The sequence below is a fragment of the Puma concolor genome, chromosome A2 (genome assembly GCF_028749965.1).
Source record: "Puma concolor isolate L17-30 chromosome A2, mPumCon1.1.hap2, whole genome shotgun sequence".
Taxonomy (NCBI): domain Eukaryota; kingdom Metazoa; phylum Chordata; class Mammalia; order Carnivora; family Felidae; genus Puma; species Puma concolor.
This window is the reverse complement of record NC_141668.1, coordinates 86,011,935-86,121,924: the sequence shown is the minus strand read 5'-3', so window position 1 is coordinate 86,121,924 and position 109,990 is coordinate 86,011,935. Positions and strand designations below refer to the sequence as shown.

The window sequence follows — 109,990 nt, the reverse complement described above, 5'->3', positions numbered from 1 at the left end:
ATGAGCCCATGAAATCACATCAGCTCTTAACAGCAGAAGAGAAAGTCTGAAATAAAGTGCTAGGAGAGTTCTATTCCAGAGCCTCCAGATAAAAGCCCACACTGGCTAACACATTGATTTTAGTCCAGTGAAAACCAGAACAGAGAATTCCACCCCATTATTCCAGAATTTCTGTTTTACAGAACTGTGAGATAATAAATTTATATTGTTTTAAGTTCTGTGTCCATGCCCACATTCAGGCAGAGCCATGAGAAAATTATAAATAAAAAATGGAGGACTCTTGTCCTTGAGGGTTGCTTCTCTGAGTTTGGATTTCCCTTTCTAATCTGCCTGATTTTGTTTATTTTTCAGAGTCTTCATATACTTTTTGTAGTTTATCCAGCGTTTTTCATTATGATTAGTGGAAAACACAGGTTATAGTTGGTTTAGTCCATTTGGTCAGAACTGAAAACTATTCTGTCTGTTCTTATTAAAGGCCTGTCAGACCTTTTCATTTGATTCTTTATGTATTTTACTTTCTCTTCAGTGTTTCTCATAACTTTATTTCTCTAAATTGCAAATTCTGGTTAATTTATTCAAATGTATCTTATCATGAATTTCCTCTTTGGCTGAATTAAATACTTTTTAACCTATTCTTTAGGTTTGGAGTATCAACAATAGTGTTTTGCATTTCTATAGATTCATTTAATGATCTTTTAACTGCCTGATTATACCTGATTTTCCTCTAATCTTTGTGATTCAATCTTTTGTTTATTTAAATACTTCTTACTTTTTGTTCTATAGTCTATAGTTGTAAACTTCAATATATGTAATGTGTGAGAGTAAATCTGTTATTTAATATTCCTCTTCTGACTCTACTTGTGGTGGCTTGTCTCTTTTTGTGGTTGGTGGTTTTTAATTATGAGTTTCTTGGATGATCTGATCTATAAGAAATCTGTTTTTAAAGTTTATTTACTTTTTTGAGTGATTTCTACACCCAACATGGGGCTCAAACTCGCCACCCCAAGATCAACAGTCACATGTGCCACCGACTGAGCCAGCAGGTGTCCCAGAAATCTTAATCCTAAATTGAGGGTCTTTGTTTCTGACAGGATCTAAGGAATGCCACCAATCTGGGATGACTGTACAGCTCCCAAAATGTACAGCTCCTCAATATGAGATAAAAATATTTGTTCAATGATTTCACCATTGCCCGAGGCCCAGCCTCTAGTTCAATGTTAATAGCAGCTTCCAAACTCATGGAATCTTGCTTTCAAATCTACTCATTTTTCCCAACCTCAGTCCCAGATCACTGATTTGTGTGAGTGTATGTGTGTGTGTGTGTGTGTGTGTGTGTGTGTGTGTGCTCTTTTTATTTTGTTTGTTTTCTCAAGAGGGGTGGATAGTTTTCTGTGAAGAAATTCAGCAATCCATTAAAATATAATGTATCATATCAAGGACCTAATTGTTCCATTACAAAGCGGTCCCTCTGAGCAATTTGTCTGTCATTTTGCCAAAAGTTAAATTTTAACCAACTCCTCTCTATCTCCCAGTATTTTTCATGTGTCATTCCTTCTCTTGTTTCCTTTGTCTTTTGAATTTATAATTATTTTATTTTATTTCCTTTATGTTCATTTAACAACTGCTCTAGTGGAGCAGTGATAAATGAAAAAAAAAATCATTCTGCAATTTTGAACCAGAAGGTTTTCTTTTTCGTATAATTTTTAGAAGCTGTACCAATACATACACACACACACACACACACACAATTGTATATGGTTCCTATTAACATAACTTTAACTGATGAGTACTTCCTGTCATTAAAATTATTCAAAAACATAATACTAAAATAGTGCAAACTCTACTTTAGAGCATCTGAAGTCTTATTTTGGCTATTTAAGTTTTTTCCCCCACTAAGTAGGATTTACTACAATGAACACTATGAATATCTTTGAACAATAATCTTTGTGCTTATCACTGATGGATTTTTATTACATAATTCTCAATTACTTTTAAAAGTGGTTTAAAAAATCCATATTTCTATCAACAGATTATAGTAGCTCTTTCTCTATATTCTCCCTTGCATTTCTATTATTAAAAAAATTCCCAGTCTGGTTACCAGCATAATATCTAAGTATAATGTGTGTCTTTACTGTATATTTATTATTTTATATTTAATTGCTTATGTTTCAAAAATTGTCTGAGCTTTGTTCATTTTTGTATAAATCATTCCTTTACATGATTAGAAATTTTCCCAATTTTAGTTTCTTAACCTTGTATATTAATATACTGTAATTAGAAATGTATATATTATTACAAATAATGAATTTTTAAAAGCAAAAAACTTCTTTGTGGAAATATTATTCAACCACCATTAAAATTTAAAATTTCATTTAGCATCTGTTTTATGCAGTAAAAACCTACAAATAAAAGTTATTTTTGCTGCCTTTGGTCTTGTAAAACAAATGAAGGACTAAACATAACAATAAAGTATACATATCTAAATCATTATGAGATCACAGAGAAATGAACACCCAACTCAGACCTGGACTCTAAGAAAACCTTTAAGCAAAATAGGACATTTATTTTTTCTGAGTTTATAGAATTTATTGCAGACCAGCTGAGGATTGAAAACTAATCTGAAGATAATACTTATTTTGAGAAGCAAACATAAAACCAGCTGCATACAACTTTCACACCATCAGTTCATATATGTTCACTGAGCCATACAATAAAAAATGGGAATAAACATTCAAGTCAATATAATTATACTTGATTTTTCTTAACCTAATACATGTGTTAAGTATTGTTGCTCAGAGCCTATTATTCCTGGGAGCAATTGTAGAAAACCACTCTGTTTCAGCCACATAAGAGATAAAAGAATAACTCATCCTAGAAATAATAATGATAATAATAATAATAATAAACTTTCCTGAAGCTGATAGCTCAATCATAGAATATAATGTTGAGTACTTAATAGAAGTGATTTCAGATCTAATTCAGCTATTTAAGGGGTTTATGTTTGGACATTTAAGTGTGTATATAAACACACTCATACATGTGTTGTACAATAAATCTCTTCTAATAACTAATTTGTGTTCCTCAGCGTCTGCTTTCTCCAGGGGAACAATTTCCAAGAATTGTGCTAAGTAGGTTTTGTTTCCTGTTCCTTTCAGGGGAAGCTCGGATTCTGGTCTCTTTATTGTTTACAATCTCAGTAGTGCCACAGAGCAGCACTGAATAGCTGTGGCTGTGAATGTGCATCCCATGTAATCTCAGGTACGTAGTAAAAATATTATTACCGCAGAACAACACCCAAACTCAGCCCAATCCTTGCCCACTTGCATTCAGTCAGGATAATTTTACAAAATGTACTCTTAATAGAACTTGGTTAGGCACAGGTTTTAAAGAGCACTAAAAGCAGAAAGTACTTCAGAAAAAGGCATTCCTTGCCTTACAGTGACTTCTAATTTTAAAAATCAAAGAACTAGCAAGAACATTCTGAACCAAAGGTTGTATCCTCTTACTCTGAGTCCATGTTGGTCACACACATACATGCAAATATCACCCACACAACAGAGTCAGAAAGGGATTTCTGACAGGAGTATTCATTCCTCCAATAAATGTTTTGAGTATCTTCAAGGTAATGGGAAGTTTGGTGTTTAACTATTTAACAAGGCAGACACAGTCCCAAACCTCATGGCAATTCAGATTTGTGAGCTAGACAGGCAACAAACAAAAAAAAACAGAAAGAGTAATCACAAATCATGACATATGACATAAAGAAAGTGAACAATTTTCTATGATAGTAAGTGTAGGGAGAACTAGTTGAGATATAACTGAGAGAGACAACTATTTAGAGAGATGTATAGCTTCTAATGGCACAATAAAGAGGGGAGTGAGGAAGAGTGATCTAAGTAATAACATGTATAAAGGCCCTGGGGTGAGTATAGGAACTAAAAGAAGAACAGAGAAGAGTACAGCTGACACATGGCGATCACAGGGAAATGGGAAAAAAAAAGAGAGAGAGAAAGAAATAAGATTGGGAAATTAGTTTTTACTCTAATGGAGGTGGGGAGCAAGGTGTGCTTTGTAGGCCTCTATAGGAGTGTATATTCTATTCTAAACATAAGGGAGAGCCATTGAGAAATTTAAAGCAGAGAAATAAAATGATCAGTTTTATTTTAAAAATATCAGTGTGATCACTATGTGGAAATAAACTGATTAAAGGTTGGCAATTATGAAAAATGGGTCAGAAATGATGGGTTACACTAGAATTCAGGAATAGATATGGACAGAAATGGACAGATTTGAAATATATTTTGAAGGCATTAATGAACAGGTATTGTGAATTAAATTAAGTATGAGGATTGTGTGGGAATAATTGAGAATGAGCCCAAGCTCCTAGTTTGAGAAACTATAGAAATGGTATTGTCATTCTTGGAAAAGAATAGACTTGAGAGAAAAATATTTGAAGAAGGGATTAAAGATAAGAAATAAAAAGTTTGATTCTGGATGTCTTATATTTAAGATATTTGTAACACATCTAAATTGAACTGTTTTGTTAATAAGAGGTTATACGGATAGTGAGTCCAAAAGAGAGGGCGAGACTACAGGTATGAAACAGTATCTGAAGGCACAATAATGAATGTGATCATTAAGGTAGAATTTTTTTAATTTTTTAAATTTTTTTCTTTATTTTTGAGAGAGAGAGAGAGACAGAGTGTGAGTGGGGGAAGGGCAGAGGGAGACACACACACAGAATCCAAAGCAGGCTCCAGACTCTAAACTGTCAGCACAGAACCCAACGCAGGGCTCGAACTCGTGAACTGTGAGATCACGACCTGAGCTGAAGTCGGACACTTAACTGGCTGAGCCACCCAGGCGCCCTAAGGTAGAATTTAAATTAGAGAAGAACGTTCCATCTTTGTATGGAAAATTTTCCCAGCTGTGTCAAAAGCTGTTGACAAGTGTCCATTGCATTTTATTTGAGGGAGATCACTGATGATCTTGACAACAGCAGTTTCAGTGGACAAATGGCACAAGCCAGTTATAAGTGGGTTAAGGTTGAGGAGTGAATAGGAGGTCAACTAATGGATTCACTGTGTAGACAACTCTTGAGAAGTTTGTTCTGTGAATGGTGAAACAAGAAAACAGTGGTGGGAATCAAGACAGGGTTTTATTTGAAAAGCAGAAAATACTAAAGCACATTTATAAGCTGCTTGTAAAGTTCTAGTTTATCTAGTGGTATCGGTGTTGCAGGAAAGAGGATGAAGGACTAATGAGCCAAGTTTTTTAAAAAGTGAGGAGATAGAAATCAGAGCACGCATGGAAAAAATGGATGTTTTTCAGTAGAGAGAAATCCTTCATCCAAAAAAAGAGGAAGTAGGATCACATAGGGCAGCATCCAAAAGATAGGCAAATTAAACATGGTGAATTTTAAGAAATTCTGAAAGGAACATTGACAAAATGTATTGGTCACTATTAAAAATCAACTTGGACAAGATGAGCAAACAGAAGTTGATTTTATTCTAATACTGTTGCCAGTGATAGATGAGAAAGCACAGACCAAATGAGGACACTCATGTTCTCAGAGACAAAAAGGGCAGAGTTTTTGGGATTTGAGGTGAGGGAACCATAAGCCATCTGCACTTCCTAAGTAGCTTTACCCCCAAGAAAAAGTAAACTTTCTCCTCCGTTGGTAGGGTCCTACATAGAATAGAAGTTGGGGTGTTATCTTCCTTGATTTTATTTCAAAAGGATGGCTCCCAGGTCTTTGAGAAAGACGTTCCTGGCTTCTATAAGTGGCAAGAACTTTTTAAGAAGACTTATATCTCAAAGGGATGGAGGAAGGATTCACAATTACAAGTTTTCTAAAGTAAATGTTCAAGGAAAGGGAAGTTGGAACCTAGAGTCAGGAAAGAAACTGGGTAAAGTTTTGTCAAGGTGAGGGGAATGTTAAGGTTGCCTTGGTCTCCAAGTAGAAATGTCTGGACATCTAAAATTAAACACCATATGTATTGGTAGTCAGATATTTTAAATGTTTTTCTTTCAAGTCATTGTTTTTCTCATTAATAAGGTGATATGGAAGGAAACATATGTAAATTGAATGCATGACCCGTGATATAAATTCTTTTTAAGTTTCTTTTTTTTTTTTTTGAAAGAGAGAGAGAGAGAGAGAGAGAGAACATGCACAAGCAGGGGAGGGGCAGAGAGAGAGAGAAGGAGACACAGAATCCAAAGCAGGCTCCAGGCTCTGAGCTGTCAGCACAGAGCCCGACATGGAGTTGGAATCCATGAACCATGCAATCATGACCTGAGCCGAAGTCAGACACTAACCGACTGAGCCACACAGGCACCCGCATGATATAAATTCTAATGGCACCCTCCGAAGATTTTTTGGCAGATTATATGTTTGCGTTTGCAAGATTGTATTATAACTATGTGTACATGTCTATCCCTTCCCCTTCAGGGTAACTCCTGGTCCTTTAGCATGTTCTGCTTTGTCTCACCAGTTCTCAGCAGGGTGCTTGGTATGTAGTAGATAATGTTAAAACAACCTTCATTTTGTGAGTGCATTGACACATACACTCACTTGCCATACCAGCCCAAGTCTTTTGCTTTTTCCTGGGGTGGATTCTCATAACCAGGAGGCCATACACTTTCAACTCCCTTTTCAGACTTTATCCCCAGCACTCCATTGGTCTCAAGCTGAGCTCCATTTTCCCTGCCTGAATGTGCCATTCTCATTAATATGTGGCCCCAGAAAAATATTTCCAGACAGGATGGCTGAAGAGGTGATCCTTTCCTACTCACCACCCATGCCCAATATGAATGCAAGTGCTAAATGACCTGCGGCCAGGACCTGTTGTCATGGAGTTTCATCTCTTGCCAAGACTTCATTTCTTACCTGGAACAGCCACTTTTTGTGTCCTTATTTGTTCATAGCATTGTTAAGCATTTGGGACTGATCTTATCTTTATTCTATAGATGCGGATATCAAATCAGAGAGAGATTAAGTAACTTGACCAAGATCATTTTTAGAAAATGATAATGCTGGGATTCAAACCCAAGCAGTTTGGCACTACAGCCTGGTTCTTAACCACTGTCCTACCCTGCATCCCCATAACAAATGAGCTAGTTCAAGAAATGTACAATATGTGATTTAACAAGTTTGTAAATATTTACTTTTTTTTTTTTTTTTAATTTTTTTTTTCAACGTTTATTTATTTTTGAGACAGAGAGAGACAGAGCATGAATGGGGGAGGGGCAGAGAGAGGGAGACACAGAATCTGAAACGGGCTCCAGGCTCTGAGCTGTCAGCACAGAGCCCGACGCGGGGCTCGAACTCACGGACCGCGAGATCGTGACCGAGCCGAAGTCGGACGCTCAACCGACTGAGCCACCCAGGCGCCCCAAATATTTACTTTTTAAATGCCAGTGAATCTCCAAGTGTTTTGGAAAACAAAACCAAAAACAAATAAAATGCTGACTATGCAGCCACTACAGATTATTTTTTTATGTAAGTCAAGGATCTTCTCTCATTATCAACTCTTGTAAATAATCCATTTAATATTCTTTAATTTTTTTTTTCCAACGTTTATTTATTTTTTGGGACAGAGAGAGACAGAGCATGAACGGGGGAGGGGCAGAGAGAGAGGGAGACACAGAATCGGAAACAGGCTCCAGGCTCTGAGCCATCAGCCCAGAGCCTGATGCGGGGCTCGAACTCCCGGACCGCGAGATCGTGACCTGGCTGAAGTCGGACGCTTAACCGACTGCGCCACCCAGGCGCCCCAATATTCTTTAATTTTAAACATCATTTTACATATATTGATGTACATCATAGGAAACTAATACAATCTTTCTAATTAAAATTCACATGTTTTTTGACCTAGTAATAGCAAGTAGGAAACAATGTGTTACTAATGAATAAAAACTTTATGTAGCTTTCAGAGAGAAGTATAGGATAGGAGCCTTTCACAGGCCAATAAAAAAAAATCACCAAATTTACTATTACCAAATATCAGGTTTTGCAGGATTTAAGTCATATTTGTTTAAATGTTTCTTTTTTAATTAAAATATGATAACCAAGAGAGAAGGATAGACAGAAAAAGGCACTTTAAACTTCACATTTTCAACTTTAACATAGTGATTACTGCCAGTGGACCCTAGGAAACTAAGGCGTCATCACCCAGTGACTTGGCATCTGTTTGTTTCCATTTTTCAAAAGAATATGCATTTTGTGTTTAAATATAAATTTATTTACTAATAAAACCAAATTGTGCCATTGTAAAAAAAAAATAAAAAATAAATAGTTCTTTTGCTTTCTAGTTTAGAGCCAGACTTTGCAAATGTCTGTTAAAAGCCTAGGATCACTACATCAGAGTGAAATACCAACCATTAACGACAGCTAGAGTCACTCTTCAGTCAGGAACAAATGGATCATGGACAAAGAGGTTGGCACAATCTTTGTTTTCTTTTCCTTTTATTGACCTCCTCAAAATGAAAAGCTCTCCTGAAAACAGGTGGTCCTGAAAATCTGTAGATAATTAAGCAAAATGAGGCTTGTTGACAGCTTGGCATGAATAGTGAATCTTTAATTACATTTTAATGACAACTCCTATTATTTTACATAACTATGTTAGGTGGTGTAACATGAGATTAAGAACTGCTAATGCAGATTTTGAATTGTTTTTCTCAACATTTAGAAAACTGTGAGTAATAAAAACACATTTAGTGATTCAATGGTTTGTAGAGATCCCTTTTTTATATGTAGCGTATCTTATCATTTTTGTTATCATATATATATATATAATATATAGTCTTGCATAATTATTAAAAATATCATTACCTTATATCAAGGATACCTAAATTGGAAGAGTGTCTTCTGGCTAAGATGGTACCTAAAATCACTTCTATTGGAATCCTCTGTAACATTAGGTAGTCACATTATTTTTTAGCAAAACACAAATTACAAAGACCTTTAAAAGTCTCTTTAAAGACTAAATTTATTTGACATTATTGGTTAAAGAGTTTTAGTTCTGCAATAACTTCAACAAGAGTTATAATTAGCGTTTGCATTTTTTATGCTTAATGCATTAAACTGCTAATAAACTTATTTATTTTGAATTCCATGTAAATTATTCTAAGCAGCTTATATAGATGAAGTTGAATCCAAGCTTTTCCCAAAGTGATTTCAACCATCTGTGAAAATATTGTACCATATCATGGCCCTCATTTATCCTAATTAGGTCTTATGTAATAAATCATCTTTTTGTCCAGTCGAAGTGCTCTGATTTTTTTCAAACACGTCATACATTCCAAGGCATTGAAATAAATATATTTAATAGGTTATATTTTTAATAGGATAGCTTTAAACATTAAGAAATAATAAAAATCTGTGTTCCCTTTTTTGGGTAAATTGTGAGGATCCACTACTTAGTATTTTAGTTCAAGGGAAGGGCAGATTTGGAAAATACAAATCCATTTGGTACTTAGCAAAATGGGCTGCACTTCATTTTTTCTTTCTGGTTCTGACAATGTATAAATTGACACAAATCAGTAATTGCTATTCCAAGAGAGAAGATGGGCACATCAAAGTGCACAGGTTTAAAATGGAGCTCAGGACTTGTCCTCTAAACATGGTACCTCATTAAAACTCCATCTTGGTTTAATCATACCACCATCAACCCTTTAGTTCATGCCTGAAACTTGACTAATCCATCTCCCTTGCCCTAAATCCTGTCCACTACCAAGCTTTGTTGATTCTATTTCCTAAGTACATCTTAATTATATTCATTCTTATCTATTTCCACTAGCCGCTATTATGCCCAAACATTGCATTTCTCTTCCCTTATTTATACTTACCTGTCTCCAGGCCATTCTCTATCCTATAGGCAACATCACTCTACAAACTATTAAGTTTATGAGGGGACTGGATGGCTTAGTTGGTTGAGCATCTGACTTGATTTGGGGTCAGGTCGTGATCTCAACTCAGATCATGATCTCACCATTTGAGGGATAGAGACCCACAACTAGATCTGAGCTGACAACATGCTGACAGCATGGAATCTACTTGATATTCTCTCTCACTCTCTCTCCCCACCCATCTCTTTCTTAAAATAAATACACTTAAAAAAGAAAACAATTAAGTGTATGATACAATTCCTTTGGAATAAGGTCTAGATTAAAAAAAATAAATAAAACTAAGCATATATTACCCCCATAACCAAGAAATTCCAATCCTAGATATTTACTTAAGAGTAATGAAAAATGTATATTTTACTAAAATCCTTGTATAAGACTGTCCATGGTAACTTTATTTATAATAGCCAAATTGGAAACGGCTAAGGTAGCCTACAAGAGTGTCATATATTGATACAACAAAACACTACTCAAAAGTTAAAAAAAAAACTGATCAGCTCAGTATGTCTGAATCTCAAAAATGTCATGCTAATTGAAGGAAGCCTTACATGGAGCATATTCTTGGATTCTATTTATCTGAAATTCTAGAATAGGCAGGACTAATCCATGGTAAAAAATAAAAATCAGAATACTAGCTGCCAATGAGAAGGGGAGAGTAGGAACAGGAATTGACTGCAAAGGAGCATACAGCAATTTTCTGGGTGATAGAAATGTACTATATCTTTTTTTATTGACATTTCACATATGACATTATACTAGATTTATGTGTACAGTGTAATGATTTGATATTTGTATATACTGAAAAATGATCACCTTCATAAGTCTAGTTAATATCTATCAACTATATAGTTACAATTTTTTGAACTCAGATCATTTCACAGGGGTTGCAGTTTAGGTTTATGCATTTGTCCATGCTCATAGAAAGGATATCACTTGTGCTTTTCACAGTTCTTTTTTCTTACCTTAAGAAATAGAAATAATCTTAAATAAATCTTGAACCCTAATTAAATGATATGCATGCTACAGATCTCTTTGTACTTGATGATGGCTGATTTGTGACCCGGTATGGGATCTATTTTGGAGAATGTTCCATAGTCACTCTAGAAGATGTATATCCTGTTGCTTTAGGGTGAAATGTTCTGAATATATCTGTTAAGTCCATCTGGTCCAGTGTGTCATTGTTTCCTTGTTGATTATCTGCTTAGCTGATTTATCAATTTCTGTAAGTGGTGTGTCAAAGTTCCCTGCTATTATGGTATTATTATCACTGAGTTTAAAGAAACTCATAAAGATGTTTGTGATTAATTGATTTATATATTTGGGTTTCTCCATGTTGGAGCATAAATATTTACAATTGTTAGATCTAATTGGAGATAGAAGGCCCCTTAATTATGACATAATGCCCTTCTTCATCTCTTGTTACAGTCTTTGGTTTAAAATCTAGTTTGTCTGATATAAGTATGACTACTCTGGCTTTCTTTTGATGTCCATTAGCATGATAGATGGTTCTCCATTCCCATAGTTTCAATCTGCAGGTGTCTGATTTTTGGGGTTTTTTTGTTGTTGTTTTGTATTGTTTTTTGTTATTTTTATTTTGTTGTTTGTTTTTCGTTTTGCCTTCCCAGTTCCTTTTTTTTTTTTTTTTTTTTTAATTTATATCCAAGTTAGCAAATAGTGAAATAATGGTTTCAGGAGTATAATCCAGTGATTTTTCCCCTACATATAACACCCAGTGCTCATCCCAACAAGTGTCCTTCTTAATACCCCTTGCGCATTTAGCCCATCCCCCCACCCACAATCCCTCCAGCAACACTCAGTTTATTCTCTGTATTTAACAGTCTCTTATGTTTTGCCCCCCCTTCCTGCTTTTATATTATTTTTGCTTCCCTTCCCTTATGTTTCTCTCTTTTGTATCTTAAATTCAACATATGAGTGAAGTTGTATGATATTTGTCTTTCTTTGAATAATTTCACTTACCATAATACACTCTAGTTCCATCTACATTGTTGCAAAAAGATTTCATTCTTTTTGATTACCAAGTAATCCTCCATTGTATATATATACACCACATCTTCTCTCTGCATTCATCTGTTGATGAAAATTTGTGCTCTTTCCATACTTTGGCTATTGTTGATACCGTTGCTATAAACATTGGGGTGTCTGTGCCCCTTCAAAACAACACACCTGTATCCTTTGGATAAACACCTAGTAGCAATCTGCAGGTGTCTTTAGGTCTAAAATAAGTCTGTTGTAGGCAGCATACAGATTGGGTCTTATTTTTTTTCTTCCGTTTACCCATTCTGACCCCTATGTCTTTTGACTGGAGCCTTTAGTCCATTTACATTTAGAATAATTATTGAAAGATATGAATTTAGTGCCATTGTGTTACCTGTAGAGTTGTTTCTGGTGGTTTTCTCTGGTCTTTTCTAGTCTTTGTTGCTTTTGGTCTGTTTTGTTTTGTTTTGTTTTGTCCACTGAGAGTCCCCCTTAGGCATGCCTGGGTGGCTCAGTCAGTTGAACATTCGACTTTGGCTCAAGTCATGATCTCACTGGTCATGAGTTTGAGCCCTGCATCAGGCTCTGTTCTGACGGCACAGAGCCTGCTTCAGATCCTCTGTCTCTATCTCTCTATGCCCCACATTGCTTGCTCTCTTTCTCTCTCTCTCTCTCAAAAATAAATAAACATTAGGGGCGCCTGGGTGACTCACTCGGTTAAGTGTCTGATTTCAACTCAGGTCATGATCTCACAGTCTGTGAGTTCGAGCCCCGCGTCAGGCTCTGTGCTGACAGCTCAGAGCCTGGAGCCCGTTTCAGATTCTGTGTCTCCCTCTCTCTCTGACCCTCCCCTGTTCATGCTCTGTCTCTCTCTGTCTCAAAAATATATGTTAAATAAATAAATAAATAAATAAATAAATAAACATTAAAAAAAGAGTCCCCCTTAAAATTTCTTACACTGCTGGTTTAGTGGTCATGAACTCCTTTAGTTTTTGTTTGTCTAAGAAACTCTTTATCTCACCTTCTATTCTAATTGCTGGATTAAGAATTCTTGGCTGCATATTTTTCTGATTCAGAACATTGAATATATCCTGCCACTCCTTTCTGGCCTGCCAAGGTTCTGTGAACACATCTTCTGCAAACCTGATCTGTCTTCACTTATAGGTTAAGGACACTTTTTCAATTGCCGCTTTCATGATTCTTTTCTTGCTTGTGTATTTTGTGAATTTAACTATGATATGCCTTGGTGATAGTTGGGTTTTGTTGAATCTAATGGGAGTTCTCTTTGCTTCTTGGATTTTGATGTCTGTGTCCTTCCCCAGATTAGGAAAGGTTTCAGCTACAATTTTCTCACACAAACCTTCTGCCGCTTTTCCTCTCTCTTCATCTTCTGGGATTCCTGTGATATGAATGTTATTCCTCTTTAATAAGTCACTGAGTTCTCTAAGTCTTGTATCATGATCTTTTACCTTTATATTTCTCTTTTTTCTGCTTCATTATTTTCCATAATTTTATCTTCTATATCACTGATTCACTGCTCTGTTTTGTCCATCCTTGCTGTCATGGCATCCATTCGAGATTGCATCTTGGCTGTAGTATTTTTAATTTCAGCCTGACTAGATTTTACTTCCTTTATCTCTGCAGAAAGGGATTCTCTGGTGTCTTCTATGCTTTTTTTCAACCCCAGCTACTATTCTTCTTACTATGGTTTTAAATTCTAGTTCAGACATCTTATTTTTATCTGTGTTGATTAATCCCTGGTCATTATTTCTTCCTGTTCTTTCTTTTGGGGTGAATTCTTCCATCTTGTCATTTTGGAGGAAGAAAAAAATTAATAAAATAAAATTAAAAAAATTAAAAACAAAACAAAGCCAAAAAATCAAATAAAGGAAGCTAGATCCTAGGTGTAATTCTGTCTGCTTGTTGAGAGAAGCTTGATAGAAAAGGGAAAAAAGGGAAAGGAAAAATAAAAGTTTAAAAAATTGGGGGCATCTGGGTGGCTCAGACACTTAAGTGTCCAACTGGCTCAGGTCATGATTTTGTAGTTCATGACTTCGAGCCCCATGTCGGGCTCAGTGCTGACAGTTCAGAGCCTGGAGACTGCTTCAGATTCTGTGTCTCCCTCTCTCTCTGCCCCTTCCCTGCTCATTCTCTCTCTCTCTGTCTCTCTCTCAAAAATAAAAACATTTAGGGGCGCCTGGGTGGCGCAGTCGGTTAAGCGTCCGACTTCAGCCAGGTCACGATCTCGCGGTCCGTGAGTTCGAGCCCCGCGTCGGGCTCTGGGCTGATGGCTCAGAGCCTGGAGCCTGTTTCCGATTCTGTGTCTCCCTCTCTCTCTGCCCCTCCCCGTTCATGCTCTGTCTCTCTCTGTCCCAAAAATAAATAAAACGTTGAAAAAAAAAATTAAAAAAAAAAAAGTTTTTAAATAACAGAATAGAGCAAAATAAAATGAAGAAAATAAAATAAATCAATAAAACTAAAATAAATTTGCTCTTTCTATATCCAAGAAAGAGAAAGAAAAAAAAAAGAAAGAACAAAAAAAAAAAAAAACATAAGCAAAACAGAAGCAAAGAAAATGAACAAATGAACAAGCAAACATAATGAAAGCTGAGTGAAGTTACATCCAGTTTCCCCTAGAACTGAAACTTGGCAGCACACTATAGTGGGTAGACTAAACACTGGTCTTCTGAGGAATGTGCATGAAGGAGGCAGGTGGGTGGGGCTTGGTGTGATGGCTCCATTCTCCACTTGTTGGCACTGCTTAGCTCCCTGGGGTCTATCTGTGTGTGTGCAGGCACGTGCATGCTGATGTGCATAGGGTGAAATGTATTTATGTTTCAAAAAACTTTGAAATGCATTAAAAATAAAACTAAATTGTGTATTTTCATTGTGGTGGCAATGAGACACCATGCTTTGTCAAAGTTCATAGAAATGTATACTAAAAAGAGTACAATTTTCTATTTGTAAATTATACCTTAGCTTTTAAAATGCCTCAAAAGATAAGGTGGATCAGTAGATGGCTAAATGAATGGATAGATGAGAGGGTTAGGGTAAATATAGTGAAATATTTACAGTTAAAGAATCAAGGTACTGGATATTTGGGAGTTTACTGCACAATGATTTTAACTTTTCTGGATATTTGAAATTTTCCCATAACAATATGTGGGGGGAAATGTATAAATCTGGCAGGATTGCATTGTCTCCATGCTTAAAACCCTATAATAGGGTTTTAGGATTTGCTCTAGAATGATTAATAAACATGGAATAAAGATTCCACATGCCTGGATTTCTCCCTGAGCTCTAAGTCTTACAGGTCATTTATTCTTCATATACCATTTTCTAATCATATCCTTCTTTGTCAGTTTTTACAAAAGAGCACACTCTTCTTCTCAAGGACCTTGTAATTAGGAATGGTGTAAATCATTGTGTGATACTCTGACTCCTCCAGTAGTTTTTAAAACCCATTTGACCGTTATCCATTAATATGTCTCTAGTGCATACCTCCATACCCAGGACTTGGCCTAATGTAAGTACTAAATAATTACATATCAAAATACATATGACAAATAACTGAAGAGATAGTCCCCTGAGTTATTTCAAAGTGAATCATGAATTATTTGTGTGTTCTAACCATTGATTTTTAAATATCTCTTCATTTCTTAAAAGGGTAGTGATTTCATACAGTGATAATGAAGCCATGTTAAATAAGACACTAAGAAAAATTATTCTTGAAAATTAAGTCCACTTTTTCAATTGCCACTCTCATGATTCTTTTCTTCAAAGTTATCAATTGGAAAAGTTTCCCAGGTGTTTTATTTTATTATGCAAAATAAATATTTCTGACAAGCAGTTTATCTGATTATAAATTTTTGTCTTAGTATATTTTTGAAGACTTATGTAAATAGATGTTGACTCAAACATTAATTTTCATTCCACATAAATTTAGTTGCTTATAAGTTGGTAAAAGAAAGCAATGAATTTGCATTTTGACATGAAATAATATATAAGTTGTCCTTCCAGAGAACAGGTGGCAAGTGGGAGGGGGTCGAGAGACTTCTGCCTATTGGAATAGCTATAAAGCTTTTCTGATTATAGTATTAGAGCAAATCTGTGGGATAATGGTTAATTTAAATTGCTCTATACACAAATCTCAGTGCTAATAGTACTGATTAATACTCTAGTGATATTTACCATTAACTCAGCTAAGAGAAATAACAAGAACAGTCTCATTTCCCAATTTTCAGATGTGTACATCAGGAAACTCAGTAAGCAGATATTTCTCTTTAAAAACATAATAACGAGGGACACCAGGCTGGCTCAGTCAGTGGAGCATGTGACTGATCTTGGGGTTGTCACTTTGGGCCCCATGTTGGGTGTACAGATAACTTAAAAATAAATGCTTAAAAATATATAAAATAAAAAAGTAATGACCAGGAAACAAAATAAAAAGTATTTAAAGAACTATGAAATAATCTTTCAATTGAAATGCAATAAGATAAAGTCAGTTTTGAGATTATTCTGTAGTTATATGTGAGGAGATTTCACAAATTCCTGTAAAATCTGATGGGTTAATATTTTTGTGACACGTACTAAAAATCTTCTAAATTTTATATAATCTCGGATGTTGGATTAGAGGGAGAAGTAAAGCAGAAAAGACCTTTTTATCTCAGGAAGTTCCTAGGAAAGAACTCACCGCTGGAAGTATTAAAAATTATGTATACTTTAATTCACATTACAATTGTCTATAATAACTACATATTTTTCCACTGGGTGGAAATGACCTGCAGAGAAAACATCTAAAGTGAATACTGACTGAACTAAGCAGTTTGAGTCCCAACAGAGATATCCGTTGGAATTGCATGAAGGAGCCAAGTTTAACCTAATGATTCTAGATGAGGAACAGTGGGAATTATATTTGCAAGATTTAAGAATGGAGTATAAAATATTCACTCAGTGTAACTTCCTTTTATTCCTTTATTTTGCCAGAGTTCTGAGAAAAAGCAATAAACGAAGACACCAATTCTCAAGTGAATAATCCCTTCAATAAAGCCTGTTAAACATGGAGCTGACAGCAAATGGCAAAAACTAAATTTACTTTCTTCTCCAAACAACAAAAATACCCTCATTAGAAACAAGACTGATGTTCTGATACAAATCTTTGTATTGAATATGTTGCATTTTGAAGAGAAGCAAAGAGAGAGATGGGGGTTTGCCTGGGATGTGTTTTGTAATGGTTTACCAAAAATCTCTTGGGGTTACATTTAAAGCTTGAATTCATTACCCGGTGATTCTGGGTTTTACTGAAACTTCTTTACCCAGAAAACCAATTGTGTAGTTCCTTAGATGTGATCAAACTCAGGGATGTTAATTTACTATAAACTGAGAGACTGGAATGTAATAGAGAATACTAATTTGTTCATTTACAATAAGAATTATGAATTTATTCTGACAAAAATGCGTACATTGCCATGATCAAGATAGGCTTTCTTTAGAATAACATAAAAACTAAACCAGAAATTTACTTATTATCCAAGGAATCAACACTAGAAATTTGGATGATTCTTAAAGCTTCTCTCAACTTAACACCTTTCTCCCCCAAAAGACAGAACCTTGCTAGACAATATTACTCTTGATGTTTGACAACATATTCTTCTATCTAATGCTGTGTACATTGACAATTATTTCTGTTCATTGTTTTGCAGGTCCCTGTGATGAAAAAGGAACATTTCTTCAAATATGGTTATAAAGCTTATATGACCATAGTCCAGTCTACACTAGTTGTTACTAAATGTGACTTTACATATTTTTAATTTCATCCACTAAGTGTTGAATTCTTTTTTTTTTTTTTCACTCACAAAGGCTACCTGATTTTATTTCCAACTCTTTCAAAAAGAAGGGCTCAGGAAGGCTTCTTACAGTACCTGCAGCTGTCACAGACAATCTTTAGCCATATGAAAATCTTTTAGTTCCTATAATCGGATTTACTTTGGAAGACACCTTGTCTCAGCTGCTGTCAACATTGCCATCTGACTGATCTTTCTCCATGTAAGCTGCAAGCGTGCCAGTGAGAGGACTTTTAGACCAAAGCAGTAGCCTGAATTGCTGAAAAGATATCAGGCTTAACAAGAAAGCAAGATGGGGCTTAGTTCTCTGTGAGGAAATTCTGCAAGATATTAATAGTTGACCCTTACTAAGAAGATTCCAGAGTCAGAATCTTGGGAAGCCTGATTAAAACAAAGCTACATAATTCTGTGTGCAGGCATGTGTCTGAAATTCCTTAAGAGAAGACAAAGTATTATCACATACTATGTCAGCAATTTGACCATGGAATTCTTTTCTTGTACAATACCCACTAATGGCCAATGGAACGGAAATTTGGGACACACAGCCAAAATTAAATACTCATATTCATATATAAATACAAAAATCAATGACAGTAATATATAAAATGCTTTGGATCTTCCTTATTACTGTTCTCTAATTCAGAAAATTATAGAGTTGATTGGAAGTGCATATCTTAGTAGGCAAATAATAACAACAATAATCATAATTATAATAAGTGATAGTAATAGCAGAGAGAAGCCATAATCTCTATGGCAGTGTTTCTTCAAGTGTGACCTCTAGAGCACCAATATCACAATGATATGGCCTGCTTTACAAGGTGCAAATTCCTAAGTCCCTGTGAAGACTTACTATATCAGAATCTTCTGAAGATGGACCACAGAAATCTGGATTTTAAATAGACACAGCATGAAATCTTGATGTACGCTTGAGCTTGAGAATTATTGAATTGGGATCTCTATTTAAGTTAGAAAAAGACATAACATCTAGGCTCAAAACATTTTAGGAGATTTGATAGACCCCTGGCATCCACCATGCCATGGGAATCAGACAATGTCTTAGTCAAAAAGAGAGGGGGGAAAAAAACAACAACTTTTGTTAAGATTTTGTAAGCTCCAACTTATATCTTATATTGTGTCTTATGTTTATTTCTCCAATATCCCTCCAATTTTTTCATTCACATTGTATCTGAAGAGACTAGGAAAGCCTCTTCGTCATATAATGGCACACATGAAAATCTTAAACTAAGTAGACTATTTATACCAAATAGAGAAGAAGTATACAGTCATATTTCTTTCTTATTTTACCATTTTATTTGCTATTTCTGTAATTCATGGGAGAACTATAGGGACCCCAAAATTATATCAGAACTGAACAGACTTTCAAATTTGATTACTTGAGAATAAAAAAGGAATTAAATGAAATTTCTGGCCATTCAGGGACAACGTAAAAGAAAATGAAACATTTTTGGCAATTTAAACATGTATTTCAGCATTTCCTTTAATCAAGCTGAAGTATTACACCTCCTATTATTAATATTAAAGCTCTGTAAGCTCAGATCTCTAGAATCTTAACTTTATGTACATGTCTCAAAGATAAATATGTCCCTTTCCATTTCTCTCGCTCCTTCAAATATTTACAAACATTGCAAACATTACAAATATTTCAACTTATGAGATCTTCCTGTTTTGCATTCAGAAAATTTGTGATTTTTCCACTGGTGACTAATATGAAGCTATAGGTAGATCTGGCCAAATCTATTTTCCTTCCCTTTTCAAACCCTTATGCAGTAATGGTTAGTTTAACATCTTTGAAATAAGCTGTCTGAAATGCATATTATTCTATAGTTCCCTGCACTAGAAAAAAAAAAGCATATTTGAGAAAGATAAGAAATACTTTTTAAATTTATAAATCTTTATTAAGTTTTGGTTCTAAGAAAAGTAATTTAATGTCCAAGAGAACTAGTGTTTAAATGGGATCACTGGTGAGTTTAGATGGGTCTCTGGTTGAAATGCAAATAAGCCAATTATAAGGGTATTTAAATTTTTTTTATTTTAACGTTTATTTTTGAGACAGAGAGAGTCAGAGCATGAGCAGGGGAGGGGCAGAAAGAGAGGGAGATACAGAATCTGAAACAGGCTCCAGGCTCTGAGCCGCCAGCACAAAGCCCGACGCGGGGCTCGAACTGACGAGCTGCGAGATCATGACCTGAGCCAAAGTCGGACACTCAACCGACTGAGCCACCCAGGTGCCCCTATAAGGGTATTTAAATATAAACATGAAATATGGGATGCATTGATCATATGAATATGTTACCTCTATAATCACAATGGTCATTGCTAACATAAGCTGAAAAATTACTATAGGCCAGCATTATGTTAAGCACTAAATATGCATTAATTTATTTAATCTTCATAATAATTTAAGTATATTGATATTATTCCCATTTTATAATTTGGAGAATTATAAAAATGCATTCAGAAATGTTACATAACTTTCCCAGATGATTTAGCAGTTCTGCCCATTGTAAATAAGAACAAATCTACTCTGTCTTATTAAGAAATCAACATAGCAACCCATAAAAATATTTAATGTGGTTAATTGTCCAGTACTTTAGCTCACAGCTACAGATACTGTTTTCCAGAGTACATCTGCATGTCTAGCTATCTACATGAACTACTGACATTTTTCTGTAACTAAGACTTATCATCTTTAGGTAGACAATTATACCATCACCGTTTCTGAAATATGGCACATGACACGTCTGTTTATATCTCTTCAGCACCCATCCCCACTTTTTTTTGGTATTGTTCCCCTTTTTAATCTTTATTTGGGAGAATGGCATATCAATTAAACCGAAAACCAAGGGAATGCCCAAATGGTCCAAAAAAGACATCTCACACTCTCTGTCCTAAAAATGTAGATCTTCAGTGGGTGGTACAAGAGCAGAAAGTGATAAAATGAATCATAAGAGTGATCTTCCTGAGGAAGCCTGTACTTGAATCAGAGCTGTTCCTCCTGTCATTCCTTTGGCTTTTCCATCGTTTGAGTTAGTTTCTGCTTCAATCAAAGAACACCAACTGAAACATCAATGAAGGAATAGCTCAGGAGAGTTACAAATGCTGTTAATTGCTCACCACAATCAATCAGTAAGTCTTTATTAAATAGAGTTATCTATTCCATGGATTTTTAAAAAAGCATAAAATGTGCACTGGGTTTATATATAAGTGATGAATCTGAGTGTTATGTGTAAGTAATGAACCACTGAATTCTACTCCTGAAACCAACACTCTATGTTAACTAACTAGAATTTAAACAAAAACTTGAAGCAAACAAAAAATATCTCTGCCCTGAAAAAGACTGCAATCTAATTGGAAAGACATGGCATATTCATATACAAAACAATGCAACTCATTTAATACCATGCAATTTAAGACAGTTTATGCTAAGTACCAAATAATTTGGATAATATAGCAGTGTTTTCTGTTGTTCAGAAGACACAGAAGTCACTTACTGCAGGGTTCAATGGGCAGGTTTTGTTTCATAGATGGGCTTCAACTGACAAAATTAAATTTTAAAAGGAAAGTGGCGTGGACAAAGTTCTAGCAGCTTAAATGCACGAAGTTTGTCCTGAGTATATTTAGAAAACCAGTTTAGAGAAAAGGTGAGAAAGATAGTACATCTGAAGATTTCCAAAGTGAAATGCACACATCCTGAGGGATAATCATGATAACCTATAAGACGAATGCCAGAACTTCTTTAATTACTTTTATCTTATTTTCATTTTTACATTTGCATGTTTTAACACATATGAAATATTATTACAGTACGATGTGTATATACTAGATTGATAAGTATGCATATATTGGGAATGTTTCAATATGTTTTGCTTTTGGAACAGATGGTCAAAAGTTTCTTTTGACATTAATACAGTATCCATAAAATTACAAAAAGAATAATCCAAATAGTTTATTATAATATCCTACAAAAAATTAAAAATTAAAAAATCTCTAGTTGTCTACCATTGTTTTTCAAAGTGCCACACATTTAGGACCCAATTTAATTTCCATTCTTATATTTTACTCATTTTAATACACCCTATTCTCTACCCTACATGAGCATGTTATGCAATTTCTTATCTCCACACTTAAATCCAACAACTACTATTTATGGTCTCTCTTTCTTCCTTTCCTTCCTTTCTCCTTTCATTCTTTCCTATTTTCTTTCATCATTTGTTCTAAATAGATTTTTAATACTAAAATGGACCAGGCCCTGTTCTGGTTATTGAGACCACAATATGAAATAGTAATGCTTATTTTAATAATCTAATATTCTAGTAAACGAGCTCATAATCAATGTTTTCCTGTTCCATAATCTCCCATCAAAATCTTCCTATTCCTCTGTATCTCTTCCCTTCATGCATTATGGAATTCCATTTCATGAATCTTCTCAGGACTTGATGAGGTAGCTGCCACTAGTAATCGCTTTCTACATGTAAGGCCATTGGGACAAGAAGCAGGTAGAGCTGGCATGTAAACCCAAGCCATCTGTCTTCAGACTCACTTTCCTGCATGACACTGTGCTAATGCTTAGTGATGCAGGATTAGAAAGGATAGGTGTATTAGTTTGCTAGGGCTGCCATAACAAAATACCACAGCCTGGGGGTACTTAAACAACAGAGATTTCTTTCCTCACAGTTCTGGAGGCCGGAAGTAAAGGATACAGGTGTCGGTAGGATTGGTTTCTCCTGAGGCCTCTCTCCTTGGCTTGCAGTTGGCTGCCTTCCCACTGTCTCCTCACTTGGCCTTTTCTCTGTACACACACATCCCACGTGTCTCTACCTCTTCTTAGGACATAAGTTCTATTAGTTTAGGGGCCCACCCTCATGTCTTTGTTAACCTAAAGGCCTTGTTTCCAAAAACAGTCATATCCTGAGGTACTAGGGGGTAGGACTTCAATGTATAAATTTGGGGGGACACAATTCAGTCCACAACAATGGATAATTCACAACTGGTTCAGATGCTGATCAGAAAAGGGTCCTAGTGGGGCGCCTGGGTGGCGCAGTCGGTTAGGCGTCCGACTTCAGCCAGGTCACGATCTCGCGGTCCGTGAGTTCGAGCCCCGCGTCCAGCTCTGGGCTGATGGCTCAGAGCCTGGAGCCTGTTTCCGATTCTGTGTCTCCCTCTCTCTCTGCCCCTCCCCCGTTCATGCTCTGTCTCTCTCTGTCCCAAAAATAAATAAACGTTGAAAAAAAAAATTAAAAAAAAAAGAAAAAAAAAAAAGAAAAGGGTCCTAGACCCAAACCCAAAATTGAAGATTCTGAATCTATACCATACAACCCTAATTTTCCACTTGCTTTAGCTGTTTTGTGCTTTTTCAACCACAGAATACATTCCAAGCAGGGAGGACACAATACATTGCTCCTATTAAAATGTTTCACTTTGAGAATGGAATGCAGTTATTCTCTCCTTTCTTTTTAATACCTTTGTTCTCTCCTTTATTCAGATTTCTTGGACTCTGTCTTAGTCAGCTAAGGCTGCCTGAACAAAACACCATATACTGGGTGGCTTAAACAACAGAAACTTATTTTCTCACAGTTTTGGAGGCTAGAAGTCCAAAATCAGGGAGCCAACATAGTCGGTTTCTTCTTGGCTTGTATGACCACCATTTTGCTGTGTGCTCACATGACTTCTTTGTGTGTAGACAAAGAACACGTTCTATGGTCTGTCCTCTTATTAGGGCACTAATTCCATCATGGGGACCCCACCATCATAACCACATCTCACCATAATTACCTTCCAAAGGCCCCCTATTTCCCAATATCATCACCATAGGGGTTAGGGCTCCAATCTGTGAATTTGGGAGATATGCAAACATTCAGCTCGTAACAGAACCGCACCTATGCCAGAAATCACATTTGCAGATTTGGGTAATAAACACAGAGAATGTCACTGTATAATCAAATAATCAAAAAAGTAAAACAAGTGAAGCTCCTGATCCAGAAAATTGTTTTGATTTTACATATGCTAATGAATCTGAAAGAGCCAGTTCCATTTCTAAAATAGTACATGTGTTGGAAGGAGATGATATAAATCTGAAGATTTTCTCACTTAATTCTGGACAGGGACTCCTATAAACTATTATGGATAATACCATTCTCCTTATTATATTTTAGGCTTGTAATAGCAAAGTGCAATACTTAATGGCACTAATATCTTTCTCACCTCATGATCCGTAGCTGTGCTGTGAAAGGTAATAGTGGATGATAATGTATTAAGTGGACCTGCTCTCTTGTTAAAGAAGGAAGAACAAAGAAACCTACATACTAGATTTTGGATATTACCTATACTTTTAAAAATTAATATAGTTCTAAGGGTAAACTTCATTCCCAACATTTTGCTGGGAAAGAAACCAAGTTAGTTTGAATTTTTAAGCATCCTTTGCTCAGAAAAGTTACAGAACACTCATCTTTTCTTTTTAATTATAAACATGATATGTTTACTGAGCCATTATGAGTGTGAAGATGGGGGATATAATGCTAAAATAACCTAAGCCTTCAAATGTTTGAAAGGATCAATTTTTAACTGTCCTTTGAAGCTGATCCAGTGAAGAGTTTAATCAAGCTATTTGGTCATGAAGGCCAGTGATTTGAACCACAAATTACCGAATATGAAAAAGATGGCTTATGTAAAATGTCACAAATTCTAATGTTAATTAAGGCTTTGAAATTTAAATAACAACTTAAAGGAAGAATTTATTTTTACTTTTTTTTTAAGATTTTATTTTTAAATAATCTCTACACCCAACATGGGACTCAAACTCACAACCTTGAAATCCAGAGTGGTGTGCTCTATCAACTGAGTCAGCCAAGTGTCCTGTTTATCTTTTTTTTAAGTTCGTTTATTTATTTTAAGAGAGAGCACAGGAGGGGCAGAGAGAGAGGGAAAGAGAGAGAATCCCAAGCACAGAGCCACATGTGGGGCTCAAACTCACAAATTATAAGATCATGAACTGAGCCAAAACCAAGAGTCAGAAGCTTAACCAACTGAGCCATCCAGGCACCCCATTTTGTTGTGTTTTGTTTTCAAGTTAAAGGAAGAGTTTAGATGAGAGTAACTGGGTTCTGAAATACCAAAAGTATATTACCCCAAAGAGCAAAGTATATTACCCCAAACAGCACAATTCTTAGTGCTTGCCTCAACAGCTCTTTAATATCTCATCACTGTATTTTTAAATACTTTTTTAACATTGCTTTATATTCGAGAGACAGAGTGTGACCAGGGGAGGAGCAGAGATAGAGAGAGACACAGAATATGAAGCAGGCTCCAGGCTCCAAGCTGTCAGCAGAGTCCCATGCGGGGATCAAACTCATGAACTGGGAGATCATGACCTGAGCCAAAGTAGGATTCAACTGACTGAGACATCCAGGTGCCCCTCAATAATGTTTTTTAAAAGGTGATAATTGTTAATATTTTCTCTTCTTCTTTGGGCAAAGTCAGTTTGCCCTACGTATGGAAAAATTCCTACTGAATGATCCTAGCAGAAAATAGATCTATCTATAATTATAATTTTTTTCTTTCTGTGATTGAGAGCATTTTTCAGGTGAAGTTAGGAATTTTAAAACCTAAGAGGAAGAATCATCAAAAGGTATTAATTGAAACCTGTCACATCTAAGTTTCTACACAGTGGAGATTAACAATTATTTAAAAATACTTCCATCTGAGAACTCTATGGTATGTGAAGAGAATTGATGTTTGCAACTAAGTTCCTAATGAAAAAGTATTTTCTTTAGTAAATATACTGTCAACACTTACATGAGTCTAAGAAGATTAAAATTAAAAACTGTATTTTCCAGCTTTAATATTTTGTTGTAAAGGGTGAAATAGAGAATAGGTATATACAATGAGTGTCACAGACTTTTAGCTATTACTTATAACTGCTAGGTTTGTTGTATTTTATTGCCAAAGACTTTACACTTATTTCAAATGAAAACCATTTAGCATAGGTAGCCAGCCTCTGAGATTACCCACAGTAATGCCTTCCTTCTAGAATTCACATTCCTGGGTTGTCCCCTCGCACACTGCATCTGGATTGGTCTCTGTAACAACTGGAATACATTGGAGGTGATGATAAGCCATTTCACAGATTTCTTCCTTGCTCTCTGTCACTTGTTTTGATGAAAGCCATGTCAGAACGACATTCAGGCAGCCAGTAGAGAGGCCTACAAAGACCAGGAGCTGAGGAATTTTATTTTATTTCACTTTACTTTATTATTTTATTGTCTCAAATATTGGTATTAAAAACCTATCCTTGATCATAGTCTGAAAAAATTCAATCATTTACTCATAATTATCCTTATGGAATATTTATCACCTTTATATATATTTGAGAACTGCTTTTAACATGTTAAATCCAATTTGAAATTTAAGTGCATATCGTAATCCAAATTGTATTTCCTAGTTAAATCTAACCATCTATGACCCTAGGAATACATTAGTATACAATTAAATTATAAAACCTTAGTCTAAAGCTCTTTTAATGTGTATTTTGAATCAAGACATTCAAGTAAATGTGGTGCATTATATTATTAATTTTAAAGTAGATTTGGTCTAATAATTCCTTAAACATTTACCTTAGTTGTAATTCTAATAATGTTATCATGAATGTCAAAAGTTCATTTTCAGAAGCAAATAACTTACAAATTAATCTAGTCTCAATGTTATAACATATTTTCACCAAAACCTTTGTTTTCATAGCTTAGCTCTGTTAACATTAATTATTCTACTGGACTTGACAGAGAGGATGTGAGGGTCACCATATATCTGAGCACCTGCCTAAAGACCAAACATCAAATGCCCATATATCCACAGGACTTTTTAAAAAAGTGTTTATTTATTCATTTTTCAAGAGACAGAGAGAGACAGAGTATGAGAGGGGAAGGGGCAGAGAGAGGGAGACACCGAATCTGAAGAAGGTTTAAACCCACAAACCATGAGATTATGACCTGAGTCGAAGTCAAGTGCCCAACCGACTGAGCCACCCAGGCACCCCTATCCACAGGACTTTTTAAAGAAACTCATAAAGTGTGTGTGGGGGGGGGAGGGAATGGGGGGCGTCACATGAAAATCTTAATGAGAACATTTCCTGCCTGATACATCTTCCCCCTTGCAGGGACTGTTAGAATTAGTTCCAAAGAATCTTCAGCAAGGAATCACAAAAGGAGTATTTAATATACATTTTTGAACTGAATTTTGAAAGCTACAAAGTTCTAGTACTTTGCTGTCTGTCACTTTTCTGACATGTTGGCCTCTGGGGCATTTAAATAAAGCAAGCACAGGATTATCCCCAAGTTAGAATGGTACAGTAATAGATTGCTCTCAAGCAGCTAAGAACCTGCAGTGAGCAGTGATCAAACAGGGTCATGCATCTTAGGAGAAATTTTCTATCTAATTCTCTTAGTTAACTAAGACCAGGAGAAAAAAAATATTAGTTGTACAAAGTGTTAAGGTATTATAGTTCTATTTTGACTAACTTTGGGACTAATGTTATTAATGAGTAGCCTTTCTCTTTTAGAGCACTTTTCAGTTTACAGACAAATTGAGCAGAAATTACAGAATTCACACATTATCCTCTTGTCCTCACCACATACATGATTCTCTCTATTATTAACATCATTCATTAGGTGGTACATTTGGTAGAGTAGATGATTTAATGTTGATACATTATTATTAACTAAAGTCCATGATTTACATTACGGTTCACTCTTGTGTGTTGTGTTGTGTTCTATGGGTTTTGCCAAATGTATATTTATGTATCCATATCACAGTATCATACAGAGTATTTTCACTGTTCTAAATCCTCTGTGCTCCGCCCATTCATCCTTTCTCCCATGCCAGCCCTCACTACCACTGTTCTTTTTACTCTCTCCACAGTTTTGCTTTTTCCAGAATGTCATAGAGTTGGAAAGATATAGTATGTAGACTTTTCAGATTGGCCTTTTTCACTTAGAAATATGTATTTAAATTTTTCTATGTCTTTTTATCACTGAATAATATTTCATTGTCTGTATATGCCATAGTTTATTTACCCATCCACCTATGGAAGAACACCACGGTTGCTTCCAAGTTTGGGTATGAGTAAAGTGGCTATAAACATTTATGTGCAGGATTTTATGTGGACATGTTTTCAACTCCTTTGGGTAAATACCAAGGAACATGTGGATCATATGGCAAGACTTTTATAGGAAACTACTAAGCCACTTTCCAAAGTGGCTGCACCATTTTACATCCCCACCAGCAAGGAATGAGAGTTCCTGTTGCACCACATCCCTGTCAGTATTTGGGTGTTATAGATGTGAGGAATTCTAATAGGTTGTAGTAGCATCTCATTGTTTTTATTTGCAGTTCCCTGAGGGCTCGTGATGTTAAGCATCTTTCCATATACTTTTTGCCATGTGTATATCTTCTTTGGGTGAGAGTGTCTGTTCAGATCATTTGCCCATTTTTTAACTTAGTTGTTTTCTTTACTGAGTTTTAAGATTTTCCCACATATTTTGGATATTGGTCTGTATCAGATATGCAGTTTGCAAAGACTTCCTCCCACTCTGTGGCTGTAACAAGTTTCAAAAATACCACCTTAAATTTTGTTTTTTTTACTCTCTAGAAAAATGTAAAATATGCATTTTTAAGAGACATATATTATTGAGTTAATCAAACTAGAGATAATGACTCACAAGTTTGATCAAATGTGTGGATTATCCAAAGCATAGGGTCTGGCATATAGCAAGTGTGATGTAAATGTCAACTCTCTTTTATATTGTTTCTGTATAAATACTACAATGTTTAGATTGTGCCTTTATATAAACAATCCTTTTCCCATAATATAATTCTCATCAGACTAACACAAATAAAATAGATAAACTCATGTGACAAAGTACTTCCATTTTGATGAAATTAACTTAAAAGAACACTATGAAAACATCTAGATGTGACATTTTGTGTTCAAAATTTACAAAGAAGCTCATATCATAATGCTAATCTAACATAAATAATGTTTCACTTAAATTTAATTGGGTAGTTATGCCCTTTTGTAGTTTTGTAAAGATTGAGCAGTGATCACACTATATTGACAAGCATAAGTGTTTATGAATGTCGAATCAATACATGGTTTAGAAAAAGCCAATTTCACATATTTCGTTTGTAAATTGTCCACAAAGTATTTTATTTACTCTTTTATGAAAGCACTTTAGCTTTGGGGAGAAAATCAATATTTTGTCATCTAAATGCTTATCTCCTAGTTCCCAATGACCTCAATTTATTTCTGAGTGTTCCTATTAATATAGATGTTGAATAGAAAGACTCCAAGAAATAAGATTCTTTCTGCAGGAGGAAGTTATAACTCCATAGTTTGGGAAGGTACTAGGGAGATCAATTTCTCCTAAAGACCCTGCATTGGAGCCCCATGGTAAAAAGCCTGATATTCTGTCTTTGCTTGAAATTCTGACATAGATTCCCTGTGGTTACAATGTGGTCTTTTCCAACTCTTTGTGGGATGGAGCTATAAGATAGTGGAAATATATGCTAAGGTGGGCTGTGAAAGGACTTATGCCTTTCTGAGGAGTTTGAACAGTATTTTATGAAAATATGAAGCAGCAAATGTTTTTTCAGTAGGCAAAGAACATCTTCAGTCTTTTATCTTAAAAGACTGTCTTGGACATCAATTTATAGCATGTGCTAGAAGGTGTCCAGAATGAAGACTGAGAAACAAGGTGAAGTAATGCTCCAATAATCTAGCCAAGGGCATTGATGTCTTCACCTCCCAAGGCAGTAGTAATGGAACATAGAGGAGATGACAGATGAAAAAGGGATGAAATATGTGTCATGTGCTGGATTGACAATTGATTGGCGATGGAGGAATGAAGGAGGGGAAATGAAATTAAAGATGATTCTGAGGTTTTTAATATGGCCCCTGAAATGACCCAAGTTGCCCGTAGCTACTATTGATAATAAGACTAATACAGATAATATAAGAAATACAGGTTTGAAGGTAACACATTTGGAGTCCTGAAAAGGTTGGAATGTACTTCCAATATACACTATTCTTTCCCTTTCCATTTGGTAAACTTTGTGGAAAAACATCTACTTAAGAACTTAGAATTTTTCTATTATATATAATAGGAATTATTAAGTTGAGCCTAACTAAAATGTTAATCAGCAAATGGGTGAAATAAAATGGCAGAAACTCTGTCCACTTTCTTAAAGATATTTCTGATAAGCTCTCATGAAAAAATATCATTCTTAAATCTAGAAGTCTAGGGCTCAGAATATAGTCCACTCTCGAATCACTGGATCTAATGCGAATCAAGGATAACTTTTCCACCCATCCCCACCCTGTTCAACACTTTAGATGGACCTAGTATTTATTTCCTAGGAACCAAAATTAAGCATCCTTTATTACTTTCCAAGTTCTCATGTTGAAGAGAGTTGGAACAAAGTTTATTCAAACTATGAATATAGTTTCTGAAAATCAATTTTTCCTTATTACTATGTACCCTAAAAATCCCTTTTCTAATTACCCCATATCAGAGGTTCATAACCCTAGCACACATAAGAAAAAATACAAATTCCTGGGTTCTATTTGTCCGATTCTGATTCAGTAAGTCCTACAGAGATCGTAGGAATCTGTATTTTTAGTAAGTGCCTTGAGGATTTCCAATTGTATATGTTTCCCGTAAAACAAGGGAGCAACACCTTAAAGACTAATCTTAGAGTGCTTTATGCCTTCTCCGTTAGAGTTTCTGTTTTGAAGTTGTAATTTAGCAAATGTTTCATTCATTCATGTATTCATTTGTTTATTTATCTTGATTATAAACTCTTCCCTTTTTGTCTTGATGCCTTTGAATGCAGAGAGGCACTCATGTGGAAGCATTTTCTTTTTCTGCCAAGAGGAACTGTCTCCCATGGGCCACATGACAGGTAACATTTTATCTCACTCCCATCCTATTTCCCATAAACACTGTAACTACACTTTCAAACTGGCCCTCAATGTGTGTGGATTTTCTTTTCTTAAATTTGGCAGCCCAGGTTAAACATGTTAAATCCTGGACACCCATATCCAAAGTATGATTAAAACTTTTTTTTTTTTTCATCAGTATGGCTGAAACTTTACTTTTTGCTTCAAGGTCATGCAAATGCAGCTCTTCCCTCCTTCGGGTAAAGAATGTTGCAGCATCTTTCAATGAGGAGATTCACCTGCAAATCCCTTTGATTAGTCAAAGCAGCTGTTCTCAAACTTTGACGTCTCTAAGTTTGATGATGGAAACTAATAGACATACAGAGACCCAGGTTTGTTGAAGTAGTATTAGAGTCTGAATGTTCGTGTCTTTAACACATTTTCTAAGTGGCCCTGATAGACAACTTCCTGTAAGAAACTCGGATTGAAGCATTATTCTCCAAGTTGGCTGCTCCTTGGAATCTTTGGGGATTTTAGAACTACTGATGGCTGAGCACTCGTAGCGATTTTAATTTAACAAGTATGGGCTGGAGCCTTGGTGTTGCAAGTTTTTTATCCTCCATTTCTTTGCCGAGACTTTGCTTTTTCACTTATGTCAAGCATATTCATAATCGCTTGTGGAAGCACCCTTATAAAGGCCAGTTTAAAATCCTTGTCAGTTAACTCTAATGTGCTTTTCATATTAGTGTTGGCACCTGTTGATTGTCTTTTCTCATTTATGTTGAGATTTTCCTGTTTCCTAAAGGATGAATGATTTTTTTATTGAAACCTGGGCTTTTGGGGTTTTATGTTATGAAATTCTGGATCTTAATTTTTCTGTATTAGCAGGACTCCTTTGCCAGTGGCGGGGGCGGGGGGAGGGGAAGCACTACTTCATTACTGACAGGTTGAGGTGGAAAGCTAGATTATTTATTGGCCTCAGCTGATACCACTGTGGGGGTGGGGGGAGTGGGAAGGAGTGCCTCATTACTATCACTCACGTGGCCTCCACTGATGCCCTGCCTTTTTAATCGCTGAGTGGTGGTGAAAGTTCTGAGATTCCACTAGTCTTCCTCTGATATCCTGGCATACCAGCTTTCCATTCAGCGCTCTCCGATACCAGGAAGATGGTAAGGTTGGGGCATCTCCTTATAGCCTAATGAAGGCAGAATTTAGTTTCTTGGTTCTGCGGGTGGGAGTGAGGGTGGGGGTGGGGGTACGGGTACGGTTGTTTTATGTGGTGTTTGGTGGGAGTAGAGATGTTACTGTTAAAATTTTTCTGACAATGCATGGCTGCCCTTTTGAAGTTCTCTGGCTGTAGAAAGCAGGCTTTTCTTGGGATTTCTTTATCATTTGGCATTTCTGGATCTCTGGCTTCTCTAGAAGCCAGTCTGGGATATGTGAGGGAAAAAGAAAACTCAGGGAACTCAACTGCCATGTCATTCCCTGAGTACTGAGATCCCCGGTTGGTCTGCCTTCTTTTTTCTGTCTTCTAGAGTTTTCTCAGGCTAGTTTTACATATAATGCCTGGAGTTTTCGGTTGTTGGGAGAAATAGGGACAAATATATCTACTGCATCTGTCTGGAGCCTCATTTGTTTTTGTTATGCTTTAATCTTGCAAATATTTTCATTGTATATGTTCTGCAACGTGCCTTCTTAGGACTTTAGACTTCTCCTTAATGTCCAGGCTATCTGGGACCTGAAGGAGGCCAGTGTAATATCATATTTGCTGCTGGAAACATCTCCCCAGGATACCGAAATCACTCTCACTTCTTGTTAAGAGTATATAAAACTGGATAAATAGTTGTGAACAATTGGAAAGATGAGTTATTATTTTACTCTCACGTAGCTTTTACATCTTAATATTTGCCTGAGAGATTTTCTTTTTTTTTCCAGCAAAAAGTTGAATGAATTTCTTTTTAGATTTAACAGTGATATATTTAGGAGATAAATAACAGCAAAGTCCACCCACTCAGATCTTTATGAATAGAGATCCATTGTAAAAGAAGCAATTTAGAAGCATTGATGAAACTCTTCCTGGTTATCTTCATGGGTTCTTTTCAAAAATCCTCCCGTTCTTTCATCACTCTTCCTAGTGTGTATCTCCCCAAGAAGTGCATGCTACTAAAATATACAGAAAATAAACTTCTCACACCCTCAAGACCTCAAACTCAAACACATTCCTTCGCTCGATAATTCTCTGCACATCTTCTGAACAGGTGCTGATTAGCTCTGACTCATCAGACTAGTAGTGACAAAGGCTCAGCAGATAAATACCAACACCTTCCTCTGTCATTAGTAGTGGCTGCCAGAATAATGAAACATCTGGCATCTTCCTTTACTGATTAAGTAGGTCATTCCACAGACCTGTCATCCAGCCTGTGAGCATGAAGCCCTGAGCCTACATTCATATATTGCAGATGCTGGAACATCCTACAAGTGAATTTGTTAAGATGAAGATAATATTAAATGATTACAGACTTAGTATATTCAGCAAGAAATTAAACCAAACTTGAAAATGGTTTAAACACTGTAGGGTGGGGAGTGAAATCTAGACTGAATGTAATTTTGTTAAGATTTGACAATAAGTATCAATAACAAATAAACAAATTTAACATGTTCTTATGCCAAATTACATTAGAGTTTTAAAACCTGCGTAGAAGTCTTTATAAGAATATTAGGATGATAAATGAGGAGCTAGAGTTCTCTACTTTCTATTACTAAACAAATGATTAGTAAAAGGTAAATTCTGAACAGAACAAGTGCTTTTCTGGAATATCAAATCATGTTCAGGTGTAATCGTATGTTAAAGGAGATTCTTAAGATGTGTATTTCTCTTGTAAACTAAAATGGATAATACTATGTTTCCTGATTGTTCATTAAATCTAAAGTTCAGTGGAAGTAATAGTATATAATTCATTCGGGAAAACAAATCCAAATCTTAATTCCAGTGTGATGGAATTTTGAGCTCTGTTACAGCACAGGAAATGAATCAGAGCTTGAGATTTTGTCAAATTTTCAATAAGATTTTGCAGTTGGGAAATAGTTGGAACTTTGCAAAGGAAATACAAAATAGTGTTACCCTGTACAAACATAGGATTATACGCTTAAAAATCTCTGTGTAGGGGTGCCTGGGTAGCTCAGTTGGTTGAGTGTTCAACTCTTGATTTCAGCCTAGGTCATGATCTCCTGGTTCCTGGGATTGAGCCTGCATTGGGCTAAAGGCTGACAGCACAGAGCTTTCTTGGGATTCTCTCTCCTTCTCTCTCTGCTCTTCCTCTATTAGGAATTCACTCTGTTCCCCTCTCTCTCTTCCCCTCACCCTCTCTAAAATAAATAAGACATTAAAATAAATCTATGTGCAGTTCTGGTCATCACTCCTTGCAAGAGACAAAATGGAATTGGTGGAAAAAGCAGAAATGAAGAGTGATAAAAAAATCTTAACAGGTGTATAAGTTCATTAATTAAAAAGTTAGGTTTTCCTATATGCAGAAGCAATGACTGAGGGACTAAGTTCTTTAGAATAAATCATGAAAGTAATAGGATGAATTTTTCCTCTTTGGTAAAACTGGGAAAACTATCTCCTACTTAAGATTATAAGATGTAACATAAGTTTTTACCACAAAAAAATAAACCCCCCCCCCAAAAAAAACAAATTGCCAAACTTTCTGATGAATCTCCACTGCTGACCAAGGGAGATGCTGACTTGGAACAGTGTGACAGTTATGTACCTAATACTCGTCTTTTGAACAGGTGACAGGTCAAATCTTTAATAATAAAACTTTGTAGGAAAGTAGATAAAAGTCAACAGGATTCTAAGATTTGTTCCATGGAAACTAAGTCCATTGAATGTTATTATCCTTGGGACATAAAAGGGCTGTGTGACCAAGTAAACCTAAATTCTAAGATGAACTGGATTTATATTGGAGGACTTCTCAGAACTCTCAATATCCTAAAATATTTTTAACTTGTTATAGACTGTCCAGTACATAATTTTTAAACTTGATCACAAAACACTTTTATCAGATATCCCTTAGAACTAGTTACCCAGAGTACAGATTTGGGGAAATATCATCAAAAACTATAAGAAAAGTTCCCTGTTGTAGAAATACTTAGATCATGTAACATGGTAAGATAAACTTCCTGCTTTTCCTGTAACTGAGTATTTACCATATTTTTAAGGAAAATATGTCTACCACTTCTATTACAGACACATTGATGATGTTAACTATGATAATTCTCAGTGATTTGAGTACACTTGTGCTGAAGTATATTACACTTGAAGGGGATACTCCTCATGCTCACTAAGCTAGGAGGATGAAAGAACTGCCTGAGCTTCCCACTGTTGCACCTAAATAAACTTTTCTCTTTGGCAACTGAATGAATTTTGGCTATATTTCATTCCTATTTCAAACATCCCCAAAATCTTGAACATGAAATCTATCTAACAAACTCTTAAGTGTACAATACATCAATATTAACTGCAGGCACTATGTTGTTTAGCAGGTAGATCTGACTTCCTTACCATGCATAACAAACTTCATATCCATAGGAACAACTCCTCCTCACTCTGTTCCCCTAACCCCTGGAAACCATGTTTTATTTCTATAAATTTGACTATTTTAGCTATCTCATGTAGAAACCAGCAGTAGTTGTCCTCCTGTGATTGGTTTATTTAACTAAGCATAAAATCTTCCAGGTTCATCCATCTTGTCCAAATGGCGAGATGACCTTTCTCATGGCTGGACAACATTCCATTGCTTATATACCACATTTTCTTTGTCTGTTGATGAACACTTAGACTCTTTGTAGATCGTACCTATAAGTAAGGCTCTATTGAACATGGGGGTGTAGATCTCTTTGAAATGGAGATTTTTGTTGCATCTAGGTCTATATTCAAGTGGTATTTCTGGATCACATGGTAGTTCTGTTTTTAACTTTTTAATGAATTTGCATATTTTCCATGGTAGGGTTGTAACATGTGGCGTCCTGCCACCAGTGTACAGGGGTTCTAATTTATCCACATCCATGTTAAGCGTCCTTGCCACAATAAAATAAGTCCCCAAGAATCTGTCTGAAAAAAATACACAGTAATCCTATCCTAAAACAAAACCTACGTAAGTAATCAAGGAGATTGGAGGAAGGTAAATTAGGGCCCCAAAGTTTGTTCACTATCCACATCCTTTACTGTTTTTCTATGCTATGCCAAATAAATACCCAAGTAGACTTATTTTAAAATTTTTGGTTAAGCAGATTTTCAACTTCAGAACTGTATGATGAAAGCCTGTGTACCCATCATAACATCTACAGTTCCAAATCCTTGTCAACCTTGTCAGTTTCATTCAATGGAATTACTAATTTAAATAAACTGCTTGGGTAAGAGACTGTTAAAAACTGAGAACAAACTGAGGGTTGATGGGGGGGGTGGGAGGGAGGGGAGGGGAGGGTAGGTGATGGGCATTGAAGAGGGCATCTTTTGGGATGAGCACTGGGTGTTGTATGGAAGCTAATTTGACAATAAATTTCATATAATAAAAAAATAGAAATAAAAAAATAAAAAAATAAAAAAAATTAAACTGCTTGGAAACCCAGTTACACATTTATATGAAAAATGCCCCCAAATCCTAGGAGTTTACTGACAATGTTTAAGAGATTATGAAGCCTTAAAATATTAAGTTAGAATCGTGTTATTCCTTTCCCAATGTAATGAACGAGAACTTCCCTTTTGCTAGGAGACAGAAAAAAACAAAACTCTGTGCCCTGCTTGAAAAGCATGAGGATTGGATGTAATAAAGCTTTCTTGTTTTTGGAGTAACATTTTCATGAAAAGTTTCCCATAGCTTGGTTTATCCATGTATAATGTTTGCAAATAATCTTAAGTAATATTGGCTTTTACATAGACCCTAAAACCTATACTATACAAAAATAAAAACCACAAATCTTATTTACAATAAATCTTTAGGCTGACAGAATATTTAATGTCATGTATAATCATGATGAAGAATGACACTTGAACATTGTACAGAGGAGATCTAAAAATCTTAATAATTACTACCCAGAAAAAATTCTCAAAATGTATTTCTAAGATTCCTGTGGTAACCAAAATATCTAATTGGTTTTGACTAGAGACACCTGCTACTACATTATCCTCCCCAGAAGAATTCCATCCATAGCATTAATTTTCTAGTGTTTGTTTTCATAATATCTGACTTGGGAAATGTCTATAAAACTCTTCAGTTTGAAGATAGTTACTTCCCTTCTCCTGAATTATATATTTCAGCCATGGATTATATATTTCAGCATATCTTGTACATATTAATACTATTCAGTTAGGAGATTGAAGATTTTGTTTCATGTTCATGAAAAAAAATCCTGGAAATAACTGACAACATAGAAACTTAGAAACAACTATGAAATAATAGCTCACTTGTAAGGACCTATTTGTCTCAACAACTGTAGTCGGTTAGACCTTACTAATCTACTCCCTCTTATCTTGAGGAAATAAAAGATGTTAAGTGATTTACATAAAGTGATGGTAATAAGAAACAGACTAAAATGTATACTCAGGCTCTGATTTTAGAACTAAAGCCATTAATTCCTGATTTACCTCTGCTGTCAATAGTTCTCATGTAAATCGGGATAGGCTCTCTGCTGAAACAACAATCAGCTGAATACAACTAAAGCTTATCATGCACTCTTGTGATTGGCTGAGTCAGAGGAGAGCTCTGTTCTGTGTAGTCATTCAGGCACCCAGAATATTCACATACAATGTCCTCACCATCCTCAACATGAGGCCTCCCTTCAAATTTGCTATGAGAGGAGGAGGATGAAGAATCTCAAACACTGTCCAGAGACAGAAGGATATAAAAGGATCAAAAAATTCAGAGTAGGATTTAAAATGGAAATTATAGATCCTATAAGCATAAAATAAGGAAAAGAAAATCTGAGCTTGTATAATTCCTAGATTTCAACTAAAGGTAACTACAATGCATTTTATTATATTGTACATTGAAACTTAAATGTCTTAAAGCTAGAAGAGAAAAAAGGCAGTTCCCTTGATTCCCCTGCCAACCTGAAAGCTCTCTAGCAGAGGAGCTCTGTCTGCAGTGTTTGGCATCTATTCTTTAAGTGCTACTAAATGATCAGATATCCTCATCCCTCATTATCTAAGTTTATGTCCTCACAAGTAATCATACTCTGTATTAACCTACAAAAAGTAACTTTCCAAAGTTTTTGGTTGAATCTGTGTACTGCATTTACAGGAGAAAATAAGATTAGACTTTGCTTGAAAATGAGCTCTAAATAAAACGTATTTCTACATGATAATAGGAAACTGTATGTTAATAGGAACTTTGAATTCAAGAAAACTAGATCAGGTGGTATCCAAAAATAAAAACCTGTCTTCCAACTGTAAATATGTAATTCTTCCAGGTGTTTAAAATCTAGATATTGTCATTGGCTTCTATCAAAATATTAGAAAAGCGTAAGTTTTAAAAAGTTAACCAAAGGTCTATATTAGCCCCTTTGTTCCTTTCCTTGTTAGTCTTCAGATTCTTTATTAATTCTCAGTCCTACAGCAAGAGCTTAGATCTACTCTTGCCTGTAGGGACAGCATCAGATGGTGCATGTACTTACTGCCTGTGATTTAACAGTCGTTCCCTGAGGCAGTGAGACAGAGTAATAAAGTGTCGGGGCTCTTATCCTTATTCTTGGTAATATCAAGAATAATTCAGAGGTAGTTCAATCCTATAAAAGCATGATTGGATCCTTACCCACCCTTTACTCCAAAAGTCTGGTCCAGATGGGCAATTTTATTTTACACAATAAGAGCTCTGGCCAGCCACAGATGGAGGAGAGACACTCTGATAACTCCTTTAAACCAGCTAGAACACAGGTACATAAATGAAGAGTGATGGAGGCTGGGAAATAAGCTACTGTACTTTGAACCAGACATCCTTATTCAACCAGAAGCGATCTCTCAAAAAAAAAAAAAAAAAAAAAAAGTCTCTAGTCTACAAATCTGCAACTAGGAAGCTCAGTTTATGGGCTCAGTTCTAATGTTCTCATTTGCCCCTAGATTACAAATATATTTTACATCTCTAAAATTTCACTTTGTGTACATTTAAGTATTTAATCCATCTGTAATTTGCTTTTGTATGTCATATAAGGTAAATGTTTAACTCTTTTCTTCCAGATGAGTGGCAGCCAGTTGGGCCAGCATAATTTTAAAAATAGCCTTTCCCACTCAATACCAACTTTTACAAACACTAAATTTCTGTAAATATCAAGAGCTTTTTCTACTCCATCAAACGATTGGTCCACTTCTATTACATTACCACATTGCTTGATTATAGGATCTTTGAAAGAAAGTCTTCTATATGATAAAGCTATCCTCCCTCACAATTAGAAAAGCATAGTAGACAACATTCTTGGCTGAAAGCCAAACATGTTTACAGTCACATTACCTAAAGCCAGGAAATGTAAAACCCTTCTTGACTAGTGCTGACTTGCTTGAGGGTTTCCAAAGGCAATATGGTATGAGAAATGTAAAAAAAAAATTCTGCATATCAGGAAGCTATGGAAAATGTTTTTAAATGTAAAAAAAAATTCTGCATATCAGGAAGCTATGGAAAATGTTTTTAAATGTCCACTAAGTGTTAAACAGAAAAAGGTTACATGAAAAGTTAAACAGCAAAAGGTTACACTTTTGAGTGCTGATGAGACTGGCTTTTTCTTTTAAGGACAAAGGCAAATGTAGCTGCATAATACATACGGTCTCTGAACCTCCTGGCTTTAAATCACTGGAAGACCATGCAGTTATTTATAAAAATATATACTAACTAGCATATCATTAAATAGAAACACACATTAAAAAGTTTATATATTGACCTGTTGATGAAAAGGCTATGACCAGAGGTTCATAGGAACCCAACCCTGTATTTTCATGAGGAGCAATGGTTCCATATGGGTAATTCAGTGTTCTAAGCAACTTTATAGAATATAACGGTCTAAATAAAAATATTTCACTTTATCCTTGTTATCTCTAGTTTAAGATCTCTTGTCTCTTGTTCTGTAAATTCACTACATATGAATTGCCATAGAAGTTTGAGTTCATTGTGTTTTTATTCAGTTTGAGTTCATTGTGTTTCTCAAAGGATTGTTAGTTTTTGTTAATTTTGATATATTCTGAAGCATAATTTCTTCAAATATTCTCTTATTCTATTTTCCTCATCTAGGATTATAATTATATGTGTCTTGGACCTTCTCTATCTTTCAACTTTTTAAATACTTTTTTCTTTCTGTTGCATTCTGGGTAATTTCAGCTATTCAGGTATTCTAACACCTTTTCCTTCTCTGTTTTTAAACTTTTTCCAAGTTACTGAGATTTAGTGTTGATTAATGTATTTTAATGTCTTGAAGTTCTACTTTTTATTTTTGTTTTTTATGTATTTAATGACTTTAACAAAACCTACGGCCTATTTCTTTGTCCAATATAGTAGCCAATAGCTACATGAAGCTATTCAGCGCTTGTAATGTGACTAGTCTGAACTAAAAGTACTAACTAAAAGAGTAAAATGCACACTGTTCCCAAATAGTTCATATTTAAAATATCTAATTTTATTGTATGTTGAAATATTTATGCTTGAAGTGAAATTATATCAAAATATTTTAATGAAACTATGAAATTTAAAATTAAATACTTGCCTTTACTTGTCTTTATTGGGTAGAGTGCTAGTCTATAACCTAAAAGTGTATTAGCTCAAATTCTTAGCAATTTTGCTCTGCTCTTTAATGTTTCTGCTAACACTTACGTATGGTTATTTGCTTCCTCCAATGTCTTGGAATTTTATGGTTTGTGTTCTTAGCATGCTTTCCTGTAAGTTGTATCCTATTGTGTTAACCATGTAATGTTAATTACTTAATCTGTGGTACCCAAGCCAAGTGTAAATACTGTACATCTTGATCATAAGCCTTGTGCTGACAGGACAGTGGCTACAAACTCACAGAGGAGACCTTCATCCATACATATGCTCAAGTCAGGTCAAATAATATTAAGTAACCTTCTATTGGTCACATTTTCTTTGTTACTTTTCTTTTCTCTTTATTTTTTTAATTTATTTTTTTTAATTTACATCCAAGTTAGCATATATTGTGCAACAATGATTTCAGGGGTAGATTCCTTAATGCCCCTTACCCATTTAGCCCATCCCCCCATAACCCCTCCTATAACCCTCTGTTTGTTCTCAGTATTTAAGAGTGTCTTATGTTTTGTCCCCCTTCCTGTTTTTATATTACTTTTGTTTCCTTTCCCTTATGTTCATCTGTTTCGTATCCTAAATTCCTCATATGAGTGAAGTCATATGATATTTGTCTGTCTCCGACTAATTTTGCTTAGCATAATACCCTCTAGTTCCATCCACATAGTTGCAAATGGCAAGATTTCATTCTTAGATTGTTGAATACTACTCCAGTGTGTGTGTGTGTGCGTGTGTGTATCACATCTTCTTTATCCATTCATCCATCCATGGACATTTGGACTCTTTCCATACTTTGGCTATCATTAGTAGTGCTGCTGTAAACATAGGAGTGCATATGCCCCTTTGAAACACCATACCTGTATCCCTTGGATAAATACCTATTAGTGCAATTGCTGGATCATAGGGTAGTTTTATTTTTAATTTTTTGAGGAACCTCCATACTGTTTTCCAGAGTGGCTGTCCCAGTTTGCATTCCTACCAGCAGTGCAAAAGAGATCCTCTTCCTCCACATGCTCCCCAACATCTGTCATTGCCTGAGTTGTTAATATTAGCCATTCTAACAGGTGTGAGGTATTATCTCATTGTGGTTTTGATTTGTGTTTCCCTGATGAGTGATGTTGAGCATTTTTTCATGTGTTGGTTGGCCATCTGGATGTCTTCTCTGGAGAAGTGTCTATTCATGTCTTTTGCCCATTTCTTCACTGGATTATTTGTTTTTTGGGTGTTGACTTCGATAAGTTTTTTGTAACATATATATGTATGAAATTTATTGTCAAATTGGTTTCCATACAACACCCAGTGCTCATCCCAACAGGTGCCTTCCTCAATACCTATCACCCACTTTCTCTTCCCTCCCACCCCCCATCACCCACTTTCTCCTCCCTCCCACGCCCCATCAACCCTCCATTTATTCTCAGTTTTTAAGAGTTTCTTTGGTTTGGCTCCCTTCCTCTCTAACTTTTTTTTCTTTCCCCTCCCCCATGGTCTTCTGTTAAGTTTCTCAGGATCCACATAAGAGTGAAAACATAAGGTATCTGTCTTTCTTATTTATTTATTTATTTATTTATTTATTTATTTATTTGGTGTCTGTATTTCTCTGTGTGACTTATTTCACTTATCATAACACTCTCCAGTTCCATCCACATTGCTACAAAAGGCCATATTTCATTCTTTCTCATTGCCATGTAGTATTCCATTGTATTTATAAACCACAATTTCTTTATCCATTCATCAGTTGATGGATATTTACGCTCTTTCCATAATTTGGCTATTGTTGAAAGTGCTGCTATAAACATTGGGGTACAAGTGCCCCTATGCATCGGTACTCCTGTATCCCTTGGGTAAATTCCTAGCAGTGCTATTGCTGGGTCATAAGGTAGATCTATTTTAAATTTTTTGAGGAACCGCCACACTGTTTTCCAGAGCAGCTGCACCAGTTTGCATTCCCACCAAGAGTGCAAGAGGGTTCCCATTTCTCCACATCCTCTACAGCATCTATAGTCTCCTGATGTGTTCATTTTAGCCATGCTGACTGGCATGAGATGGTATCTGTGTGGTTTTGATTTGTATTTCCCTGATGAGGGGTGATGTTGAGCATCTTTTCATGTGCCTGTTGGCCACTTGATGTCTTCTTTGGAGAAGTGTCTATTCATGTTTTCTGCCCATTTATTCACTGGATTATTTGTTTTTTGGGTGTGGAGTTTGGTGAGTTCTTTATAGATTTTGGATACTAGCCCTTCATCTGCTATGCCATTTGCAAATATCTTCTCCCATTCCACTGGTTGACTTTTACTTTTGCTGATTGTTTCCTTTGCTGTGCGGAAGCTTTTATTTTGATGAGGTCCCAGTAGTTCATTTTTGCTTTTGTTTCCCTTGCCTCCAGGGACATCTTGAGTAAAAATTTGGTATGGCTGAGGTCAAGGACGTTTGTGCCTGCTTTCTCCTCGAGGATTTTGATGGCTTCCTGTCTTACATTTAGGTCTTTCATCCATTTTGAGTTTATTTTTGTGTATGGTGTAAGAAAGTTGTCCAGGTTCACTTTTCTGCATGTCATTGTCCAGTTTTCCCAGCACCACTTGCTGAAGAGACTGTCTTTATTCCATTGGATACTCTTTCTTGCTTTGTCAAAGATTGTTGGTCATACGTTTGTAGACCCCATTTATGGGTTCTCTATTCTGTTCCATTGATCTGAGTCTGTTTTTGTGCCAGTTCCATACTGTCTTGATAATTACAGCTTTGTAATACACCTTGAAGTCTGTTCTATTGGTCACATTTTCTTTTTTGAAAGATTTATTTTGAGACAGCATGAGCAAGGAGAGAGGGGTGTCCTGAGGGAGAGAGAGAGAGGGAGAGAATGGATCCTAAGGCTCCACACTCAACATGGAGCCCATTGTGGGGCTTGATCCCATGACTCTGGAACAATGACCTGAGCTGAAATCAAGAGTAGGTGCTCAACCAACTGAGCCCCCCAGGCTCTCCAGTTGGTCACATTTTGTTTGAGAGACAAGAAGTGCAAGTGGGGGAGAGGTAAAGGGGGGGGGAAGAGAATCCCAAGTGGGCTCTGCATTGTCAGCACAGAGTCTGAGGTGGGGCTTGAACTCAAAAAACCATGAGATCATGACCTAAACCTGCCTAAATAAATAAATAAACACACAAACAAATAAATAAATGTCAGATGCTTAACCAACTGAACCACCCAGGTGCCCCTGGCATATTTTCTTAATCCAAGTTTTGATTGTATATTTTTTATGGGTCCTAATTTATCAAGAGTTTTCAGTTCAAACTCAGATGGATTCTAAACCTACTGCTTTGTTTCCTGGCTCCACATTGTCCTCAAAATATAAGCCTCTTTTTACCAAAATGAGTGCGTACCTCCAAAGCAAGGGCATCATCACTAGCTTACTTTTCATTTATTTTTTTAAAATATTTACTTTCAAAAGAGAGAGAGACAGAGTACGAGCAATGGAGGGAAGGCAGATAGACAGGAAGACACAGAATCTGAAACAGGCTCCAGGATCTGAGCTGTCAGTACAGAGCTGGACATGGGGCTCTAACTCACAATCTGCATGATCATGACCTGAGCCAAAGTCAGACTCAACCAACTGAGCCACCCAGGGGCCCTACTAGCATACTTTTAAAATCAGCTGTCTCCTTGTTTTGGTCTCCTGTGGATTTCCTTTTCTTTATTTCAAGCTCGTATTCATTTACAAGTTTGTATACATTTGGTTTCACAGTTCATCTAACATTTAAGTGCTTCCTACTGGAAAGAATCTTATGTAATCCTAGGCTACCCTATTGCTACGAGTAGAAGCCCTTGTAGTTATTTATCTATTAGGTATTTGATCCATTAAATCTGTCTAATGTTGATAGAGGTATATTAATATCACCCATACTAAGTTTTTTGTGATGTCTTCCTTTGACTAAAATGACTTTGCTGTATATGTTTGGGGACCATAAGTTTATTTCAAATAGCTTCATCATAAATTGTGCTTTTCATCACTCTTTTCTAACCTTAAAGTATATCACTTTCATGCTATCTTGTTAGTCTTTATTTGTGTATTTTTGCCTGACCTCTATTTGCCCATCCCTTTATTTTGAAATATTTTTGGCTTTAAACATCTATCTTATAAATCATGGTTCATTATGCATAGTTTCTGTGCAGCAGACAACTTTAATGTCTTCCAAAGCTTATCCCTTGCTGAGGCCCTGAATCCTATTGACTGCAAAAGAATGATTTCAGTAATGAAATGCGACTTTAGATGTCTCAATAAAAACGGATAAGAACTAAGATAATGGAGGAGAGTTGAGATTATACATAAAATTCAAGGAATATGATGACCAAAGGAACAATTCATCCTATCATTTATCTTAAACTAAAATTATTCAACATCTTTCAAGCTTATAACAAATATTTCCATTGTTAGGACAGAAAGTCAGAGTTGCTCTTGTACACAGATCATCAAGTAAAAATTTGATCCAGGATAACTGATTAACTATTGAGTGAATATAAGATACTCTATAGATAACAATTGAAGGAAAAATATTATCCTTTTCTCCAAACTTGTGCCTGAAGTTGTAATATAAACTTAGTTTCTCTTCTCAAATGTTTGGAAACCTTTTAGAAGTGTTGCCTCCACCTTAATCCATTTTAAATCTTTTAGGTTCTGATTATTATTTTTGTTTCTCACTTTGATTTTGTCTCATTCCCTTCACACAGAGTTCTGATTTGGGTGCTTTCTTGATTAGAAGCTATTATCTTGACCTAATGTCTTCCAAAACTTAATAACTATGGGATAATGTTTCCTATCCAAGCCCTGTGTCCTATATCTTGTACGACTTTTTTTTCCCCTATGTTCTACCAATCCCAACCTCTGGAGTAAATATGGATGGTTAAAGAAGGAAAAATTATATGTACCAAATAGGGTCCAAGCTAAGCTGATTGTTTTCCCTCACATTGAACAAATGTCCATACAATACCATTATTGGTATGGCAGTACTCCTATCACTGCCATTTCTGAGGGCTGTCTGTTTAAACATTGGACACAGCATGTCCTGTAATCCACATTGAAATATATGGAGATATTTACCAATATAGAATATTGCGAATCTTTCATCTAAAATGAAGTTTTATATGTTAAAACTTTAAATCCAAATTATCTTATTAAAGCACTAAGACGTTCTGGATTAATGTGAGATGAAATTGGGAGAAGGGAATGACATTAAAACTTAACACCATCCACCTAAAGTCTCAGCCCCACATAGTCTCACCTTGTCCCCAGAAGTGGAAAAGGATTTCATGTTGACAAGAATACATGTTGCTGGCATGTATTTTATCTGGGTAAAGACTTCCAGGTTTTTACCAGTGAATAAAAATTTACTAAATTTTCTTAATGCACTTAGTTATAACTCAGTCTCTCAGGGTTTTAGGCAGACCTTTAAAAGTATAAATTAATGTGTTTCATTCATTAATGATCCCCTAAGTGTCAAGTACAATGTCTGAATTATGAGGCATTCAATAAATTTTTAAATTAGTGGGGACATGAATATTTTTATGTCCTCTATTTTATGACCAAAGGGAAATGGTTTCCAGGACAGCTGGCCTGCATTGCACTAAAACCTGTGGTAAAAGATTTTTTTTCTGAACAACAGTAACTTCCCTATATGTATATTTATATGTATCTCTAGTTAAGGATTACATGCCCTAGACTAAGTGCAGTGTTCTATTCAATCAAGTATTAAATTCAGCTTACCTATTTAACCCTTAAATATAATACACCTGGTGAGTAGATACAGATGTGAAAGCATATATTAATGTGTAATAAAGGCAGGATTGAAATCCACTAGTGCTTGGAATATCAGTAATCCAGGGTAATGCCCATTTAGTTAAAAAAATATATCATTTGAATGCCAAGTTTTGACTCCTTCCTTAAAATCCATGTTATTATATGAGTAAACATCCAAACAAGAGTTATCTTCTGAGAAAGTGATTTAAGAAAGAGCTAAAAAGAAGGGTGCTTGGGTGGCTCAGTTGGCTAAGCATCCAACTCTTGGTTTCAGCTCCAGTAACGATCTCACAGTTTCATGAGTTTGAGCCCAGGGCAATGGGGAGCCTAACTTGGGATTCTCTCTCTCTCCCTATCTGCCTCTCCCCCACTCACTCTGTCTTGCTCAAAAATAAACTTCAACAACAAGGGCTAAATATAGACGAGGCCCTCCTCTATATGGTGAGACCCATTAGGAGGCAGCAAGCAGGTATTTAGGATGTAGGCAATGATTAGCAGGGATAATGTCAGAAGCATTAGAGAGAGGGGCCCATATCGGGGAAACTGGCATTTACTTGATTCTTGAAAAGAGACTAATATGACTTAATCCTTGTCCTCAAAGGAGTCCCTGCCTGGAATATTTGGGAACCTGAAAAAAATCAGCTTATTGCTAATCTACAATATTTAGATTTTTATGTCCTACTTTAAATTGTCTACATATAGGGGATGATCTAATCAGCCCAGTTATTGAGCTAATGACAGCATTTGGGTATATATTTAGAAGAGTCTGTGTGTTTATAGAATTTTTAAAGCTTAGTGTGGATGTCAACATATTTTGGAGTAGCTGTGTGACAACATAGAAATGCACTGGACTTCAGATCAGGAGTCTTCAAGGTGGGCTATGTAATCTTAACTGGCCACACTAATGTAAAGATTTTGTTAAATAATCTAATAGGTAAAATTCTATTATTTACATTGGGACATTATTGGTACCTTAATCCATTTTGTGTGAGGGTGAAAAATGGTAAAAGTCCATGATTGTGAAGTGTTAACATTTTCTTTCCTGTGTCTGTTTGGGGAAATTGTGCAGTTTCTGGCATAGATCAAGAGGTTCTTTTTTGAGGCTCAAAAGAAAAATACTTGAACAGAAATTCTTACAGCCCTCAGAAGGATTTTCTCCACACCGCTGACCCATGCTTATGAACAACCATTCCTAAAGCAGAATTGCAGCTCACCCAGGGCGGAGGTCCTGCCTATGGAAATGTATTGGTCTAGAAGCTGAAAGGTGACAAGGTATAATTACAAATCAGAAATCTCTTCAGTAGAATGGGGAAATCTCCCCTCTTTTCTATGGGCTAAAAGTGTTGACATGACTCCCATCCTCTTCTCAAACAGATACTCAATCCTGTCCATCAGGGGGCAGCTCCGGTGAAATTGAGTTTCTCTGAGCATGAAAAACTTTGATTAATACAGAAAATAAACATCCACTTCTGGGGAATGTCAGTATCAATGTTTATTTTGACATCTTTATCACTCAGATGTTAATAATATTTTGAAATTCTGACTTTTGAATTTATCTTACTTCCCACATATATTGGTTTATTACTTCAGTAAAACTTAGATCTTTTAGTAAGGACAGAAAACAGCAACTTTTCGAGAAACTGAGAAAATGAAAGTTAGAATTGATTTGACTAAACCTTATTTGAAAAAGAATGAGATTAAAATTGAGTTTTATACTAAACACTGTATTTAGATATATAACCTCATGGAACTAGAATGACCTTCTTTCCTACACAAGTAATCTTAAGAGTTGGATTGATGGATCTCAATCCTATGCTGCTAATAGCACATAATTAACTACAGCCTTATTTTTGTCCCACTTATCCTAGTTCGCCCCTCCCTTTCCTCCCCCTCCTTACCCCCTTTCCTTTTCCCCTCCCCAACCCATGGACACTCACTATCTTGTTTGATGTATCCTTCCAATATATCATACTTGTTCTTTAAATATAGCATTTTTGTCTATATGTGCTTTTTAAAAAGTACATAAACTCTACGTTCCATTAATTTCAAATTACCATTGTTTTTTGAGATCATGATGTGAGACAGATATTGTCTACATTTTCCGTGGATAGCTTGTACATCCATTCCTTTTTTTTAATGTATATGAAGATTCTTTTGAAGTTCTTCAATTTTTTTTTCATAACCAATGCTTCAGTGAATTTTCTAGTAGTTCCATGTTTTCCACTGCATAGGTAAAGATTTCTCTAAGACTTCTACTTAGAGAATGGTTGGGTCATATAAGCAGACACTACTTTAAGTATCAAATTTCTCTCCAGAATAGCTGTACTAATGAATATCTGAAAAGCCCTTTTGAGAAATTTCATATTTACATACATTCTTACTAAACTCTGATATCTGAAGTTTTAGTAGTTATCTGGGTTGAGAGTTTTATTTTGTCTTGTTTTTATTTCTCACAAATTAGGCATTACTTCAGATAGGTATTGAGTTTCTTTTCAATTTTCTGCTCCTGTCTTTGGCTGATGTTTAACACCTCTTTAATGTTATGTGGATTTTGATTTTCATAATCTCCTTTGTCTCCTGTATATTCTATACTTGTCCTAATGCACTGCTTAATTTTTCACATAGACTATCTAATATAATGAAACCTGGAATTTATATGGTTGGTGTGGTCCTTCATTTTTTATTAAATCCCTGGCAACTCTAAGATCATAAAGATCTATATTTTCTTCTAATAGTGTTAGTTTGCTTTATCTCATTTAATTGTGCACACAACACTTCCAGATGGATACTATTCTGCCCACTACATAGATAAGGAGAAAGAAGGCAACATTGAAGTGGTAATTAGATAATACTCTTGCTGGCTAGGTATGCACATGTCAAAATTTTAACTAATAAGACTCAGAGATGTGTCTTCAGGATGACCGTAACGGAGCTATATAACAGATCCATGCCTTGTGCATCATTGCCTCTAAAATCCCCTATATTTACATGCAAATAAAAATAAAGTTTCTGAATGTAAATACTCAAATTGTAAAGTTTCATGTTATGCATATATGATTAATTTACCTAACCTGTTCTCATGACTATTATTACAATCAGCTAAAAATAGAAAAAACACTGTTCTTTGAAGACGTTTAGAAAATTTTCAGCCAGAAAGAAAGGGCCAGTAAGTCTTCATAATCAGCACATACTTGTCTAGGCATTTTGGAGAAATATTTTCCCAATAATTATGTCTAACCAATCAAAGGAGGACAAGAATAAAACTCTATATGAAGTAAATTACATATGTTTCAGGTGATTTTTATCTACCAAAATAACTTACTCGTGAAATTTGTATGACCCCTTACAGTTTAGGAAATACTTTGACATCATTTCACATTCTCTCAAAACCATAATTAAGCATTTTTATTAAAATGAGAAAAATAGCTTTCTGAGTGATAATATAATCTGTTCCAAGTCCCACCGCTAGTTAAAAGGTGGAGGCACATATTGAAGCCAAACTGGTAAAAATCATTTGTAGGTTCTCCCCCCACCCCACCCACCTACCCACTATGTTACACTTTTCTTCATTGCATTAGATATTTTAAGCATAGGCTGGAAGAAGTAGTACAGTTTTGTGCTAAAGTAAAACAAAGGTGTGCTAACCTCAGCATTTATAGAATATGATAAAATGTTGAAAGAAATATAATTGCTACTTACACTACAGTTATTACATAAGGAAGATTGAGAAAAGTATTTGCCATTTAATGAGTTGGAAAGCAGGAGAATGACATTTTTCTGGATGTACAAAACTGTACGTGGGGTTAGATTTTCTCTAGAAGAATGCTGTGTTTTAGGAAATCTATATTTTTTCTATTAATGAATATGTACATATGAAAACATGACTGAAGCTGAGAGTTCCTATGTAACTTTTAAGGAGAACAGTGACCATTATTTCTGCCTTTGTTATTTGGTTCTTGCTAGTAGCGCTAACAGACTGGAATAGTACAATGGAGACAACATGAAGGTCTTAAATGGCTGTACTGTTGAACACTTACCTCGGTCAGTATTGCTTGCTTGCTCATTCGTGAGGAACCAGGTACTTGAACAGGTATTCTTTCTGGAGATCAGATACCTGGTAACTTAACATTCTGTAATCAAATAATAATTAGGTATTAGTTGGTGATCTAACCTCAATAACAAGGATATTCCAAACTTCACTCATTTTGGTTATCACCATCTTAGTATTTGCTGACTACTATTTTATACTATTATTTCTCATATATCTAAGAATTAAGATGCTAATTTTAATGGGTCTGTCCATGCCCTGCCTAAAATCCTTTTACTTGGAATTGCAAAAAACACCAACCACATATTTTGAAATTCTAGAGTTAAGTGTTTTTGTTTTGCTTTTTTGTTTTTCAAAAAGATGCTTGGTTGGAGCAGAGTTCAACTACACATACTTCTTCTACATCCAGCCATTACTCATGGACAAATTACCACCCTGGTAACAGCAAGACTTTGACAACAGTTGTTATATCTAGTCTTTCAATATTCAGTACCCATATTTAATAATGAAAACAAGATGGATTATTGCTTGTTACATGTGACAGGGATGATGAAATAAGAATTATCATAGCTATTTACTACTTCTAAAACAAGAAATGTGATAGGAAATAAAACCTCTCAATGTGATACTTTAGAAACGTTGATCAACAGCACCTCATAAAAGTGTCCATTGGAAATGCCTGAAATAATTCTTCCCAAATGCATTTACTTTAATGTTACTTGTAAGATATAAAACTTTTACGCTTTTATTCTGTGCAAAATTTCCTAGTACTTTATTCAAAGTGATTGTATTATCTACTGGGCTTTTGGCATGGAAATCATTTTATTCCTGCTTTTCTGAGGTTGGCTCACACGATCAATGGAGTTGTGCTAGTTAATGTCCTGATTTGTGACCTCTCATTAAATAACGAAGTATTGTGCTCTAACTTCCACAGAAAACAAAGTGATCTTACTGAAACTATGGTGAATAATCAAAGTAATGATCCTGAGAAACTTAAGAGAAACCCATGGGGGAGGGGAACAAAAAAAAAAAAAAAAAAAAAAAGAGGTTAGAGTGGGAGAGAGCCAAAGCATAAGAGACTGTTGAGAACTGAGAACAAACTAAGGGTTGATGGGGGGTGGGAGGGAGGAGAGGGTGGGTGATGGGTATTGAGGAGGGCACCTTTTGGGATGAGCACTGGGTGTTGTATGGAAACCAATTTGACAATAAATTTCATATATAAATAAAAAAAAAAAAAAAAAAAAAAAAAAAACAAAGTAATGTTCAGCTAATTTGTATATTTGGAGAAAGGAAGCCCAAAACAACTGAACATACGAAAAATCTATAGGAGAGTGTAACTTGTGAAATGTGTCTAACACCTAAATATAGATTTTTAAAAGAATTAATTTCTATACATTTATTCAACAAAATCAACAATTATGTCAGGCAATGTTCTAGATTCTGGGGATAGAGCAGTGACAAACAAATCAGGAAAAACCTTACTCTTGTAAGGATTACATTCCAGCACATGGAAACCTACAATAAATGAAGCAGGATAAATCAGAATAGGGCTGCAGGGATGAAGTGAGGACTGTGATTGGTAGAAAGGATGATTGCAGGAGGTCTTACTAAGATGACTATGTTGAGCAAGACTTTACAGAATGGACTTTTGACTATCTGGAGGAATAGCATTTCCAGAAATAACACCTGAAAATTTCCTGGTACAGACTCTGGTAAGTATGTATCAGGCATATTTGAGGAACTGCAAAACTAGAATAGCTCATAAGCAGTAGAAAGAGGAATAGGAGACAAGATCAGAACCCTAAGGGAGGAAGAGCACACAGACCTCTTCCAAAGATCACCTTTTGCTTTTACTCTGAGATGGGAAGACTGGATAGTTTTGAGTAGAAGAGAAAAATAGTCTGATGCTTATCAGCATCATTTTGGCTGCTTTGTTGATGTGGATAATGTATTAATTAGAAAGTTATTTCCATAATCAAAGCCAGAAACTCTTTGACTTGCACCAGGATGCTATTAGTTCTCAGACTGCAGATATATTTTGATTGTATAGCCAAGAGGTTTTGCTAACTAGTTGAATGTAAAATAGAAAAATGAGAAATTACATAGTATTCCAAGATTTTTGGCCTAAGAAAGAAGAAGTTCCCATGAAATGAAGTGACAAAGACTGGGGGGGGAAACCTACTTGGAGAATGTAAGGTTCCATTTTGGACATGGTAAATTTAGGTAAGAACCCAGGTAAGAATATCCAGTCATCAATTAGATATAGGAATCAGTAATTCAAAGTTGAATCACTGAGGTTGTGTACAGGGGAGTATTTATGACCAGAGAATTGAAGCTAGATATGGACAGAATGAGGTCAAGAGGTGGTGAAAGATAGTGAATATTAATAAGATCAATGAATTTAAGTTTCCTATGTTGTAGGGTTGATGGAGTTGGCATGGGAGGAGTGTCTTATAATAGCACCAGAGGGTAGACTTCTTGAAATTAGCATCATGAACAAGTTGTGTTTAAAGTCTACAAAATGCTACCAGCAATCTGTTGATAGAGCACAACTATGGGGCACTTGGGTGGCTCAGTTCATTAAGAGTCTGACTCCTGATAGCAGCTCAGGTCATGATCTCCAGTTCATGATTTCAGTCCCTGCATCAGGCTTTGCACTGGCAATGCAGAACCTGCTTAGAATTCCTTCTCTCTCTCTCTCTCTCTCTGCCCTCCCCTGCTTATGTGCTCATGCTCTCTTTCTCAAAAATAAAAATAAAAATAAAAAATTCTTAAAGTGAGAAAGTAAACAAAACTGGTGACATAAACTGTTTAGGACTTACAGACAAAACAGGGTTAGTATTGAAGCAGAACTGGATAAGAAATTGTTATAGGGAAGTTATTACCCATGTAACCTGACTTAAAGGTATTAGATTGTTTTATAAAAACTTCCTGAAGAAAGCAAAGTCCTTTTTTTGGTATACAGTTTAGTCTTCTCTTGGCAAGATTTTGCTGTTGACACTGATTATCTCAGTTTGGAGATCTAATCACAATGCCATCTTGATCAGGTGATGGCGGCTCTAAGATAGAGTTATAATAATGACAAAGATAAGATTTTATAATGGAGTGAATAGCTGACAGAGAATAGAGTATTAGATCACTGGAGAAATTGATTCAGGTAATGAAGAAGCCACAAATACTAAGGAATAAAGAAGTCTAGGCATCAATCAACAACAAGGTAAAGGATCTGATAAATAACATGAGCTTCAAAGCTGGGAAGTTTAGAAAGGTGGGAGGGGAAAATGTCCTCAAAAGGACATTAAAGAAGAAGGGGAACTCCTAGAGCATTTTTAGATCTTAGGGTATTAGAGGTATACAAGAACATAATATTGATATCCTTTCTAAAAATGACAGGGAAGCTAAGTTCTAGATGCCCAAAGCAGAGCCCTAGACCAAGAAGCTGAAATAGGGATCTAGCATCAGAAACAAGAATAGGAGGGGTATGAAGTTGGGAGGATGATGGTGAAGCTCAGGAGTCAGAACTGAGACCTAAGGGCAGAGCCAACCAAAAACAGGAAAAAAAAAAATAGTAGTCAAGCTGAAGATGCAGGGAAAGTTTTCTTTTCCCATTGTGTATATATTTTAAAAAATTTCTTTTAACTTAGAGATTTAAAGAGCAACGTTAAAAATTCTTGAATTCATGTAAGAGTCAACTCTCTGATTATGAAGTAAAAAGCTCATGCATATTAGAAATAATTCAAGATGCCAGTGAACAACTTGCCTATAGGTAAAACTGTCTCTTTTTGCTTAAATGTTCCATGTGATTAAGTGGAGGATGTGCTATCTATTTCCATAGAGAGCTACTAAGCTATCATTTGCCAAATGGAAAAGCACTTAGAGAAAATGATTAACAGTTGTGATGGGTGGTGGATGATGGGGGATTCTCATAGCCATTATTATCTTTATGAATGCTTAACACAAATTAAACATTTAAAGGCTTTCTCTTCAAAACCATGTTTTTCACTCTGGTTTTTGAAGCAAGAGTATGCTCCAAAAAAAAAATTTTTTTTTTTTTTCTGAAATGGTCGGGAGAAAATTGGATTAGCCTGCCTCCAAACACAAAAACCACCACGCCCGTGCATGCACATGCGTGCACACACACACATATACACACACACCGAACAATTGCATTTATGACTTATAATTAGTATACAACCTACCATCTAATTGTAAATAGTGCTAAAAAAAAACATGAATAAATTCAGTGTAAAAACAAGCAAAGCAACACCCAGTAATAACTCAGCAAGCTAGGAATAGAGGGGGTATCCCTTAATATGATGGATCTCTACCCCCCCACCCCCCCCCCAAAAGAAAAAAACTAGAGCAAATGCCATACTTAGAAAGAATTCCCACTAAGGTAAGGAACAAGGCAAAGATGTCCGCTTTGAACAATCCTTTTCAACATACAAGACCCAGCTAATGCAATAAGACAAAAGGAAATAATCTAGGAAATGGAGGGGTCCCTGAGGGGCTCAGTCGGTTAAGCGTCGGACTTTGGCTCAGGTCAGGATCTCAGGGCTCATGTCATGAGTTCGAGCCTGGCGTCAGGCTCTGGGCTGACAGCTCAGAGCCTGGAGCCCGCTTCAGATTCTGTGTCTGTCTGCCCCTCTGCTGCTTGCAGTCTGTCTCTTGTGTTGTCTCAAAAATAAACATTAAATTTTTTTTTTAAAAAAAGAATCTATGAAATGGAAAAGAAAAAAATGTCTTTGTAGCTAACCTACTTGTCTATGTAGAAAATTATAACAAATCAATTAAAAAAAAACAAAACTCCTGAGGCTAATAAGCAATTAAAATAAGGTTTCAGGATATGAGTTCATCTACAAGTCTACAGCTTCCCTATATACAACTAAGGAACAATTGGAATTAAAATTAAAGCCACAATACTCTTTCCATTGACACAAACAAATACTTATAGATATTGTATTTTTGTTAGATATATGTCAAGATAACTAAAATTCAACAAAAGGAATCAAAACTAAGTGGAGAGAAGTTCCATCTTCATGATCAGAAAGACTCAGAATTGTTGAAAATGTCAGGTCTTTGTATTGTGATCAAGAATTTCAATGTAATCCCCATCATAATCCCAGCAAGTTATCTTGTGGATATGGTCTAACAGATTCTAATGCTTATATATGATGAGGCAAAAGATTTAGGCTAGCCAACACAATATTGAAGAAAAAGAACAAAGATAAAGGACTGGCTGCAGCAAACTTCAAGACTTAAAGCTATGGCAATAAAGTGTGGTATCGGCAAAAGAATAGACAAATAGATTAATGGAACAGAATAGTGTGTCCAAAAATAGACTGACACAAATATAGTTAATCTTTGTCAAAAGAGCAAAGCAATTAATGGAAAAAGGATGGTCTCTCCAACAAACGATGTGAGAACAACTGGGCATCCATATGCCACAAAAAACAAGCTAGACTCAGATCTTCTACCCTTCACAAAAATTAACTCAGAATGGATCAAGAGTCTGTTACATTTAAAATTAAACTCCTCCTCAAAACAACACAGAAAATCTAGATGGCTTTGGCTTTGGCATTGACTTTTGAGACACAACGTGAGAGGCATCTATGAAATACAAGTTGCACATCACTTAAAGAACTTCTCTGTGAAAGACATTAAGAGAATGAGAAGACCAGTCAGACCTGGATTCTGCCACTTTGTCACCTGAAGCAAGACCCTTAAACTCTTAGTGTTTAATTATCCTTAACTGTAAAATGAGGATAATAGCATGACTTCTCCTACAACTGTAAAGATTAAACCAGATAATACCTGCAAAATGTTTATAACAGTGCCTAACATGGAACACTCAATAATACAAATGGTCATTATGCCTACATTATAATTAGTCCTATGGCAACTATTTGTGAGACATGCAGATAGTTTTGGGAGCTATTCCAAAGATATACCTGAAAATCACATATAAGTTAAAATGGGTCTATACTTTAATGACGTGTTAGGAACATCTAAAATATTTGAGATTTTGCAGGGACCAAACAGAAAGAAATAAACTTTACTAAAAAGTACATGTATTGTCACCACATTGTTTCATATCTGCTGTCAAATTTCAGTAAACTTTCTGGGTTTTTTTCTGGCAAAACTAGTATTAACAAAAAGCAAAGGAATTACACTATACTGGTGGTGACTGCCATTTGGTAAAGGCTAGCCCTTGTGAATAAGGCCCTCCTCAAATAGCAACAAGGCATTTTGCCTCTTACACATCAAATCTCCATATATTCCTCACATGCATCTCAAAATGGTTTCCTTGTTTGATCTACAATATTTAACACAGGTAAAGGAAACCATATCACTAATAGCCATTTCTGTGCCTTAAGTGATTTTTGAATCTCTTTGTATGTTATTACACTTGATAGGGTAAGTATAATCCATCAATAAAAGCTACCCTTAGTGGAATGTGTGTTTATTAGTACAAAATAATAACTTCTTACAATTTCTATTGTTAACCTCAGAATCTAGGGTGATTCTCAACTAGGGCTTAACTTTTTAAATAAGGTGTTTCCTTACCATAAAATTTTCAGAAACAGCTTCAAGACCCTGAGGAACCTACATGAGCAAAATAAAATTAAGGGGTAAGATGGCTTTGGGAACTGTATGTGCTGTGCATAGAAGAAAGGAATGAGGAAATTGGAGAAGCATGGGAGATACTTGGAAAACGCTGGTTTTTTCTTATTCAGAATATACCAGAATGATTGTTTCTAAGGTCATTAAATAACATTGAAACTAAGAAACACAAAATTCAATGCTGGATTATGAGTTTGGCAATTATACATACAGTCATATTGTTGACATCTAGGTAGTCTAGAAATGATGTGCTAACCTTTCATCCCAATCTCTAAGGATCTCTGAGTACCTAGTAAACAATGCCTTTAAGAGTTTTTTTTTTTCTTTTTCATAGAATCTGTGGCATTCTTCAGAAATGTTCATGTGCTATTCCTTGAAAATTAGCTTCTCTAAAAGTTCTGTTTCACTTGTAGCAAAGGGCTTTCGTTAATCTTTTAGAGAAGAATTACAGTATCATTGATTCAAAAGCTGCTCCATTATAAATGAAGGACAGAAAATACTCAGCTTCAGAAAACTTATTTTTTGGCTTAGAGTAGGTGATATTGTATCCTCTATTTGATTATTTTTATTTTAGACAGAGCAAGTGGGGGAGAGGGGCAGAGGGAACAGAGGAGGGGGGAAGAGAGAAGGAGAGAGAGAAAAAGAATGAATCTCAAGCAAGGCCCACACTCAGCACAAACCCTGACACGGGGCTGGATCCCACGACCCCAGCATCATAACCTGAACTGAAACCAAGTTGGATGCTCAACTGACTGAGCCAACCAGGCACCCCAGTACCCTTAAATTTTGATAAATCCATTAAAAAGTAACTTATTCTAGGCCACTTTTGGACCCTACTGTTAGTTTCTGAAAGGTTTGATTTTTTTAATCACTTTTTCTGCATTTATATCAAAGTGATATTGCTTCTTATTCTATGCATCTCACTATTTCTTTCAATTTTAGAGTGCAAACAGGGGACAAGGGCAGAAAAGGGGCAGAAAGAGGAATCCCAAGCAGCTTCCACAGTCAGCACAGAGGCCAACGCGGGGCTCAATCCCAGGACCCTAGGATCATGACCTGAGCCGAAATCGAGTCAGATGCCCCTAGGCATCTCACTATTAAAAGATATGCCTTGGGGCGCCTGGGTGGCGCAGTCGGTTAAGCGTCCGACTTCAGCCAGGTCACGATCTCGCGGTCCGTGAGTTCGAGCCCCGCGTCAGGCTCTGGGCTGATGGCTCGGAGCCTGGAGCCTGTTTCCGATTCTGTGTCTCCCTCTCTCTCTGCCCCTCCCCCGTTCATGCTCTGTCTCTCTCTGTCCCAAAAAAAATAAACGTTGAAAAAAAAAAATTAAAAAAAAAAAAAAAGATATGCCTTTAACAGGACAGAAAACAATAAAACTGACAATTAAAAATTCCCAGACCAGGATTCCAGATACCTATTTTCTCATTTTAACCTCTTTATTTTAAATGGGCTAATAGCCCAGACCTACATTTAAGTTCATTTGGTTTGTAAAATACTAAACGTCACTAACATGTGAATTGTAAACTTCAAAAGTGTCTCCAAGTTTTCTGGTGAACGTTAACCGTGTCAATCCATCCTCAAAATGGACCTGTGTTTCCCCACAAAGTGAGTGATGCCTTTGCGGGGAAACTGCCTCTTCACCCAATGTGCCTACAGTTGTCCTCCCTCACTTTCCCCCAGTTAATTTGTCCTAAAATGCAGTGAGCTCTGCTTCAGTAGTTTCCACCCTGCAAAGTAAATGAAAATTTTCGGTGTAACGGGCAGGAATTTTGCCACCAATCATCTATTCATATTAATTGGATTTGCGAAATGAAATTCCTGCATAGTCTAATGAGAATAATATGCTAAAAACCTCATTGAACTCTTCATGCAGACAGGCTTCACTAGACAAAGGACATAAAACCCTTGCTACTTCTCACACTCTGGGCCTTCTAATCAGTAGTCTGCACGGCAGCAGCATGCCTGTGTGCACATTCTCTTCACTTTGGGTTAGATGCAAATTGAAAAAGAAAAATAGGGCCCATATTCCTCTTACTTATCAATAAAATTTATACTTCAGTTAACTATTCTAGTGCATAAAACTCCGGAAAATCAACATAATTCATGAATATTTCTATGTTTAAAGGTATGATGAATATGCAGTTTACCGTATTAGAAACTTACCAAGCAATATGTTTTTTTTAATTAATTTATTTTGAGAGAGACAGAGACAGTGCAAGTAGGGATGGAGAAGAGAGATAGAATTCCAGGCAGGTTCTGCACTGTCAGTGCGGAGCCCAACGTGGGGCTAGAATGCCCAAACCATGAGATCTTGACCTGAGCCAAGATCAAGAGTCAGACGCTTAGCCAACTGAGCCACCCAGGCTCCCTTGACAATATGTTTCTAATAGTAAAATATATATATATATATTTTTTTTCTGGGGCAACAGGAAATAATACCAAAAAGGTCTAGATCCAGCAGTAACCGCAAAAATATGCAACAGCATTATCGTTTTGTATTATGTATCGTTCACACTGTTTTATGATCAACATATGTGAAATAAATTCTATTTTGTTGAATTCTGCAGTTGAAGATCTTAAGGACATTTTAGTAAAATTTAAAGTCTACATTTCTGCAACCTTATAGTAAGACGGCGAATAGTTGAATTTGTGCCTGGATGTTAGGAAGTGTTTTAGTAGCCCATACTTAATCACTTATTGAAATTACCCGTTAGTGAGTGATGAACAAACCTGTAAACAATTACTTGGAAGTTACTATGCCAAGTGCTTTAGGTCTATTTATAAAGCTCCAAATACCAACTGAGTCTGTAGTTGCAGTCCAAAGCCTGCTGGGAGATAAAGATCTATAAAAGAAATATTCGTGATGTAATCTAGCCGATAGAAAGTGCTGTTGAGATAGGGAAGTGAAGTTTTTTAATGTAGGAGATTCCAGATGAATTACATTACATGGAGGGTATTGGTCCATCACAAATGAAAGGTGCTTTGGGAGGGTAGTAAAGTTTTATCATTGAGTGACATGCATGGATGCTCTCAGCATGTGTCTTGTGATAGGAGAGCAATTTGAGAAAATCCTTCCTGGCATAGAAACAATATTTCCAAATTATTAAAACTAGGAGGGAGAAATCATAAAAGTTGAAAATAAGATTACTGGAACAATATTTTTTTTGGTATTGAGTAACAGGTAGAATTGACAATAAATGAGTAAACATTTTGCACACATTTTTTTCCCCATAAAGTTGATTTGGTAGTCACTACGCGCCTACAAAACCGGGAAAGCAGTAATTATGATCTCCCATGTAAGATAATACTTAAAAAAAAAATTGACCAGTCACATAAGTAGTCAGTACCTGAACAGGGACCCAATGTATCCTTTGCTATCAAAGGTAGCCGCTTTTACCACATCATACCTCTTCTACCTATATTGCTCCTATGGATTCAAATTTCAAGGTGTCGGGAAGAGCGAGAAAATGTGTTTAAGGACAGTTAAGTGAGAAGTGGAAAGCCTATGTTACCTTAAAATTTCTTGCAAAATCCCATATCAAAACCAGGGATAGTTTTTTGAATGGATATGGTATAAAACGGTTTATTATGGTTCAGGATCAAAAGGAGTCCCTGATAGTTGGCTATGAAACTAACCATTTTCCTCTAAGCAGAGAACCATAGAATTGGAAGATAGTAATTGGAACTGTGTAAATACTTGAGTATTTTCTTCATCTTCCTCCAATGAACAAATTCAGATTAGTCTTGCAAATATTCTCTTAAGAGGCTCAGAAAGCCTGGCAATGATGGAATACAGTCATAAGCTGTAAGATACACCGAAGGTCTCAGTGCTGGACCATGAGTGAGCATCAGGGGGGCTACATTGTGTCCCACACTGGAGGAGGGCAACCCGACTGAGTATCTGTGAATGGTACCAGGGCATTATCAGAAACCAGTCCTGCCCATAGGAAGGTGGAAGGAAGATGGGTTGGAAAGAAAAGACAAAGCTGGAGAAATGATGTTAACGACATAATTTCACCTTATGCCCAACCACACCTGACTTGAAAAATAAGTGCAGGCATTGTATCTTATGATACTTTGCTCAGAATGTTCTTTGGGTTAAAGAAGCCATTAATCCATTATGCTTTAAGACATAGTGGATAATACCTGAAATCAAGAAGTTAATTGTGAAATCTGCTTAGTAGCACAGTCCATTTCTCAGGTCCAACCAGAACCAAAGATAGCAAGAGTTAATCAATGGATTGCTTTGCCGGCAAGGTACCTTTTAAAATCACAAATACCAGATTTTCTTTAAAAAATTGCCAAAAGGAAATAAAGAACAGTTTGTATTCAGGAGCAACATTTTTTTTTAATGTTTATTTTTGGAAGAGAGAGCGAGCAAGAGCAAGGGAGCACAAGCAGTGGAAGGGCAGAGAGACAGGGAAAGACAGACTCCAAAGCGGGCTCCAGGGTCTGAGCTGTTTATTTCAGAGACCAATGCAGGGCTTGAACCCATGAAATATGAGATCATGACCTGAGCCAAAGTTGGATGCTTAACCAAGTAGCCACCCAAGCACCCCAGGAGCAACAATTTCTGAACACTGCTTCCAGAGCTGATGGTTTTCAGAAAGGTTTAAGTGTTGTGATGAGACTGGAATTGCTCTTACAACTTCAATGTCCATTATTCTGCTGAGATTTAGGCTCAACTGGGCAACTGTTTAAGGCTTTGTCTTGGTATAAAAAAGTGAAATTCATTCGTTTATGAAACAAATACTTATTACTCACTAGCCAACAATATGCTATGTACTAGAAATACGAAGAAAGATAAAAGTTACTATCTTTAATGACTTGGTAGTTGAGAAAACAAGCACATAAACTGTAAACTACATAGTAGATGAAATGATGGGTCACAACTAATCTTTAAATGCATAGGGCATGAGAGAGCACAGATGGGGCCACCTAATCCAGCCTAATTGTAAAGGGCAATTCCTAAAGGATAATCTACTGAAACTGAGGCTTATAAAATGAGTAGGCATTACCGCAACAGAAAGGAGGAGGGGTGTCCGGGTGGCTTAGTGGGCTGAGCATTCGACTTGCGCTCAGGTCATGATCTCACCGCTCATGAGTTCGAGCCCCAAGTGGCGCTCTGTGTGACAGCTTAGACCCTGGAGCCTGCTTCAAATTCTGTGTCTCACTGTTTCTCTGCCCCTCCCCTACTTGCTCTCTGTCTGTCTCTCTCAAAAGTAAACATTAAAAAAATACTCAGAAATGAGGGGGAGAGAAGCTCCCTCTACACAGATGCCGTAGGGAAGGAGTAAATCTTTCTAGCAGTGGGAATGTTAAAGTTTGCTGCTGGTTAGATAACAGGTACCTTAATTTCAAAAACACTGAACACAGGCCACAATTGAAATTGTCGCTTTTAGAACCAGATGCAAATAAGAAAATGGGAAATAAAAGAATCTATACATACCTTTCAAAGGTTATTTTGATGATTTTAATCTTATTTTTTTAATATTTATTTTGGGGGCGCCTGGGTGGCGCAGTCGGTTAAGCGTCCGACTTCAGCCAGGTCACGATCTCGCGGTCCGTGAGTTCGAGCCCCGCGTCCGGCTCTGGGCTGATGGCTCAGAGCCTGGAGCCCGTTTCCGATTCTGTGTCTCCCTCTCTCTCTGCCCCTCCCCCGTTCATGCTCTGTCTCTCTCTGTCCCAAAAATAAATAAACGTTGAAAAAAAAAAATTAAAAAAAAAAAAAAATATTTATTTTGAGTTAGAGTGAAAGGGGGGAGGGCAGAGAGAGAGGGAGACAGAGGATCCGAAGCAGGCTCTGTGCTCACAGGAGAGAGCCCGATGTGGGGACTGAACCCAGGAACCACAAGATCGTGAAAGACCTGAGCCGAAGTCAAACACAACCAACTGAACCACCCAGGTGCCCTATTTTAAATTTAGAATAAACATCACCGTGACTTTGATGTTACATGACTGAAGTTTATCTCAAATAGACACTGTATTTATTTTCTTGCTTAAATGCAATATGTCTGATCTGCACGACCTCGTTCATTGCAACATCACTTACAGTAGTAGAAATATAGAAACAAGCTAAGTGTCCATCAATGGATAAACGGATCAAGAAAATGTGGTATGCATAATCAGTGGAGTATTGCTCAGCCTTATTAAAAAAGGAATCCTGTTATTGCCAACAACATGGATGAAACTGGGTGGCATTCTGCTACATCAAATAAGCCAGACACACAAATACTGCATGTTATCACTTATATGCATATATATATGCATACAAGTACATATATATCACTTTTTAGGTTGAACTCCCAGAAATGGTAGGAAAGGGATCACTTGAGGGTAGAGGAAATGGGAAGAGGTTGATAAAAGGGTACAAACTTTCAACTATAAGATGAATAAGATCTGAGTATCTAATGCATAACATGATGACTATACTTCATAATACTAGATTATGTAATTGAAATTTTCTAGGAATGGATGTTCTCACACACAAAAAGGTAAATGTGTGAGGTGATGGATGTGTTAATAAACTCAGGGAATCCTTTCATACTGTGTATGCACATAAAATTCTCACGTTGTATACTTTAAATACCTTATAACTTGTCAATTTGTCAATAAAGCTAGAAAAAAGGAAACCCTTAAACTAAATACAGAGTATCTAGGAAACTCAAAATTAAAACAATTTTAACCTTCCAGGGAATTTTACAGTAAAAAATTATAAAAAGGATGTTATTTGATCAAGTCATTCAAGGAGTAGTTTTTGAGAAGGCCTATATCTTACAAGTATTTATTTTATACTTTCCTTGTGGTGACTAGCACTCTGGAATAAATGAGAGTAGTTTGGCAGAATGCCCAGAGGCAGAAACTAGCAAGTGCTTTTGAAAAAATAATGCTTTAAAAATGTAACTCCTCATTGTCACGTCATCATCTGCCACTCTACATTCCACATTTGAACGTGGGTACATTACACACCATACATTATATGTGTCACCACAAACCTGTTCATACCTTCACATATACACCCGTGGCTCCTGGTGACTCAGAACAAATTGTTCGCATCTGGGTTTCTGCTTCTGCCTACGTGGCAATGTTACGCACTGTCATTAGTTTATATGAATACTTTTGGGACTGAAGTTAATGTGTTAATTTAATTATTTTGATCAAAGTTGACCACTCCAGTTGTGTTTAACGTATTGAAAACACCATTCCTGCTTTAAAAGGAATAACTGAAATCTTTATTTTTATTTATTTTGAGAGAGAGCGTGCATGCTTGCGTGCACAAATGGGGGAGGGGCAGAGGGAGATGGGGAGAGAATCCCAAGCAGGCTTTGCACTCCCAGTGCAGAGCCCCATGTGGGGCTTGAACTCATGAACCTAACCATGAGATGATGACCTGAGTTGTAATCAAGAGTCAGACACTTAACCGACTAAACCACCCAGGTGCCCCAGGAACAATTGAAATCTTAAGTTAACATCTATCAGAAATAATGTTAAAGTGTTGTTTCTCCTTGGTGTTAGTGACATCCTATGAACAGTGGGATCCTGTTAAGAAATCATCTCCTTGAGAACTTGCAGGGAAATTAAAAACTCTTGAATTTTTCCAAGGTGTAAAGAGCTATAAATGCTTCACTGACTACAGAACAGCAGCAAACATTGAAGTTTACCCAGAAGTTTTCTTGGCTGGTAATAATGGAAGACTAATTCTAAATGCAGTTGAGAATAGCGATGCTGAAATAAAATGTATAGATAGATCAATATCACCATTATTGATTGAGAGTGATTGAAGGAGAATGATTGAATTTGGAGAGTGATTGAATCAATGTAAACAATTAACACAAAACATTGATCCAATTTATATTTTTCCACCCTTCTTTGTGGGGTACTGTGAGGCTTCCTCACTAGATTATGGCTGGGAGAATTAATCCCACTGCAAATGCTCAAAAGCCATTGGCCAAAACTAACCAGAAGCCAGGGGACAAGGGAGCCCATTGATGGAATCCATTCAGTTAGCCCTAGGAGCAGAGCAGAGTGGAGAAACACGGAGAGGAAATAGAGTCCAGTTGCACTGGAAAGATAGCAGGCACAGAGGTTAGTATTCATGTGTTTATATATATTTATTTAAGGTATATATAACATACATTAAGCTTCTTAAAAATTACTTACTAGGCTTATTTGGTGTGGGAAGGCTCTTGACTAATGATTTCTGAAGTACTGTGTGGCTACATTTGTAATTTTCCCTTTAAAATGAGGGGGAAGGGGCGCCTGGGTGGCTCAGTCGGTTAAGCGGCCGACTTCGGCTCAGGTCACGATCTCGTGGTCCGTGAGTTCGAGCCCCGCGTCGGGCTCTGGGCTGATGGCTCAGAGCCTGGAGCCTGCTTCCGATTCTGTGTCTCCCTCTCTCTGACCCTCCCCCGTTCATGCTCTGTCTCTCTCTGTCTCAAAAATAAATAAATGTTAAAAAAAATTTTTTAAATAAAAAATAAAATAAAATGAGGGGGAAAACCACTTATGTGCCAAGTACATTTCATAGACTTAAGGTAATCTAGATGGTATCTTTAAAATGATTTTAAACTGCCCACAAAATATTTGAAATGAAAGCTATAAATTGACCAGAGTAAAATGAAGAGATGTTGTTTTTCTGATCTGTGATTTGCAGTTTTTCCTAAATAGATTTTTGCCCTTTCAGTGTTGAATCTGAAAAATACTCAAGTCTTCCTCCTATTTCTATGTCCATTCTAACCAGAAAAAGTTAAAATAGCACCTGGTTAATTTCATACCTGGTTGCACATAAGATACTGTGGTTTCTTTCTTTTTCTTTGTTTTTCCCATGAAAGAGTTTTCAGTAAAGGGATAATAAACTAAGGGTTTTTTTTTTTAATTTGTTTTGTTTTGTTTTGTTTTTAGTGTGACTGTGAAGTACATTTCAGTTCATACCTGTATTAGCAAAAAGATGTAAAAGGATCTAAAAAGTGCCTTTGATTCACTCATCAGATTAGCAAGCTTTATTTTTTTTATTTTTTTTTTTTAATGATTTTCTTTTAATTTTTTTTTTCAATGTTTATTTATTTTTGGGACAGAGAGAGACAGAGCATGAACGGGGGAGGGGCAGAGAGAGAGGGAGACACAGAATCGGAAACAGGCTCCAGGCTCTGAGCCATCAGCCCAGAGCCCGACGCGGGGCTCGAACTCACGGACCGCAAGATCGTGACCTGGCTGAAGTCGGACGCTTAACCGACTGCGCCACCCAGGCGCCCCGTAGCAAGCTTTAAAATAGCATTTAAGTTGTTTCTTTTTCCCTTCTTCTGAGTAATTATAGGTCAGATATTGAATTTTGACCTGACAGAGTGTGGCTGTGTCGATGGAAATAGTGTTTTGACATTTTAGCAAAATATATAAAAGTACTTAAATAAATGCTAGTATCAAAGAATATTACTTTGCAGTGGTTTCTAAATTCTATTATATCCTGATCTTCTATATTATGCTCTCTTTGCCTTGTATACATACCACAGCTTCTTTATCTAGTCATCCATTGATGGACACTTAAGTTGTTTCTAGGACTTAGCTAATGCAAATAATAGCTACTGCTATAAATACGGAGGTGCAGATATCTTTCCAGTTAGTGTTTTCATTTCCTTTGTACATATTCCTAGAAGTCGATTGCTAGATCATATGGTAGTTCTATTTTTAACTTTTTTGAGGCTTCTCCATAGTATTTTCCATGGTGACTATAGTAATTTACAATTCCACCAACTGTCCACAAGAATTCCCTTTTCTCCACAGCCATACCAACATTTGTTACCTCTTGCCTTGTTCACAATGGCCATTCTAACAGGTGTTAGGTCATAACTTGTGGTTTTTGTATACATCCTTAATGACTAGTGCTATTGAGTATCCTTTCCTGTACCTGTTGGTCTTTCATATCTTCTTTGGAGACATGTCTTGTTCTTGAGTTATATGGGTTCTTTATACTTTCAATATTAACCCCTTATGAGATATGTGGTGTACAAATCAATTTTTCCCCATTCTATAGGTTGTCTTTTAATTTTGGGTTTTTTTTTTTCCTGTACAGAAGTTTTTTAGTTTGATGTAGTCTTGTTTATTTTTTATTTTGTTGCTTGTGCTTTAGGTGTCCTATCCCAAAAAAAATCATTACCAAGACCAATATCCATGTCAGGAAACTTTATTCCTACATTGTCTTCTGGGAATTGGGTGGTATTAGACCTTACATTTAAACCTTTAATCCATTTCAAGTTAATTTTTGTGAGTGCTGTAAAATGGGTCCAGTTTCACTCTTTTACACAGGGTTGGCCAGTTTTTCCAACACCATTTATTGAAGAGATGTCTTTGCTTCACTTATTATTCTTGGTTTCCTTGTCAAATACTGACTGCATGTGCTTGGGTTTATTTTTGTGCTCGAGATTCTGTACCATTGGTCTGTTGGTCTGTTTTTATGTGAGTACCACACTGGTTTGATGACTATAGCCATACAGTATACCTTGAAATCAGGAAGTGTAATGCCTCCTGCTTTGTTTTTCTTTCCCATCATTTCTTTTGCTATTCAGGGGCTTTTGTGATTCCACATAAATTTTAGGAGAGCTTTTTCCATTTCCAGAAAAAAAATGGCATTGGAATCTTGTTAGGGATTGCACTGAATTTGTAGATGAATTTTAATATATTGACATCTTAACAATATTAATTCTTCCAACCATGAACATGGGATGCCTTTCCATTTGTGTCTTCTTCAATTTTGTTCCTCAGTGTCTTATAGTTTACCAACTAGAGATTTTTCACCTCTTTAGTTCATTTCTAAGTATTTTGTTGTTTTTGATCCTATTATAAGTGGGATTTATTTTTTTTAATTTGCAGGAAAAAAAAGTTAGCATATAGAAACACTACTAATATTAACTGCTAATTTTACTGAAACTTCATTTGTTGATTAGATCTAATAGTTTTCTTGGTTGAGTCTTTAAAACTTTTCATATATAAAAATAAGTTGTCTGTAAATTTTATTTTCTCTTCTCCATATCTGATAGCTCTTATTTATCTTGTCTGATTGCTCTAACTAGGATTTCTAATACTATGCTGAATAAAAGTGGGGAGAGTGTGCACCTTTGTCTTGTTTCTTATCTTAGAGGAAAAGCTTTCAACCTTTCACTATTGAGTATGATGTGGGCTTGCCCTATATTGCGTTTATTATGTTGAGGTATATTCCTTCTAAACTTGATAAGTTTTTATCACAAATAAAATTTGAATTTAGTCATGTTTTTACTGTGTGTATTGGGACAATCATATAATTATTTTCTTTTATTCTGTTAATGTGATGTGTCACATTGGTTGAATTGCAAATGTTGAACCATCTTTGCATCCTAGGGACAATTCCCACTTGATCACAGTATGTAATCCTGTAATGTGTTGCTGAATTCACTTTTCTCAATTTTTGCATCTATGTTCATCAAGGATATTGACCTCCAGTTTTCTTTTCTAGTAGTGTCCTGTTCTTGTTTGGTTTCAAGATAATGATGGCCTTGTAAAATAAGTTGGGAAGCACTCCTTCCTCTCTGACTTTTTAAAAATGCTTGAGAAGGATTGTTGTAATTCTTTAAATGTTTGTTAAAATTCACCAGTGAAGTTATTTGGTGCAGAGATTTTTATCACTTATTCACTCTAATTACTATTCATTGGTCTATTTAGACTTTCTGTTTCTTCCTGATTTAGTCTTTGAAAGTTGTATGTTTCTAAGAACTTTTCCATTTCTTCTAGATTGTCTTGTTTGTTGACAGGCTCTTATGATCCTCTGTACTTCTGTGGTAATCAATTGTGATGCCTCCTTCTTTATTGTTTTGTTGATTAAGGCACTTTTCTCCCCTTGGCTAGTCTAGTTAAGGGTTTATCAATTTGCCTATCTTTTTAAAAAACCAACTCTTAGTTTAAATAATATTTCTTTATTGTTCTGTTCTCTATTTCATTTATTTCTGCTCTTTTTTCTGCTAAGTTTGAGTTCAGTGTGTTCTTTTTCTGGCTCTTTAAGGCATAGTGTTAGGTAGTTTGGGAACTTTCTTCTTACTGTAGAAGTTGGTGGCTATAAATTTCATTCTTAAAATTGCTTTTGCTGCATGCCACAGTTATAGTGTGTTGTGTTTCTATTTCATTTGTCTCAAGAAACTTTTATTTTCTCTTTAGTTTCTTCTTTGATTCATCGGTCATTCAGGAGAGTGTTTAATTTCCACATACTCAGGAATTTCTAGTTTTCCTCTAGTTACTTCTAGTTTTATGTTATTGTGGTCAGCTCTCTTTCTGCTCTTAAAATTCTTAGTCTTTGACCATTTAATTATAACGTGTCCTGGTATAGCCCTATTTCAGTTCAGTCTCTTTGGGACTTTTTTTAGGCTCGTGGATTTTTATGTCCATTTCTCTCTGCAGGTTGGAAAAATTCTCAGACATTATTGCCTTAAAAATACATTCTATCCCTTTCTCTTCTCCTTCAAGAATTCCCATGATGTGAATGTTTCTTTCATCATGTCTATAATTTCCCTAGGCTTTCTACATTCTTTTTTATTGTTTTTCTTTTTGCTCTTCTGACTGGGTAACTTTTATTGTCCTCTCCTCCAGGTTATTAATTCTTTCTTTTGCATGGTCAAATCTACTTTTGAAACTCTCTGTTGAATTCTTCAGTTACTGTATTTTCAACTCCAGGATTTCTGTTTGGTATTTTTTGATGATTGTTTTTTGTTTGTTAAACTTCTCATTTGGTCATGCACTGTTTTCCTAATTTCACTTAGTTGTCAGGTTTGTGTTCTTATTCTCGTGTTTAATTCCACTAAACTCCCTTAAGTGTATTATTCTGGATTTTTTGCCTGATAGTTCATAGATCTTCATTTTATAAAGATTAGTTGTTGGAGCCTCATTAGTTTCTTTTGGTGCTGTTATATCTACCTGATTCCTTATGTTGAGATGTACACATTTGAGTAACTGGGCTTCTGTTCCAGACTTTATAGGTTTGTTTTGGCAGTATGATTTCTTCATTAGTCAGTTCAGTTGGGTGTCTGGGTGTGTTGCTAGTAGCATTCTTTGGGTGAGGCAACTGATTGAGCTCTGACAACGGGAATGGGGGAGAGCACCAGGGCTGAGACCAGTTGGATAGAATTACTGGCTTTGTTCCCTACCCAAGTGAGGCTGTAGGATATGTTCCATGGTTGACTGGATTGTATGGTTTTACTAGATGATCAGGACTGGCTATTTTATTAATTAGGAGACGGGGCTGTGAATTAGCTTTCCTGCCCTGACAGACGGTATGTTGGCACCCAGGGCGTTTATAACACATTTTTAGGGACCCTGAATCAGGCCAGAGTTGAATTCCCTGGTCAGTTGAGACCACAATTTGCTCTGCAAATGGGCTGTTCTCTCTGTTTAAGTGCCATTGTACATAGGGCTGTTGAATGGGTTATGCAGCTCCTGGTGTGCTCTGGTTAGCCTGCTCAGACAGGCTGAAAGCTGTATTCAGTGACAAGTGGGGCTATGAATTAGATCCCCTGCCCAGGAGCAGCAGCTCTTAAGCCAATAAAGCTCTTTATTTGTCGCCTTAATTAAAGCCAACTCACACCCCAATTTCCAGGACTGAACAGAGCCACGGGCTTTGTTATGAAAACTGTTAGCTCTGCCATTGCGCTCTTGATTCGAGTGTTGGCGGGCCACACAGCTTCCAGGAGTTGTTACCAGCCCTTCGGGTCAGATGGAGCTACAGGATACTCTCCACTGTGTGGGTTGGACTATTGTTTCAGTTCCCTTGCCTGAGTGGGAGTGTGTAAGGGGATGCTCCAGAGCTACTCCTAATTTCCCAAACAGGCTCTTCATTTGGGAGGGTCTGGGAGCTACCGACAGCCTGGGTATGATTTAACTCCCCTTCCTGTGCATAGCATGGGAAGCCTCCATACCTGGTACCACTAGCTTTGCTCTGGGGGTGATCAGTTCTGTCTGCCTACCTCTTTATTCAAGTGACACTGGACTGCACTACTTCTAGGAGTTGTTGCCAGCCCTTTTGGTCAGATGGGGCAGGAAGGCACTCTGCTGCAGATGGGACTGTGATTCAGCTCTTTGCCTGGCCATGGGCAAACTGGGATCTAGAGCTGGTAGAACTCCTTGTTTGATTATCCAAATTAGGCATATCTGTGCTATGCCAAGTTCCTTAGAGTGTGCCCCTAACCTGGTTTTGCGGATGAATAAAACCACTGGTTAGGGTTACTACTTGGGCACTGCAGGTATGAACTCAGTCTGCCAAGATCCATATGTTGGTCGTGGCAAGCCCCTTCTCCCTCAAAGATGCCAAAAGTTTGAGGCCTGCAGGTTCCTTTGCAGTCCACGTGGTGCAAGATCAGAGTAGAGGCTCCCAGAAAGCGACCTATGATCCTGGCATAGCTCACTGTCCCCCCAAGCTTTCTTTTCTCACTGGAGGAACTGCAGACTCCGGGAGACCTCTTTCTGTCATGCTATGCTGGCTTGGAGTGATTTTGCCTTTGTGGAGCCACTTCTCTTATCCTCCTAATGCCCTCTGTCTTGGCTTGTGGTACAGGGGGGTGCTTCAGCCTCAGGCCAATGTTCTAAGATCCTGTCAGTGGTGTCTTATCCTTCAGTAGTCGTTAGATGTTCTTCCTGTGGGGGGGAGCAATGTCAGGAGCAACCTATGTGACCACCTTGGTGATGTCACAGCATTCATTTTTGATCAAAGAATTTAGCTACCCAGTACTGTTTAAAACAAACATCATAACAACTTAAAATAATAGAACCCTGTATGTTAACTACACTGGAATTAAAATTGTAAAAGTAAAATGAAAAATAAACAGCACAGAAAATGATTTCTTCTAGATAGCCACTCTATTTGTTTAATTCATATTTATGGTCAGCTGTTACATGCAAGATTCCAGGTAATGCATATTCATGAGCTAGATGTAACACAGTAAATTTATATATTATTTTTTAAAGTACCATGTAATCCGGTGGATTTGAAATTTGCAACTACTGTCTGGTTGTACTAATCCTTGAAAATTTTTAAAGGGAAAAATGAATAAAATACAGTTAAAGATGACAAACATCTAGATGTCATAAATATTAATAACTTATAAAACTTGCTGAATAAAAACAAACATAAGAATGATTTCCATTTTATATCTCTTCTTCATGTACCTTTCAAATAAATGCTAGCAACCAGAAGGTAGCAATAATCCATATTCTAGATTATTAATAGATGCGTCAATTATTTGGTATATTATATAAGCCTACAGAGGTTTATTGTTAAGCTCTGACACAGATTATAGATACCATACTAAGAAATCAATTTTCTTAGTCCATACTTTTGCTATGTTATGACTTCTGGATGAGAAAAGTATTCCATTAATATCCAGAGATTTTTCTAGGATGAATTTTGGTTTAAATATATTCATTATAGTAATTGTTCTACATTGATTTAAATTTCAAATATACACACCCTTTAAGGAATTCCATTCCCAGATCTTAGTCAAAACTAAGAAAATGAAACTACCAATACGTAAAGTTACAAGTTAGATATTTATTACCATGATACTTTATTAACAAGAAATTTTGAGAATAAACTAAATGTTTACCAATAAGGGAATGTTTTATACACCATGTTATAGGCATTGCTTAGTCTCTTTCTTTAGAGATACAGATGGCAGGAGTGCCATTAGGGAAGGTGCATATAGGAGGAAAAATTGGGAGAGACACAGACAGGACTGTGAAAGCTATCAGGCTACAAAGCAAGTCTGACTCTACAAAGGAGAGAGGGGAAGGAGATTGGGTAGAAGCATCATAGACTGCCATGCAGTCTGTGGTAGGTTTGACAAAGCCATCAGTCTTCCAGCTGAAGTTAGCCATCAAAGGAACCCATGTCCAGCAGGAATAGATAAACTATCCTTTGCACACTCAGTCATTGGATGGGAGCAGCTTGTGGGAGACCTGGCCTCTGTGCAAACATTGTGATGAATTTCAGGACACTTGCTAAGGCCCTTAGTAAATTATACCCACTACATCTGATGGACTTGAGCTACATTCTTCTGGCTATTGCAAGCATCCCATGCCATGAACTTATAAAAAACACGAAGATAATGACTTGGAGTATGGATTTATTGGAAGGATTTCTATAATAGGTAAAAATAAATTACAGAATACTATGTAATGACTTCATTAAAAATTATATATGTAACATTTGCATAGCTTCTCATAAAGTGGAGCTATTTAATAACAAAGAACAATAAAGATCTATTTTAACTAATATGTGGAAGGAGAACCAAATATAAAGCTGATGACAGATATCAGTCAACAGAAATGCAAATGCCCCTCCCCTGGAGCACCTGGGTGGCTCAGTCAGTTGAGTATCTGACTCTTGATTTCAGCTCAGGTCATGATCTGAGGGTTGGGGACCATGCGCTAAGCATGGAGCCTGTTTGGGATTCTCTCTCCTGCTGTCCCATTTACACTCTTGATCTCTCTTGGGCGGGGGAGGGGGGAACCTCCCCTTATAGTTAGTTTTTCATCAGTTTAGTTTTGCAAACCTTTCAAAGATGATTTCTAGCCTGGAAATCTTCTTAGACCCATCTCCTCCTCCTCCTCCTCCTTGTCAGTTCTCTGCCCTTCTTCCCAAGGTCTCTCCCATTTGTTGCTTCTCACTTTTCTTTTTCATCTCCCTTAATTTTCACCATCATCTATTAAAATAGAAATTCATTCACTCATTCATTCATTTTTCCATTCATGTGCTTATTCATTTATTTTTAAATGTGGGAAATCTATTTTACTTATGTGTAGACTGAGTGGGACTCAATGATCCCTGAAATCTACTGTTTGCATAATAAATACATGACCTCTGACTTTTTTGGTTAGAAAGGAAGTGTTTCATGTTTTGTCTTTGTAAAGTTCCTTATTGAGGGAGAAGGTGACAAGAACAATTAAGGAAGATAAACATACCTTTAGAGTTGGAGTCCCTATGGATATAAATAGTCAAAACCAGGAGAATGAGTATCTGTTTCCAAGAGTCCCTGAGAGACTTTGGAGTGCAGGAGAAAAATCTTTTTTAAAATTTTGTAATGTTTATTTATTTTTGAGAGAGACAGAGACAGAATGTAAGTGGGTTAGGGGCAGAGAGAGAGAGGGAGACACAGAAGCAGAAGCAGGCTCCAGGCTCTGAGCTGTCAGCACAGAGCCTGACACAGGGATCGAACTCATGAGCTGTGAGATCATGACCCGAGCCGAAGTCGGACGCTCAACCGACTGAGCCACCCAGGTGCCCCCCCCCCTTTTTTTTTTAAGAGGCAAAGGCAAGTATCCCTTCTTGTACAAGAATCCCATACAATTGTGTCTCCAAGCACTAGTGCATTAGAGAGATGAAGTAGACAGAACCTTCGATCCATACCAGTGAGCCCCGATGCAATGCACCTTTCTTTAAGTTTTGGGTAGAAGACCTGTTACAAACTGAGAGGAACATGATTGAGTGCTACCGGGTGACTATGACTGAGAGATCCATTTGTAATCACAAGGGGGATCATAGAAATTGTGGATGTTCGTTACTGATAGTAATGTGATTAGATGTGTTTTTGCAAGCTAAGTATAAAGAACATATCATGATCCCATCTCAGTGTATACCTTTCCAAGCTTATCTCCTCTCTTTTGTGCAACTACTTACAATACAAACTAAAGATTCTACAGTTCCCCAGATATTTCCAAGTTTACCTACCTTTATGACCGATAAAACCATGTTCTCTTCTAGGGCCCAGTTTCACATGTACTAACACTACACAACCTTCAGGGTTCAGCTCACACATTACCCCCATGCTTGCTACTTAAAGAGTGGTTTCTGAACCAGCAGCATCAAATGGTATGGAATTAAGTGCAGAACCCAGTCTTCATTTCAGATCTCAACCTACTTTTTCAGATTAGTAAGATCCTCAGGTGAATCATAGCACATTTGAGTTTGAGAACTAAAAAGGCTTTTTGTATTTCTTTAATCTAAAATAACCTTGTCCTGGTGTCTGACAATCCTGCGCATATAATTTTTTTCAGTGGGTTTTACCTGTCTCTAAATGCTAATTCTCAGCTTGTCTTTAGGCCAGAGTTGATCCTTAAGACTTTTTGTGGTGGCTGGAGTCTGTCAAAACCTGAGTCCACATTTATAAATCAGGAGATTTCCTATTTAAAAACTCCAAGGGTTTTGTTGTTGTTGCTGCTGTTGTTTTAAAAATCAGGATGTCTAGAAACATAAACAGAACAGCTAGAATGGCTGTCTGGGGACAGAGTGACTTTAGCCAGTGGGCCACAGTCCCTACCGCACTCACATATGCCCTGGAAATCAGGCAGCTTTACTCATTTATGTTGCCTGCCTGGCCTCTGACATTGGAGTTTGCAGCTGCTGCTTGCAAATAGACCCAGAGCTCCTGCCCAGAGGAGAGGCATGTCTTTGTCCTGTTCAATATTCCTGGTTCTAGCAAAATATCCAAAAGAGCTCTTTCTATAAACATATTTTTAAGGTGACGTAAGACAGCACCTGACCACAAAACATCTACAACCTAGTTGTGACCTTAAAATTACATTTGACACCAAATGCTAATGAGGCTGCTGAGAACCTAGATCGCTCATAAACTGCTGGTGGGGATGTTACCATGAAACAGCTCCTCTGAAAACAGTTTGGCAGTTCCATATAAAACTAAACCTCTCCTTCCCATATGCTACCCAGCAACTGTGCTCTTGAGTATTTGTTCCAGAGAGATAAAAACTTAGGTTCACCCAAAAGTTGTACAGGAATGTTCACAACAGCTTTAGTCACAGTAGTCCAAAACTGGAAACAGTCTAAATGTTCTTCAACTGGTGAATGAGTAACCAACTGGTAAACCCACACTTTAAAATACTATGCAGCAATAAAAAGTAATGCCATATAGAAAAATGCAAGAACTTGTTTGGCTCTCAACAGATTTACGCTGCATGAAAAAAAATTCACAAAAGGTTATACACTGTATGTATGATTCCATTTATAAAATATTTTTGAGGTAAAATTATAGAGAAGGAAAACATATGAGTGGCTGTCAGGAATGAGGGGAGGGGAGGGTGTGGCTATCAGAATAGCACAAAGGAGATTTATGGTTATGGAGCAGTTCTTTATGTTGATAGTGTGGTGGTAACAAGTCTACACATAGGATAAAATTGCATAAAACCACATACATGCAACACAGATGAATGCATGTAAAACTGAAATCTGAATAGGTTCTGTGGATTGTACCAATATCCATTTCCTGGCTTCTGGTATCCTATCGTTTTCATTAAATGAAACTGGGTAAAGGATGCACAAGGCTGTCTTGTAGATTTTTTTGACAACTTCCTGTGAATCTGTAATAGTTCGATATTAACTTTTCTTTAAAATACTAGTCAAAAAACTAAATTGGAGAGTATGCATGATTGAAATGACTATTTTAAATCATTTTCTTCTCTAACTGGGGCCAAGACACTCTGAGGTCAAAGGACTATTTTTATTTTTTGAATGGTGGCCCAGGAATCTAAAGAAAGTAAGAAAAACCATAGAGATATATTTATATGTAAAACCCATAGACCTATAACTATATGTGCTTGTGTATCTAGTCTACAACTTTTACGTGTCCAGTTACAAAACTCCTACTCGGCTTTGATAAATGACCATTAATGTGACAATTGTTCCTGGAGAACCCTAGCTGGACGGAGTAGCTGAAGACGTTTATTACCAACATTAGCATTATGTGTGATTCATGCAGCTTAAGAAATGCTGATCCAGGAAAGCTTTCTCAGTTGAGGCACGACAATGGAGTTTAAATATTCACTGTATAATAGCTGGCAATAAAGTCCATATTAGGTAGGAATAGTTTATTTTGATACGCTTCTCTCAGCCAAAGCAGTAAGATTTGTTTATCAGTGTTTGCTTAGCCGGACATTTTATGGCTATAATATCAGTGCAGATTTATAGTGTGTAAAGTAGTGTAGTAAAGATCCTTACTACAGTCTGTTCCTGTTTAAAAAAAAAATAAAGACCCACATCTCAAGAGCTCTACCTCTGACTAAACAGAAAGGCAATTTCAACATGGAAAAACTAGTAAATAATAACCCAGGAAGTGAGGGTTTGGACATTTCTCTGAGATGTTGCCGTTTCACATGATTGTTTCTTAAGCACTCAAAGTGAAATAGGGCAGGGAGGGGCAGGAGCATTAAGTTGAGGGTCCAGATACCTAAATTTTTATAAACAGTTTTTTCACCATTCTTGTGTCCAACTTTGTTCTATAAATATCAACACATTATTTTTATAGGGTGATTATTGACTGATGAGTGACAGAAAGGTAGTAAATGTGGAGTTTTTGTTTCAACCAAGCATTTACTTCATTTCCCCAATAGTTTCATGAACACAAATATGTTGGCTGAATGTTGTACAGCTTGTTGGGTTGCACTTTGGTTGAATGGGGAAACATGAACTAAAAAGCTGATTGGTATTTCCACAAATATCACAGGAACCTCAGGTAAAAGGGCTTTTTCATAGGCCCATCACTGAAAATTTCACCCATCAATGGCTTGTATGACAATACAACAATGATTCTCAAATTGAGTGTTGACAGGAAGTTAAGAGGGAAGGCATATGTATGAAACGATGGTAAGTTCTGAAAAGATACAGACAGGGAGCTCCTGGTGGCTCAGTCAGTTAAGTGTCTGACTCCTGATTTCCTCTCAGGTCATGATCTCACAGTTTGTGAGTTTGAGCCCTGCATAGGGCTCTGCATTGTCTGTCTGTCTGTCTCTGTCTCTTTCCTGCTCATGATATCTCTCAAAATAAGTAACTTTAAAAAAGATATAGACAGGATGATAGGAAAGGTAATTGAAATCAAACAGAATAAACTTTAATGGAGTCCATAGAAGTTTTACATATCTTTCCAAAGAAATCAAATAAAAATCTAAAATGAGCATATGAAAATTCATGGCAGTAGGTCTGTAAACAATGACTTAGGGAATTTAGGATAAGTATAGGCTTAAGCCATCTACAGCATAATGTGTTTATTAAAAGAACAACAACAACAACAACAAACCAGCAATGGTCTTTGTATAGTGTCCAAAATACAGAAGTTAATAGTCATATTCTACACTGGTTGGACCACATCTAGAGCAGTGAGATTCGTTTTTGGCTTTAGACACAAACATCAATAAATTATATAGTGTATCAGATGAATGGATAGGCTGAAGCAACTGAAACTATGCCATGAGAAGACTGTTGAGTTACCTGAGGATGACTAGAAGAAAAGACATGATAGGTCTTCAAATATTTCATGGTACCTAACAAGAGGAAGAGTCAGTCAGGTGAGCCCCAGTGTCGAGTTCTAGGAAAGTAGCTTTTGAGTGGATATAAATTTAAAATTGTGAACTATTTAGAGGTGTCACATTACAAGAACTACCTTGAAAGAGACAAGGATGGCCCATTACAGGATTTTGCATCAGCAGAGGAAGGTGGCCATTGAAAGAAGTTATTGAAGCCAAACATCATATAAGTTAGGACTCCTAAACCTTTCCAAATCAACTGAATAAAAAATGTGATCTTAAAATTCCATGGTTTCTATGACGATAGGCCATACTATCTAGTTAAAGAATGATTATTGGGCCATCTGGGTGGCTCAGTTGTTTGAGTGCGTCCAACACTTGGTTTCAGCTCAAGTCAAGATCACACTGGTGACATGAAGCCTGCTTGGGATTGTCATTCTCTCTGTCTGTCTCTCTCTTTGTCTCTTTCTGCTCATTCCTCACACTTCCTCTCTTTCAAAATAAATAAACTCAAAAAAATCACTTTCATGTCTAAAATTCGGATGTTTGATGTTCTCTCTCCCAGTTCAGAACAATTAATATAGTACGTCATCATAAAGGAATCAATGAAAGTTCAGTCTAATTCTCATTGTGTATTAGTGATAAAGCTAAGACTCTACATGGTAGTATTTATAATGATGTTCCAATTGTTTGATACTTACAGTAGCAATTGTAGCATCTGTAGCTGGAAGACAAATAGCGGATTGGAGAAAATACCTCATTGCAAAAGTCATTATAGTTACCTGAAGAGCAATTTTTTAAAGAAAACTAAAAACACCTAAGAAATCAGCATGAGAATATACAAACTTCTTGTGTCTCTGTTCATCTGTAGTTCATGCCATTGATAGAGCTAGCCTTGTTTTCCTTTCCTTGATTCCATGAAACTACACATTCCTGACGTTGTCCTACTCATCTTACTAATCATTGTCAGTAAACTGAGAATTTCTCCTTTTCTTTCCAAACTTTAATTGATTATATCAGTCCAAAACATTCTTCTCCCTATTCTGTATTCTCACCATAGGTTATGTTAATGTGTTCATTGCCTCCAGGTTTTAAATGACATCCATATGCTTGAGGTTCCTAAACTTAAGTCTGACCCTAAACTTCATTTGGATCTTCAAACACATATATCCACCTTTCCATTGGATATGTTGACTGCATTAACCATGTCTTTTTATTTTCTGTATTCTAGTGTTTTGAGATCTGGGCCTTGGTTGTACACAAAGGGCCTGCCCCTCCCAAGTTCAGCTAATTCTAGAGATGATAAATAACTCACTCTTGAACATGTCTTTGAAACACAAACCCACCAATCCAGAGAGCCCATACTCCCAACTCCTTCTTTTATCAGCTCTTACACTCTAGGCCACTATTCCTCTGCCTTAATGGCCTCAGGGCTAGACAACTAGAGACAATCTATATACCCCCGAGTCGGCTGAGAATGTTTAACCTAGCAAATCCTAAACCTCTTTACCCTGCCTTACCCATTGCCTTCTGAGGAAACCACCCATAACACTTCCCCAACCTTTTGCCTCCTGATTGACCCTGGTACTTCCCTGTTTGGCCCTGCTTGGTACGCCATGCCTCCTGCTCCTAGGGATTTGTGAGCCTACAAACTTTTTCCTCATGACAGTAATTTTTGTGTCTGTGTGATGTACCATACTTGATTAAAATAAGCCCAGTGTACCCTTAAAATACATGTCCTAGAAAAGGAATATCCAGAACCAAGATCCAGTGGGGCTTACAGGCTCCCATAACCCCCCAAACCCCTTAATGTCTTACCTACCAAAACACGTTTGTCTTTAGAGTGTCCCATCACAGCAAATGCTACCACCATCCACCAAAATTGTTTCTGCCCAGGTGTCATTGATATCTTTCTCTCTCACTTCCCATATCAGATCAGCTGAAAAGTAAACCATCACTCTACCCCCACTGTCAACTTTGACCCAGAGTGCTTCAGCCTCACTTTCACATCCATTAATCAGTTTAGTAAATATGACCACGAAGGACATTTTTAAAATGTGTATCTTTTTTTTTTTTTTTTTTTTTTTTTTTTTTTAGTGTTTTTATTTACTTTTGAGAGAAAGAGCACACGCACGAGCAGGGGATGGGCAGAGAGAGAGGGAGACACAAAATGTGAAACAGGCTCCAGGCCCTGAGCTGTCAGCACAGAGCCCCCCCTCAGGGCTCAAACTCATGAACAGTGAGATCATGACTGGAACGGAAGCTGAAGACTTAACTGACTAAGCCACACAGGTGCCCCTAAAATGTATCTCTTAAGAAGCTTAGACTCTTAAACACTTTGCCTTTGCTCTTAAATTCATTCTAAAATCTTTAACGTGGCTTACAAAGTCTGCGTGGTATGATTTCTCCTACCTTTCCAGCCTTCCCTTTGCACTGCTCCCTCCCTCTCTCAGGACAGCAACGTGGATACATTTTTCAGTTTCTCAACAGTGTGCCCCACCACTGTACTGAGTATATTTCAGAGCTTATGTGTCAGTTTCTCAGGGTGCCTGGGTGGCTCAGTCCGGTAAGTGGGTAAGAATCTGACTCTTTCTTTAATTTTTAAAATGTTATTTATTTCAAGAGAGTGGGGGGAGGGGCGGAGAGACTCCCAAGCAGGCTCCTCAGGTTGGCGTGCAGAGCCCAGCACAGGGCTGGAACTCACAAAGCCTGAGATTGTGAAGTGAGCCAAAGTCAAGACTTGGGCGCTTAACCGGCGCTTAACCCACTGAGCCCAGCGTCTGAATCCAACCCAGGTCTGGATCTTGATTTCCACTCAGGTTATGATCTCACATTTCGTGAGATCCATCCCCACACTGGGCTCTGCGGTGACAGTATGGAGCCTGCTTGGGATTCATTCATCCTCTGTCTTTCTCTCTCTCTTCCCCTTTCCTCTTCTGTCCCTCCCCAGCTCTCCCACAGGTGCGTGCATTCTCTCTCCAAATAAACAAACTTTAAAAAAATAAATGTCCACTTCTCAGAGAAGGCTTACTAGGTTAAGTCCTCTTGCATCTTTAATGTTCAGTGACCTCTTTCAGAAGAAATACGTATTTAATGTATGCAGTATTTATTCCCTCTCTTTGCCTAGACTATAAGCCTCATGTTGCCAGGAATCATGCATACTCCCTGTGTCTCACCTAGTGTAGATGCCAATATATTTACGGAACAAATGTATTTTTATACAACTTTAATGTTTATTTTTCAGAGAGACTGTGTGTACAAGTGGGGGAGGGGCAGAAAGAGAGGGAGACAGAATCTGAATCAGGCTCCAGGCTCTGAGCTGTCAGCACAGAGCCCAACTCATGGCTCCAACTCATGAACTGCACGATCATAACCTGAGTCTAAGTCAGATGCTTAATGGACTGAGCCTCCCAGTTCTCCTACTTATAGAACAAACATATTAATGCATTTATTATATTAATATATTAATACATTTGTAAAGACTATTCTGCCATTTGGAGTTAATGACATACAGGTCTTGAATTAGAGAAGATCCTCCTTGGTTTTCAACAAAGTTCAAAAAGCAGGAAAAAAACATTTATTGCTTCTACTGAAGAAGACATCACAAAAGTCAGATTTTTTTTTGTGAGCATTCATTTGCTTAATGAAATATGGAGTGTCTATAACCTTGCTACTCAAGTTGTGATTCACAGACCAGTATCAGCAGCACATGGAAGGTTGAGCCCCCAGACCCGCTGAATCACAATCTGCATTTTAACTAGATGCCCAGGCGACTCATAAGCACATTAAAAAATTGAGAAGCACTGAGCCATAGTATCTTCATATTTATGCTATTAACTATTTAAAATTACTTAAAATTTTCCAGCATTATACAGCACATCACTGGGAGAGAATATACTGAATACATGATGGTTGGTTTCTATCACCCCCCACTGCCACCACCAATGGTGTCCCTTATAAGGAAAGGTACAGACTGTATTTGGTTACGCTCATGATCAGGCTTTTTCCTTACCAAAAAACAAAACCATTCAAAGTGAAATCAATAGAGAAAGCAGATGGAAAACAACCTCAGTGTTTAAAATTCAGTCTGTAGCCCCATTTTACATGACGATGTGTAATACAAGCAGCTAGTTTGTAGCCCGTCGTTTGGAATTTACCTGCAAAACAGACACTTCTGAAAACCGTTTCATTTCAGTGACTGAGATGCTATGTGCGACTGCGGTTATTGAGAGTGATTTCTAATTATTTTGGCTTCCTTCAGATAAATTACCAGAGAGAAGTCTAATCTGCCATATGGTTTGCTGATACGCTGACAGTCACAAGCCATCTTTACATGCAGTTCATCTGCAGTCAGGTGCTTACTTCAGGCATATAGGAACAACCACCGAGTAATATCACTGAAGAGAGTGCTTAATTTTATTAGCCACTAATGGGAATAATCTTATTTGTTTCACATGAACATTGATCCCAGAATGTATATCACAAATAATAGACTCTAAATGCAGCATCCCCTTAAAACTCCTACCAACACTGGCAATGAAATTCCATAGGAGGAACAGGATTTTGTTCAGAGTTTGCAGTCCAGGGTTGAAGTTTTCTCCCCCCACTCCCCATCTTCACTATGTTTCTACTGCTGTTTTTATTAAGTGTTGCAGGAAGTTCTGACAACCTCACCTAGAAAGATATCAGTCCCTCCCCCACAGGGCTTAGAATCTCTAAGCCCGTCTGACAGTACAACTCAGACATGTTTCTAATAACCGTTTAGAAGCTCTATGACAGAATTCTTTTTCCATTTGTCAAGAACTATACACAGGCATTTTGATCATTGTCACAATTTAGAGAGTAGGGAACAATGAATGTGCTGAGAATCCCCCTCCTACACTCTGATGGATTCTGCTGGAGGCTCAAGGATTTAATGAAAACAGAGCTTGGGGTTAGAATACATGTTTCCACTTTCCCCTTCTTCCCTCATGTCTTTGCTTCATCTGCTGCTCTCCTTTCCTGGTGATCCTCCATGTTTTCTTTTTTTCCCCTTTTCCCCCCCAAAAGAGTAACCTAGACCAAGAGACAATTTAAATGTTTTAGAATAGATAGCACCCTAAAAACATGCTCTGTCTAGCTTCTCTAGAAATGACTTTAAATGGCATGAGCATTTTTTTCCCCATAATTTTACTACACTGTGAATTGTTCCTTGTAAGAAAAGAGATTGCATAATCTTGGGAGGTTTGAGTTATTTTTCAGGCCTCAGATACCTAAATTGTTTGCTCCATACACATGTATCTGTTGTTATAATCATTCTCTGAACTCTTTGAAAATACTGCCGATAATGGAAAGAAATTTCGAGATTTGGTGTGTATCACTAATATGTGAGGTGTTGCTATAAAATGGAATGATTTGAAAAGATACATAAATCTTTGTCTCCATATGCCCTATCTGGGTTAATGCATACACAGAACCAGTACCTACTGTATGTACTACATTGGTAACAGATCTGTAACAAGATGCAATTGTGGTTAAGAGCACATGCTGTGGAGACAGACCGAAATGAGAATGGATTTCACTCACTTCTTACTACTGTGACCTTGGGCAAAACCATTTAAATTCTAGATGCCCTGGTTTCCCTCTTTACCCTGGGGGTGCATAGATATCTTTTACAAAACTTTTAAATTAAATGACGAACATACTTACAAAACTGTTAATGCAGTCCTGGCCACAAGGCAAAAGATAAAATGTAGCTATTGATCTTATTTGTATAGATACATGCTGAAACATCAACAACAACAAAATGACTTTATATGCCCCTATTCAAAGCAGCTCAACAGACCACTGCCTGCTTGCTGATCTTTGGAATCAAACAGTAACTCATTTGGTGACCCAAAGTTCCTTTAAGGAACAACAAAACCACCCACAGGTATTGTCTTGAGGCTCTGTGATCCATACCACACTGGATTAGGTTTCAGTTGATGGAATGGAAATATAAAAACAGCTCACAACAAGTATCACTGTGCTTTTGTGTATGCAAGTCCTATTCCTGAAAATAAAAGAACATTAAGTATAATACACGGTTTTTAAATTTTTGTAAAAGTTTTCTTTGACAATGAAACGTAATACATGATTTTTGAAACCATAATAAAGGTCAATAAGTGAAAAGCTGATAATTTCATAATTTTTCATTAAAGAAGGGTGATACCAAGTATATATATACATATATATACACATATATACATATATATACACACACATATACACATATATACATGTATATACACACACGTATATATACATGCACATGTCTACTGGATAAAAAGCTGTTACCAAACCTTTACATTAGGCACATTTCTACTTGTTACAAGTAGAAATGTTTGAGAAATAAGTAACTGTAGCTTCCTGTTTTTATAATTACCTTAAGTCCATTTTGAAATGTATTCCCATTTTCCCCCCTTGGCAGTCGCATGCTGATATCCTCCTTCAAAATCAGCATGCAATGATGGCAAAGGTAGTATTTTGGCAATAAACAATTAATTTGAAGAGGTAGAACTATGTGAACCACTAAGCTTTTTAAAACAAATTTTTTAATGTTTATTTATTTTTGAGACAGAGACAGAGCATGAACAAGGGAGGGTCAGAGAGAGAGGGAGACACAGAATCCAAAGCAGGCTCCAGGCGCTGAGCTGTCAGCACAGAGCCGGACGTAGGGCTCGAACTCAAGAACCATGAGATCGTGACCTAAGCCGAAGCCAGAGGCTCAACCGACTGAGCCACCCAGGCGCCCCTCACTAAGTTTTTTAACCTTCACCGAAGACATCTTTACGTTACACCTGATCTTAAAATGCAATTACAAGCACAGTGATTCTAAAAGATATATCCAGTTTTCTCATTCGTATGTGCATATTCTGGTGGCCATTGGCAGATAATATAGACATTAAACATTAATACTCACCACCTGCAAAAAATACCACACAGGCTTGGCTTTCCTATCCTGGTAATTGCTGAAAACTACAAATTAAAAATATAATAGCGTGTGCTTGTTAGAATGTTTGAGTGGTGTTTGCTGCATAAAATGGACTCTTGAGTAGCAATGACTAAGAGGTACACACAATTTTCCTAAAAATAATTAGTAGTGTGCAACTAAGGGACCACATCCATAATGTTTATTTTTCTATCTTTGTATATGATCAGAATAACATTTTTTGTTGAGAATTCCTGTCAACTATACCTCAATAATTTTTTAAATAAAATTAATGGACTTCAAATAACTTTTTTCTAAGTATATACAGTGTATTTTGTTAGGGTGCAAAATGATTAGTGATCAAAACAATTCTATGAGATATTCTGAATCTTTACCAGACCACTGTACCATTTTTCAAATGGGTGACAGATAAAACAATAGTTAAGAGAAGTTGAAATACATGTTTTCACTGTAGATAACATAAGGTTTTAAATGCTGTAATTTCAATCATTTTTTGTGTGTGTGAATGAGATGGCGATCAGCTGAGAACTAAGGATTGGGCACAATGTTCTGGCTGGTCACGTGATAAATCCTTGAGCTTTTAAAAGTGTTCAGGCCCATGAAATATGCAACTTCCATTGATTGTTTAAGCTGAACAGTTTAATTTTGTTCAGGTTCCAGAAGTGTTAGCCGTTATGATGCTGGAATAAAAACTGTGCTTGCAAATTGTCAATATTTCTATACTGAAGTTATTCCAGCTGTCAACCTCCATATTTAAGTTATATTGGCTGTAAAGATGTTTAAAGAGGACTATCTCTTTGTTGACTTTCTTCCAACAGACCTCCTAGGATCAGATATCCCTTGATCCGTGGTTTGGTCTTCCATTTCACAGCTTCAGAACTTTAATTTTTGTCCTCACAGATGACTCTCAGGGATTCATACAAACTCACTCACATGAAACAAACTGTAACTAAATTGCCTAATTTATTAACTCATATTGAGAAATACATCTGCCACGGGAACAGAACATGAAGATAGGCATCCTCTGACGAGAACGTTCCCTCCCTTTCAGAAAAACCATGAGAAGCCAAATTATAATCAAAAGATTGCTTGATGATCATGTAATCAGAACAAGAAAAGTGATTTGTGTGATTTGTATCTTTAATGGCATCATGCTATACCAGACGTAGCAACCTCTATAGCATATGTGATACCTGTTGCCGAGAGAGAGTCCATCTCTGTCAGGGTCCCTGGTCTCCTGAAGAAATGAACCTATCTGACTGGCATTCTGCCCACTCTCTGTCTCTTCTGAATGATCCAGTCATTCTTTAACTTTCCTCTTGCCTTGCTGTGCTTACAGGGTCAAGCTGTGCTTCTAAGTTGGTTTCCTGACTGTTTCAGATCAGGCTCTTGACATAATGTTAAAGTTAGAGGCCCTTCCGTTTATTTCCCTGCTGACAAGTTCCTGAGGACACAATCCTTACACCCACCAGAAACTTCTGAATAGATTGGCAAAATCACCAGCACTGGCTTAAATGAATCTAGCTGTGATTCACTTAAATGATAAAATAATAAGTGAAATTTGAATAGCACTTTAAAATGAACTTAGTTCTTTTTATGTGTTACCTCATATGATAAAACAGCTCTATTCTTTTTTTTTTTTTAACTGAGAAGAGCCTAGGAGAACAGGAAATACATTAATAGTTGTCATTCTAATAGCAAAATTCAAGAAAGGAGATAAAATGTTTGTTGTTTCCGTATTAACTAAACACCCACAGGAATCAAATCAAAGGCAAAGGGATATGATACATCAGTATGAAAACTGTTATTGTTCCTACCACCATAAAAACTTTTGCTACATTTGTCTTAGGTTTGTGGCTTTGATTTTTACTTTAATTTTCATTGCTTTGCCCATGGTTGGCCCATTAAAAAACACAATCACTTGGTAAAGAACATTATTAGAATTCTGAGAGGCTATTCACAATCCCAAACACTAGGTATGGCACTGTGAAGAATAATTGTGTAGAATTTGCAATCGGTGCAAGGGGCAGCTTCCTTTAGTTTCAGAGAAATTCTAGCAGAACAATTAATGTAGCCTGTAAGGAAAAGCATTGCTTGTAGAATGGAGCAGAATCTGTAAAAGCAGAGGCAGGTGTGAAGGGAAGTAGAGCTCTCTCTCCCCACACAATGGTCAAAGGCACTCAGAATCAACTGGTGATTATCATTCTTATTCGTGTTATAGTTAAAGCTCCTTCCATTTACTAAATTCCTCCCATTTGTCAGACGCGAGACTAGTCTTTTAAATGCCATCATGTGATTGATTTAATCTGTACAGCAACTGAGTGAGAAAGATGATGTTGTTATTGCCAACAGGGAAAGTTCTATTTTTAATTTTTCAGATGTAGGAGAACTAGAATTTGCAAAATTCATCTTCTTTTGCTCCACGACATCTCCTTGGTGTTTGCTTCTGGTCTCATTACTATAGATTGTTTGATTGCCATGCCCACAAAAAGCATGCTCCTGTATTCCTCTAAAATTCAGATCTATGACTTTGTTCTTCCGCTGGAAATTTCCACTCACTTGTCCTGCAAATACTAACAACTTACCATTTCTAAAACTGTGCTCCTCTTTTTCATATATGACCCTGCTTCACCTGACATGCTCCTGACTTTAGTACCACCATCAATACATTCTCTCACTAAAATGCTCATTTTCCACCCTTTTCTGTACCTCCGTTCAGTCTCTAGTCAGTCACTAAATCCAGTTGATTATATATCTCAGGAATATTTTGTATATTTTGCCTCTATTTTCCTGTGAGGCTGCCACTGTCTTCGTGTTCTAATCACCAGCTTTCATGAACTAGCTTCTCCCTTACAAGTCTTATCCTATTCTAGGGTATATTTCCTACTATATTCAAGTGAGCTTCGTAAGTAGCATATCCGACTGTGAGATTCCCCACATGAAAAAATCACCAGTCTCCACTAGTATAGCACGTCAGGTCTGTGGCAAAGACGAACCAGGAATTTATCATTTTTCCATTCATCCTGGGAAGACAGCTAGACTCCACTGCCAAGCCTCCCTGGCAATAAAACATGGCCAGGTCACTGAGTTCTGGCCAAGAAAATGTGGGCAGAGGCAATATAAACCATTTCTAGGCCAGACTTCCAGCTGTATGTTGATGCCCATGGATTTGTTAGAAGTTATGTGTTAAAGAAGAAGAAGCTTCCATCACGTAGGACCCCAAAAAATCAAGCCTACCAGAGCCACTCCCTACCACAACCAGGAATTACAGGTGAATGACTAAAGGTGTATGTATGTGTGTGTATTACATACACATAATGTAGCAGTTTATTTTTCTGTAATACAAAACTCAATCTTTCCTACTCACACATATCTAGTTTTTTCTCCCATCATCCTGTATAGTCCTGTGCTCTGTGTCATTGCTGCACTGAACGTATTGCCCATCACATTGCCTGTTCTGTTCCCTTAATTTAAATGCTTGAAAACTGGTCAGTTCAGACCTTCAGACCTGAACTCAAATATTACCACTGATGGTCTCCTAGTGTTTGCAGAATTCTGTTAATACACACATCTCAGCATGTAGGGACTGCAACTGTATTTTTGGTAACCATGTCAAAAATTTCTTGGGGGCAAAGACTGTGAGATGAGTTAATAGGTAATCAGTGTCCTGTATTTGTCTTTTAAGAAATTTTGTTAAATGGATAAAACTTGGTAATATATACTATAATTAAGAAAAACAACCAGTAATTAGTTTTGCTGTGAAAATCATTCTCCATTCAAATAGACATAATCGAATAAATTATTTTGGGAAAATTAGTCACAAATTGTCACCATTCAAAATGTTGCCCAGGGTCTTATGTAAAAGTTGTGTGTGTGTGTGTGTGTGTGTGTGTGTGTGTGTGTGTGTGTGTGTGTTTTCCAGGAATGGTGGCTAAGGCTAGAGTACCTCTTCTTTGTTCCTACAACTTTCAAATTTTTAAAACTACCATGATTCACTTTCTTAAGCCTTGCCATACACTGTTAAGCAGAAAGATGAAGAAAGTAGGTCAGTTTCCTGACCTGTTTGTCTTGCTTTAGTTATATTTTTACTCAAAGGCACTGGCAGGCATTTAAAATGCAGATACATGAGCAGGAAGCACAACACCAATGGCAAAATCTCTCTCCATTTATATCTTTTCATTGTTCTCACAGCAGGATGATCTTGACAATATGTTGTACACAAGAAAAAAATAGTTTAAATTGCTGCTACTGGCTAGAGATTCATACAAAGCAGACCCATGACTCCAGGTATATGATACTTCTGTTTTCTTTCCCATTGAGTTTCAGCTAAATAATCACAAAAAGGACAATTTCTTTTCAGAAATCTTTTTTATTCTAATAGGAAATATGTAGGAATCGTAGCATAATTAATCTTCATCAGCCTCGTTAGGTGCTATCCATGGAACTAAACCACTGAGTAGTGAGTTGCCAATTATTCCCGGATGGCAAGTTTGTACCTCTCCCATCCTCTATATAACTTTTTACACATATTCAAATATATATACAACTACTTTACAAATTATTTTAATGACACTTGATTCAAAATCTCTAATATAATGCAAACAACTCAAAATAAAGAGTACATATTGTGTAGCTTTTAAACAGGAGCTATTTAATACTCAAATACATATTAAATGTCTTAAAAGATGACCCATCTCTTTCTGTATTTGCCCAAGACATCAAGAAGATCCTTACTGTGGTTCAGACAACTTCTGAAGGCTCAAAGTTCTTGCTGACAGTATTTTTGGCTGAGAAAAAGGGAAATCAGACCTTTAAAAGACTCAAGTTGTGTTATTGTACATTGGGCACCATCACAGATTGAAGAACTTTTAAGATCGGAAAGACGTGGGCTGGTGTATACATGTTTAACTCCTTCTTTTAGGTTACCCTAAGTCTTGATATATTCTTCCATGTTCTCTGCATTTTTACCTAAAAGTATTATCTTCTTGAAAATCCAATTAAGTTTCAAAATATTTAAGCAGCTAGTTAATCTCTTCATGTTTATTGTCTAACATGACTAAAACTAACTTGCACAAGAATTCAGTGTGCAATGGGTATTCTACTCCAAACATACACATATTCCATGGATGCTCTTGAGTCTTAAAGCTAATATATTCATAAGGTTATACTTCAGGCCCACACATGGAAGAATGGAGTTCTTAAAAGTGAGCAGTGCCTAGAGGGCATAATTCTTAAATGTCTCATTTATGGAGCTAGTCTAACGGTCATACGATTTTTAGAAAATATTATATATTACCTACAAATACCAAAAGAACTAAGCCATGTATGTGTGTATATATGTGTATTTAAGCCTGGAATTCCATAATAAATTTACAGACCTTAGGATTGTAAGATAAAGCATACAGATGTAGATACAGTCACTTATTCAAAGTGATGTTTTTATAACTACCTAGTTTGTGGTTCTAAATAATCCTAGGCTCTTCTAAATAATCCTTCTTTAGAGTTACACAAGATTCCTCTCACAGGGCGCCTGGGTGGCTCAGTTGGTTGAGTGTCCGGATTCGGCTCAGGTCATGATCTCACGGTTTGTGAGTTCGAGCCCTGTGTCGGGCTCTGTGCTGACAGCTTGGAGCCTGAGGCCTGTTTTGGATTCTGTGTCTCCCTCTCTCTCTGCTCCTCCCCTGCTCGTGCGCGCGCTCTCTCTCTCTCTCTCTCTCCCTCTCTCCCTCTCTCTCTCAAAAGTAAATCAACAAACAAATTTTTAAAAAAAGATTCCTTTTACTATTGTGTTATTACAGTAGGAGGAAATACACACAACAAATGATGTTCATAGTACTAACAAATGAGGAAATGTTTGCTCTCTGTGTTAAAATCTGGACCATTTAAAGACAAAGATTTTTACAATCTACAAATCTGTAAATTTATAATTTCTCAAATGTGGGGTCAGAATCTGCACTAAGAAGTCCTACCCATGAGCAACAGGAAAAACTTCATGTTGGTGGTTCAGGGAGTTAAGTAAGGAGCATTTGCTATCTACAGTTACATAAAGGTTCCGAAAGGAATGTAGTTTTGTTTTTGAAGTTAATCACCTGCTATGTGTGCTTGACTTCATAAGTCTCCTATTACATTTCTATATTTTATATTTAGATTTTAATTTCTGAAGCTCGACTTGAAATTCAGTTCCTTCTAGAGGATATTCTACCTGGTTCTGAAAGAAATACCTTCTAAAATATTTGTACTACATTGTTTCACTTAATTATTTAAAGAATGAAATTCGTACTCTTAGGTGGCGATATAATGAAATGGAACTTGTGTATCTTTCCATTTCACCACATGTGCATCCTGAGCTCTGTTCCATGGAAGAACTTGGAGAGAGTCAGTAATGCAGTGATTTCTCAAATGGTGTTCGCCATGCCCCGGGGGTCCCCAGGCAACAGGCACGAGGGAATGTATAGGGAGTGGGTTTCAGGGCAAGCCAGTCCTTCCTTCCTTCAACCAGAGAATGCTAACTTTTCTCTGTTCCATCTGCCTGTGATTTCTGAAGAAAGGATTTTATGGCTAAAAGTTTCAGGACTGCTCGTGTCCAATCATACTGTCTTTCACTTGAGGAAACTGTAACTTAAAAAGATGAAATAACCACCAGGGATGACAGACCTCTTAGGACAGAATCAGGACCAGATCATATCCCCCCGTTCTCTGTCTAATGTTTCTTCCATTTAGTCACTTGTTTTCCAATTTATTTTCTAAAAAAGAATAATATGATATTTAACCAAACTTGGTGCTCAAATAAAAACAGGCAACAGTTAGGCTCAATGATTTTGGTACATGTAATTTTGATGACCCTGGGGGGTGCCAAGTGGCTGCTCTTGGCTGTCAACCCAAGAAAATCCAGCAGCCCAGATAAATGGTGCTTTGTACTTTGTGATCACAATAGGTCGGCAGACTTTTTAGAATGGTGGATGCTAATATAGTCATAAGGTCAAACTTGAGCCCAGTAAATGGAAGAGCAATAGTTGTTACCAGTGTCTAGAGAGCAGGATTCTTAAATTTCTCATGGATACTTGTTATTCATTGGTCTACTTCGGGAAGCCCTGACTCAGTTGAAATCTTCGGGGAAGGCTCAGGACTTTAGGGAAGTAGAAGCTTGATAGGAGAACTCAGACTCACGGAGGATGGTGGAAGGCATTTCTGAGGTGTGTTAACACACTTGATAATTTGTCGTTTGTGAGAGAGAAAAATGAGAGTATAATAGGTTGTTTTTAATTGCTGCTATAACAAATTCCCACCAACTGGGTGGTTTAAAACAATACAAACGGATTACCTTGCAAAGGTATAGTTAAGAAGTCCAAAATGGGTCTCACTGATGAAAACCAAGTTGTGGTCAGGGCTGTGCTCCTTCTGGAGGATCTAGGGGAGAATTTGGATGCCTTTTGCAGCTACTAGAGGTCACCCATGTTCTAAGGTTTGTGGCCCTTTGTTCTGTCTCTGAAGTAGCAGTACTGGACTGAGTCCTTACGCTGTCTTCTCTTGGTTCTCCTCTGCCTCCCACTTCTGTTAAGAACGTTTGTGATTACATTAATATCAACTGGAAAATCCAGGATAATCTCCCTGTTTTAAAGTCAGCTGGTTAACAACCTTAATTTCATCTAATTCCTCTTTACCATGTAATGTAACATGTTTACAGGTTCTGGGGACTAGGACATAGACGTCTTTAGCAGGGGACTATTATTCTGTCTACCACACATAGTATCGACATGGATTGGGAAACTGACTTGTATGGATTGGAACTCACTAAGAATTTACTGAGGCCTCTTGTGGTGATAGTATAGTACCTACGTCGATGGAGTTTTTTAATAATTTTTAAATGAATCTGAAGAACTCTTTAAGATAGTGCTTGATACATAGTAAGTTTCCAAAATGTTAGCTAACATGAAAATTTTGGTAACCTCTTGGAGTACCTAAATTTTTTGACAAAGCAATTAAGCAAAAGTTCTTTCTTATGTTAAATATGATAGTGCTGAATAGTTAAGCTGTTAAATCAAGGTCTTAAAACTGTTTGTAAAGGAAAAATGTAATCCTGTAGTTCAAGAAATAAAGCCATTTTGAAGCATAGCACCTCTCATGAAGAGTTTCTATAAAGGACTTACTCCCTTTGCTTAATCATATTGGCCTTTTAAAGAAACCTATATTCCTTCAGCATTGTCACTCACAAAAGTACAAACTGCGGCCTTCCTTGACACAGAACACGGTTCTTCCAGCTACAGAATAATCTCCCTGTTAAACTCTGGGACTTTACCTTCCTGTTACAAGAAATCATTTTATTTCTTAAATACTTGTGGTGGTCTTGAAATACTTTAAATACAACCAGAGTGTCTTTCAAGCCCTGATACCCACAGTAGGATCTTATAAGGCACTTCATTTGTTTAATGTGGAGAAAATTTTGCCAGCTTTAATCTGTAAGTAAACACCACAGCCAGACACTCTTATTGCACAAAGCTGTGTACCAACATGGTCCCGTGGTCTCTAAATTCTCTAATTTGTCATAGTTGCCATTCATGCTGCCACACCAAGCTTTCTCTGTGATTGCTGGGGAAAATGGTCTGTTCACTTCTCTGGTGCCTCTGTTTCTTTGCTGTTCTTGGATTTCTCAGAGCACATATATACTTTCTCCTTTAAAAATATTTCCATTGAGTTCCATCTGAAAAACTCAATGCTTCTATCACACTCATGTGACATCCTCTTAAGTTTTCCAGCAATGCCGTGGATACTGCTCATTTGTGTTTCTTTGATCATTTTTATGGGATTTGAGGAAAGTGACTTTTATCTATCATTGGATCAAAAGTCTCAGGCTCTATATTTCAATATATGCATAAGTTAAAAATTGGGACATGCATACTCACACATTTTTTTTTAACATCTATTTTATTTTTGAGAGACAGAAGGAATGGGGCAGGGTCAGAGAGAGAAGGAGACAGACACAGAATCCGAAGCAGGCTCCAGGCTCTGAGCTGTCAGCACAGAGCCCAACACGGGGCTCGAAGTCACAAACCATGAGATCATGACCTGAGCCAAAGCCGGATGCTTGACCGACTGAGCCACCCAGGTTCCCCAGGATACTCACACATTTTTAAAATGAGCGATGTATTTTAATTTATGTGATTTAATGACAGCACTGAAAAGTGTAGTGTATATTAAAGAACATCAACTTAGTTTCTGACTACATTGTTGAGTATCCTTTCCAGTAATAAATACATCCTACCTTTATATTTAGTAAATAAGTAAAATGAAATAAATTGAAGTCATTAGCCATAATTAAAATTTACCAGATAATTGTTTAATTTCACGAAGGAAAATACCAACCCAAGGTAGAACATAACTCAGAAATACTTGATACCGTAATATGCCTCAGATTTTTCCTCTTGGCAAGATTTAGTAAAAGCTATTATGAAACCTAGAACTTAAAAATTATTCAGGTTGTATTTCATATTGAGTCCAAAGACTTATACTGCTATCTAGTGGCCACTCTGAGTAATTTTAAATTATAAGCTACAAATGCAAACCACAACATTGCTGTTAAAATTTTAAGTCATTAGGGTTGACTTATTGTGTTACTCTAGACAAAACAATGCTAAAAATTGCACTGTACTTGTACACAAGAAGGTAGACACTTCCATTGTGAATGCAGTACACTCTATTAATAGACATGTATTTTCATAATAAGTAAAATGTTAAGAATGATAATACCAAGCAAAGAAAATTTTAGGTAAAAACTAGGGTAACATTTGAATAATGATTCACTAAAAATTAATAATAATAAATAAAATAATGATTCATCATAAACTATACCAAAATAATAAATTTGAGCTTCTTCTGAATAGTAATAAATTATCCTTGATTTAGAAAAATTTCAGGGAATTTCATTTTTTTTTTTCCAGAGATTTTTTAGTGGCACCACACACTGGGTAACATTTGAAGCCAAGCTATTTACTGGACACGTGAGGTCAAATGAATTCTAAGGTAATCTTTTCAGGTTGTTATTGTTACATTGTGAATTCACCTTATTAAGGATGACTGAAATTTCTTAAAACCTAAATTATTCACAATGAAGGGGAAAAAAAGCTGACATCTTCCTGACTTGGCAATAGAAGTTAGATCAAGACTGAAAAAGAATGTATATTGGTTAGTTGGCCTGGCCCTTTTTAGTGACTCTATTGTGTCAACAGTACTGGAAAAACTACTCTCAAAACATTATTGGTAGGGAAAATAGTTATTCTCCAAGTCTTGATGTTTGGTAGTGCTGTCTCCACAAAGAAAGGGGCCAGGCAAACACACCCACATTTTGTTGTTACTTTTTTCTTAAAAAATTTTTTTTCATGTTTATTTTTGAAAGAGAGAGACAGAGTACAAGCAGGGGAGAGGCAGAAAGAGAGGGAGACACAGAAACTGAAACAGGCTCCAGGCGCTGAACTATCAGCAGAGCTCGAAGCGGGTCTCGAACCCACAAACTGAGATCATGACCTAAGCCAAGTCAGACACTTAACCGACTGAACCACCAAGGCACCCCAACACCCAAATTTTGTTGTTAATGGGTGGCAGGACTGTTCTACTACTTTATTTTTGTCACAAACCATGTTTCCTACTCACAATGTGCACATGCACATGTATGTGCAATGTGCACAGATTTCACAGAGTTCAGATTGTTACCTGGGCTGCAAAGAAAACATTTAGCTTCCCTCCTAGGGTAGTTTAGGTCTAATTACCTGACAATTAAACTCTACGATTTGACATTTCCAGGAGATAGTCCTATAATGTTTATAAACATTTTGAATGGTATGTAATTCACATATTGCTCTATTAAATGCGAGTGCATATTTATAATTTTTGCACATGAATGCTAAAATGTGTCATGCTTATGTTATTAGGTTGTATGCCTCATGGAATGTTCCTTAAATTCAGTCAATGGATTTAAATACAAATTATGATTTGGAGTTTGTATACTTTCATGCTTGCAAATCATTAAGATGTCATTCCTAGACATTCTTCAACAAGAAGGCAATTGCATAGTACCACAAAGGATTCTCTTTTAATTTTCATTAGGACAGAAATAATTCCTGTGTGAAAAGCTTTATAATGCTATTAATAATTGAATTGCTCTGAAGAGACTGGAATACATCCCATGTCATGTGTAATCAGCTACCTCATCAAAAATAATGATATCAGAATAACTATTCCAAAATCATTGAATTTGGGGGTAAAGGCTAACTAAAATCGTTCAGTAAAATCTCGTGGAAAATATTTGTTTGACCAGCAAATGCAAGTGCTGACAGATTGTGTACTAATATGAGATGCTAGCATGTAGTTACTTTAATTAATTATTCACTGACTCCACCACATTCATTGTGAACATCACACAGATATGGAGAGTGGTCATAAGCAGTGGTGCACGAAATGTGATCTGAGACAGGTTTACAATGATGCATTATATGTGTTTGTTTTATTCTCATATAAATTAATAAGTTAGCTTTGTTAAAAAATGACTAAAGACAAAATGTATGTGACACAAATATTTTAATACTTCATGAAGTAGGCAGTCTCCTTTCCCAAAACTACAAAATAGGGTGGAAGGCAGGAGGCTTTTCTAGGATAAAGATAAAGAGGGGTGACTTGGTGGATCAGTTGGTTGAGTGTCCAATGTTTGATTTTTGGCTCAGGTCATGATCCCAAGGTCCTGAGATCAAGCCCTGCATTGAGATCTGCACTGAGTGTGGAGCCTGCTTAAGATTCTCTCTCTCCCTCTCTGCTCTTCTCCCCAACTCATGCTTGCTTGCTCTGTCTCTCTCTGTCTTTCTCTGTCTCTCTCTCTCTCTCTCTCTCTCTCTCTCTCTGTCTCTCTCTCTCTCAAAAAAAAAAAAAATAACAAGGAAGATACAAAAAGAAAACATCTGATTGGCTGGAGTCACATAGTCAATCTTTGGGATGAGAGGCCACAGAATTGGCTTGTTATTTGGGGATTGGCTGCTGAATTTACTGTCTTATCAAGAGAAGCAATAGGTACAATAAGGTCATATAAGTTTCATTTTGCTGATGTGGCATCCCAGGCAAGAACGATTCCATCTTGGGCCTAAAAAGTTATTTCAACAGTTCTCTCTTTTGATCAGTCTTAATGTGACTCTCCATTACCATTGCTTCATTGGGTCTTAGTTTATTATTCGACGAGATTATGTCAGGCTCCTATTCTTGGAGCCACTTACATTTTTCTGTTCCTTTCTGTTGTTCCAGTCAGAGGAGACATCTGTCAGCTGGTCAATGGCTACCACATGCATTTAAAACTTTTGAGAGAACTCAGTGTATCAGGGAACCAATAATAATTATTAGCAACAAAACAATTCCCATGGTTTGGAGAACTCTTGAGCCAAGGTCCCCATGACCCAAACCAGCTCCAATCACAAAAGAAATTATCCTGAAGGCAGGAGAGGTAGTTAAGCCATTCCCCCTCTTTATGTATTTTATGTAACTGTATCTATACTTACCCAGAAGTATATATCCGGGAAGCTTTTTCCAGAGAAACTGAAGCATTGGAAATCAGGAAGAAGTTTATGTTGGGTACAAAGAGCTACAGGACCACCAGCGTCATAACAAATCCAAGTCCATTGTAGCTTGGATTACTCTCTTCCACAATGGTCTGAGATATGTGAACAATGGCATTATCTTTTCAGGCCAGGGCAAAGAAAAAGGTGTCCAAGAGAGTCCTAAAGCTCTTCACTGTGAAATATTTAAGAAAAGGAAGTACCTAGGAATAAACTTAACAAAGGAGGTGAAAGACCTGTACTCTGAAAACCATAAAATGTTTATGAAAGAAATTGAAGATGACACAAACAAATGAAAAGATACTTTGTGTTCATGGGCTGGAAGAATATTGTCAAAATATTCACATTACCCAAAAGCAATATAGATTTAGTGAATTCATATCAAAATACCAATAGCATTTTTCACAGAACTGAAACAAATAATACTAAAGTTTGTATGGAACCATGAAAGACTTCAAATAGCCAAAGCAATCCTGACAAAGAAGAACAAAGCTTTGAGATACCACAATCCCAGATTTAAAAATATACTACAAAGGTGTAGTAATCGAAACAGTATGTTGCTATCACAGAAACAGGCACACAGACCAAGAGAGCCCAGAAATAAGCCTACGCTTACATAGTCGATTTATGACCAAGGAAACAAAAATATGCAATGGGAAGAAGTCTCTTCAACAAATGGTGTTAGGAAAACCGAACCACTTTTTTTTACACCATACACAATATAAACTCAAAATGGATTAAAGACCTAAATGTGAGACCTGAAACCACAAAACTCCTAGAAGAGAACATAGGCAGAAATTTGTTTGACGTTGGCTGTAACAACATTTTTCTAGATATGTCATCTAGGACAAGGGCAACAAGAGCAAAAATAAACTATTGGGACTATACCAAAATAAAATTCTTTTGCACAGCAAAGGAAACTGTCAACCTAGTGAATGAGAGAAATTTGTAAGTGATACACGCAATAAGGGGTTAGCATCCAAAATATATAAAGAACTTATACAATTCAGCACCAGGAAAACCAATCTGATTAGAAAGTGAGCAGGAGACCTGAATAGACATTTTTCCAAAGAAGACATACTACAGATGGCAATAGACATGTGAAAAGATGCTCAACGTTGCTAACCACCAGAGAAATACAAATCAAAACCACAATGAGGTACTATCTTACACATGTCAGACTGACTAGAATCAAAAAGACCACCAGTATTGGTAAGGATATGGAGATAAAGCAACCCTTGTGTACTTTTGGTAGGAATGTAAATTAGTTCAGCCACCGTGGAAAACAGTATGGAGGATCCTCAAAAACTTAAAATTAGAATTACCATATGATACAGCAATTCCACTACTGGGTACTTAATCAAAGAAAATCACGATTTCAAAAAGATATATGCACCACTGTGTTTATTAAAGGATTATTTACAATAGCCGAAATATAGAAGCAACCCAAGTGTCCATTGGAAGGTGAATGGATAAATAAGATTTGGTATATATCTACAATGGAATATGAATCAGCCATAAAAAAAGGATGAGATAGTCCCATTTGCAACAATGTGGATGGACCTAGAGGGTACAATACAAAGTGAAGTAAGTCAGAGAAAGATGAGTACCATGTGATTTCACTTACATGTAGAATCTAAAAACCGAAACAAAGCACAAAACAGACTCTTAAACACAGAAAACAAACTGTTGGTTGCCAGAGGGGTGGTGGGTAGAGAGGTGGGTGAAATCAAGAAGATTAAGAGATACAAACTTCCAGTTACAAAGTAAATAAGCCACAGAGATGAGCAGTGTAGCATTAAAAACAGAAGAAAAGGATGGTCAGCAAGGGAAGGAGGAAAGGAAGGAAAGCTACTGGACACCTTGGGAAAAAACAGTCTACCTTGATGGCAGCTACTTTTCTCCCTAGTCAATTAGATTTTGAGGACTCCAGCATTTTCCCAGGATCAGGTGTAAGGTGGGGCCTTCTTCAGTTGGGAAATCTACACCCAGGGTTCTTTGACATCTTGTAATTTGACAGGGGTGTCAGTGGTCAAGTGTACTCGGTAGGGTCCTTTTCCAGAATCTCTCTTTTGCAAAAGCATAAGTGTTAAACAGTAACTGTAAATGACAAAAGACTTAAAAATGGCCATGGTTTAAAGATCTGAGGAGAGTTTGTCATGATGTAAATGACAAGAAAATTTGGTTACTTGTGACAAAACCTTTTAGGACAATAACTGGAATTATGACTGATAACATACCAACATATCATATTTTTAGAAATGTTACACAATTTCTGGAATACTTATGTTAATAAATACAAACATAGCCTAAGAAGGTTTAAGCATCACTTCTTATTTAACAATGTTTCTTATGTAATTGAACAAAACAAATTAATTAGTTTAACATCTCTCTTTCCCAGCATGAGAGACAAATCCCTTCAGACTTTCCAGGGATCCTCTGGGAAACCTAAGTGATTTCAAGGGTAAAAGGAATCCATTTGGAATTTGATTTGGGGAAGTAGTCAAAATATCAAAAGGTTTGATCATTCAACTAAATAGGACCACAAATGATTGTAAAATAATAATTATTTAACCAAAGTGACCACAGAAGATTTTAAAAACAAATACAGAAGTTTACATAATGTGAAAAAACGTAGCTCTTTTAATATTGAGAAGACTGGACTTTTGTAAGTTACTAAAGTCCTAATAAAGACAACATGAAGCACAGGAAATTATTTTGGTAAGACACAACATCTTTCCTGTCCAAGCAGATTACTTAAAAGCTAAACAAAAAGCTTTATTTACAGTTTATTATTAAGAGCAGTCCAATAGTCTAAAAACCTTTTCCCTTTTAACAAAGAATAGTGTATTTTTATATTAAAACTCATTTTTAAAAAACTTGAATCCATTCCAACCTTAGCCAGTTTTATGACACATACAATTCATTTCCCAAGATTCCTTTTCCACAAACTTACAACTTTTTATACCTATTCAGATTTGTCTTGTTTTTTTTTTCCTTTTTTTTCCTCATTCTGTAACAATCATTTCACTTTAAGACAAAATTACTTTCTTTCTTTTTTTCCTTTACCAAAAGCAAACAACAGCAAAACATGTCCACCACAACTTTCCTTATGTTAAAAAAAAAAAGTCTACTTTCCTTAGCTACTTTTTACACACGATTGTTTTCTTACACCTTTATTATTTCTAATAGGTGTAATTACACATATTAATGAGAGTTCTTCTCTGTTAGTTTCCACTAGAAATTATGGATTCTGAGAGGTAAGCAATCATAGACTGGGAAATTTATAAATATATTTCATAATTTCTAGAAGTACATTCTTTCTCATCGTAAATTTTTCAATGTGGCACAAAATATGTTTACTAATACACCCAAATATCTTTAGTTCTTTTGTAAAAGGCTTTTCCTTTTATCCTTCCTGGATAAATATTCAATGATTAATGTTTAACTATTTTTTTAACTTGGAAATCATCTAGTCAGTGAATATCCAGCATCTAGCTTTAAGAATTCAAGTTACCAAAAGTTGTGGAAATTATTTTTAAGTTGATAAAGTATAATTATTGTTGAAAAGTTTATTTATAAACTCACATCTATTTAATTTGCTGCTTCTTAACAATTACATTTTGGTTGTTCATGAAAATTTTATGAGGCATTAAACAGATAATCTTGCTGATGATTGTGCAACAGGAATAGCATGAGGTTATTTTACTTTTGGTAATCCTAGGTAGAATAAAAGTAGTATGTTTAATGCTGATAACTCAAAAAGACATGCCTACTTTAGTTAAATCAACAAATTTAAACTACCTTTCATTCATTGAAGATTATTCTACATCATGTGAACCTGAGTAGAGCTCTTTTAGAAAAAAATTGCATATTTATGTTGTACATAAATAAATAGACATACATAAACATACAGAAAGATACAAAGACATCTTATGGTTTTAACTTTAAATTTTTTAGCCATGAGACAGGAACAATAATGCAAAACTCACTAATGTATAAAAGAACAATTGGATCCAAATTGTGTTCCTGGCAGATGGAATAAGTTAAGATGCTCAGATGTTTAGATCTTTCACTATTTGTGGATAAAACCTTTAAGATTCTTCATTTGCTTAGTTTCTAAATCTAAGATAAAAATTACCTCCCTGAAGTTTGTATTTCAAAGAGATGGTCCTCAGTTCCTAGAGACCAGGAAGAACATTTACATCTCCAAGTCACAGAGAAAGAATGCAAGCTCCTCCAAGAAAGGTTTTTGCTTCCTAAGGCCAGAGTTTGTGGCCTTAGGAAATGAATAGGGGAGAATTGTGGATTGGTCAAATTGTGGACTTTGTGTTGTTTCTGAAGCCACACTTCTGGTCCTATAAAGAAAAGGACAGCTATTTCTAATTCCTCAAGGAACTGGATTATAATTTGAGTGATTTCAAGGTATCAACCCATTCACCCAACTATATTATCTTCAATTTGCTTCTGTATTTCAGGATGATCTCCAACTAACATAAAAAACAGAAGATTATTATGTTCTATATTTAGAATGTTTTTCTTACCCTGTGGGTACATAGTTTGATTTAGGTTAGGAAAGAAGCCTAAAAAGTTCTTATCAAGCACTGAATATCAGTTTCCAATTTAGCCAACTTCTGATCATAAAGCTACTTTAAAAAATCCTTTCATCTAATACTGTATGTCAAGGATATTTTAGCCATACTAATTTTTAAAATCCTTTCAGGGGCACCTGGGTGGCACAGTCGGTTAAGCGTCCGACTTCAGCCAGGTCACGATCTCGCAGTCCGTGTGTTCGAGCCCCACGTCGGGCTCTGGGCTGATGGCTCAGAGCCTGGAGCCTGTTTCTGATTCTGTGCCTCCCTCTCTCTCTGCCCCTCCCCCGTTCATGCTCTGTGTCTCTCTGTCCCAAAAATAAATAAACGTTGAAAAAAAAATTTTTTTAAATAAATAAATAAATAAATAAATAAATAAAATCCTTTGAAATATCTTCTCAGGTTTTAGCAGATACAAATAGTAAATATTCCTGGCAACACTGAATGACCCCATGAACTAAAGAGGCATCCCCAAAGCGGCTGCAAAAGTTATTATCCTCTCAAGATCCAGAGCCACTCCCAGAGATAGCCAAAATAAATAAAGATAACTCCCCTTAGAGCTAGCAACAGTTTCTAGGACACTAGCTACAAATGGGGTACAGTCCACATTTCTGTCTGGACCTATATTTGGGCCCCCCAACCTGACAGGTAGGCTGCTGCATATGCAAGAGCAAGAAACCTTTATGTCCCAGGGAATCAGAAAGTCAAGCCAAGTTCTCAGGACACAAATGAGACAAGATGGCAACAACTCTCCCTGGGAGAGAAAGGATTGAAAAACAACGGGCACCCCAAAACCAAATTAAGGGTGTAGTTTGGGAAGGGACAACATGAAATGTTGAAATGTTACTTTCTGTCAAATGAAAATCCTAAAACAATTCAGTAATGAGTTTGATGTTCTTTATTCGAGGAGAAACAGTCTGTGGATGGGGAGAGTTATGTGCCTCACAAGCAGTGGAGCACTCTTCCTGGGGGATTTTGAGCAAGAGCAGAATTTTCTAGACTATTAGAGGAGGCAACACAGAAACAGAGTAGGACGTGGGGAATTTCCTTATAAAGCTAGCAGGCCCTATTCTTTAGGGTAAGGTAAGCTGGTTAAAAATGAATTGGTGGATTGTGAGTGGGGTATGTTACGTTTCCTTGACTGGTGTTTTCACGAAGTGCAGGCTGACTTAGGTTTATGTTTTTGATGTGGGTCATGCTAATGAGGCAATGTCCATTTTGTGGGTCCCCATATACAGATTAGCTTTATCACTTCCTTTCTTGACCAGGCACTGAGGAGATCCATGAGAGCCAACTATAGTAAGAATTCTTACCCTTTGCTTGGCAGAAGCCCGTTTCCCCAGGATCCCATCTGCAGGTCCCTCAGTAAGTGGGATTTAAGTAGACAGTGCAGCCCTGGTATCTACCAGAATTTGTCAAAGTTCTCTATTAATTTTAATTTTAGTTTCCCCTTGTCTTTTTATGGGACTAAGTGGTAGAAGACTACTTGGAATTCCTCAGCATCCCTTCAACTCTGGAGTGGCCCATATGGAGGCCATCTTTTGAGGGTAGATATGGCAGCATTTTGAGTGTGCATGAAAGGACTTGACAAAACCTTTGAGGTCAATCTTTTTCCAGTACTGATTACAATTGAGACACCAATTTTGGGGGCCAGGGTTTTCATAATGGGCCCCTAGGTCGGTATAATGAGGGATGCCCAACTATTTTCATTTTTCTTGCCTTGGAGCTATTGCTGTTTTAAGTCCAGTGAGTTGGTTGTCTTTGGTTTATGGTCTTATGGTCTCTTCAGAGTAGAAAGGCAATTCAGATAGAGGAAAGTTGACTGAGTACTCAAGTAAAAGAGGATGGAGAGGAGTAGTCAGAATCACATTAGTTTTATAGTCTTTTGTTTTGGGTGCCTCTTACGTCTACCTCTTTTCTAGTCTTTTGTGATGAAGCTTTCAATGAAGCCATTTTGTAATTTTAAAGACTTTTTGAGGCTTCTGCATGTCAGTTAAAATAGGTATCCCATTCTGTTTCTTGATTTCAGAACCCCTGCTTTCAAGTGCACTTTTTAAGTGAATGATCTTGCCTAATTGGAACATTCCCCATAATTTTATAATTCCAGGTTGTGTTTGTAGGATTTTGCCATTTTTTGCAGTCATCTATAGCTTCTGTCACCACAGTTACCAGACATAAAATAGGTCAGAAGGTGGAGCACTCAGTTATTTGAAATGTGAGCATCCCATTTCTTTACCTAAGGCTTAGATTTCTGAGAGTCAAATTAATACCTTACGGGGATGCGGTGTCATGTTGGGGATTTTGTGGTGTTTTACAGCATAACTTGCATGGAAATTTTCTTGATGTTGGTGAGTGACCTCATGTCAATCTAACTCATTCTGTGACCAACTTATCCTAGCAAGAGAATTTCAGAGTTAGGTAGCCAGTGCTCTAACAGCTTTTTGGTGCTCGACCCATGCCCATTGATCTTGTAGCTGTGGCTTCAGAGATTCCCATTAACAGTAGTCAATTATTCCTCTCATGAGATTTCTTTGTTGTGAAAGACATCCTGATGGCTTTTAATAGTCTGACCTGGGCCTACTTAGATTTTGATTTTGATGGTCAAAACAGTCCAAGTTTTTTGTCAATTTATTTTTCCAAGTCTCCCAGTGGTATATGCTGTGTACTTAGTTCAAGGCTTTGTGAGTCCCACAATGACAGCCACCCATTGTGGACTCCCAGTATAACAACCCCTGACTCTTTCTGGAATTTTAATAAATTCCAGAACTTCTCCAGGACCCCAGAATCTCTCTGGGAATTTTGACCAACTTCAAAAAGTTTCCTGGAAAGTGAGAAGGATTCCACCTGCCTCTGAGGAGGAGGGAGTGATTATTCACGGAGATCTCTGTATAAAATACAAATCCTCTGATCAGATAATTGAACAGAATATTTACCATTACACTTTTATATTTTTAGAATCTTTGAGGTATAATATATAAACTTTTGGGATTTTAATAGATGATTAGAGATTTTCAAGTGAAAAAATATATCAGATATGCATATAATCATGTGTTTTTAATTTATACTTCTCACTTGATAATTATACAGGACAGTTCTGACTTTTAATTATTGAAATTTGTTGTAAGGATATGAGCAAAAATATGGCAAAAAAATTTTTTCTTAATCTTCTATCAACCATAATATGTAATAACAACAAGGTCATTGCTAATACTCTTCAACAAGCTCATATTCGTCATGTTTTTTTCCTCTTTGCTCAAATATTACAAATAAGTCCTAAAGTTATCATTTCACTACTATATCAGTCTGTTTTCAAAGATAAGGATGCTTGTCTAAAACGATCATGACTTGCTTATTCATCTAAATATTATTCTCATAAAATGGACCTTTTTGTAATATATTTCACACACTAAGACTCTTAAATTTTATTTTGAACTTGAAATATTTAAAGGCATCTCATAGATGCTAAATCAATATAGCTTTCCTCTCTTATTAAGTGTTTTAAAATAATTGAAAGTAAATATTTATAATTACCAGATTTTTTCCAATGGAGAGGCAAAGCAAAATAAGTGATCCAGTATTTCTAGATACCTTTTTTTTTTCTAGATATGTTAATTCAGGGGAAGAAAATAATTATTTCAAGGCAAAATATCTGACACATGCTTACATTTAAAAAAATACATGGAGGGGTGCCTGGGTGGCTCAGTTGGTTAAGCGTCCAACTTCAGCTCAAGTCATGTTACCTGGGTTTGAGCCCCACAGCAGGCTCTGCGCTGACAGCTCAGAGCCTGGAGCCTGCTTCGGATTCCGTGTATCCCTCTCTCTCTGCTCCTCCCCTATTTGAGCTCGCTCTTGCTCGCTCTCTCTCTCTCTCTCTCTCTCTGTCAAAAATAAACATTAGGGGCGCCTGGGTGGCGCAGTCGGTTAAGCGTCCGACTTCAGCCAGGTCACGATCTCGCGCTCCGTGAGTTCGAGCCCCGCGTCGGGCTCTGGGCTGATGGCTCGAGCCTGGAGCCTGTTTCCGATTCTGTGTCTCCCTCTCTCTGCCCCTCCCCCGTTCATGCTCTGTCTCTCTCTGTCCCAAAAATAAATAAACGTTGAAAAAAAAAATTTAAAAAAAAAAATAAATAAACATTAAAAAAATTTTTTTAATGAACGGAGGCTGAGGAAATACGTATTCTAGTCTTATTGACTGTGATCACCTTATGCCTATCCCTTGAGCTGTTTTCCTCACACTCCACTCAAATCACAGATTTATTCAAAATGTAATAATGCTCTTTGCACGTTGTTTGACAGCGTGCCAATAAAACTAGACACTCACACCAAAGCCTGTGTTCAGTTCAGCAGAAATGAACACTTAACACACCATTAAGTCAACAATTAAGGCCACCTTGTTTCTTTGCTTCGCTGCTGCCTAACATGTCAGGCAAAGGTACCTGAAGTGCTTCCAGGGAAAGAGGCACATCACAGCCACAGGGTAATAGGTTCAAATAGCAAAGAAGAGCTGTAGAAGGTGGTTGCTAGAATGGAAAACAGCTGTCTGCCCTTAACGTTCTCTGTTTGAGAGCAAGGTTCAAAAGGAAAAAAACATACACAGAAGGATGGGCCAATGAGTAGAAAGTAAATATTTAGACACATCTTTCCTTTGTGGTTGAAAATGCTTTGTTAGTGTTTTCTATGCGATCAAGTATGACTTAAAAGATGTGAATTCCCAGCAAGCTGTATTTTGTGTACAAGTGAGTATGCTAGAAAATATACCCAGGATGTTTTTCTTACCTCTATATTCACTAAAACAGAGTCTATACTAATTTGATAAATGAGGCAAGGAAATTAATAATTCCTCACAGTATTAAGCTATCCCCTGCCACTAGGCTAAGGTCTTTCTATGATTTGACTTATTAAATGTTCACAAACAAATCATTTTTATATTACAAATTAGGTAAGCAGGTTTCAAAGTTACTAAATTTATCTGAATTACCACAACTAATAACAAAGTGGAGTTTTGAAATAAATTCTGATGTTATTCCCTTAGGCATCTATGATTCACATAGCATCCCCATATGTCTATTTAAAATTTGTCATTTAATCTGATAGCTATGGATGAAGTTGACTTCTCTGATGAGATTGGGTGCTAAATACCTACAAATATCTCATTTGAAATTGAGCCTTGGTGATTTCAGCATTCATTTGCAACTTCATTGATGTATATTTCACATGCCATACAATTCACCCTTTCAAAGTGTACTGTTCAATGGTGTTTACTATATTCACGATGTTGTTCAACAATCACTACCACCAGTTTTAGAATATTTTGATCACACCATAAAGGAATCTTATATCCTTTTACAGTCAGCCCACCATTTCCCACAACTTCCCAACCCAGGCCTAGATAATCACTATTCTACTTTTAGGCCTTCATAGATTTGCCTCTTCAGGATATGTAATGCAAATAGAATTTTATTTTTTTTTTATTTATTTTTTTTTTCAACGTTTATTTATTTTTGGGACAGAGAGAGACAGAGCATGAATGGGGGAGGGGCAGAGAGAGAGGGAGACACAGAATCGGAAACAGGCTCCAGGCTCTGAGCCATCAGCCCAGAGCCCGACGCGGGGCTCGAACTCACGGACCGCGAGATCGTGACCTGGCTGAAGTCGGACGCTTAACCGACTGCGCCACCCAGGCGCCCCTTATTTTTTTTTTTTTATTTTTTTTTTTTTGCGAATAGAATTTTAAAACGTGGTTTGTAGCTCTCCTCTTTCACTTAGCAAATGCTTTCACCCATGGGTTCACCCATGTTGTTGCATGTATCAATACTTCATTTTTTAAATTGCTGAATAATATTATTCCATTGTATGGATATGCCATAAATTTTTTCCCATTAATCAGTTATGGACATTTAAGTTGTTGCCATTGTGGGGCTGTTACGAATAGTGCAGATCTAAATGTGCATGTACAAGTATTTGAATACTTGTTTTCATTTCTCTTGAGTATACATATAGAAGTAGAAATGCTAGGTTCCATAAACTCTAATTTTTAACTTCTGAGGAACTGTTAGTCTGTTTTTGAAAGTAGTCAACCTCTTTTATTCCTGTTTCTAGTAATTACAGTCTTCTCCCTTTTTTTTTTTATCAGTCTAGCTAAAGGTTTATTTTTTGTGTGACCTTTTTTCAAAGAATCAACATTTGATTTTTTTCCTCCACTATTTTTCTATTCTCTATTAATTTACATCCTAATCCTTATTATTTTTTTTTAATTTTATTTATTTTGAGAGAGAGAGAGAGAGAGAGAGAGCATAAATTGGGGAGAAGAAGAGAGAGAGGAAGAGAGAATCCCAAGCAGGCTCTGGACTGTCAGCACAGAGCCTGATGCGTGGCTTGATCTCATGCACCATGAGATGACCTGAGCTGAAATCAAGAGTCAGACACTTAACTGAACCACCCAGGTGCTCCTCTAATCCTTATTATCTCTTTTTGCTTGCTTGCTTTGATTCTAGTTTGTGTCTGAAGATGGAAGGTAACTACATATTTTTCAATGAATATTTTGAGTGTTTGTTTACATGACTGTCTTTTGAGAGTCTAGATCAAATATACTAGAAGTCAGGAACCATAACTAATTTGATTTTGTCACAATTGCCTAATACAGTCTTTGGCTAAACTACTAAAACTATGGATAAAATACTGAAAACCCATTTTTAAATTCAATGAGGAACTAACAAGAAAATGAAGGATAATCAAGACCAAAATCTAAAGTTAAAGTAGGAAATCAGAAACCAATAAACAGTGGACCATTTTTACCTTGAGAATATCGGCCAAAGTAAATTGAACTCTAGTTTCACTGACCTAAGAAGGAAAACAGAATACCATTCAAGGTAGGAAGTCTAACGGGGTACTGAAGATTAATCAGTAAACTATATATAAAATCTGCTTTCCCAAGGTTACAGTAAAGAAATTGCCCATCACCAAGGAGAAAGCATATGATATGAATACATCTAAGTAATGCTCAAAGCATGCTAAAATAAACATAGTGTTGATCATATGTGAAAAAACTATGAAGACAATCAAGGGAATGATAATCACGAAATTCATGGTAATGCTTCCTCTGAGCAGAAAAAGTATGGGATTACATAGGGACACATGGAAATTTTAAAGAAGTTAGTAAAAAATTTTCATAAGCTGGATGGTAGAATACAGGTGTTCATCACATTCTTTATATTTTTTAAATTTTTAAATGTTTATTATTTCTTTATTTTTCAATGTTTTTATTTATTTTTGAAAGAGAGAGACAGAGCATGAGTGGGGAAAAAGCAGAGAGAGAGGGAGACACAGAATCCAAAACAGGCTCCAGGCTCTGAGCTGTCAGCACAGAACCCAATGTGAGGCTTGAACTCATGAACTGTGAGATCATGACCTGAGCCAAAGTCACATGCTTAACTGACTGAGCCACTCAGGTGCCCCAATGTTTGTTTATTTTTGAGAGACAGAACATGAGCAGGGGAGGGGAAGAAAGAGAGAGAGACACAGAATCTGAAGCAGGCTCCAGGCTCTGAGCTCTCAGCACAAAGCCTGACATGGGGCTCAAACTCA

General features: G+C 36.6%; 1 long non-coding RNA gene across 1 annotated transcript; it reads right to left on the bottom strand.

Annotated features, from left to right (window-relative positions):
• Positions 1-13,538: 13,538 nt before the first annotated feature.
• On the bottom strand, positions 13,539-86,481 carry LOC147583288 (uncharacterized). Its single transcript, XR_015248059.1, has 3 exons — positions 86,424-86,481; positions 50,311-50,403; positions 13,539-13,706 (listed from the first exon to the last, which is right to left on the bottom strand). It is a non-coding gene; the product is annotated as an uncharacterized LOC147583288 (long non-coding RNA).
• Positions 86,482-109,990: the final 23,509 nt, after the last annotated feature.